The sequence below is a fragment of the Phocoena phocoena genome, chromosome 19, assembly GCF_963924675.1.
Source record: "Phocoena phocoena chromosome 19, mPhoPho1.1, whole genome shotgun sequence".
In the NCBI taxonomy this organism is placed as follows: domain Eukaryota; kingdom Metazoa; phylum Chordata; class Mammalia; order Artiodactyla; family Phocoenidae; genus Phocoena; species Phocoena phocoena.
In genome coordinates this window covers 57,398,427-57,542,605 of record NC_089237.1, presented here as the reverse complement: position 1 = coordinate 57,542,605, position 144,179 = coordinate 57,398,427, and the positions used below count along the sequence as shown (strand labels likewise).

Sequence of the window (144,179 nt, the reverse complement as noted above, 5' to 3'; positions counted from 1 at the left end):
GGAGCTGTGACGGCGGCTGATCAGCTACTTGAAGGAAAAGAGTTTCTAAAGTACTGAACTGCGACTGTGAAAACACATACTGCACTGCATTAAAAACAATCTTTTGAGGTCAAGTGCTTTAACCCCAGAAATAAAGTTAACCTGAAACACAGGTATTTCAGTAAACAACCCTGTACTCTAGTCACCATGCTGTACTTCTCACTTCTCTCCCTTACTCTACCTGTCCCCTCCACAGACAAAAGGACTGGTAAAGGTGGTATATTTAATAGGCTGTCACGGTTCTCATATTTAATTACATTATTATTGTTAACTCTGACATGCACAATTTCAACAGCATGAAAATATAAAACTTCTCATTAATTCTGTTATACTAGAAACTTAAAATGCATTCAAAGTAGAAAATATAACACATTAAATATATATTCAAAATAATAAAAACATGCTCATAACATTCTAATTTAATAGAAATGTCAATTCCTAAAGTACACCTTACATGTTACATATAAGGCTCCTATTATAAAATTTTTCATCTTCATATTTCCACCAACCCTGAAATTGTTTCATACAATAATGAAATATACCTGATTTCTTCCTCTGCGTTTTCCATAGTTCCTTCTTACTAGGGCTTTATAATTCTCATTTTTCTTGGTTAAGTAGTAATATAAAACACAATCAGGAACACTCTACCAAAAAAAAAATTATTTTTGAGGATCCAATGAAATAAAAATTTTTTAAAGTATCAAGTAACACTTTCAAGGAAAATCTCTAGTGTTCTCAAAGTATAAAATGAGGAAAACCACAAATGGCTAGCTTTTTAAGGCAAAAATACATATATATAGTGTGTACTATCTTGATGGATAATTATAGCTGTCTTAATACAAATTATGTAAAAGATACCAGGAACTATCAGAAACATTCAAGCACTTTCTTCTTTACGAGTAACTAAATTCTCTTTCTTCCTCTATATACGTAAATGTTCAAAATGTCTCACTTTGCTCACAAACCCAACATCCAATCCACTGTGAAAAAATTTCATGAAAAATCAGGACTCTGAAATTTTAATTAGAAGTTTAATGAGGTCCAAAAAACATTGTAGCCTATGTTTTTTTACAGAAATACAATATCAGGTCATTTTTGATTAACCATGAAAATTAGTCTGTGTTCTGTGCTTAGAATTGGTCATCATATAATTGTAAATATCACTATACTATTCCCATGAGAATCTTTTCTGTATCAAGCCCTTTGCAAAAATTCTATTTAACTACTTATATTTCTATTTAACTACTTCTGTGTACTAGGCACAAAAGCTTCAAAGCAGCAACCATCACAAACCTACAGACATTCTCAGTGCAAACCATTTCTTACCTTCCTTTCCAAGTAAGATGCAATTAGTCCAAAGTTTTTTGGATGCTGGATAAACCTGAGTAAAAGAAAAAAACACACACACACATTTTAACAACTTAAAAAGAGGGGGAAGCCCTTGGGAATAGAAATATAATGTAGACTAATTTCTAGCGACTCCTAAATGCTAATGTCCTCTTAAAGGGCACAGATTCCTGGGCACCGTCCGCCAGGAACTGACTGGATTGGAATACAGTAGAGCACAGAAATCTGTAACTTTAAAATGCACCCCCCAGTGAATAGGACACCGCCCAGGTTTGGGTACCACTCTTAAAATGACTCCACAACCCTGTTCTTACCTGGGACCTACATTCCCACCCATAAACTTACAGGTAGGTCATATCAAATCTGTCTTTTCTGACTTCCACAGTACCCACTCAAATGCCAAAATGGGGTCAAGTTTTGGGGGAAACAGTTCAATTTACAAGTAAATGCCAATACTTTTCACTAACTTATGTAAGCTTCTTCTTTTTTTTTGCGGTACATGGGCCTCTCACTGTTGTGGCCTCTCCCGCTGTGGAGCACAGGCTCCGGACGCGCAGGCCCAGTGGCCATGGCCCACGGGGCCAGCCGCTCCGCGGCATGTGGGATCTTCCCGGACCAGGGCACGAACCCGTGTCCCCTGCATCAGCAGGCGGACTCCCAACTACTGCGCCACCAGGGAAGCCCTGTAAGCTTCTATTAGAGAGTAATTTAAAATTTAAATTACTTGTCCTTAAAGATCTCCTTCTCATGGTCAGTCCAAACATTCATGAACTGCCTATCTTTATAAATCTTCATAGGGTCCTCCATAAGCCCATTCATGTTAATGAACTTGACCCTTCTCTGTTCTGCATCAAACATCATAGGTGGGATCACAGAGAGCTGTCGCATTTGTTTCTCATTATTCTGGAAAAAAAAAAAGAAAAAAAATGCAATTTACAGAGAAGAAAACTTAAAAAGGGCCACAGACCAACTGTCTTAATCGACAGTGAAACACCACATATGTACTTTAATGACAACAGCAGTGGTACCATAACATCTAACATACAGTAATTATACATATTATCTAATAAATACTCATTGCATGAATAACAGAGGCAGAGACTACAGGTATTATTTTTTTATAATCCACTACTACAATTTTAGAAGAGTTCTTTCCTTAAAGGAAGCTGATACTTCAAATAATGAATCTTAGACCTAAAGGACACACAGTAATGTCAGGTCACTGAAGTAATGATCTTATGAAGCACTTACTAACATTAATATTGCCTCATTTAAAAAAGTCTTAACATCATTTTAAAGAATAATAAAATAGAAAAATAAGCAGACAGGAACCGAAATCTTAAGGTCATTGATTTTAAATTAACTAAACTTACTTAAGTATTAAACACTTCTTGCTAATCTTACATAATCTTTCCACTGCAAATTTAAGACTATTATCCTTAGGATTTCAACTAAAACTAGGTTACAGTTATACAATTTATTTTTCCCAGAGTTTAATTCCGTAAGTTTATAAGCACAAACTTCCATGAGAAAACTTTTACCAAAAAGTGAAAGTACTGACCACAATACAAGGCTAGGTTTTTTTCCTGAAACTCTTCTCCTAGAAGCAGTCATTGCCTTAGAGTAAAGTCCTTACAAAGGTTCTCATTTTATGGGTACTCTCAATCAGTCTGAACACCAAAGTGTGGTTTGGGACAGACACATTAGCTTGAAATCACCTCACCTGATACTAGTTTTGGCTGTTTACAGATGCCCCCCTTACAGAATCAGTCAAAAAGTGAGCAAAGAAATTTCACACAGAGTTAGTCATCACTGCAGAGATGATGGCCACAAATTCTGAAATGTATAGCAATATAATAATTGTCTTCATTACTTAAGAGGACTACGATGTTCAAATAAGCATGACTTTCGGAATTTAGAGATGAGGTTTTTTAAAAGCCATATTATAAAACCAAAACTAGCAAAACTCAATATATGGTTTTTGGACCGACCTTCTGAGACAGTTTGAAAATAGCTACAAAGATTCACTGTTAGGAACAGAAATTTATTCTTATTCAGAACTGATTTATTAATATCAGATCAGATCTCAGCTGGCTAAAGATCACACTCCGGACATCCCCCCGAACCTCAGGTCCACAACCCAACATACAAACACCTGCAAAGTACACGCTCCTTTGTTCTTTTAGGAAACGGCACCAGCAGCTCAGTCCTCTAACCTGCTCTTCTTTCTCATCCCACACTTGTCCTGTCTACTCTGCCTTCTACAAATCTCTCCACCAGGCCCTTCCTACACATTTCTACCACTGTCGCCCTGACTCAGGTCCTTATTTTTATCATAACAGCCTCCTCACCTCTTTCCAGGCCTCCCTGCTGCCAAAGCCGTCTTCGTAAAAATGGCAATATGATCATAGGGCGGCCTTGTTTCAAACCTTCGATGGTTGGCCACAAACTTTGGAACAATTCAAACGCCATAAGTGTTCCCTCAGTTATATACAAATAAACCCTTAGTTTATGGGGTATGAGGCTAAAATGCCTGAATAATTAATCAATTAACTTGAATTAAATCAATTAACTGTCTTACCTCCTGTTCAGAGAGCCCATCGATAATTTCAGAAATCTCATGTTCACTCCTAGCAATGGTGGCTGAAAGACCAGCTCCCCTCTGCCCAACTCTAAATATGAGGGAGAAATTTTAGATATATTTAAAGGCCTTTTATAAAGAAGACATATCAGTTAGATTACTTTTACATCGATTTCTTTTCTGAATGGGACTTTTTAATCAACTAGAAGTCAGAGAAGAAACCTAAAATGCTACTGAGAAACTACTTTTAAGTAATATGTTTACGCCATTTATCTATAAAATTAGTAACAATTTAATGGTAAGATTTCTTTTTAAAGGTTACATGTCTAAGTTCCCATGGCAGAACTGTTTATGGGAAACTTCTGGAAAACTACAGTTACTGGTGTCATTTTCATCTCAAATAGCAATCTTTTGTCTGCCTTCCAGAGAACAGGATAGCAGACTTAGAAAAATACACAAAACATTTTTAAAGGGATGGGAAAAAAACACAATCATCATCCCTGACAGAAACTTAATTGTGATTAACGGGGCTTTCATGAGACAGTGGAGAAGAAAACTAAAGCTTCTACCTTTGCAAAAGTACTTGTTCTCTAAAAGTAAAAAGAAATCAGAAACTACATACCAATAACAAAGAATTTCTCAATTAGCAATCAATTTAAGAGTTTTGATCATGTTGGGAGGTGACGAAGAACTGTGAGACATGCAAGCCTATTCTTACTAACTGTCATTTCCAAAGGAATGAGCGTTTTCAAGAACTGAAGAATTAATTTCAAAATATTCACTTAAATTTAGATTCAACAGCATGATTAAATATAAAAAATTAATATTAGATTCACTAAGGCATAAACATTGTTAGCTGATAATGAAGTTTTATATTCAAAATAAAAGTTCTTAGACTCACAGACACAGAGAACAGACTTGTGGTTGCCAAGGGGCAGGGGAGGGATGGATTGGGAGTTTGGGATTAGCAGATGAAAACTATTATATATAGAATGGATAAACAAGGCCCTACTGTATAGCACAGGGAACTGTATTCAATATCCTGTGATAAACCATAGTGGAAAAGAATATTAAAAAGAATGTATATATATGTATAACTGAATCACTTTGCTATATAGCAGAAATTAACACAACACTGTAAATCAACTATACTTCCATTGAAAAAAAAAGAGGAAAAACATAATAAAATTTCTTTATGAACTTTCTTAATGATTAGATTCAGGTAACAATAAATATTGTGAAAGATCAAAAGTATGATTCAAAGGAAAACAGCATAGCCATTAAACATCAAACCACTTACCGCTGAAACCGTTCTTGCTGTTCTCTTTGTTTTCGAATTTCTGGAAACTGCTTTTCATAATACTCCCTTGTTTTGCTTTCTTTAGCTTTCCTCCGAGGATTATTTTCTATTCTGTCCACTTTTTTCTCCCATGCCTCCATGAGCTGATCATAACGTTGGCAGATTTTTTGCTCCTATTAAATACCCGTAGCAAATTAATAATTAAACTAAACTCTGCGATTCTGACAAACCTAATACTTTAAAGTAAAGGTTACTTCTTAAGGCTAAGTCAGAAGTACATGTGGCCTATGACTCAACTGTGAATGAAAAGCTGTCCTTGATCTGAAAGAAGAGAAAGAAAGGGAGCTGTTTTCTAGGAAAGATCAACACATAGAGCCTATCATGGCTGGATTTTTTAGTTAATATTAAGACTACACAAATTAACAAACTAAATGATGAGCCACTCTGATAACATTTACATCTTCACTGTCAAAAAAAAATGGAAAATGAGAAATAGAAACACGTAAATAGTTCATAATCCCAAAGGCAAGCGGATTAACATTTTGTTGTTATCCTTCCAATAGGTCAGAGAAAACACTCACACTTAAACCATCCCTCTACTGCTGGACGTTTTGGTTACTTGCAGTTTTTTCTTACTACAAATAATGCCATATAATGAACATTTTTGACAGTCTGGAAAAGGCAGAAATTGGTTGTTCTTTATGATAAAAAGAAATGCAGTAAACTACATGAACTCGAGAGCGAATGCTTTTAGAGGAAAGAATAATGTATGATCTCATTTTTTAAACAGAGAAGAAGAAAAAAAGAACCGTGCACTACAAGCCCCAGACCGTGGGTGTGAGACAACGAAAGGGCCTGCCACACGGTCAGCTCCAGGAAGCGGCCGCAAGGGGAAAGCACTGCCTTCCCCATGCCCCGTCTCCTCATAGCCTGTCTACTCCTGGGCCTCCACCTGCGCTCAGCTCTGTGCCGCCCCCTCGGTCTCATCTGGATTCAAGCAACGGCCTCCTTCCTAAATGACTCCCATGCACCCTGAATGGCATAACCAGATGCAACTTCTTAAAACACAGAGCTCAACATTTCACTTCCTCAGCTCAAACACTTAAAAGCTGCCCTCAGGATCTGTGCACAACCCGGCCCTGGCTTCCCTGCACAGCCTCACTCCTCGCCACCCTCCCAGCTCAGTCCAAGCCCAGCCCTCTCCAACCTGCCACACTCCCTCCACTTCCCAGACCTTCCCGTGAGCTGCTCCCACTGCTTGTTAAAGTCTGCAGAGGACTGGTTTTCCTGTGCAACACCCCTCATGATTCATATCTGCGCCAGCTGTCCCCTTACACGCTCTCATGGTCATCTGTACATCCTGTGCCATCGTAAGACCACAACACTGTAATCGCCTGCAGCCTCATCTACCCCCTTACTCCTTAGGCTCCCTAAGCGCTAAAACCACACGGCTGCCTGCTCCCTTTGTAGAATAATACATGGGACAAAGGAAATAGCCAGTAAGTATTTATTAAGCAAATCAATGAACATATAAACTTCATAACTAAATACCCTGTGAAGTATGAAAACAAAGTCCATGCTTCTGTGTTTGTGTCTCCAGATAGCAAATTTAGCAATTACACCATGATTACAACAAAATGATCAGATAGAAAAAAATATTTTAGCTAATTTCTTATTTATATGTGTATGCTCTTGGCAAAAAAAAAAAAAAAGATTCAAGACCGGTAATTTAAGAAAGTATCTGAAGGACTAGACTGGCAAATTAGAACATTAGCAGTTATATACCAAATAAAAGCTGTTGACCCTTAAAATTCATTAAACTGTCAGGTCCTTAAATACAAGGTACAAAGTTCATTTCTGATGTGAATCAAAGAACATCATTTATTCACTAAAAAACAATTTAAATGAATTAATAGTCTGTCTAAAATTAGTAGGAACACACTATAAAAATAAGAATACTGGCATTATATTTTCTGTTAACTTAATTTCCATGAAGATTATAACCACAAAATTTTTAGACTGCAAGTCATATAATAAATATGAAAAACGATGTGAATTTGAAAAAGCTGGACTTTAGCTGACCCAGTTTCTAATAAGAAAGAACAGTGATGTCTTATCAGCATGACCATAACTTACCCACATTTGTTTGAGGGTTAAGAGACTAAATGTAGATCATCCTATTTCTCTTTCATTTTTTTAACTACTCACCATTTTCTTTATTTTGGCTAGATGAAAATGTTATACACAGATGACCAAAGAAATTAATTTGATAATGATATTAAATGTGATTTATGACATCAAAATGTTGCTAGAATTAGATTTATATTTACGTCACATCTATAGTTACTGTCTAAATCAGCGCCTGTTCTCATGTGTGATCAAGAACCGTTCTCACTACAATGGGAAAGCGAATGCCTGAAGAAGCGCGGACGGGAAAGTGGCACAAATTTCAGTTAACAAGGATAGGACCTCACCCTTTGTTTTCTTGCATGATTTCTTCTTTTAAAAAATAAAATGAGTTTTTTCCTCATCACCTGGTTTCTAGAAGAGAAAAATATGGTTGTATGACATTAAGAAAAAGTACAATTTAATAATGCATTCACTTTTGTTTTCAGAGACACTGAAAAACAAGCGAAGATCACTTAAGAATATATGATGTAATCAAAGTTAACCCTAATTTTTTTCACCCTGCAAAATAAGACTCCTGCAATAATTAGAACTGACTAAAATTCCTCCCATTCTATAGTAAGACTTTAATACAAATAGTTCATTTTTAGTTATTACATTCAACTGTAAGGCAAATATTATTTTCAAGTTCTGATTACACAGTTACTGATTCTCCTTAAGAACCCTCGTGAGATAAACACCTTGGCACAATCTTGGAGGGGGGGGGGGCGTAAGAGAAGGCGGAGCTTGTAAAGTTATCTCCTCCCTCAGGTATGTGCTGTCCTCCCTCCTGTGAGAGTGCACCAACACAGAGGCAGCTTCTGCTTTACACAGAAACAACACAATACACTCTAAGACGCCACGGAGGCCAACGTGACAGGACAGGAAGACTTCCCTTATAACTTAGTGTAATAGTTTCACTTTTCACATTGGAAGCACTGCAACCTTCAAAAACAATGACATGCAGGCTCAGATATAAATATTTATACCCTACCTACTTCCAGAAAGGATTTCAAGCTGATTATTCAAATATAAATACAAAGCCAAGGCAAGTAGGAGTAATTTTTTGGATTATCTGCCACTCAGGACTAACACTGACACTGGCTCCACTCAAATAAGCGTGGACAGTCAGGAGCTGGCTATACGGAAAAGTAGCCAAGAGATGAAGAGAATTATTAAAATGAACGTTTGCTATTTCATACAAAGCAAATGACGGTGATGACAGAATAGCTACTGAACGATCCATACAGACGCATGCAGCTGAGTGAACGGTATTTCACAAGGTGATGTACAGCAGGAGCGTTACCATATATTCAGTTTGCTCTCATTGTAATTATGTGCTACTCAAAAGCAAATGACAATCAATAAATATAAACTTAAAATGTTTCCTAAGAATTTAAATGAAGAACCCCATCTCAGGACAGTGTGATAAGCACTGTAGTAGGCAATGTAGCTAATATGAAATAAATCAGGGCTGCTCTGCAGCTAATATCAGGGAAAAGACAGAACACAAACATAACGGAAGCTTTGCGGAAAAAAATCATTAAAAGTAGCCAACTAGATTTTATCTGCTATTCTCCTTTGTAAAAATGTTAAAACAGAGAAACAGTTCCAAAACAAGGTATATTTTATATGAGTTTTGCCTAACCTACTTCTAAGGGTTGTCAAGCCCATAGCAGCATCTCACAGAAAAATTCTAAGTATATGACTTTTATTATAAACCACTTACTTAACAAAAGTTAAAATTATTCAAATTTCAATTTTTATCATGCATACTACCATGCAAATTATATTTGCCACCAGTTCTGCAAAGTAGTCAACTATTGCACATCCTCTCAGTAAGAAAATTTTTTAAAAGAAAAAAAAGATATATATATAAATAGCAATGTGCTCATTAGTAACGGTACTAGTAAATAAGTATAATGTTCTGGTTATACTTAATAAAACATATAAAGTAGAAATATCACATTTTTGTTACAAACTAAGAATAATTCATCTAAAATTCTCTTAAAATATGATAATAAAAAAAAGATACCTATCTAGCTTCCTCTCTTACTTCAATCAGATCAGTAAATTAGGTTTTCTTTTCACTTATTTTCTCATTCCAAAATGTGCATCCATAAAGGCCTGGTGTCTGGGATGAGCAAGGCTAAGCAAACTACAACCTGGAGCAGTCTCCTCACCCACATGAGGTGGCTGAGCGCTTCCAAGGCACCAGGACATGAAATGGCAGAAGGGTCTACAAATACCGTCATTAGCAAGAGTCATGGAAGGGATTTCCCTAGAATAGGATTTTGAATAATGATAAAATGATCCGTGGCACTTCTACTTTGCAATGGCAGATGTGGCTTGGTGGGGGACGGTGTCATCACTAGTCTTAAATGAAAAAGCTTCATTATCTTACTTCATCATGCGCCTTGCAGGTACTCCACTGAAAAAAAGACAAAACAGGAGGCAAAAAATTCAAGCCTCAAGGTAAGCCATTTCAATGTTAAGTATCCACCTTTTTTACTAGCAGATTATAAAACCAGCTAGTTTTATGCAATAATTTATTTCATTTTTTGGCCTCGGAAACTCAAAGCTGTTACCCCAACCCCCAAGAAGCCAGAGGAAGATAACATATAGTAAAACGACAGCAAATTACACAAATCTAAAACACACCTACACTATATTATAACACACCTACACTATATTATAATACTATGTCAGCAAATAACATAAAAATGATCTCTTTATAGAATATACGGTCTTTAACTGAAGAACTCCAAAGATGATCAATACTTACGTCTTGATGTTCTCATGATACACTTTGGTATCTGATGGCTGGTTATAGAGTGGCTATAAAATAAATCAAACATTTATATACAAAATGTTGTACATCATCTATAAAGAGACAAAGACACAATTTCTATCTCAATGGTAGCCGAGGTACAGTACTACTGGGTCTACACAACGGACGCCCTACCAAAACCTCCAGGCTCAGGTTCCCCGAATAACTCTGTCCACCCCATCTCCTAACAACGCCACTGCTCTAGGAAAGTTCATAAATTCACTGTACCCCATAATAAATTCATTCATAGATTTTTTTTAATCTCAAAGGCAAAGGAGGATTTAACACCAATATTACCCTAACAGTATGATTCAAAGAGCTTTCTATTTCTGTTCTTAATTCTTTCTCCTTCTAACCGAGTGATTAAATGCCTGCTCAGGCAAAAACACAATCAGGAAAATGCTTCTGCAAAGGTAACCAAGCTCGTGCACATTATTTCAAGCTTATCACCCTTACTGCCCAGCTACATCACTCTCATCCCAAAGTAAATGACTGTATTCCATTTTATCCCAAGAAAAACTACTGCAAAAAGAGCACTAGACATGAAAAAAGAAATTTCTTACTTACCAGTTCAACTTTTGGGCCAAGACCTTCAAATATTTTATGAGCTTCTTCTGCTTTTTTCTAGATAAAAACATTATTATATTGTATAATTAAAAATTATATTACCTAAATGCAAAATCACTTCCAATTTAATATTTACCTAAATACTAATCTACAGTCAAACTTATCCTTATTTCCAAATATTCTTCTTTCATGATAGCCTGAAATACTCTCTAATTTTATTTTCATAACTCCCTCACAAAATTCAGTCAGATCTGAACATTTGTATTGAAAGCAAAACCTAAAGAATTGGTAAGTTCTTAAAAACAAACAGATATTAAGATTCCAGGGAGAGGGAACAGAGATTCACTATTAGAAATGAATCCTTCAAACATTTTTAATACTTCAACTCAATGTCTTTATGGTATTTTATGTTTTTAACTTTTCATTAAAGTTGCCAATCTTTACTACGGTAAGCCAAATCGATCTCTTTGAAGAAAAGCTTATAATGAGCATATTTTCCAATTATAAGAAAACCTTAGTAATAACAAGAGAAAACAACCAGTTTGAATTACTCAAAGTATTCAGTAATAAATAAATGTTGAATTATATACTTTTACATGCCTTTTTCAAGTAAAATCATCTAGACCAAAGTGCTATCTATCTAACAGAAATCTACCTTTACACAGACAAATGAAATATAACAAAATTCAATATTAAAGCTGTTTAAGCTGGAATTTGACATCCAGCAAATGTGTCAGGGGTTCTCAGATCTCTCTCTTGCCCCAGCACATGCTCACTAGTAACAACAAGGGCTCACTGCCCGCTGCCGAGACTCCCATGTCCACGCACTGTGGCTGGGAAACTCTCCAGGGCTTCTGATGCAACACACAAATGGGAATGGAACTAATCAGTATCCCCAAGTGTAGAGAAAGATGTTCCCTTAAAATAAACACTATCCTTTTCATTTATCAATTACAATAGTTCAAATATTTATTTAGCATATATTATGTGAAAAGAACTATGTTTAATTAGCAAAGGAAGCTCAAAGTACTGTACCGCACTTTCCAAACTCCAAGAAACTTAAAATGTTATTGAGAAATAAACATATCAAAAATGTCATATACAAAACTATAAAAAAAACAATGAACTTGCACAGCTAATGCTATTTCTATATATAGTTTTAAGTCGATTTGTCGACCTTGGTATTATTAACATTTGGGCCGGACATTTCTTTGTCATGGGCACTGTAGGCTATTCAGCAGTACCCCGGCCTCTACCCACTAGATGCCAGCAGCACTCCACCCCTCCCCCAAGTTACAACAATCAAAACAGTCTGCAGTTGAGAACAATGTTCTAATCTCAAAAAGCCAAAATGTAATTATCACAAAATTTATTAGCTTTAAGGTATATGTTAAATAACACACAAACAGCATAATCACAGATGATAAATTTGGAATATCTAGCACCTACAGCTGATTCTCTCTAGACGACCCTCATTCTCCAACGTTTAAACCTGCTTTCTTGAGGCACTCCACGTTACATAGAGTCTATGCCAAGAACAGGCAGGCTAAGTGAGGCTGTAACAGAGAATACTGAGAGACAAGGGGGAAATCGTATCACGACAAATATTTACTGGTAACCTATTACGTAAAGGCACTTACCTCTTCAGGGCTAATTTTAAAGGCTAATATTTAAGGTGTTTGCATATCCCAAGATTTAAGTTTTGCAAAATTTTATTAAATATTTGACTTCATGTTGGCTTAACTGCTAAGAACAGATTAACCTATCGTTTGGCAGAAAAAAATTAATTTAAAACCTTCACATTTACATAATATAATTTTATTCTAAGTCTATAGGTAGAAGTAATTAATGCCTCAAACATATGTTGACTATGTTCTATGTGCCAGGCACCTGCGAGACACTAAGGAAACAATGAATAAGATATCCTTCCTGGTGTAGGAAGATAAGGAGTCTTGAAAGGCTTCATAGAGAAAATGATACTTGAGCTGGGTCCTGAAGTCGAATGCACCCAACAGACAAGAAAGGCAAGCCACGGGGATGCCTGACGGCAGGGGAAACATCACGGGGTAAATTACTAACGTCAAGGGAACACTCACACCTGTTCTGGTAGGGTATGGCTAAGAAGGGAGTATTGGGCCACGGGCCAGCCAGGCAGGCAGGCAGGCACGTAAGCACTGATGAAAAGGTTGGGCTACTCTGTAGAAAGGGGGAAGTCATCAAAAGGTTTTATTTGGGGCTTCCCTGGTGGCGCAGTGGTTGAGAGTCCGCCTGCCGATGCAGGGGACACGGGTTCGTGCCCCGGTCCGGGAGGATCCCACATGCCGCAGAGCGGCTGGGCTCGTGAGCCATGGCCGCTGAGCCTGCGCGTCCAGAGCCTGTGCTCCACAACGGGAGAGGCCACAGCGGTGAGAGGCCCACGTACCGCAAAAAAAAAAAAAGATTTTATTTGAAGAACCACGTCAGGGGGCTCAAATATGAAGGATGGATTAGAAAGAAAAAAAATGACTGAAGGAAGGAAACTCAGCATCTATGAGAGGTGAGGGCTCCAATCAAGCAACTGGCAAAGGAGGAAGAGAGAAGCAATTGACCAGACCAATATCCAGGAGGCAGGACTGAGGCTCTTCATTGATTAACCAAGTCTGCAAAGTGGCAAAGAGAGAGAAATCGATAGTTTCCAGGACAATGGCCATGGTGACCAGAGGTTGTTGGCACTAAGTACATTCTCCACTGTCAATCACTTTCTTTCTTCTGGTGCCTCGTTAACTCGCAAATCATTCAATCAAAATATAAACATGTTCCTGAAAGCTTCACTGCACACCCCCTCTTTTCTATACGTATTACAATGCTGAAATTAGAGCACTTACAAATATTTTTGGAACCTACAACTGGGAAGGGTAACAGCAAATTGAACTGTTAAAAACAGTCCAGGAGAAGAGTCTGTTTGGAGACTAAATGAATCCTAGCCTCAAGTTTAAACGTGATACAAGGCAATTTTTCTCCCAGGAAGCCAATTTTAAAACTAACAGTCAGTTTGAGGTAGTTTTCTGCCTCGCACTAACTTTCTAAATAAAAGATGCCTCATATGAGACAAGGGCCCCTATCTCTTGGGCCACATTTGGCTTAATTGCCAACCAGTATCTGCCACTGTCAAACAAGGAACAAGACGGAGATGTACTCTTGCTGCCCCCCATCGCTCTGTGCCCTCGGTGTCCAAACAGGTAAGGTCATTCATGACAAAAAGCTACAGAGGCAGTGAAGGTCTAACAAAGGCAGCATGATGAGGAGGAAGACACAGGCAAGGGTCAGTGGTGAGAAAGCGGCTTGCTCCCATCACGCCCCTCGGGGGCTTCTGCTACCATCCGGGGTCTACTGCACAAGCACCACCAAGGCAGATGACTAGCAGCAGGGGATACAAAAAGAACCTATTTTTTGAAAGATGATTTCTATGGTTACTGAGTTAAAAACAATCCTCATTGCAAGTCTACTATTAAGACAGATTTCAAGTTTGGTTCTTCTATTCTTCACAGAATGTGTAACAAACTGAATTGTAAATGCTAAAATGGCAAGAAGAGGTCTAAAAGGAGCTTTCGTTTCTGCTGATGGGCATCAAGGAACATTTACTACACTAGCTAATGAAAAAAATACATATATATAAATTAACACAAACTGAATTCTCTATCAGATCTTGTTCAATAGTTTTCAGTCCTCACATCCTAGTCAGGCAACCGCAGAATTCACTAACACTGGAACTGTTTATTAGGCCTGTAAGAGAAGGCTAATTAAGAAATTCAATCAATTAATAAATATCACTGAATTCAATGTATCTGAAAAGTAACTCATACTAAGAAAGAAGTCAATATATTATTTTATAAGAGCCTTTTCCATTATTATCAGCTCTAATCCCTATTTACTTTACCCCTGAAGTCACAAACTGGCCATGAAGCCTATCAGCCCTCAGAAGTACTTTCTTGTTCTCCAGTGTGTTTTTTTAAAAGCAGGAGATTTCATATAAATCCATGTACCTTGCTTCTCTTAAACAAGGAAGCACCTGTTGACCTTGGGCCACTTCCCTGCAAGGACCCCAGCGTCACTGCCCTCCAGGCATGCCCTGAGGGGTCCTCATCACTCCTTCCACCGACTGCCCTTCACCCTCACTGGACTCATCTCCACGTAGGTTGTTCTGCCTAATAAATTGGACTGATTTTGAACCCAGTCAAGGAACTAGTAATAATTGTCCATATTTCTGCCTCTCAGTGACTTAAAATTCCTTAAGTATTGTGTACCTGATGACTTTCGGTTATCTATCTACACACACACATACGCCTGAGTCCAAGATCATTCCTATAAAAGTGTATTTAATGACTATCTCACAGCTGCTTTTCTTAAGGTCAATTTCCTTTAGAATCTGGGCTAACCTTGCTACAGGATGCCTGTGTAAGACTCCACTCACTACAAGGCAAATAAACTGAAATGACAATCCCCAACTTCTACCTTATGGTCACCTTAAGCTGACAAGCCAATTCTCTACCATAGTACTTAAAGCATATAATTCTTTCTTGAACTGGGGGCTTCTGGAAGCCCAGTGTTAAACAGCTCTGTTAAAAGGTCTTCTTCACATTAAGGTGAAATCAGTTTCCCTTTAACTGCTAGTTCCTGGGCTGGATTCTGGCCAAAAACGAACTTCAGCGTCACAAAATTATTCACAGAATTGAGGCCTGGCTTTCCTAAATCCGTGGACACTTTTAATTATGAGTATGAAAGAAGAAATTATTTTAACAAACCTAAAAAGGAAAGTTGACCTAAAGGTCAATGGCCTCATACTCTGTAACTAAAATTCAAAGCACACCCCAGCTATCAGTTCTGAAGCAGATAATGCAAGCCATTTCCACGTCCAATGACCATCTCTACTAGAAGAGTGTATTTGGCATTAAATGTTGCTTATAAAGTGAAAAACTACAGAATGGCTGTATTATGTGCTACACACTTGCTTACCACTATTTATATAACAGGAGAGAGATTCAGCTGATAAAATTATACTGTCACAAAATAGTATTATACCATATAAAATGCAAATGAAATATTAAATAATTTAAGACACAACTATCAACTTTTCTTCAAAGTTTAAGAACATTAAAAATTATAACAGAAAGGTTTAATACAATTAATATCACCACAGAATACACAGACGACTGGAAAAGGCGTAGCCCAGTGGTTTTAAAGGCCTGTGCCGTCGGGAATGGCACGAACTTACCCGATTTTCATCGTAAATAATCTGGACAATACTGCGGTGTTTCTGCTCCACGGGAGGAGGTGACACAGGCTTCTCAGGCTCTGGAGGTTTAGCAGCTTCTTCTTCGAGCTGTTGCTAAGAGACCCAGAAAGGAAGAGTCAGGCATCTGCTGCACATCAGCCCCACTAGTAATTAATCACCAGAGATAACACATGCTTCTGAGCAATGCTTTGCTGATTCTATAGGGTAATCACTTAATCTACTAGGGCCTAATGGACCCAAACCCAATCAGATTAATTTTGACTAATAACTAAACAACATAAGTCATCATTTGAAAAATCCTTTTATATTTTAATTCTGATAAATTTAAAGCAAAATAGTAAGAGAATCTGAACATATGAAGGTAGCCCATCTACCTCCATCACAATGACCTTCTGTGGCACTGTAATGCTTTTCTGTGTTATAGATACACAGTACGTGTTAACGTCTGGCGGGGAGAGGAGGGTAGAATGTTCAAGGGTTAATCCTTAAGTCAGCACAGCACCATCCTCTACCCTACTCCCCTGCCAAACTATACTCTACAGCGAAGAGGCCCTGGGAAAACCAAAAGAATATGGACTGCTGGTGTGTGCAATCACAAAGCAGGAGCCCATCTGAATTACTCTGCCCAGGATTCAGCCTTAGGGTCACCCTTTGCAAGTGGCTTGATCCTAGGACCCCTTCTAAGTCCTTACCTCAATCTTGAGCAAGTATACAAACCCCTCACATGTAAAGTAGGGATATTAATCCTACCTACCACATAGCTTTCTGAGAGGATTAAACGACTCAATATATGGCAAGCACAACTATAAACAGTCAGTAACTATTACCTACAATTATTACTGAAGTAAGGACTGACTCAGCTAAGTTCACTGCTTTTTGTCTTCCATCACCTAACTAGTGCCTGATACCTAGTAAATGCTCAACAAATAGCTACATGGATATAAGTTCACTGAATGAAATGATAAAAAAGACATTAGGTAAAGATGGTTAAGTCTACCAAAGGCCTAGGAGAAAAAAAAAATCACCTATACTACCAAGTAAGACTGATAGTCAAGGTTCCTAGTCATTTAAGTCAGACCGCACCCAAATGAAAGGATAAAAATCCTCCAGTGAGGACCACGTCCATTTTGGAACAGAAAGTACTCTTGCAACCTGCTATCTGTGTGAGCAAAAGATATTTGGCGTTCTGAGATCATTTTTATGGGAATGAGTTCTTCAACCATGCCCTTTTATTCCCTTGCTCAGAGGGCCTTCTTTTAGAATCCCCGTTAAGTAGGTGCAGAGAAAGAAACAAACAAGTTTCAGGAAATCACATTTTGTTCTTAGTAGCTAAGTAGCCCTGGGACAAAACCACAGTAAGTCTAAAAACAAAACAAAACAAACAAACTTTCCTCACCTATTCTTTTACATTAACTTTATGATAATTTTGGCAAACTTTAAAAATAAATTTAGTTAGAATTTTTATTGAAATTATATAAAATGTGAATTAACATGAGTTCACATTATTAATACTGTGTTTCTATTCTGCTGTATTTATTTACTCAAGTTGTCTTTTATATTCCTCAATAAAATTTATAGCTCCTGTATATCTCATAAGTCATACACTATGTCTCATTATTTTTAATTATTTTAATGGGTTACATGTTATTGAGCATTCACTATGTGACATATATATTAATACATTCATTATCTCAACTCATACAACAATCTCATGATTCAGTTGGTGTTATTAGTATTATTACTATTTTATACATGAAGAAACTAAAGAAAAGTAAAAATGTGACCAACCCAGAAGAATAAGATCCACTAAGACTTAAAAGAATTGTCAATAAACCTAATATGATTTAATAAATAAAAGAGGGCTCAACATATTAAAAAAAAAAGGCAAGGGGGGGATATTTTTTAAATGACCAAGCAGATTTTTTAAATGAGCCAAATAAAAATTCCAGCACTAAAAACATAATTATTGAAGGACTTCCTTGGTGGTCCAGTAGGTAAGACTCCAACATTCCCAAGGCAGCGGGCATGGGTTCGATTCCTGCTCGGGGAACTAGATCCACACGCAAGCTGCAACTAAAAGATTCCACGTGCCACAACTAAGACCCAGTGCGGCCAAATAAATGCTTAAAATAAAAACATAATTATTGAAATTGAAAATACACTTGACAGCAGATATGACAGAAATGAAGATACTGCACACAATTAAGCCTGAAGAAGGAAAAAATGGGAAAGAAAAGCAATTAAGAGACATGGAAGACAGAGTGATAAAATATTACATCTAACAGAACTTTCAAAAGATGATAAAGAAACTGTAGGAAAGGGTTTTGTAAAAAAGATAATGGCTAAGGAATTTTCCAGAACTCATGAAAAACTCTAACACATTCAGGAAGTCAAGTGAGTCTCAACCTGGAAATATTTAAAAAACAAAACAAACAAAAAAAAAAAACACCTACTCCTAAAGAAATCATAGTAAAAACAACAGCACTCAAAGAAAAAGTTACTGAAAGCAGCCAGAGAGAAAATTCACTCTCCACAAAAGAACACAAATTAGACTAAGGGCTGATCTCTTGGCAATGAAAGGAAAAAGACAGCATGCAGGGAAAACTGAGAAAATAACCACATTCCAAACAAAGATACCTTTCAATAACAGCCATAAGTAAAAGACAACAGTTAAGTTATGAAAACCAAACAAACACTGAACTCTCCAGCTAACAGATACTCACTAAAGGAAATTCTAAAGGACGTTCTTCAAGAGGAAGCACATTCTCACAAATGAAAGATCTGTGTTGCAGGAAGGAACGATGGGCAAATAAGATGACATATATGTGGGTGAACCGAAATGAAGACTGACCATATAAAATAATAATGTCTTTGGCAGTTTTAAAAAAAATAAGAAAGAACTAAAATATATGACAACAATAGCATAAAAGTCAGGAGGAAAGAAAGGAATCAAGAAATTCTATGCCCTCCTATACTCAAGAAGATGGTTAAGATACTACTTAGTTTTAGGCTTCGAGTTAAATAGACTGTTAAAATTTCTGGGGAACCACTATAAACAAAGAAATAATATATAAAATCCAAACTGGTGGAGCAGGAGAAGATGGAATAAGACAATCAATCCAAAATAAGGATTGGAAAAAACAAACAAGAACATCAATATCAGCATAAAAAAGACAGGACAGGGACTTCCCTGGCGGTCCAGTGGTTAAGACTCTGTGCTTCCACTGCCAGGGGCATGGGTTCATTACCTGCTCAGGGAACTAAGAGCCCACATGCCACATGGTGAGGCCAAAAGAAAAAAGACAGAAAGCATAAAATAGTTTTAAAATAATTGAGATATTACCAATCATCATCATCAACTTATTTTTCTTTTTTTATAAATTTATTTATTTTATTTATTTTTGGCTGCACATGGGCTTTCTCTAGTTGCAGTGAGCGAGGGCTACTCTTTGCTGTGGTGAGCGGGCTTCTCATTGCGGTGGCTTCTCTTGTTGCGGGGCACGGGCTCTAGGCGCCTGCACTTCAGTAGTTGCAGAGTGTGGGCTTAGTAGTTGTGGCTCATGGGCTCTAGAGCACAGGCTCAGTAGATGTGGCGCATGGGCTTAGTTGCTCCGTGGCATGTGGGATCTTCCCGGACCAGGGCTCGAACTTATGTCCCCTGTATTGGCAGGCAGATTCTTTTTTTTTTTTTTTTGATGTTGGGGGTAGGAGTTTATTAATTTATTTATTTATTTTTGCTGTGTTGGGTCTTCGTTTCTGTGCGAGGGCTTTCTCTAGTTGTGGCAAGCAGGGGCCACTCTTCATCATGGTGCGTGGGCCTCACTATCGCGGCCTCTCTTGTTGTGGAGCACACGCTCCAGACGCGCAGGCTCAGTGGTTGTGGCTCACGGGCCCAGTTGCTCCGCAGCATATGGGATCCTCCCAGACCAGGGCTTGAACCCGTGTCCCCTGCATTAGCAGGCAGATTCTTAACCACTGTGCCACCAGGGAAGCCCAGCAGGCAGATTCTTAACCACTGCACCACCAGGGAACATCATCGTCAATTTAAAAGAACTAAATTACCCTGTGGAAAGACAGTTTGTCAGACTCAATAAAAAACAAAACCCAGATACATACTTATATAAGAGATATACCTAAAATACAAGCACAGAAAGTAAAGGGAAAGAAAAAGATACACTAACCTATATCAACCAAAAGAATGCTGATCTAACTACATCAATATCAGGCGAAGCAGACTTTATGGTAAACAAAGCATTGGCAAGGATGTGGAGAAAAGGGATCTCTTGTGCACTGTTGCTGGCAATGTAAACTGGTGCAGCCACTACGGAAACAGTTTCTCAAAAAATTAAAATAGAACTGCCATATGATCCAGCAATTCCACTTCTGGGTATTTATCCAAAGAAAAAAACATGAACAAGAAGATATATGCACCCCCATGTTCACTGCAGCAGTTTTTTTTTTTGGGGGGGTCATCATTAAAAGGGATCAAAATGGGAAATGAAATGGAGGATAACAGAGTTTGGGGTTGCTGGGGCTTTGGAGGTGCAGACTAGTTCCACAGTTTGATTTCCTCCTGGCCATTAAGGTAGGAATTTGAGGATTTTACAAGAGGTGAAGCAGCGCCACTTGAGAATGGAAAGCGGTAACTGGGAGGTTGCTGTCCACATTGTCAGAACCCAGTTTAGTTCACGAGCCTTCACATATAGGGTCAATTATAGTTTTCAGACTTTTTTGAAAGTTCAGTACTTCTTGAACACCTTCCAAAAAGCAGGCTTCCCAGGGGAATGTGAATTCACTAGCAGATTTGGCAGCTCATTCCAAACAAGCCTAGTTTTAGGCAAATACAGTTTGCCTAAAAGACAGTTTAGCCCCAGCTCTTCCTTGCAAACACATCACCATTCCTGAGTCTCTTCTACAGAGAAATCTTGCATCTGCCACTGTATAAATTTCTTCAAGAGCTGGGCTGAAAGGCAGAAATCTTGGAATCCTAGCATGCATCTGAATTTAGGCTTGGACATATTTTCTGGGGCATATTTTGTGTTTAGCTTCTCTTTCATGACAGAAGAGATGAAGAGAAGCATCAATAAAATCAGGGGCCCTTGTTTCCATATTAATATGAACCTGCTGGTCTTGGAGAGTCTCCCAGAGAGGTGGCGGGGGGGGGGGGGGGTAGACCCGGCCACTGCTCACCCTCGGGACACAAGACACTGGCAGCAGCCACTCTTGGGAGCTCCCCCACTGCGTAGATGCTGGTACTATAGCGGGCCCCACTGCAGCACTATTCACAATAGCCAAGACATGGGAACAACCTCAGTGTCCACCAATAGGTGAATGGATAAAGAAGAAGTGGTATATATACACAATGGACTATTATTTACCCATAAAAAAAGAATGGACTCTCATCTTTTGCAACAAAATGGATGGACCCTGAGGGCATTATTTTAAGTGAAGTCAGATGGAAAAAGACAAATACAGGTGGATCTCACTTATGTGTAGAATCCTGAAAGAAAGACAGGAAGGGAAGGAAAGAGGTAAAGGAAGGCAGGAAAAAAAGGCAGGAAGGAAGGAAGGAGAGAAAGGAAGGAAAGAGGGAAAAGAAGGAAGGAGGGGAGGGGAAGAAACAGGAGCTGGTAGATGCAAAGAACAGACTGGTGGTAGCAGGGGCAGGGGGGAGATGGACCAAATGGGTGAATAGAGTCAAAAGGTACAAACTTCCAATTATAAAATAAGTAAGTCATGGAGATGTAAAGTACAGCTTGGCAACTATGGTTAACAACACTGTACTGTACATTTGAAAGTTGCTAAGAGAGTAGATCTTAAAAGTTCTCATCACAAGAAAATAATTCTGTAACTATATGGAGTGATGGATGGTTAACTAGCCTTACTGTGGAGATCTTTTTGCAATACATTCAAATATAAAATCATTATGTTATACACCTGAAATTAATATAACGTTGCATGTCAATTTTTTTACCTCAATTTTTTAAAAGTTGAGAATTACTAGGAAAAAGAGACAAATCCAAAATCATAGTGGTAATTGCTAAGTTACAGACAAAAATGAGAGAAGATGTGGATGATTTTTTAAAGTAGAGAATATATAATCTTCTCAAATATGCCCAGAGTATTTTTATGAAATTGATCATCATCTAGGCCAAAATTCAAGAACCAATTATTTCAAAAGACTGGGTATTAGAGACCATACTCTCTGGCCACAATAAAGTTAGAAATCAAATAACCAAAAATAGTCAAGAAAACATTTTTATGTAAGAACTTTAAAAGAACACTTCTATTAATACAGGAGTTGAAAAAGAAACCAGGATGGATAATAAAATGCATTATAAATTAAAACTTGCTGAATGAAGTTAAAGTAGTGCACAGGGAGAAGGGGGAAGAAAAAACTAAAAAGTTAATGTTGACAAATTATAAAAGAGCAGAATAAAACCAAAGAGGAAATAAGAAGCAGAAACTGATGATACAGAAGATACAACTATATTCCCCAAAATGAGGGAAAAAACTATCTCCAGAATAGAAGTGAATGTTTTTAAATTGAATCACTAATTTTAAAATACTTTTTACACAAAAAATACCCACTAGATCCAGCTGATTTTACCAAATAATTACAATCTTAAACTATTTCAGAGTTTAGAAAGGTTGTGACATTAGCATGATCTGTTACCAAACCAGACAAGAACAGTATAAGAAAAGAAAATGACAGGCTTATCTATCTCACAAATAAGATACAAAAATCCCAAAATAAATACTGGTAAGTCAAGTCCAGCAATTTATTAAAAATAGATAATACATCATGACTAAGTTAGGTTAAACGTAGAAATCCACAGGTGATTTAACACTAGAAAAATAACTAACGTCATTCACCTTATTAATATATTTTAAAGGAGAATAATAAGATCAACAAACTTATGCAGAAAAAGCATCTGGTGAACTTCAGTGTCCCTCATGATTAAATTCTCAGCACACTGGACCAGATGGGAATTTCCCAATCTGAGGAAGGATGTCTATAATACTGACATCATAACCAGTGGTAGTAAAAAGTAAAAGGCATTCCTGAAAAAGCAGAAAAGAACAAGAATAACCACTTTCAATGTTGCACTGCAGGTTTTTTTCTTTTTAATTTTTTTTGATGTTGACCATTTTTAAAGTCTTTATTGAATTTTGTTACAATATTGCTTCTGTTTTATGTTTTAGATTTTTGGCTGCGGAGGCATGTGGGATCTTAGCTCCCGGACCAGGGATCAAACCTGCACCCCCTGCACTAGAAGGCGAAGTCTTAACCACTGGACTGCCAGGGAAGTCCCAATGTTGCACTGCAGTCTTAAGCAGAGCAATAAGGCAACTGAAAAGGAAAAGGTTTAAGAACTGGAAGGAAAGAAACAACTGTCTTTTTTTTTTTTTTTTTTTTTACTGTTGATATGACCATTACCTACATAGAAAACCCAAAAAAATCTACAAATAAGTAATTAACATTACAAGGATAATTTAGGGAGGTTGCTGGCATCTATTAAAAAAAAAAAAAGACTGAAGATAAACAACAAGGAGCTACTGTATAGCACAGGGAACTACATTCAATATCTTGTAATAACCTATAATGGAAAAGAATCTGAAAAAGACCATATATATATGAATACTTTGCTGTACACCTGAAACTAATGCAACACTGTAAATCAACTATACTTCGATATTTTTTTTAAAAGTAATTCTAGCATGTGAAAAAAAACTGCAACAGTTAGAAGAAATATAATTTTTGAAAAGATATTATTAACAATAGCATCAAAAATATAAAGCTCCTAGAGCTGAATCTAACACAAGGCATATAAAAGAAAGTAATAAAACATGAAAGCCCTCCTAAATAGACAGATATACCATAGCCACGGACAGGAAGACTCATTAAGATAAAGATACCATCATCCCCAAATTGATTTCTGTATTATATATGATTCCAATGAAAATTACAGAAAGATATTTTGGAAAACTAAAAAAAATGATTCTAAAAGTTATATGAGATGGTAAAAAACTTTAAAAAAGCTAAATCATGCCCATAGAAGTGGGGTTTGCCTCACTGGAAAAAAAAAGAATAAAGCTCTAGTAATCAGAAGGATATCTATTATATTTCTGCATCAGTACCACAAAGAACACAAAGACCACAAAGCCCAGAAATCAATCCATATATAGATGCAAACCTGAATTATAATAGAGCTAAAAGTGTAGAACAGTTGGAAAAGGACGACCTTTTTAATTATCGATACAGGGAAAAAAATGAATATTGACCCCTACCTTGAGGCAGACACAAAAATTCAATTTCTGGTAGATTAAGAATAATGTGATGAGGGCTTCCCTGGTGGCGCAGTGGTTAAGAATCCGCCTGCCAATGCAGGGGACACGGGTTCGAGCCCTGGTCCAGGAAGATCCCACATGCCGCAGAACAACTAAGCCCACGCACCACAACTACTGAGCCTGCGCTGTAGAGCCCGCGAGCCACAACTACTGAGCCCATGCACCACAACTACTGAAGGCCGCGTGCCTAGAGCCCATGCTGCACAACAAGAGAAGCCACCGCAATGAGAAGCCCACACACCGAAAACGAAGAGTAGTCCCCGCTCACCACAACTAGTGAAAGCCCGCGCACAGCAACAAAGACCCAACACAGCCAAAAATAAATAAATTTAAAGAAAAGAATAATTTGATGAGAAAACTATAAAACTTTTAAAAAGACAACATAAGTAAACTCTTTCAATGGTCCCAGGGTGGTCTCATATGAAACCTACAGAAATTCTGTTCACCAAAATACTGACCTAAATGTAAGAGCTAAAACTACAAAACTCCGAGAAGAAAACATAGGTATAAATCTTTGTGACCTTGGATTATGCAACTTGGATTAAGGTTCTTAGATATGACACCAAAAGTGCAAGTGATGAAAGAAAAAATAAACTGGACTTCATCACAATTAAAAACTTTCCACCCCCGTATGACTCTGTCCTGCTCAGCTGTCCTCTGAAAGGAAGTCACTTATCTCTGTCCACCTTCTCTCCCACCTAAGTGTGTGCCCCTGGGGCCCCAGAACTATCTTTTAGTTGTCAACTGAAGACCAACAAAGATTATCACTTCAAAGTGGAGAATGATGAAAATGAGCAGTTATCTTTAGGAAGGGTCAGTTTCGGGGCTGGTGCAAAGGGTGAAGTGCACACTCTTGAAGGAGAGGCAGCCTAAGCAAAGCAGCCCTGGCAAGGTTGATAACGTCTGTACAGCCAATGGCTTCCCTGGGGGGCTCTGAAACAATACTACCTGTGGTCTAGAAGTAGTTCAGGGCTTGTACTTATTAGTGGACAGCACTTAGAAGATGCAGAGTAAGAAGATGAAGAAGAGGAGGATGTGAAACCCCTAAGTGTATCTGGAAGTGGTAGCAAGGTTCCACAGAAAACAAGCAAAACTTGCTGATGAAGGTGAAGAGAAGCTGAAGAAAAAGCTCCAGCAAAGAAATCTGTACGATACTCCAGCCAGAAAGGCATAAAATCAAACCATAATGGAAAAGACTCAAAACCATCAAATACCAAGAGCAAAAAAGTCAAGAATCCTTCCAAGAAACAGAGGGAAAAAAAGAAAAAGAAAAACCTCCTAAAACACCAAAAGGACCTAGTTCGGTATAAGACATTAAAGTAAAAATGCAGGCAAGTCTGGGAGAGAGGAAAAGGAGAGACAAATACAAAGGAGGGTTCAAACTGAGTCTCGTTAGCAATCCAGACGAAGTCTTCTGTTTTAATCTTAATCCCGGTTCCTGACTTTCCCGCCACCCACACCCCTCTCCAGGCTAGAAGCAATCTCACTCTTGATTTCCTACAGCACTTTCCTTTGACTGCTGTGATTCAGTGAATCTTATACTTTGCCTTCTATTATTTATTCATTTGATTTACCTCTTTGACCATGTTTTAATCACTTTTGTATCTCCCTAGATGCTCAATAAATATTTGAATGAATCAAATAGAGGAAATAACGGTTTTGTACATCAACGAATACTATCAGGAAAGTAAAAAGACAACCCACAGAATGAGAGAAAATATTTGCAAATCATACATCTGAGTATGCAGAATATATAAAGAACTCTTACAACTCAACAATGAAAAGACAACCCAGCTAAAAAAGTACTGGGCAAAGGATCTGAATGAACATTTCTCTAAAGAAAATATGCAAACGGCCAACAAGCACATAAAGAGATGTTCATCACTGGTTACTAAGAAAATGAAAATCAAAACCACAATGAGATACCACTTCACATTTACTAGGATAGCTATTTTTTAAAAAACCAACAACAAATGTTGACAAGGAAGTAGAGAAGGTGAACCCCCCCCTCATACACTGCTGGTGGGAATTTAAAATGACACACGGCCACTTTGGAAAACAGTTTGGCAGTTCCTCAAAGCTTTAAACAGAGATTTGTCATGTGACTCTGCCAATTCTACTTCTAGTATATATCCAAGAGAACCAAAAAAACATGTCCACACAAAAACTAACAGCACTGTTCATAACATCGCAAAGTGAACACAACCTAAATGCCATCAACTAATGAACGGATAAACAAAACATAGTATATCCATGCAATGGGAATTTTGTGCTGATACAAGATACAGCATGGATGACTCTTGAAAACATGCTAAATAAAAGGAGTCAAAATGTCACATATTATGATTCTATATATATCTGAAATGTCCAGAATAGGCAAATCCATATATAGAGAGAAGAGATTTATAGTTGCCAGGGGCTGAGGGGAGAGGGAAATAAGAGTAGCTGCTAAAAGATATGTGGTTCCTTTCTGAAGTGATAAAAATGTTCTGTAAATATATAATGATGACAGTTGCACAATTTTATGAATACATAAAAGCCACTGAACTGTACACTTTAAAAGTGTACACTTTAACAGTACACTTTCTTAATCTCAAAAAAAAAACCCACCTCCACCCCACCCCAACCCCAAAAAGTGAAATGACGAGCCACAAATTAGGAGACACGTGCTATACACATACCTGACGAGAGGCTTCAGGAAACACTAAACATAAGAAAATGACAGAGTAACCATCCACATAAGGCACACAACCCATGAACAAATGAAAACAAGCTCTGTCTCATTCCTTGTCAGAGAAATGCAAATTAAAACTATTTCACATCCACGTGAAGGCAAGAACATGCACAAACTGGAACGTGAACACACTGCCAGTGGGAGTATAAATGGTGCTGCCATCCCAGCAGATGTGGTCTCATCTAGCACATGCAAACACGTGCACATGCTCAGGCCACGGAACGCCATTCCTGGGCACACGCCCTAGAAAATCTGTCTACACGTGAACCAAAAACATAGCACCATGTGTGGAATAGCAAGAAAGTAGAAACAACACATCCAGTAAGAGCCAACGCAGAATAGACAAATAAGTTTTGCTATCTGGAATCATAAAACCAGACAATACCACAAGAAAATGAATGGATGAAACTAAGGAAACTAACAGCAAACATAAGCAAGTCACAGAACATACAAGGCATGATTTCCTTTAGGTAAAGTTAAAAATACGGAAAGTTCAACATTCTCTTGTTTAGGGAGACGAACATACATTCTGAGAATGTATTAAGCAGTAAAATACTTACTTGTTTCTTTTTCAGTTTAAGGATCTGCTGTTCTACTTTTGCAATTTCTCGATCTACACGATCCATACTCTGTATTAACTCTTCCTTTGAAAGTTTTGAAGGTGAAGCATTTTGATCATCTCCACATGGTTGCCCAGAGATTGGAGAGGAAGGAGCTTCATGTTTGACTCCAAATGCTGGATCCTTTAAGGAAGAAAATCAAGAACAAATGATTTCTCACCAACAGCCAATGTCAGCTTCAAGATCCTCTTAACTGAAAAAGGTGAATTTTAAAGCTTAGCAGAGCAATGTGTGCTCTCTGTAGGTGGCAGTCCTACGGTAGCAATTTTCTCCCTCCCTCCCTTTCTCTCTCTCACACACACACAAACCCACACCACTGATGTTTATAGTTTAGACATATCATTCACAATTTTGAAGATCCTACAAGCTATCCAGAATGAGGTGGCTAAGTGGCTAATCAGCCTTTAGTACAACGATACTGAGACTTCTAATTTCTGCAGAAATAATAACGCAATCACGGCAAAGGAAGATATCAATTCCTCAGCCATTTCCTTGTAATGGCACTCCAAAAGGTCTGAACGTGCATACCCTGTCTGCCCACCCAACATAACAGCTATGATATGGCTGTTCCTATCAAAAACTTTTCAGACTTTCCAAGGGCCAACAGTGAGGTACAGAAGTCCGAGAAATGATCTAGAACTTCTGTTGCTACCATCACCCAGGCCTACCTTCATAAAGGGCAACTAAGCCTGCCCACCCTACAGCGCACAGAACATCTCTTCAGCCAAATATATCATCCCATTCCAGCTCCAAACCAGCAGGGGACTACAGCAGATTGAAGGCCCCTCCACCCAAAACCTATCACCCCGTCAACACACACATGCACACGTGCACACACACACATACAGCCTACCAATCTCCAGTCAAAAGCGAAGATATAAGCAACACTGTAAAGCAGATAAATTTTAGGTTAAGGTACTAGTTTTCTTTAGGGTATAAGAAGCCTAGAATGAGCATAGTTCCTAGGACTATAGAGCCCTCAGTGTATTAAATAAGATTAATTAACTGTGAGAAATCAGTAGTTCTAACCAAGAATGCACTTAATTATACCTGGATAGTTGTTCCAAAACACCTTGGAACATAGATTTCAACTAAAACGTAACATGTATATTCCTGAAAAGTCTGATATTCTGTAATAGTATAGTTTCATATAAAGACTTCTGGGGAAAATAGGATTATGGTTATTACTTAAACTTTGTAAGCACAGCATTAGCAAAAACAACAGCGATCCTAACAGAAGTAATAATATTGTTAAAGCTCCAATATCATTTGCATTTAGACTACAGTCAATTCTTTGGTAGCCATAAATCCTATAGTTTATGCTTCCTTTGTTAATCCTTGAGGTCATTTGCTTCCAGTAGAAAATGGTATGTTTCATCAAAATAAAAATCAGATTCGGGGTATAAAGATTTTCATCAACCTTTAAAAACAAAAACGTACAGGAGAAAATGCCTTCGCAGTTTCTTTTCAACATTCCAATCTTCATTAGTTAGCTTGACATTGAAAAGCAGAGCAGTTCTTGAATTAACTAAGCCAGGTACTACCTGCACTAAATGAAAACTAAATGCAGACTTTTCAAATCTTTTTAAGGTCTTCGTCTATCTCAAAGGCTATTTCTTAATTATGAGACAGCTTGATCCTGAGAGTCTGAAAACATTCATGTGCAAGGAACAATCATTCACGAATCTTTAGGACTTCCATGTTATATTCATATCATTCTCTTACATATGCATATGAGCTAATTTGTGTAACATAACATGTATAACAGCAAAACAGATTATATTTCGATTCAGCAGATTTTGAAAATGCTCCTCAGGTGATCTGATCCGTGCCCTAAGAACTACTACTACAAATCAGTATTTTCCACTGACTTCTTCTCTAGTTAAATATTTAACAATAAACAAATTCCTTGAGTGCCTATTATATGACAGGCACTAGGTAGAGTGGTGAACGAACAGTCATGATGCTCATCTTCAAGGAGTTTATAATTTTGTATTGGAACATTCTGATAGTAATTTGAGGGAAGAATTTAAGACTCCTATCTCACATCTTATATCACAATGAAAGCCAAATAAGAGCAAACATTTATATGAGATTTATTAGCAAATCACAAGAAGCCTCAAACAAACAAAAAAAAGGCATTCACATTATCTTGAGCTCAGGAAAGCCAACAGCAAAAGACATTAAAAAAAAAAAAAAGATTGATGAATCAAAATAAAAAAACAATTTTCTCTTCATCAAAATTGAAATAAAAAATTTTAAATGCAAATGGAAAAAATCATTTGCAAAATGTAAACTCTAACAACTCAATATAAAATAAAAAACACACCAACAGAAAAATGGGCAATAGATATGAAAAAGCAATTCATAAAACAGGAAAAATAAATGAAAAAATGTTAAATTTTACTAACAAGCAAATAAATGCAAGTTAAAAATTTATCAAACAATGACTTTTTTAAAAACAGTAAATATGTGGTATCAGTAAGGGCACACAAGACCTGGGAGCCCTTATACCGTGCTATCAGGGACAAAAACTGGTTCTCCTCCTTTGCAGGGCAATCTGGATACACCCATGAAAACCTTAAAATATGCCAACCCTGGTCTCTAATTACTTACACTAACAGGAATTTACCTTAGCTAAATAAATAAGACTGTATACCAAAACAATCAACCTAGGGACTTCCCTGGTGGTCCAGCGATTAGGACTCCACACTTTCACTGCCCAGCGTGAGGGTTCGATCCCTGGTCAGGGAACTAAGATCCCGCAAGCCGCACAGCGCAGCCAAAAAAACACCAAACACAAAAATCAACCTATTGGGCTTCTCTGGTGGCGCGGTGGTACAGAGTCCACCTGCCGATGCAGGGGACACGCGTTCGTGTCCTGGTCCGGGAAGATCCCACATGCCGCGGAGCGGCTGGGCCCGTGAGCCATGGCCGCTGAGCCTGCGCATCCGGAGCCTGTGCTCCGCAACGGGAAAGGCCACAACAGTGAGGCCCACGTAGCCCAAAAAAAAAAAAAAAAAAAAAAAAAAAATCAACCTAAAGAAAATATGTCATTGTTCTAATGAGCAAACAGGTAACCCGAATGTGTGGCAATTAAGTAAATTACTTTATTTCCATACATGGAATATGACTAAAAATAAAATTGTAAACTTAACGACACAAGAAGTATGTATTTAAGCAAAAATAAAGCTATATACAATATACAAAGCAAGCACATTAAAATATGCACAATTAACAACAATTTCTAACTGGTGAGACTGTAACTTTTTCCTTCAAACTTATCTAATTTAATCCTATACATGATATACCTGGGCTTAACAACATTAAAAAAAGAAAAAAACTAACAGATGCTAATTCTTTCAAAATCCCTACTTCTAAAAAAAAGGAAAGTCATGATTTACAATTTAGCGGGGGGGGGGGGGGGCGGGGAAGAGCAGGACTAGGGGTCAGAGGTCATGGGTTCTCACTCCAACTCAGGAGGCTCGACCTAGGTCACTTAATTTTTCTTAACATCTGTCTTCTCTACTATAAAACAGAAATCAACTGTACTCTGATCCAACATAACACATTATTTAAATGGATGAAGTTTTAAGATCTCTTTCTGCCAAAAAAATCCATAGGTATAAATTACCATTGTGGTCATTTATTCAGCCTTGGAAGAAGACCTTTATTCACTGTATTTCTTTCTTTCTTTCCTTCTTTTTTAAATGTTTCAAACATTTCTTATAAATCCATAGACTATAATACAGATACTTCACATAGTGAAGCAGGTCTCAATATTCCTAGAAACTTAGTTCATTTCTAGCTTATCACAAAGAGCTGTCCCCACCCAACTTATTATTTTGAAAATTTTCAAATTTACATAAGAGTTGAAAGACTAGTATAATGGACACTCAATATCTTCATCTAGATTCACTAGTTGTAACACTTTGCTATATTTGCTTTGTCTCTATACACATGCACACACCTACCTTTTTTTTTCCCAGTTGATCTATTTGAAGATAAATTGCAAACATATTCACTATCTTTTAAATCATTTCTCACTGCATTAAAACTCAAAGAAAATGTGTATTTATTTATCTGATATCAGGGTGGACAGGGCCATTAGCCATAAAGGCAAATAAACTTTATGGGAAAAATATTTGATAACAAAAAGGCAGGGGTAAGAGATATGAAAATATGATAGTAAAGGGGTTAACACTTTATTGTTAAAAGTGTGTTAAAGAATTAGTTTATTCTTTCTAAAACAAATATTTATTCAGTACCTACTAAGTGCCAGGTACTTCCTAATCTGAAGATTTAATGACAAGCAAAATAGACAGTTAAATATGATAAACTCAGCAACAAAATAAGGGCATAATACAGGAAGATGCATTTCACAAAAGAAAGGTAAATAATAATAAACATAAGAGAAAAAGAGGTTTGATCTTAGAACCTTCTCATAAATCCACAATATACATTGTTTGAAATGTCACGAGATATAGCTACACATTAAAAGTATAACAGTTACCTCTAAGACAGAGAATTATAGATAACTTTTTTCCTCTGTATTTGCAAGAACATATTTTTTACAAAAATTAGAAAAAGAAACTTTCTTTACAAAAATTATAAGCACAATTAAACCTTACCTAAAACGTGTCTTCTCCTATGTGGTAAGTTAATAAACTGCAACTGAATTTAAAGGTATTATTTAAAACTTAATTTAAATTTAACAGAACTGTGGTAGTCTTGAGTCTGACCACATTTTACAGCCCAACAAGCCGATATAAAATGCCTGAGATTCAACAGCAATTGAATGTCATTCAACAGCAATTTTTCTTTACAGCAGTCCTCGGATTGTTTTCAATTACCAAAAAGTTGAAAGTACTGACTTTAAAAGTCTGGAGTATTAAGTCTGTGGTTTTTAGTTTTGTTTAACAAAATTTTTACTTTCCCATAGCACTAACCTTTAGAGACTGGCATAACTGGACTTTCTTTTAGGCGCTGTGCCTGAATATGGCTAAACAAACATTTCAGACCGACAACTCCACAGGGTAAGAGAACAAATATTTACCTTCTTAGCATCTGCAGAAGACCTCACCCCTTCTGGCAGCGTGTGCACTAAAGGTAAGACCGCAGCACTGACCCGCTGGAAATGGGAATCAGAAACCTGCTCCAGACGTGGTCGCTTGGATTCCAGTGAATCATGATCCGCCGGGGAAGGGCCTGGGTGAAACTGCTCGTATCCAGTTCTCCTTTCTTGAGGCCTAATACATACAAAGAAAATAATCACTTGAAAATGTTTAAGTGATGTACAACTTCCTGCTAACATCCCTGGTTGTACTATGAGATAAAAGGTATGCTCACTTTCAAATGTATTTCCTCACCCCAGGAGAATATATACCTCACTATAAAGTACTGTTAAACCTAAATCCTGATAGGAAACGTTTCTTCAGGGTAGGTGGGAGTAGAGGCGATAGAGCAGTGAAAGTTGTAACAGAAGATTTCAACTTGCAGAAAATTTGAAGTTGCTGAAAAATATCCATAAAGTATTTTTAAACCTATGCCATAATAACTGAATATAATCTAGCCCAGAAGAGCCACCATTTTCAACCAGTAATAAAGGCAAGCAGAAAAAAAAAAACAAATTTCGCAGCAACTGCCACATGGAAAGATAAACAACTTGAGTTGTGAGGTATTATTAAGACTTACAAACAAGTCTCGAGTGGGAATGCAACAGTACTTTGAATACATAATTCTGACCCCTAAAACATGTATTTTGTCTAGTTTCTCCAAGTACATAAGTATCTTGAAGGTCAGGAATCTGTTTTTAATTTCTCTACATGATATACTGTATAGAGTACTATGTATGGGTGTTTGTTAATTTGACTTTTCATTTTCTACCAAAGTATTTACAGAAGCGACATCTTACCTATAGCCAAGCTTTAAACGAATGTCTCACAAAACAACTTTTCATTGAAAAGTTAATCACGGGGTTTGGTTTTTAGGATAGATGATAAAATAAACCCTGAGGTCTATAATTTTATCATACTTCAAAAATTTGAAATCTCATTCAAGACATAAGATCCCATTGTCTCCTTAAAATTCACAATGATGTCACAAAAAATACTGGAGTAGGAAGCTTCAGGAGTAAGACAAAGATGCCTGTTTTTGCCACTTCTTTTCAATATAGTATTGGGAATTCTTATCAGAATATTAGGCAAGAAAAGAGAGAAAAGGCATCCAAATTGAAAAAGAAAAAGTATTTCTATGCGCAGATGACAAAATCTCATATGTAGAAAACTCAAAGGAATCCACAAAAAATGTTAGAGCTAATAAATGAACAGAGCAAAGTTACAGGATTAAAAAAAAAAACCAACATGCAAAAATCAGTTTTATTTCTATACACTGGCAATGAACAATCTGGATGTGAAATTAAGAAAACAATTCCAGGACTTCCGTGGTGGCGCAGTGGTTAAGAACCCACCTGCCAATGCAGGAGACACGGGTTCAAGCCCTGGTCCAGGAAGATCCCACATGCTGCAGAGCAACTAAGCCCATGCGCCACAACTACTGAGCCTGCACTCTAGAGCCCATGAGCCACAACTACTGAGCCCACGTGCCACAACTACTGAGCCTGCATGCTACAACTACTGAAGCCCGAGCGCCTAGAGCCCATGCTCCGCCACAAGAGAAGCCGCCACAAGAGAAGCCACCACAATGAGAAGCCCACACACTGCAACGAAGAATAGCCCCCACTCGCCGCAACTAGAGAAAGTCTGTATGCAGCAACGAAGACCCAATGCAGCCAAACATAAATTTATTTTTTTAATAATAATAATTAAAAAAAAAAAAACTAATACCGTATGATGGTGTGGCCACTTTGTAAACAGTCTGGTAGTTTCCCAAATGACAAACAAAAAAACTACCATGTAATCAGCAATCCTACTCCTAGGTATAGGACCAAGAAAAAGGAATATATAGACAGCCACAGAAAAATCTGTGCTTGGAAACAGGTATCAACTGATGAATAGAAAAATAAAATGTGGTATTTCCAAAACAAACAAAAAAGACACATTTTCATACTAAAATATCGCTGTAGCCTTTTAGACTTAAAATTCCCTACATTTTACTGACTTTCATCATCTCTTAGTATCATCTTTAAATAGCTTTAAAACAAATTTATCAAATGAATTTTTTACTGAAACGTACCTAATCATTTTAATTTTTTTAAAAAGATAAACCCTCTCCCCGCCGGCCGGGGGCGCTCTAGATGCTGCACAGAGACCCTCTGCACCCCTGCATACATGGCGCTGCGAGTGGTGCGGAGCGTGCGGGCCACGGTCTGCAGCCTGCGGGCCTGGGGACTGCGGGCGGGCACCGTCCGGGCGCTGCGCACCGGGCCCGCTCTGCTGTCGGGTCGTAAATTCAGACAAACATGAATGGGTAACAACAGAAAACGGTGTTGGAAGAGTGGGAATCGTCAATTTTGCACAGGAAGCTTTGGGAGATGTTGTTTACTGTAGTCTGCCTGAAGCTGGGAGAAAACTGAACAGACAAGAGGAATTCGGTGCTCTGCAAAGTGTGAAAGCTGCTAGTGAACTCTATTCTCCTCTATCAGGAGAAGTAACTGAAATTAATGAAGCTCTAGCAGAAAATCCAGGACTTCTCAACAAATCTTGTTATGAAGATGGTTGGCTGATCAAGATTACCCTCAGTTGGGCTTCCCTGGTGGCGCAGTGGTTGAGAGTCCACCTGCCGATGCAGGAGACACGGGTTCATGCCCAGGTCTGGGAAGATCCCACATGCCGCGGAGCGGCTAGGCCCATGAGCCATGGCCGCTGAGCCTGCGTGTCCAGAGCCTGTACTCCGCGACGGGAGAGGCCACAACAGTGAGAGGCCCGCATACCGCCAAAAAAAAAAAAAAAAAAATCAATTATGATTTTAGGGCTTCCTTGGTGGCGTGGTGGTTAAGAATCCGCCTGCTAATGCAGGGGACACGGGTTCAAGCCCTGGTCTGGGAAGATCCCACATGCCGCGGAGCAACTAGGCCTGTGCGCCACAACTACTGAAGCTTGCGCGCCCAGAGCCCGTGCTCCACGACAAGAGAAGCCGCCGCAATGAGAAGTCCGCGCACTGCAACGAAGAGTAAATCCCGCTCACTGCAACTAGAGAAAGCCCGCGTGCAGCAATGAAGACCCAACGCAGCCACAAATAAATTTATTTTAAAAAAAAATTATGATTTTAATTTTTTTAACCTAACATATTTCCATTTTAGAAGTCATCAAATCACTGCAGGCACAGTTTTTTTTTTTTAAGATAAATTTATTTATTTACTTATTTTTGGCTGCGTTGAGTCTTAGATGCCACGCGTGGGCTTTCTCTAGTTGCAGCAAGCAGGGGTTACTCTTCGTTGCGGTGGCTTCTCTTGTTGCAGAGCATGGGCTCTAGGCGCGCAGGCTTCAGTAGTTGCAGCACGTGGGCTGAGCAGTTGTGGCTCACGGGCTCTAGAGCGCAGGCTCAGTAGTTGTGGTGCACAGGCTTAATTGCCCTGCCACGTGTGGGATCTTCCCAGACCAGGGCTTGAACCCGTGTCCCCTGCACTGGCAGGCGGATTCTTAACCACTCACCACCAGGGAGGTCTCCACACACACTTTTCAAATGCATACCTTTAAACATTCTCCCAATACTTATCGTACCTCTGATTTGGGATACTTATATTATTTTTACTTTGTCAAGATTTGGTACTGATATTCCATTAAAGAACCATAATTCATCGAGATGTCTCATATGGACTTTCCACTTGAATGGGTTTATGGCTACTGTAGTCCTTTTACCACGGCTTCCATTCTTTGTTTGACTGAATTCCATCATGTAGAAATTCTTCAAGAAGCTTTAGATGCTCAGTACTTTCATGTCTAAAACCGTCTGCTTGTTGCTTTTAAACGTGTCTGATATAATATTCTTGGATCTCAATTTCTTTTTCTCAGAACTCTGTAGCTATTGCTCTACTATTAATATCTTCTGTCAGATTCTTTTCCCCCTATCAAGGACTTGTGCTTTGCTTCCTGGATTCCTAATTCTTTTACTTAGCCTTAAACTTTAATGATAACCAGGATCTGTCTCGGTATTGATCATTCTGTGCAAATTTTTCTTGGAGCAAGATATGTCCTATCAACCTATTGAGTTCTTCCTTCACTTCAAAGGGGAAAAAAGTGGGGTTTTTTTTTAAAGTTATGAATATTATTTCCTTTCCTTTACCAGGTTCTCCACCTCGGAAACACATGTTCTTATGACATGTTGGATGATTTTAATTTGCCTTCCTTATTTATCCACTTCTTGCTAATTGCTTTAATCTCTGTCCTTTTCTTCTGTATCCACTCTGATCATTTCTAGACCTTTCTTCCAAGACAAAGGTCTGACTTTCAGCCACATCTATTTTATTCCTTGTTCCTTCTCACTTTATATATTGAATTTAAAATGGTGGTCTTGGGGGCACAGGAATATCCAATCTTTCGTTTTATCTTATATGGTTGCCTTATTTTGCTTTTGAATACTTCATTATTAATTTTAAGTTCTACAGTGCACAGCACTCATGGGCCATGTTCTTTGTTTTTCATCTTCTTTACACACACGGGTCTTTGTTTTTGGAACACTGTATTGCTTTAATCTTCCTTTCCAGGAGTATGTTCTCCCTGTTCATGGCATCCCTTACCCTCCTGCTCAGGCATACTATGAGCAACCTTACCCAGACTTCCTCTTTGGTGTGGAATGGTGTGTGGGCATTTTCCTTGCTCATCCCCACTTTGCCTGGAATGTGTTTGTCTACAGATGGAGGACTGGATATGGCTTTCTAAATACTTTTCTGGGGCTTCCCTGGTGGCGCAGTGGTTGAGAGTCCGCCTGCCGATGCAGGGGACATGGGTTCGTGCCCTGGTCCAGGAGGATCCCACATGCCGCGGAGCGGCTGGGCCCGTGAGCCATGGCCGCTGAGCCTGCGCGTCCGGAGCCTGTTGCTCCGCAACGGGAGAGGCCACAACAGTGAGAGGCCCACGTACCGCAAAAAAAAACAAAAACAAAACACAAAAAACTTTTCTGGAAGTATATAGCCTGAGGAAACAGAAAAGTGGGGCAAATCAGGGGAAAACTGGGATGGGGCTGTGACAGCCTTTGCTAAGGATCCTGGCCCGCTCCACCAGCCGCACATGTAAAGCAGTCCTGAGGCCTTTGGCTCAGCACTTTGGAAAGTGGCACGCTGTAACTATCCTTCCTGCAGGACGGCATAATGGGGATTCCTAAGCCAACCGTTCACCACATCATCACCCCCACTCATGTCTTCCCAAATTACGGAGCAATCATGAGAAATCCTACGACTACACTAACCTTCTTTCTTTCAACACTGCTTCTTTGAGAGTAAAAGCAGGAACTAGGAGGCCAGGTTGTGCAATATGCTCATTCCTTCCTTGAATGCCACTTTTCCAAGTTTATGGCAGTGGCTGTATCCTTTCCTTTTTATGCAGGGTGCATTTTTAGCCCTTTTTAAAAAAACCATCTTCGTATATTTGCTAGATAGTAGAGGAGAGTGATCTGAATTCTCTCCACAACCTTCACCAAGAAATGCATTTTACAATGATTTTAAACATGGCCGAATAATTTCAAACCTTTTATCATCTTAAAACCTAAAGAGTAATCATATTTTTAAAATAGGAAATCAGTTTCTTTACAAAACTGCTAAAACAAAACTTCAAAATCCTTTCGAACAAGAGTGAGAATGGAGTAAAAGACCACAGAAATGGTAAGGACCCTGGAGAAAATGAGTACCTGCCATGGACGGGGCCAACATTACCTGACCAAATACTTATCCTTTGCAGACAATGCCATTATTATCCTCATTTTTACAGGTAGAAAACTAAGGTCTGAGAAGTCTAAATCACTGACTGGCAACCCTGTCTGCAAATGAGAATGACCTGGGCCCAATCCCAGAGACTCATTTAATTATTCTGGATGGGACTTGGGAATCAAGCTTTTAAACCTCCCCAGGTGGTCCTAATATGCAGCCTGAACTGAGAACACCTGTTTACACAATGCTACAAAGTCCACAACAGCTGACCAGGATTCAAACCTAGGTCAACCTGACTGCCCACTACACAGCATTAACTCCGAACTCTGGAAACAAGTTTTTAAGAGTTTGTTAACTATTGTGACAACTACTCCAAAAGGTCAACAAATATAAAAGAGCTCAAAATATAAACTGTAATGACAGCTTGGTTAATAAGATTACAAGATAAATATAACAAAATTAAAGTAATAAAATAAATGACACAAGTTCAGTCCTGGCTGGAAACATAAAAAAAAGCCTGTTACCTGTCGGAACCTGGGTGAAACTCTGAAAGCAGGGAAGGTCGTCTGCGAAGCTGCTGCTGCTGCTGTTGCTGCAAGAGCTGTGAGGCCTGACTGACTTCGAGATGAGAAGAACGATAATCAGGGACTGCAAACTCCTAGTGGTAAAATAATCATAAACTAATTATTAACCAAGAAGTGAAAAGCATCATGAAACCAAACCCAGGACAAATGAACAAAGGCAGTTATGGTCCACTAAGTATGGAAAGAAGCAGCAATGATTTCAATCCTTCACTGATTTTACTCTTTCCCATAACCTAAAACAATCAACATTAACTATATATCATTCAAAAGAATTCAAAATGAGATTTCCTGTTCAACCTATATATTTTTTTTAATTTTTAAAAATTTACTTATTTATTTATGGGGACATTGGGTCTTCATTGCTGTACGTGGGCTTTCTCTATTTGTGGCGAGCGGGGGCTACTCTTGGTTGCGGTGCAGGGGCTTCTCATTGCGGTGGCTTCTCTTGTTGCAGAGCACGGGCTCTAGGCTCATGGGGGCTTCAGTAGTTGCAGCACACGGGCTCAGTAGTTGTGGCTCGCGGGCTCTAGAGTGCAGGCTCAGTAGTTGTGTAGTATAGGCTTAGCTGCTCTGCAGCATGTAGGATTTTCCCAGACCAGGGCTCGAACCCGTGTCCCCTGCAGTGGCAGGCAGATTCTTTTTTTTTTTTTTTAATATATTTATTTATTTTATTTATTTATTTTTGGCTGCATTGGGTCTTTGTTGCTGCATGCAGGCTTTCTCTAGTTGCGGCAAGTGGGGGCTACTCTTCATTGTGGTGCGCAGGCTTCTCATTGCAGTGGCTTCTCTTGTCGCAGGGCACGGGCTCTAGCCTCGCAGGCTTCAGTAGTTGTGGCACATGGGCTTAGTTGCTATGCAGCATGTGCAATCGTCCCAGGCCAGGGCTCGAACCCATGTCCCCTGCATTGGCAGGCAGATTCTTAACCACCGCGCCACCAGGGAAGCCCGACAGGCAGATTCTTAACCACTGCGCCACCAGGGAAGTCTCAACCTATATTTGATTTATTCTTCTAATAACATATCACAATAACTCCTAATCTATATTATTCACATAATAAGGTCTCAAACCCTTGTGTTCAATATGAAATCCTAAAAAGCATTCCTATCTTAAATTTAAAATGGGTAAGCTGGAAGGGACACAGAAGCCATCTAGTTAAATCCACGTGTATTTACAAATTAAGAAACAGAAGTCCAGAGAATCAACCTGCTAGTTAAGAGTAATAGTTTTTCCATCATTCTAGGTGGGTGTTTTATGTTTGTTTTTCTACTTTTCTTTTGTTGACTTTTTGTTGAAAAGGTCAAAGCTTCTTTTGAAAAGATATTAACAATCACAAACAGATAAACACAGAATTACCAAATAACCCAGGAATTCCACTCCTAGGTATATAGACTAACTAAAAGCGTATGTCCACACACAAAAATTTGTACACAAATTGTCAAAGCAGCATTATTCACAATAGCCAAAAAGAAGACAGAATCCAAATGTCCACCGACTCATACATAGATAAACAGCATGATATATCTGTACAATGGAATAATATTCGGCCATTTAAAAAAATGAAGTACTAATACATGCTACAAAATAGTTGAACCTAGAAAACATAATGCTAAGTTAAAAAAAAAAAGATTCAGAAGCCACATATGATTCCACTTACATGAAACGTCTACAAGATGCAAATCAAGAGACAGAAGGTTGATTAGTGGTTGTCGGGAACAGAGGGAAGACAGGAATTGCGGCTGACTACTATTATGTATGGGGTTCCATTTTGGGTGATGGAAAAGTTCTAGAATTAAATAATGGTAATGGTAGCCCAGCATAGTGAATATATGAAAAACCACTATATTATACACTTAAAAATGGTGAATTTTATGTTATATGAATTATATATCAACAAAAGTTTAGAAAATCACAAACAGATAAAGTAGAGCTGGCCAGACTGAAACATGGAATAGGACAGGCGGTCCAGAACCTTTCATTAGAAGCAAATAACAGTAAAAAGATTATCTCATACACAGTCTATGAAAATATATCAGGTACAAAGTTGAAAACATAAACAAGAAAAAACACTGAAGACAAAATCATTTTTTAAAAAAAGTATGTCAAAACTCAAAAAATAAAGAATTTACATCCAAAGAAATAGAGACAAGATTAAGTGAAAGTGAAAAAGGATACAAAAGTATTAAAAATATCCTCAAAAAGAACCAAATAGCAATTAAAGAAAGTAAAAAGTTGATCACTGAAATTAGACAGTAGTAGAACAGACAGAGGTGAAGGGCAAATGCAAGCAAAGACAGGACTGAGGAATTCTCTCGTAACACAGAGCAGCACAAAGATACAGAAATTACAGAAGTCAGAAATGGCAGCTACAGTAAAAGGCTCCAACATTCAATATCCACAGGTGAGAGGCAATATTCTGTGAATAATAGAATAGCATTTCTCAGAAGTTAAAAAAGACATAGACCTCAGATTTAAAACGGCCTAAGAGAAAAGTTGAGCAGATTCAAAAGATTAATCCACACTGGACATATCAAAATCTGAGAAAACAAAAGATGAAGAGAATACTCTACTACTAGTCATAATAAAAAATTGGTTTCCTAGAAAGTGAGAAGGATCATAATAAAAGCAGACTTTTCATCAGCAACACTGAACAGAACGAAACACAAATACATATTCCAAGTTCAGAGGAAAACAAATTTTTTTTTTTTTTTTTTTTTTTTTGCGGTATGCGGTCCTCTTACTGTTGTGGCCTCTCCCGTTGCCAAGCACAGGCTCCAGATGCACAGGCTCAGCGGCCATGGCTCACGGGCCCAGCCACTCCGCGACATGTGGGATCTTCCCGGACCGGGGCACGAACCCGTGTCCCCTGCCTTGGCAGGCGGACTCTCAATCACTGCGCCACCAGGGAAGCCCGGAAAACAAATTTGAACCTACAAATTCAGTAACCAAATCATCGTTCAAGTTTTACGACTACAGACTTTTCAGAATTCCGGAACTCAGAAAATTCACCAGTGACAGTGTCTCTGAAAGAATTCCTAAAGGATGCACCCAGCAAGACAAATGAAGAGTAAGGAGCGAAATGAAAGAAACAACAGTGCACTTCTGCTTCCAGCTATGAGCAAGTAACACTGTCCAAACTACATTCCCACAGTAAACAGCAAAAAAAACTGGACAAAGTGTAGGAATTCCTTTCAGACATCGGACAATAGGCTGCACAGGACTTGACCTCTGAGAAAAGTGACACAAATGGGGGAGTCCTAGCATAATCCAGGCTTTCTGCCTGGAGGTGATTTCCAAACTGCATCCAAACAGTGCCCCAGAATCTTATTCATTGAAGAAGCAACCATACTAGTTTGGGAAAGCCAGATAGAATTTCTGGAGACTTCCAGAGAGGAGGGAGTTACACAGAGAAATATTTCCTGAAATATGAATTTGTGTTCCCTTAAGTGTTTGGCTGAATTCCAATCTGTAATGCATAGGTAGAGCATAGCCCAGTTTTTAAAGGCTGAACTAAGAACAACTTCTGAAGAAAGAACTGTTAGAAGGAATGATAAAACAAACAATTCCCAGAGCTCATACAGGGCCAGACCTCATTCAAATTTCCTCCAGCCAGAGATAAGAAATCTCACTGGATACACGAGATATTCAGTAGATAGCCCAGAAGTGGCAAGTTCAGAATTGGAGGATAAATTAGACCTAGAATAAAGACTATTCTAAACTTGCCTTAAGAGTGTTTAAAAATAAAGCTCAAAAGTAACTTCACTGCCTACCAAAAGGAATCCAACCTTCTTTAAAGGAATACAGCAAAATCCAGCAATATTCATATTCTAATCAAAAATTAGAAATCCAATGCCTGCAATGATAATTTCACAGGATGAAATTAACAGTAGGTTGGAAACTGCAGAAGAAAAGATCAGTGAACGTGAAACCATAGCAAAATGAAGCAAATGGGTACAAAAACGGCAGGGGGGGCGGGGGGGGGGGGAGACCAGAGGTCCAGTAACCTGTAGGATAAAATAATATAGGAGTAACTGGTGTCTCAGAAGGAAACTACGAGTAGACAGAAAATATACCTGAAGAAAAAATGGCTGAATACTGCCCAAATTTTATGAAAATGACGAATACACAGAGGCAGGAAGCTCAGTGAATGCTAAAGTCAGTAAGTAACATATACATTCAAAAAGCACATCAAAATCAACTGCTGAAAAACACTGATAAAGAGAGAAATCTTAAAAGTAACCAGAGGGGGGAAAAAGATATATTTAAATAAACAAAGATAAGGATGAGCAAAGACTTCTGGTCAGAAACCAAACACGTCAGAGTTCAACGAATTACATCTCTTAAAATGCTGAAAGAAAATAACTGTCAACCTAGAATTCTATATCCAGTGAAAGCATTCTTCAAAACTCAAGTTGAAGTAAACTTTTTCAGGTAAATAAAAGCTGCACAAGTTCACTGCCAAAAGACCTGCACTAAGAGAAATAAATGATGCTCTTCAGGCAGGAAGAAAATGTAGCAAAAGGAAACCTGAATATATACAAAGAAGTGAAAGGAGTCAGAAATCACATATATGTGGGCAATTATATAATAGAAGGGAGAAAATAATATGGACAGAAATCAGTAAAATACAAAAAAAAAGCAAAAAATGGATGAAACTAAAGCTAGTTATTCAAGGAAAAGAATCTATTAAACTGATAAACCTCTAACTAGACTAATAAAGAAAAAAAGGAAAAAAAAACCACTTATTAACACAAGGAATGACATCACAACAGATCTAAAAGACACTGAAAAAATAAATAAATAAAATAAAATAAAATAAAAGACACTGAAACAAGGAAATAGTATGATAAATCACAGCAATAAATTTAGTATCTTGAACAACAAAATACCCAAACTGACTCAAGAAAAAGTAAAGAATCTGAAATATAACTGTTAAAGAAACTGAGTTAATAATTTATCAGTTAAATTCTTCCCACAAAGAAAATTCTAGGTCCAAATGGCTTAGATTCTATCAAATATCTAAGGAAGCAAACAATACCAATCCTACAATGACTCTTTAAGAAAATACAGGGGGAGGAAACACTTCCCAAGCTAATAACCTTCCTAATGGTGAAAGGCTGAATGCTTTCCTCTTAAGATCAGAAACCAGGCAAGGATGTTCCCTCTCACCCCTTCTATTCAACACTGTACTAGGTATTTTAGCCAGTGCAACAAGGAAGAAAGAGAACAGACATCTAGTTTGGAAAGGGAGAAGCAAAAGCTGTCTTTATTCTCAGGTTACAGGATCACCTACATAGAAAATCCTATGAAATCCATAAAAAAGCAAGTAGAAGTAGCAAGTAAGTTTGCAGGATAGAAGATAAATATACATAGCAGCAATGAACAACTGAAAACTGAAATTCAAAAATAAGTACCAGTAACAACCACATTAAAAATATTACATATTTAAGAATAAATGTGACAACAGATGTACATGACCTGTACACTGAAAACTACCAAACATTACTATGAAAAATTACTATGAAAAATTAATGCAGACCTGCAATAAATGGAGAGATATACCATGTTCATGGACAGGAACATTCAAAGTTGTCAATTCTCTCCCAAATTAATTTCTAGATTCAATACAGTCTAAATCAAAATCCCAGCAAGCTTTTTTGTAGACACTGACAAGTTGATTCTAAAATGTGAAGGCGCTAGAATATCCAAAACAACAATTCAGGAAAGAATCACACTACTTAGCTTCAGGGTATTATAAAGCTCTAATAATCAAGACAGTGTGCAGTGCTTTATTAAAAGATTAAATGTTTGTTTACACAGAAAAATCACATTAGTGAGATAAAGAAAGACAAAACATATCAGTGTAGAGAGAACAGAAATATACTCACATATATATGATCAACTGATTTTCAATGAAAATGCCAAAGCAATTCAGTGAGGAAAGGATAATCTTTTCAACAAATGATTTCTAGAACTGAATACCCACATGCAAAACAATGGCTTCAACCCTTACTTCACACCATAAACAAAATGTAATTCAAAATAGATCACAAACTTAAATGTAACAACCTAAAGTTTTAAAGCCTCTAAGAAGAAAACATAGAAGAAAATCTTAGTGACCCTGAGTTTGGCAAAAAACTTCTCAAATATGACACAAAAAGCAAGAAATATTAAAGACAAAAATTAATAAAATGGACTTGATAAGATTAAAAACATATCTCCCAAGAATACCATAAGAAAAGAAGGCAAAGCTTCTTTATGTAATCTAGTAGATACAGCTAATACATAGATACGTATCTCCTAAACAATTTTATTTGTAATAACCAAAAACTGGAATAAGTGACTGGATAAACAAATTATGGTATATCCATACCCAGCAATAAAAAGAAATTAATTACCAAGATGCGCCAGAACATGGATAAACCTCAAAAGTATTATGGGACAGAAAAGAAGCCATTGACAAAAGAGTTCATGTGAAACTCAAGACAAAGGTAATCTGTTATGACAGAAAGCAGACCACAGTTTCCTGGGAGTTGAGGTTTGTGGGAAGTGGGGGAGGAGGCCTGACCTGGACGGGGCACAAGGGAACTTTCTGGGGTGATAGACATTTTTTTCTTTCTTCATTTTGGTGGTGGTTTTACGGTTGTAGGAATCTTGTCAAAATGTACACATATAAGAAAATTTTATTATACATAAAGTAAATCCCAAAGTCGATTAAAAAAAAAAGAAAGCAGCAGCAACAATAATCTAGGAAATCAGTAATCAGATGAATAGCACTGGGGCAGGAAGGACACACAACCAAAACTCAGCACCTAACCATGTAAGAATCCTCAATCTAGCAGCAGAAAGTGACTTCTTCAACCAAAAATGGACATCTACAAAAAAATGCGACTAATATACTTAATAGTGAAAGACTGAATGTTTCCCTAAACAGAAACAAGGTAAGGATGTCCCTTCTCACTTTGTAATCATGACCATGCTTTAAAGGAGTCCTCGGTAGTACCCAGTAGTACTCAACTATATTTGCTGGTAAGTGTGCTTTCTTGTTCTCCAAAATGACCATCTCATCCCTTCCCTTCTCTTTTCTTCAAACCTCTTACACCCCCGTCCCTGGCACACTCTAAGCTGATAATTTCACCTATTTTATTTTTCACAAGGTAAAACAATCATGCAAGCTCATCTTCCTACCATCAAATCTCTCAAGGCAGAGGTTCTTTAATATATCACAAATAATACCAGTAGCTACATAGAGTAAACACACATACAGAAAACCTTAGTACAGGACCTGGCCCTCACTCAAGAGAAGCCAAGTCATCCGGCCAGCTTAATACTCAACCAGAACTTGGCACATAAACAAAGGTCTTAACTTAGAAACTCTAGGCAATTGATTCTTCTCTATCCATCAACAACTCCTACAATCAGAAGCAGAGACATGTTCACCTCCTGAAATCTGGCATAAACTCACAATAAGAAGATAAATATAATTAATCCCTAACCTTTGGTACCCCACCTTTGAGAATGGTTCTTGCCATTAAAAATATATATATAACAATTATATATATATAATTGTATTTGGTTTCTGACCAACAAATATATTAAATGGGAAAAGTAAAGAAAAACACAAAATACGTATGCAACTTGCACAATAGCTGTTCCTTACCTGCTGGTGACGGGTGCTGGGAAAGGTGTACTGAACAGAGTGGGGAGGATAACGACTTTGCTCTGTGCTGAATGCTCCTTGGTTGGGAGGATAACCTGAACTTGACATTATCAGTAAAGAAGTCCTCACCAGGTTGTGAGATCAAGTGCAACAAACAATCATGCTTCTAGGAAATCACCTAAACAGGATGGGGAAAGAAAAGAATTGGTAAGTACTAAAGCACCAGGTGTGCTTCCAATAACACAACCATAGCTGCATAAACAAAACCACTATTATCAGTAAAAGCTTTCTCTCATATTACTTACTTAATATAATAGAAGTTACTGGGGCTTTAAAAACATCAATGGGTCTTTTCCTCTATACTTAAAAAAGTTTCTTTAACATATCACAAATAATACCAGTACCTACATAAAGTGAACACACATAAAATCTTAGCTCAGGAGCCAGCACATAGCAACTGCTCAGTAAACATCCTTCTTGCAGTAAATATCTGAAACACAAATATTACATATTGCAAAAACAAAAATCTATGGCTGTACATTTGGGGGTTGTGAAAAAGTCAACTGTTAAAAGGATTCAAGAGTATTTATAAGGTAAGCATTTGTGCAGAAGAAATATTGTCTTTATTAAATAATTCTTCCCCAAAATGGCAGCCTAAGAAGGCATTAGGGATAGAAAAGCTTTCAAGGAAGAACAAAGTGAGCCTATCACTTCAAGAAAAACAACTGCCAAATTTTTTTTGAAAATGAGGATTTTGGAAAAACTTCCATCTGTCACCATGAGCCTGACGGCTTCCCCACATTTAAAGATTTTTCTGGCAAGACTGGTGGTGGTATTAACAAGTGTGATATTACATAATGAAATTTGAAGATCTGCATAACTCAATGAATCAATATTTTCCAAATGACCAATACAGAATTACAAAATAAGGCGTAAATGAAATATTTAAAGTACAAAACATTTTACCACAGTTAAATAAATAGGCGCAAGACAAACCAATAAATGTTTAATGTGACAGAATATGAAAGGTTTACTAATATGGTTTCAGATTCTACACAGTAACTAACCTTTAAAAATTTACCATTTGTCTGGTTTGGGTGTGATATCAAAGAATATCCACAATTATGTTAAAAGGCTATTAAAATACCCCCTCCCTTTTCTAAATACATGTCTACCTGAGGTTAGCTTTTCTCCATAAACGTCCATCAAAACAACATACTGGGGCTTCCCCTGGTGGCACAGTGGCTAAGAATCCGCCTGCCAGTGCAGGGGACACAAGTTCGAACCCTGGCCCGGAAAGATCCCACATGCCATGGAGCAACTAAGCCCATGAGCCACAACTACTGAGCCTGCGCTCTTGAGCCCGAGAGCCACAACTACTGAGCCGCGAGCCACAACTACTGAGCCCGCACACCTAAAGCCCATGCTCCTCAACAATAGAAGCCACCACAATGAGAAGGCCATGCACCGCACCGAAGAGAAGCCCCTGCTCGCCGCAACTAGAGAAAGCCGCGCACAGCAATGAAGAACCAAAGCAGCCAAAAATAAGTAAATAAATTTATATATATAAAAAAAAACATATTGCAAGATTGAAGCAGAAATGAGAAACAAGCTACCTTCTTTTCAGATACAGAAGAGGTCTGCCAAAATGTAAAACAATACTACTCTTCTCATCAAATTTGTTATATTTTGGAAAATACTTATTAAAATGTTATTTACGTTAAGATTTGGGTTTATATTATTTTTAAATAAATATCTTTTAAATTTCCCCATCTTAGTATCTAATATGGTAAATATCAACACATATAACCCACAAAAGCAAAAGCTCTTTGGAGTCCCAAATAATTTTTAAGAGTATAAAAGGAGTCTTGAAGCCAGAAAGTTTGATGACCACTGGTCTAGAGAATCAGGCCATCTTCAGATTGACTAGCATGAGTGCCCGGCAGAGGCAGGTCACACCAGGTCTCTGCGCTCCTTCTACCCTGCACTCCTAGAAACTCTGGCCCTGTTAAGGTGTGGCTTTGACATGATGTTTATGTCAAGTGAACTACTCTACTGGACCCGGGTTGTACCAATCAGATCCCCCTCCAAGAATCTGAATTGAGAACATTAGCTATTGCGAAGTGGCCAGAGTAGGAGTCAAGGTGAGCCAGAGCATGTGCCAGAGAAGTTACAGGGGAGCAGAGGACGCCAGTGCAGACACAGACCAGAACAGAGGCAGAGAAGTGGAGCCCAGAGACCTCAAAGGCCCTCTGAGACACACTGGAAACCGCCTAGGCTCACACTCCTTGAATCAGCCCCCAGAGAAGGTGCTGTATTTCTTTCTTTCTCCTTGGATACCTGTTAAACGGCCTACACAGTCTCACAGTAAGTCCTCTTTGCTTAATACAGGTGGAGTAGGTTTCTACATCTTAGAATCATGAGATCTCAAGTTAAGTCCCAAAATAACTATACAAACCTTGAACAATCCAAATGTCACGTCCATCAACGGAGGAACAGATAGATAAAATCAGGTATATTCATACAAGGGAATATTATTCTGCCACAAAAAAGAACAAAGCACTGATATACGCTACAGCTTAGACAAACTCTGAAACATATGCTAAGTAAAAGAAGCCAATCATAGTGACTGATGATTCCTTTCATATGAAAGTCCAGAACAGCTAAATCCATAGCGACAGAAAGTAGATTAGTGGGCGCTTAGGGATGGTGGGGTGGGTGGAGGAATAGTAGGTGATGGCTAAAGTGTATGTGGTTTCTTTTGTTGTTCACTGTCGTAAAATACACATAACATAAAATTCACCATTTTAGCCATTTTTAAGTGTACATTTCTGTAGCATTATGTACATTTACATTGTTGTGCAACTATCACGCCATCCATCTTCAGAGCATTTTCATCTTCCCCAAAAGAACCTCTACACCCAGTAAACATTAACTCTCCATCCCCTCCCCCAGCCTCTGGAACCACCATTCTACTTTCTGTCTCTATGGACTTGACTGCTCTAAGGACCTCATATAAGTGGAATCATATGAGTCACCAGTCCTTTTGTGACTGGTTTATTTCACTTAGCAGAAATCTTCAAGGTTTATCCATGTGTTAGCATGTATCAAAATTCCCTTCCTTTTTAAGGCTGAATAATATTCCATTGTATTGGGGTTTCTTTTTGAGGTGATGAAAATGTTCTAAAATTGACTGTAGTGGTATCTGCACATATCTCTAATATATTAAAAACCACTGAATTGTACAATGTAAATGGATGAATTTTAAGGTACATAAATTATATCTCAATAAAGCTTTTTTAAAAAAATTACCTATCCAAAATCAAACAAGCAAAAAAACTATACAATGCAACCACAAGATTTAAAAACAACTGTGCTGGGGCTTCCCTGGTGGCGCAGTGGTTAAGAATCCGCCTGCCAATGCAGGAGACACGGGTTCGAGCCCTGGTCCGGGAAGATCCCACGTGCCGTGGAGCAACTAAGCCCGTGCACCACAACTACTGAGCCTGCGCTCTAGAGCCTGCGAGCCACAACTACTGAAGCCCGTGTGCCACAACTACTGAAGCCCACGCACCACAACTACTGAAGCCCACGTGCCTAGAGCCTGTGCTCTGCAACAAGAGAAGCCACCACAATGAGAAGCCTGCGCTCCGCAACAAAGAGTAGCCCCCACTCACTGCAACTAGAGAAAGCCTGCGTGCAGCAGCAAAGACCCAATGCAGACAAAAGTTAAATGAATAAATAAATTTATTAAAAAATAAATAAAAACAACTGTGCTGCAGTCCAAGTTGACATATTCCATAGTTCACGAATTCTAATACCCACATGTTCATACCTTAAAAACTCTGAAGTCAATATCCATCCCACAATCACTAGCATTTTATGGTTTCATGAGTAGTACTTTTCCTTTAATCTTAGAGGTAAATAACAGTATCTTATAAGCAAAGACATCTTTTTGCTGAAATACAGTATTAGAGAGTTACTGCATCCACTCTTAGGTTTCTGTCCTAAATCTCTCTCCAGAAAGCTTTTTGTCTCTTTAATTTGTTCCTTGACGCTTAGGATAAGGCAAGAAAATTAAGGACACTGATATTCCCAAAGTGATTTCCAATCTGAGGTCCTTCAAAAGACCAGGTAATGTGTGCAGGACTTTCAAGAAACCTAACAGAAACATATACAAACAAGGGACAGAGGACACCCTCCTAAGCACAACCCCCAAAAGCACAAAAAACAAGATTGTTATCTTTGACAGAGAAAACATTTTTCTGTAAAACAAAGACACCCTAAAATCGCAAACCGCAAACCAGAAAAAGCACAACAGCAAAATTGTGATATACATATGTATCTTACAAATCAATAAGAAAAAATGATCGCAACAGAAATATAAGACATGACAGAAATATGAGATTAACAGAGGAAATAAAATTAATGAAGTCAACTTCAATAATGACAGAAAAGTAAAACAAAGAAACTGGCAAAATATTAAAAAATAATGCTTAGTGTCTGGTGAGGGTTTAGAGAAAAAGGTACTGTTTCACACATTACTGGTGTGTATGTAAAATGGGTACAAATTGCTTTCTAAAAAAGAATGGCAATTTATACAGCATCAGCCTTGAAAATATGCATATCCTCTACCACGGCAATTCCACTTCTAGGAATTCACTTGGTTATTCAATACAGATATATCCAAAAATGAATGCCTGAGGATGTTTCTCAAGGAACTGTCCTAAATATCCAATACACAAGCTTAGAAAATTGTTTTTTAAGAAATTTAGCTAATGAAAAATTTTACTTAGAACATGCCACAAAAAAAGTTCTTATAAATGAGAACATTTTGTTTTATATAAGTATGATTTGTATATACCACTACTTCTCTATTTTTCATGTGTCTATCACATCTTCACAAGACTTCAAGGCCAAAGGCAGAAATATCATGTACGTATTCAGTTAACATCTACTGAACAGTATACACTGTGTGTCAACAGCTCTAAACAGCTCTAAATGTTGGCATCTTATCTTGAGGTGACGTAGACAATAAGTGACCACAAAATACTATGATAAAGTGCTATAAATAAAACAGGATGGGAGAAGGGAAAGGGAGACATGTCTGGCAGGTAGAAAGCCAATCTCAGCTAGGATGACCGTATGCCCCAATTTCCTGAAACAGACCCAATTTACAACTACTGTCCCAGTGCAGTTATTAACTATGCTCCATTTCCTTCTCAGAACGGTCCCAGTTTGGGTAATAAATTATATTCTAAGATGACTTTTGAGCCAAAGCCTTGAAAAGACAAGAGCATTCCATGGAGAGAAACTAGAGAAGCCCTAAGGCAAAGCAAGGATGCTGAGGGGGAGTGAGGGAGAGGGTGACTGAGGCCAGGCCTGAGACTGCGTGGGGGAGACTGCATGGGGTTCTGCTGGTGTGTGACCTTACGTTACAAATATTTTCTTTCAGCATTCATAACTTGTTTTGTCTTTCTGAAGACCTTCTCTACCCCAAAATTTTCAAATATTCTTCTACTTTCCCCTCTTACACTTCTTAAAGTTTTTTAATACATTTAGCTCCTTAATCATCTAAATTTTTTTTCTAAAGAATGGTAAGGTAGGGGTCTAGATGTATTTTCTTTACTACTTGATAATTATCCAAACAAAACTCTTACTAAACATGTCTGCCTTTCCACACCGATCTGAAATGTGAATCATTCTTATTACAACCCAGCAATTTCAGGATATACCCTAGAGAAACTCACATGTACATACAAAAGGATATTTATTGCATCAGTGCAATAGGCAAATTTGAAGACAGCTTAAATTCCATATTCATATGATAAAATACTATACAGCAGTTACAATGAATAAACTACAGCTATGTTTCAATACATATAAACCTCAAAAAAAGTAAAGCTTGGTGAAAACAACTTGTAGAATGATACATATGTTCGAAATACAGAAAACAATACTATATATTATTGACACACGGCTTAAGTTTTCTTTTTTCTTTTTCATCATCTTAAGGGATTTGGGAAGAGCAAAATTCAGTGCGCCAACTTGATCCAAATTCCTACCCAGCTAGGCTTAGAAAATAAAATTTTCTAGAGAACTGCCATTCAATCTAACCTTAAAAGAAAACTTAAGAGAAAGCAACTTTTAAAATGTTACCATCCTTACTACTACTCACTGCACTGTTCCTGCTGTCCCAGCAGCAGCCAGGGAAGGGGTGAGAAGAGGGCCAACGCCTCCCAGACTGCTTCCTGCCTGCTCCCCGACAAGGCCCAACTAACAGCGCTTTCGACCAGGAATCTGAAGCACAGAGAAATTCAATCATTTCTCTATGTCACAAAGTTGTCAGCAGCAAAAATGGGAGAAGCTAGTGTTCTCTGTGATGCTGTGCAGCTTTCTCAGCAGGTAGTGAGCTACTCTGAGGGGCTGAGATGTGCGGTGAGACCACCCATCAAAACCACCAAGGGGCTTCCCTGGTGGCGCAGTGGTTAAGAATCCGCCTGCCAAGGCAGGGGACATGGGTTCAAGCCCTGGTCCGGGAAGATCCCACATGTCGCGGAGCAACTGAGCCCGTGTGCCACTACTGAGCCTGCACTCTAGAGCCCACGAGCCACAACTACTGAGCCCACATGCCACAACTACTGAAGCCCGCACGCCTAGACCCGTGCTCCACAATGAGAAGCCACCATTCGCCGCAACTAGAGAAAGCCTGCACAAAGCAACAGAGACCCAACACAGCCAAAAATAAATAAAATAAATTTTAAAAATAAATAAATGAATAAAAATAAACCATTCCTTCCTACTAATTAAAACAAAACAAAAAAACCACCTGGGCAGCACTCCCCTCCTACACACCTGCACCTGCTAGTGGAAGGGGAAAAGTCAACGTGTGTGTGGGCGGGGGGGAGGCTTTGTTTGTTTTTGTTTCTGGAAATAGATATTATACATAAGGTTTAAGAGTTTCTCAAAGTACCACAGAACACAGAGGGAAAAATCTCCTTCTCACCCTGTCCCCAGCTTCTACTCAGTTCTCCCAAAAGGCAACCAAAGTTACTAGTTTCTGGAGTATCCTTTAGAAACAGCCTACACACACACACACACACACACACACACTTTGCTCCCTACATAAATGGGAGCAGAGTAGATAATATTCTGTTCTGTATCTTGCTTTTATTACTTAACATCTTAATAGATCTTGACCATCGTTTTCATGAGTCCATAAAGAGCTTCTTCATTCTTTCTACTGCTGTAATTATTTCACTGTATGAATGTTCACAAGTATTTTATACATTGTCCAAGTAATTCTGATCTGCACCCCTAAGAAATGCTTAGGTGATCTGTCTCTGAGCTCTCCTCCCAATTCAGACATCCTAAGTAAATAAAGCTATAAATGGAAGGTAGAGGCAAAAGGAAAGATCTTAGCTCAAGGTCATCCAAATTTTTTTCCATCAGTGGCCTACGTGATGAGAGATCTATAGAGTACAGTGTTGTTTTCGGGTTGTTTTATTTTCATTTTCAGCAATGATAGTCCTGATTTCAACACGTTCATTCAATGTCACTCAAATATAAGTCAAATGATTTGTCCATGTTTCCCTTTTATCATAACCAATCCTTCATGATGTCCGTTTTCTCATGTGATTTTAGTGAAGTTTAATTTGAATTATCTTAAAAATAAATTAAAGTTAGTTACTATCAGCCCACCACAGGTGGTAACAAAACATCAGCAAAACTAGAGATTAGGGCTTCCCTGGTGGCACAGTGGTTGAGAGTCCGCCTGCCGATGCAGAGGACGCGGGTTCGTGCCCCGGTCCGGGAAGATCCCACATGCCGCGGAGTGGCTGGGCCCGTGAGCCATGGCCGCTGAGCCTGCGCATCCGGAGCCAGTGCTCCGCAACGGGAGAGGCCACAGCAGTGAGAGGCCCGCGTACCGCAAAAAAAAAAAAAAAAAAAAACAAAACTTACCCACGAGACACAACACAACAGTTCAGACCTTTGTTTAACCAGCTCTCTTTCTTTCCTCAAACATCTTACATGGAAGCCAAATGTATAAAATACACAAAGAAGAAATACTCTGATTCAGGGAGAACGCGGAACCTAAATCTGTCTTTTCAGCCCCCTCCCCATTCCCGTCCTGCCTCGAACCCTCACTCCAGTCCTGGCTCACCAAGACACCTCCACAGAACACCGGACAGTTTGAAAACAAATGAAGTAAAAGAATCGGTTTAAAGTGGAGGCTGAAGGGGAAGGGAAAACCTTAAATGGCAGTTTCCAATTTTAAGTTCAGTTCATAGCTCCAAAACTCATTAACTCACAGTTACATGCTTGACTCATGGACTATAAAAATTCTGTGAAATGTTTAAGAAACCTGGTCAAGGTTTTATGTGCAACAACCTCATATCATAAACATATATAATTGTATTCTAGGATGAAAATAATATACTAAAACCAGATGTCATTGTTGTAAGTGACGAGCACACATTTTATCTGAATTTTGGAGATAAACTCAGAACTAGCCTCCAACGTTTTGCAAACAGGTAATAAAATACAGTAAAATGAAGTCAGTCTATTTAAATTTCTCTTTGAATCTTCCCATATTAACATAATAAAGACACACATACTCACACACAAATTTACTCAACAGGAAACTTATCTTGCAAAACAGTATTTCAAATGCAATCCTAAAAAAAAAACACCAATAAAACAAAAAAAACAAATCCTTTCTCCCCATGAACTCCTGGCTTTTGGCCTACAATCTCTGCATAATCAAAATGTACTTGGATAGGTTTTCAAGGTGGCCTAAGCTGTCTTGGAAAAAGAGCTAAAAATATACTTCGCTGTGGAAGGACTACAGACGCCTCTTTAGATGACCAAGAATGACTCCACCAAGGGTCACAAGAGAGGTGAAATCCACATTTCACCAAAGCAGGAAAAGGACACAATTCAATTTTCTTTTAAATGATCAAATAATACTTTTCGATACAAAAGTATGGCATACGGGAATGGCCAAACACTGGATACTAAACTGAGGCAAATCGGGTCTCATTAATTCTCACAAAGCAGTTCAGCTCTAGTCCAACACCAAAATCCCAGGAGACAGGGAGAGGCTAAGGACCACCCCTGGGATATCCCAACCACCTAAGAGTCTCTGGGTTGGCAAGGGTTTGGAGAAAGCCCATCTGAGCCTATCTCGGGGTCCAGCCTCCAAGAGAGGATACAGAGGCTAGAACCATCCAAGTGAATTCTGTAATTTGTATGAGATCAGAGTGGTGCTAAACTGGAACAGAATTTCTCCTGTAAAATAATCTAAAGCATTCTTCCCTTTGCGGGGCGGGGAGGAGTTACTCTGGGGGAATGTCATTAACAAGGTGTTTTATTTGTGGCCTCTTTTGACATACTGACATCTCACTTAGAAGACAGATAAAGGGGAGCTAAAGAAAAAAACATTTTAGACTACCCTACCCCCGAAAAAGTATGACAGGGAAAGGAATACATTAATATGGGCATAATCATTTCATTAATCTAAGAATACAGACATTCAATAAACAATTCTTGAGTGAAAACAACACTACGCTATCCCTACCTAAGGTGAGAAAGGAGAAGTTTCCAAAGACAGCAGCAGCAGGCAGACGGCAGCAGGCAGATGACTGAGAACCCTATGGCACAGCGGCACTGTACTGACCTAGTTCTCTAAACTGAGCAATATTCACTCCAGCTATAAGAATGAATATATTTCAAAGTGAAAATGGACAGCTATTGGGACCCCCCTGGCGGTCCAGTGGTTGGGACTTTGCCTTCCAGTGCGGGGGGGTGCGGGTCTGATCCCTGGTCGGGGAGCTGGGATCCCACATGCCTCGCAGCCAAAAAACCAAAGCATGAAACAGAGGCAATACTGAAACAAATTCAACAAAGACTTAAAAAAAAAAAAAAAAGGACAACTATTTACCAACCCTCTCCTCCACCAACACAAAGAACAGGGTATTGAGATCAGAAAAATTTTAACTTTGGATGCTTGGGATTAATAGACATGACAATACCTAAGGAGAATAACAAAAAGTCACCATTTATTGAGCCTTTGCTACATCCCCAGCAGTGTACTAAGAGCATGGTGTGCATGAGCTCACCTAAAACACTAGTTCCACTATCACCCCTAAGTAAGGCACTGGAGAGGCTAAGTAACTTCTACAAGGTAATTTTTTTTAGCTCAGAGCTATCTTAAAGATCATGTTTTGCTGCCTCCCCTTTGACCTGCTAAGAGAGACTGCTAAAGATTAGGAAGCAAAATAAAACAAGGCTAATGAACATTCTCTACTTCTAGGGTATATACCAAAATAAAGTAGAAAAAAAGCAACTGACTTAAAAGGTACTGAATTCTATACAATAATAATAAACAAAACCATCAAAGACCTCTGAGGGCAGGGACCATCTCTTCTTTGCACACACGGCCTCCCCAGCACCTAAGGGTTCTTAGCTCTCAACACACCCATTCCAACAGCAAGTCCTAGCCTTCCTTCCATGCCCTGCCCCCAAGCCTCCCATGCTTCTCCATCTTGACTAACCCCATCCTCATCTCTTGCTGCAAGAAACTCCTAATTGGACTTCCCACTTCAATACTTTCTCCACTCAAAAAGCCAAATGTTTTTTAAACCATAAATCAGAACACATCACTCTTCTGCTCAAGACTCCTCCGGAGCTGCCACACCCTTCAAACAGAATCTGAACTCCTCACTGTGGCCCAGGGGCTCCCACCCGCCCCCACAACTGCTCAGGAGCTTCCTTCCAGCTCCCTCACCCAGGGCCAGGTCCTTCCTTGACTCAGGCCTTTGTCCTTCTTTACTCTCTGCCTGGAATGCTCTTCCTGGCTCACCCTTGGGGCCAAGGACTCCTCAAAATTAGGTCTCAGTTCAAATGCCATCTTCTCATAAGGGCCTTTCCCAGCCACCCTCCAGTTACCCTTTTTGTTCTTCTATAGATTAATCATAATCTGAAATGCACTCGTTTGTTTTACTTAAACTGGCTTCCCCCACTAGAATATAAACTTCCTGTTTGATTCCCTACTACATTTGTTAGACAAAAGAAACAAGAAATGTGCAGAACTTATTTGAAGGAAAGTTTGAAAATCTACTGAAGAACATAAAAGTCTGTTTGAAAAAAAGGATAGGATGTACACAAAGGTGTCAATTTTCCTAAAATTAACCTATGAATTCAATATTGCCAATCACTATTCAGTATTCCCCATAAAAATCTCAGCAAGATTTCTTTTTGAACCTCACAGAATGATTGTGAAGTTCATCCAGAAGAATACATAGACCAGAACTGCCAAAGTCTGAAAAAAAAAAAAAAAAAGAGAGTAATAACAGATGACTAACCCTACTAGTATTAAAATTATACAACAACAGTAATTTAAGGAATATGATAACATATATCAAGAAAACATAACAGATTAGAAACAGTTCCAAACATATTTAGTAAACTGATAAAAGGTGCAAATCTGGTAACTGGGGCAAAGGCTGGATTATTCACCAAATGGTGCTGACACAACTGGTTATTTCAGGGGAAAAAACATACACACCTCTATCCCCCCAAAATATATGTCTACCTCATGTCGTATACTAGAAATGAATTCCAGATGGACCCCAAAAATTAGAAGTTTAAAAAAAGGAAAAGAAAGGAAGGCAAAGCAAAAACATAATAATAATAAAATAAAAAATTAAAATCTAAAGACTTCTTTGTTTTAAAAATACAATCAAGGGACTTCCCTGGGGGCACAGTAGTTAAGAATCCGTCTGCCAATGCAGAGGACACGGCTTCGAGCCCTGGTCCAGGAAGATCCCACATGCGGCAGAGCAACTAAGCCCATGCACCACGACTACTGAGCCTGCACTCTTGAGCCTGTGAGCCACAACTACTGAACCCGTGTGCCACAACTACTGAAGCCCATGCGCCTAGAGCCCATGCTCCGCAACAAGAGAAGCCACCACAATGAAAAGCCAGCACACCACAACGAAGAGTAGCCCCCAAACTCAGAAGCTAGAGAAAGCCTGCACACAGCAACAAAGACCCAACGCAGCCCAAAAAAAAAAAAAAAAAAATACAGTCAAGGTATACAATCAAGTCTCTCACTCATGTGCCTCTCAGTTCTCCATCCTACAGCAAGCAACAAGGAATACCAGTTTCCTAGGTTTTGTTTCAGAAATATTCTGATATAAAAGCGAATATGTACACATTATTTTTCCTCTTTAAAACAAGCAGTAGCATACTATACTTAATATTCCTCACTTTGCTTTTTCAGTTTAATAGATGGATGAATATTTTAAATTTTAGACTAAGGAAGGTCTAAGCAGAGCATGAAACTCAGAAGCCATACATAGACCAATAATGAAAACAGCTAACATTTAGAATTTTTACTTACCGTGTGCCAGCCACTATGCTAAATGTTATTTACATTCTCTATTTCCATTCTACAAATAAGGAAATTAAGGCTTAGAGAGGTTAAGTAATCTGCCCAAGGTCACATAGCCAGCACAGTCCCGTTGGATATATCTGACTATATAATACTACAAAAGAACAGCTGGGGGGTAGGGGGATGTGCACATACGTAAAAAGTGAATACCCTAATATGTAAACAGCTCTTCAAATCAATCTGAAAAACACCAATCCCATCAAAAAATAACCAAAGAACAAAAGTAGATAATTTCTAAAAGAAATACAACTCCCTTCATTAAAAAATGTTCAGCGTCAGTAGTGATTGATAAAGGCCAATCAGAATCACTTTTTTTTTTCCACTTTTTTTTTTAATTAATTAATTTTTTGTCCGTATTGGGTCTTCGTTGCTGTGCGTGGGCTTTCTCTAGTTGCGGCGATCGGGGGCTACTCTTCGTTGCAGTACGCGGTCTTCTCATTGCGGTGACTTCTCTTGTTGCGGAGCATGGGCTCTAGGCGCTCGAGCTTCAGTAGTTGGGGCTCACGGGCTCCAAAGCACAGGCTCAGTAGTTGTGGCGCACGGGCTTAGCTGCTCCCCGGCATGTGGGATCTTCCTGGTCCAGGGATCAAACCCGTGTCCCCTGCACTGGCAGGCATATTCTTAACCACTGTGCCACCAGGGAAGTCCCTTTTTCTACTTCTTAAATTGGCAAAATGCTTTAATGTGCAATATCCAGTACTGGCCAGGGTCTGGGGCATACCCATACACTGTGACAATATCCATCCAGATCTACACTATTCATATATCTGCAACACTACTTCAGAAATCTATGCTACAAAGCTGCTTGCATAAATGTACAAAATAAATACACATACACACACACACGCAAATAATTCACTACAGCTTTGTTTTTCTGACAAAACAGTACTGGCCGGAAACTAATTAAACAAATTATAGTGTTTTCTTTTTATAAGTGGAATACTATGTAACTGTTAATGATAGAAGTAGCTCTAAAAATACCAACATGGAACAGCAGTATACACAAGAACAGCATATCATGGTCCCACAATACAGAAAATTACATACACACAGAGAAAAAAAAAAAAAAAACCTAACGAATACACAACACTTAGCAAGTTACATCTAGGAAGTGGTGCTTCAATTTCTTTATATACTTCCATATTGTACTTCTGTAAAATAATGTATTACTTATAATAAATAAAAGACAAGTAAAGATTTCAAACTAACATATCCCCCTTCACTCATTAAAATGGTTTTGTGTAAATAGGGAGTAACTTCCTCCACCCTCCCCTCCTGCTCAGTTGATGCCCTCCCCCCTTCGCTCCTCCCATTCTCTCACACTCACACACAAACACACACACACACTCAGTTAATGGACTACACATTCCCTACTTCTGGTATATTTACACTGTGTATATTTTAGGCTCTAACTCCTAGAAAGCACAAGTTTTGATTTCATTCCAAATACTTAAAAGTTATCGTTATTCAAAACTGAATTAAAAGAACTTAATCAAAAGTAATACAAAGTTAAATGTCTTTGAACAGGGGTTCAAAGGCATGATGATTACTACTTAAAACATTTCAAAATTATACAAATCCCTGTGCTATTGCCAAGGGAAATGAACTGCCGAAAACAGATTACTCTGATGCTAAACTGTGTATGACAACAAAAATGTCAAGAAAAGAGCCTATCAGTTAAATAAAGTATGGGGGGGGGAGGCAATCTGTAACCATAAAGGTTATGGCCCTCCTAACAACTTAGTCAAATTTCCCTAAAAAAATGTAACCTCAATTTATTCTGGTTTAATTTCAGTTTATGTATAACGAAGGAAAAAAACAGAAAAACACTCCAAACTTTATTCCTCAAGTAGAAACTGCCGGCGGGGGGCAGGGATCAAAATCATTTGGTAATCTTAACTTTCCTCTTCCTTTGTTCTGGACTAAGCTACTCAAAAATTTAATTTTTGATATAAAACTAATCAAGTACTATTCTTTCAAAGGGATCCCTCCAAAGGGATTTTATAATAATCCTATAAACCAACTATTCCTAATTCACATTTTTTCCCTAGCACTGAACTCCAAAGTTCCCTGCATATATAAATTAACACATTTTTGTTCTAATATTACTGAAATACAAATAATCTGATGAACTGATTCTGTGCTTACTTTCTCTTTCTCCCAAAAATCCCAGTAAACTGAGAGAAATACTTTTTTAAAGAAACGCTTTAATAATTCACTGATAACAGGGCTTCCCTGGTGGCACAGTGGTTGAGAGTCCGCCTGCCGATGCAGGGGACACGGGTTCGTGCCCCGGTCCGGGAAGATCCCACATGCCGCAGAGCGGCTGGGCCCATGAGCCATGGCCGCTGAGCCTGCGCATCTAGAGCCTGTGCTCTGCAACAGGAGAGGCCACAACAGTGAGACGCCCTTGTACTGCCAAAAACAAAACAAATCAAAAACAAACAAACAAACAAAAATAATAATTCACTGATAACAGACATTTTATCTCACTGACACTGGTGAATTTCTACCTGTTTTTTTATTTCCAAAAACTACTCACCATCAAGTTCCCAAATGTGTATCCGTCGGCTTCCACAGCTGCACCAAGCAGCTGGGCTGCTTATTATGCATTCAACAAATTTCTACTACACCATTCCTGGGGACAGAGTGTTATTCTGGGAGTGGGGTGAGGGGAAGGATCAAAAAATAACTGAGACACAGACATGCCCACAATGGGCTTATGGTCTAGTGGGGACTAAACGGGCATGCACATAAATAACTATGACGTTATAGCAGAGGCGTAAGCGAGGCATTAAGAATTTCCAGACCATAAAACACTTTTCTTCAGAGAAGAGGAAGGAGGAGGGAGACTGACTTCCTGGATGAAGTGATATGTGCTCAAAACCCCTCAAAAAATAGGCAGTATGTAGGTGCGGTAGAGTTTGGAAAAGTAAGGTAGGGAAATAGCATTCCAGAAAAGAGCACAGAATGGGAAAAAAACAACCCTTCTTAATGCAACACAAAAGAGGCATACTATTTAACAGCCCAAGTGGAATAAAAAAACATGCTATGGGACTTCTTCCCTGGTGGCACAGTGGTAAAGAATCAGCCTGCCAATGTAGGGGACATGATTTCGAGCCCTGGTCCAGGAAGATCCCACGTGCCGCAGAGCAGCTAAGCCCGTGCGCCACAACTACTGAGCATGCGCCCTAGAGCCCGCGAGCCACAACTACTGAGCCCACAAGCCTAGAGTCCGTGCTCCGCAACAAGAGAAGCCACCGCAATGAGAAGCCCGCGCACCGCAATTAAGAGTAGCCCCCCGCGCGCGGCAACTAGAGAAAGCTCATGCGCAGCAACGAAGACCCAACGCAGCCAAATATAAATAAAAAAATAAATAAAATTGATTAAAAAACACACATGCCATGCTTCAGTATTCATGTGAGGACATTAGTTTAAAAAGAATACTACGCCTTTTCCTTTAAAATAAATTTTATGGCATGAGTACCTATCGAAAACTAACATTCTATATGAGCTTTTCAACACGGCATTAAAAAAAAATGTTTACGCTATTTATCTAAGCTTTCATATAACAATTGAAGTTTCTCACACTTAAAAAAAAAAGTTCAGAAGTTTGAGAGTAAGTGAAGCAAGCAATAACTAATATATAAAATAATTTAATCTATCTATTTGTATCTCAGAGGTACCTAACCATTGGCATAATAAAATTTCCATCACTGTAACACTGGAATTCCATGAAACATCAGTAGGTCCAGATAACCTTAAAGACATTTCTGTTTAAGAAGACAGAAGGTACTGTCATTTCATTTTTAATCATCATAGCAGATTAAAAATGAAACATAATTCCTGGTGATCAGTTACTAATGTAGATCAATACCAAGTTTTTTCAAGCTACATTTTCACTGCAGAAATGTAAAGTTAGGGGGAGTACCTAAATTCAATATCTAAGCTGAGTGACTGAGCACTCATTTCCCACCCACCCCAATTTTTGTTTTAAGTAGTAGTCAATCATCACATTGACTCATCCCATGGATGATATGGTGTCCCAGAAGAAGCTACCCTGGAAGGCAGAAGACTGGATTCTGCTACTGGCCAACAGTAACAATTTAGGCCAGACCCCTTCAATTCAGTGACCCTCAGTTTATTCACCAGTAAAACAAGTAAGACTAGATAATCTACATGACTCTACATTCTGTAACTCTATAAATTATGAGCATTTTATTTTAACCAATTTAGATTTGTCTTTGAGATTATTAAATAAAAGTAACAGCAGCACACATGGAAGAATCAAACTGAAGAGCTCCCCAGGAACATTCTTATGTCTTTGTATGGTCTCATTTTCACATGCAAAGAGGAGCGCCCCCCCCAAAAAAAATATGTATCTGAAAACAATCCAAGTAATATTTTTACCACACACGCTTACAAGCTTCTGGGGTAGAAAAGTAAAAATGTTCATGGAAAACCACCACCACCATAATACCAAAATAGAAAACAGAGGCTCTACATACAGTTATTGCTACATGACAGAAGCTTTCATAGCTTTTCAATACTCCTAAGGAGTCCTGATAGAAAACCAATTTTTTTTTTTTTTTAGAGGTATCTAACACAAGATTTGATACTCTTTATTAAATTGCTATTTATTAAGATAGAATTCTCAAATTTTTTGAGCAGCAATACTGGCATGGCTTCAAACCAGGCGCACTGAGAAACTCAAAGAAATGTGAGACCTTTGCTCTTCAGAGATCCTCACAATGTAGTTGGGGGAAAACAGGCCATAAATACCGGGGAAATTAAACAGCCATAAAATAAAAATACTAAATCAATAAGACAATTAAAGGGACAGGTCAGCATGACAGGAGACGCCAAGTCACCTCGAGCTGGACTGATCAGGAGAAGCAGCTGGGCTTAAAGTCAGAGGAGGCTGGAATGGGCAGCTCTAGACCTGACTGTCAAGGAGTATGAGGCTGTGGGGATGCATGGCTCCTAGGAGGAAACATAATAATAATATTCTATCTAAATGTACTTTTGCAACATTAAACCTGAAAAGGACAAAGTATCAATCTACAGACTGAGTTCTTTGTGCATGTAACTGATCTGGTCAACTTTATACTTTTATAGAATTCAGTAACATGCTGTAAACATAAGGCATGCCACACTGGTTGAACAAGTGAATGAACTACACACCAACAGATAAGTCCAGACATAATAAACTCTGACAACCTTTGTACCATATTCCAGTAAAATCCAGTCTCTGAAGTAAATGAACACAAGGAAGTAACTAAGTATTTGAGATCTCTACCATTCTCAGGCATCAGTTAAGAATTTGAAATTGCAATTAAGACAGGTCACAAAAAAAAAAAAAAGACAGGTCACAAAATACAGTTAAAACTGAACAACAGGGGGCTTCCCTGGTGGTGCAGTGGCTAAGAATCTGCCTGCCAATGCAGGGGACACGGGTTCGAGCCCTGGTCCAGGAAGATCCCACATGCCACGGAGCAACTAAGCCCGTGCGCCACAACTACTGAGCCCACGTGCCACAGCTACTGAAGCCCGCGTGCCCAGAGCCCATGCTCCACAACAAGAGGAGCCACTGCAATGAGAAGCCCGTGCACTGCAACGAAGAGTGGCCCACACTCACCTCAACCAGAGAAAGCCCGCGCACAGCAATGAAGACCCAACACACAGTCAAAAATAAATAAATTTATTTAAAAAAAAAAAAAACTGAACAACAAAACAAACACAAAAACCTGAGAAACAAATAGCCTGACATTTACCTACATCAATCCCTGGCATATTGAAAGGCCTCTGCTTTTCTCCTGCAGATAACAATGGCAAGACAATCTCCCACTTCACAAAATTTACCAAAAAAAAAAAAAGCTTAAAAATAACTTGATTAATACAAATATGCTTGGCCTTGGGACAAATTTTACTCAAATTCAAAGAAAGTTAATTTTGAGCATTCCGTGTTTTAAAAAATTATGTGGGCAGGGCAAATTCTTAAGTTTTACTACGTGATTAAATCCAACAAGACACCCAGTTAAAAATATTTATTCCTGGGCTTCCCTGGTGGCACGGTGGTTAAGAATCTGCCTGCCAATGCAGGCGACACGGGTTCGAGCCCTGATCCAGGAAGATCCCACATGCCACAGAGCAACTAAACCCGTGCGCCACAACTACTGAGCCTGCGCTCTAGAGCCCGCAAGCCACAGCTACTGAGCCTGTGAGCCACAACTACTGAAGCCCGTGCGCCTAGAGCCCGTGCTCCACAACAAGAGAAGCCACCGCCATGAGAAGCCCACGCACCGCAACGAAGAGTAGCCCCTGCGGTCTTCCCTGGTGGCACAGTGGTTGAGAGTCCGCCTGCCGATGCAGGGGACACGGGTTCGTACCCCGGTCAAGGAAGATCCCACATGGCGCGGAGCGGCTGGGCCCGTGAGCCATGGCCGCTGAGCCTGCGCGTACCGCAACGGAAAAAAAAAAAAAAAAAAATAGTAGCCCTGGCTCGCCGCAACTAGAGAAAGCCCGGCGCGCAGCAACAAAGACCCAATCAATGCAGCCAAAAATAAATAAATAAATAAATTTTTTTTTTAAAATTTATTCCTCATAGATCATGAAGAAAATCACACCTATAAATATGTCACAGCAGGTTAGCAGATATATTTGGTAAGCTGTAATGTGAACACATTTCCCTAATTAGAATACAATGTTTATTCGTTCAATAAACATTTGCAGTGTCAATATCCTAGGCAGTGCCTTCAAGATGAAGTCAGAGAAGGGCCCACCCTGCTCCTCAATAGGAGATAAAACAGGTACGTACCTAAATACAAGGTAGAAAGTGTAAATGCCATGAGAGGAGATGTGCAGTTAAAGCATTTCAGGAGAGAAGAGGGAGCTGTTACCCTGGCACAGAAATATAACCTTTACGATCTCTGTAAAGCAATTTTCTGGGGTAGGAGTCCAACATATGGCAAGCCTTTTGTAAAAGGAAAGAGTATTTTGGTACTGCAAGCAATCACATCCTTATGTATGTATGTGCATATTATTTATATACATGTGTGTGTGTTAACCTTGATTACCATTAACAGGTGTGCTTAAAGCAAGGCAAAGCAACTGTGTACTATAAATATTAAAATAAATAAATAAACCTCCACTGGATTTTAACAGAATGAGAAAATAAAGACAATGTTTCTTTCTGCAACAATTTGCTTATTCCTTCTGTAATCTTCACCCATGTCTAAATAATATTCTAAAATTGGTCTGCTCCTGAGATCGGGCAAGTTAGTTCTGCCAATAAATATCTTTACCAAAGGATACATCAAAACATTTTCAAAAAGTATTAAAAATCAAATAATGCCATCAACTCTTCAGTTATCCAAGAGAGAGTCACATGTGACCTATCAGCAGCAGTTATTGATCACGACATGTTGCACGAATGAATGAATATTTGTAGGCATTTTAAAATCCCAGGCCTGTTGCTCTTTACGCAACGTTCCGCCTCGAGTCACCGCCTCACCAAGATGCACGCAAGGAATGTAAATTTCAGTACAATTAGGATATACTTAGGGAAGCAAATCTGATGCAGGTGAAAACACTAATCCCACAGATTAGAATCACCCACACCTCTGCTCTCCAAGGTTAACTCTGGAGAAGCGACACTGTAGCATGCAACATCGGTAAAAGAAAACTGACTCTCTCTGAGCAAACACTTTTCACAAATATCACCTATTCCCACCCACACCTTTAATACACGACTATACCTAATCCGGCTAATTCGAAGAATTCAGTCTCCTCGCCACTAAGACTGACTTCTCAATTACAGTTTCTCGAATCCCTCCTCCCCCCAAAAGAGAATTCACATTAAACAGCAACGATAAAAGGCAGAAGATACCGGGTTCCGATCTCCACCGTCTCCCCCGCCCTCCCTTCGCCATTACACCCCAAGTGGTTTGCTCGCAAAGGTGAACTAGTTTGCTCTTCAGGCACTTGTCCACCGCTGTCACCCGCCCTGACCCCTTGCACACTCCCGGACAGCCACCAACTCCGCCCCGGAGGGAGAGCAGGCCGCCACCTGCGCCGGCCCCACCCGCGGCCCCGGCCCGCGCCCGCCTCGGGCCCCGCAGCCCGCTCCCCGCAGGACACCCTGGGTGCCCCGGCCCGGCCGCAACCCATTCTTCCTCCAAACTCCATAAGCCTCCCCCGCTCCCCGCCGCGCCCGGCTCGCCCCGGCCGCCGAGGGCAAGAGGCCGGCGGCTGGGCGGGTCCCGAGCCGCCGGGCCCGCGACGCCCCTCGCCGGCCGGAAAGCCTCCCCCGCGGCTGGTGCCCCGGAGCCCTCGGCGGCCCCGGGCTAGCGGGGGCCCGGAGGCCGGACTGCGGGCGCCGGGCCTACTCACTGGGAGCGGACGAAGCGCGGCGGCCGACGCGGCCCCGGGCCTGAGGGGCAGGACGCGGCCTCGCGTGCGGCCCTGCCCGGGCCCTGGTCGGCGCGGCGAGCCGGGCGCTCACTCCAGTCGCCGCCGCCGCCGCCGCCGCTGCTGCTTCGCCACCTCGGCCGCCATTTTGATTCAACCCCTCTCCTCCGCCCCCCCCACCCCCCGGCCCGGCGACCGCGGCTGAGGCTGCTCCGGCTCCTCCTCCTTCCGGAGGCTGGGAGGCCGACTCCCGCCGCTGGCCGAGCTTCCCGGCCCCCTGGCGTACCCCCTTGGCCCGGCGGCGGACCCAGGGTGCTGCCGTCGCGCCCGGGACTCCCCGCGGGCGTGAGAAAGGGAAGGACGCGAGGCCGCGCCCCGGGCCTGAGAGCCGGGGCTGAGGGCGGGAGGGAAGCGGGGGCCCGGGGGGCGCGCGGCCACCCGCGCAGCTGCTTCCCAGGCTCAGGCTGCGTTCGCAGCGGGCCTGCCAGAAAGGCCGCGCGAGGCCGACCCGCCCGTGATGCCGGCCCTCCCTCCGGCCCCTCCGAGGAGCCCGGGCCCCCGCGCCCGCCAAGTGCGCTCTCGGCCTCACGCTCCCAGGGAACTGACCGGACGGGCCTCGCCACCGCATACTTTTCCTTTAGAGAAGGCGCCACTCCACATCCCGGAATTAGGAGAAACAAAGTCGGTGTTCACCCGGATAATTACGAGAAAGTCCGGGTTTTAAGAAATGAGTGATAAAATGGTGACGTAAAGACAGGAGGAACTCGCACGGAAGATGCTGGAGGTTCTTTTCAGACGCTTCCCCTTAAGTACTGTGTGGACGGCAAGGGGGTTGGCTCAGCCCTGAAACGGAGCGTGCACGAGAGCTCGTAAAGGCCGCGTAAAGTAGCGGCAGCCCGTGAAGAGGGGCTGGGAGGCGTCCGTGTCAGAGCACACCGCCCGACGCTTAAACCCTCCGGCCGTTGGAGTAGGGCAACCGGACGGATTTCCACTCGGAACGCGGTTTCCGCGAGCGCCGGTCTCCCGCCGGAGCCGGCCCGGCGGCCGCCTCCCCTCCTGCGCAGGCGCAGTGCCTCCTCAGGGCATGGAGGTGGTGGGTCTGCTGCTCTGTGTGGTGGCGGCGGCCCTGACATGGGGCTTCCTCTGGGTTTGGGACTCCTGGGAGCGAATAAAGAGTCCGGAGCAAGCTGGCCTGCCGGGAGGCGGAAGCCGGACTCTGTTGGTGACCGCGCACCCCGACGATGAAGCCATGTTCTTTGCTCCCACCGTTCTAGGCTTGGTCCGCCTGCGGCACCAGGTGTCCCTGCTCTGCTTCTCCGCAGGTAGGAAGCTGTAGGCGGGGCGCGGGGAGCCGGGGCGGAGAAGGCATTTAGGCGCCAACCTGTCTCACTCGACTTCTTCTCGGAGGGGTCTCTGTCGGAGGGAACCAGGTGAATACACTGGAGGTCCTTTATCCGGGCGCTTCACCGAGAATCTGTGGCCCCAGCCTGAGGGCTGTAGGGCCGGCTTCCCAGGTGCGTTGGGAGGCGTGGGCAGCGTGCGAGCTCCGCTCTCCGCTAGCAGGATCCGGGAGCTCACATTTGCTTCCATTCAGTACCTACATCCGCGTTGGGAACTGCGACTGTAGTCAGTATCCTGTGGAACATTTTCATTTCCAGGAGGGCCAAGAATAACGACCAAACAGAATGTGGGCTGTGTCATTCCTGATCAACCCTTCAGTCCACTTTGTGCTAGAAAGATGCATGTATCAAATTGAAGAGAGAGTTCATTAGACTAGAAAATAATCTTATAGGTCATTTTAGAGTTCAACTCCACCCAGCTTTCACTGGGGCCTTTCAAAGAATTAAGTCCTTCTTTACCATACAGAAAAGATGGAATGAGAAAACAAATTAACCATGATACTGGGTTATGGTGGTAATTGCACAGCTGTATAAATGAAATAATTGAAGTGTACATATATAATGGGTGAATTTTATGGTATGTAAAAATCATACCTCAATAAAGCTGTTTTTAACAAATGCCCAGTGACCTCTTTTCCCATTTGGTTGTTTCGTACCAGTTCTTTTTCTATACAGATTTTTCTCAATAAGCACATTTTATAAGACTTTATATTTTTCACCGAATATTACCTTTTCATTAATTTCTCAAATATTTATTAAAGATTCTTGTGCACTGCTTACTATTAAAATGGCCAAAATCCGGAACACTGACACCACCAAATGCTGGTGAGGATGGGGCACCAAGGTACTCTCATTCATTGTTGGTGGGAATGCAAAATGGTTCAGCCACTTTGTAAGGCAGTTAGTTTGGTAGTCTCTTACAAACCTAAACATACTCTTACCAAACCATCCAGCAGTAGCCCTCCTTGGTATTTACCCAGAGGAACTGAAAACATGTTCACACGAAAACCTGCACACAGATGTTTATAGAAGCTTGATTCATAATTGACAAAACTTGGAAGCAACCAAGATGTCCTTCAGTAGGTGAGTGGATAAATAAACTGTGGTCCATCCAGACAATGGAATATTAGAGGCAAAAAGAAATGAGCTATCAAGCCATGAAAAGGAAGAATTTTAAATGCGTATTACTAAGTGATAGAAGCCAATCTGAAAAGGCTTTGTACTGTGTGATTCCAACTATGTGACAATCTGGAAAAGGCAAAACTATGGAGACAGTAAAAAGATCAGTGGGGATCAGGGGTTCGGATGAGAGGATGTATAGACAGAGCAGAGAGGATTCTTAGGGCAGTGAAAATACTCTGTATGGTATAATATAATGATGGATGTATGTCATTATACAGTTGTCCAAACCCATAGAATGTACAAGACCAGGAGTGAACCCTAATGTAAACCATGGACTTGGGGTGATTATTATGTGTCAGTGTAGGTTCATCGATTGTAACAAGTGTACCATCTGGCGGGAGATGCTGATAATGGGGGAGGCTGTACGTGTGTGAGGGCAGGGAGTATATGGAAACTCTCTGTACCTTACCCTCAATTTTGCTGTGAACCTAAAGCTGCTCTTTTAAAAAAAAGTCGTCATAAAAAAACGTTTTTAATTAAAAAAAAGTCTATCTGCCAGGACTTATTCTCTGCCCTAGGAATAAAACTGAAAACAAGCTAGGTGAGGACCATGTCCTTCTGAAACTTATATTTTAAGTATTTACCTATGTTTATAAGAACTAGATATATAGCCTTTTAAATGGTTTCATACAGATAAACCTTAATTTAGTTAGTCATCCCTTATTATACATATATTAGGGTTCCCCCCCAGGTTATCTCTATTACAAATAATCTCTTTATGTATAATATTTCTTGAATGACTAACATTTTTTTCCTTCAAAATCTTTTGTTGCCAGTAAGATTAAACCATTTTTCATAAATATTGAGAATTTCAATCTAAGCACTTTTCTTCTCAGTTTGTGCTATTAAGGATATTAACTGCAAATATATGCAAGTAATGGCCTCATTTTTTGTTTGCTTTTAATTTTATTTATGTTTCATATTACAACTATGGGAATCAAATTATAAGCAAAATTTGTTACAAGATGCCTGGATTTTATTTACAAAGTATTATAGGTACACAGGATTCTTAATAAATTTCTCCTTATTTTTTAGTAGGTTGGGGCCAGAAATCAAAATTTTTTTAAGTAAAAAATATAACACCACGCCCTTGACACATACTAAAACTCAGTATCTTCATTGTTGTCTTTCATTATTTCCTCTGAATCCAACTTTCTGTTTAAATTGTTTTCTCTTGTAATTTTTTAAATTACTTTTTTTTTTTTTTTTTTAAATTGATTTCATTTATTTATTTTTGTCTGCGTTGGGTCTTCTTTGCTACGTGCGGGCTTTCTCTAGTTGTGGCGAGCGGGGGCTACTCTTGGTTATGGTGCACAGGCTTCTCATTGCGGTGGCTTCTCTCCTTGCGGAGCACGGGCTCTAGGTGCGCGGGCTTCAGTAGTTGTGGCACACGGGCTTAGTTGCTCCACGGCATGTGGGATCTTCCCGCACCAGGGCTCGAACCCGTGTCCCCTGCATTGGCAGGCGGACTCCCAACCACTGCGCCACCAGGGAAGCCCTTAAATTACTTTTAAAATACCTAACTCATTTAAAAAATGTACGGACTAAACATTACCCACCTTCCTGATTTATTCTAACCTGAAAAACAGGAAGTTAATAACGTGATATAACATAATGAAAGCTGTAATTGACAGAGAAAAGACTGTGGACTCAAAATGGGGAAAAGCATCAATCGGATTAAGGAAACTTCTCCAAAGAGCTTTTCTTTTGAGCTGGTCTTTAAAAATAGGACTTAAGTATACAGGAAATGGGGCAAGCCATTCAGGGCAATAGTAAAAGCATAAGTAAGTCTTGGACTCATTTGAATAACTCATTCTAACTACATCTCCAGTTTTAAGGGGTAGGGAGAAGCAGGAAAAAATGTATTTTGTTATTAGTTGCTCATTTAATCCTCTCAGCAATCCTATGATAGGCGTTACACGTATATATAATTTGTTTTTCTCATTTTTTAACTGTGGAAACTGAACCACGAAGTTAGGTAACTTGACCAAAGTGAAGAGCTAGAACACAGAGGAGCCAGGACCCAGTGGCTCTTTCCTGTTCTAAACCACTGCACCCACACACATTGCCTTGCTGCTGTATCAGTTAAGGAAGTAACCATTTTGATTCCCAGTGTATGTTCCACGAAATACCAGTTCCTCAAGCTGCTATTAAAAAAAAAAATGTTAATACCTTGACCTGACAAGTTTAGGGAAATTAACCGGATGTGCTATTCCCCCTTTAGAGGTGCACGGTCCTTATTAGACTATCAACATCTTGGAGAAGTCTTGCTATAAAAAATTCCTATTTAATTTTGTTTAGTCCAGCATTTCTCCGATTTATGTAACCATTGAAGTACCTATTAATATACACATGAGAGGAAGCCACAGTAGGTAGTAGGGTGTTGTAGAATGCATGTGCTGGAGAATTAACACAGCCAGTTCTGTGTTTTAGGAAGCTCATACTGGTGGCATATGGAGAACCGTTGGGAGGGAAAGACTGGAGTCGGGAAAACCAGTTCAGCCCATCCTTTCCCCTCCTGACTGCACTGCCACCTCTCATATGACAGAGCTCCGTGTATTTCTGATCTGTATACTGTCCCTTCAGTCAGTTTGACATCCCTGTGCCAATATCTTGCTGTAGCTTTTACAACAATTAACTTCTGTAGCTTTTACAACACTGTATCTGGTAGGGCCAGCCCTCTGATCTGTTGTTCCTCAGGGTGTGTTTGCCATTTTTGACCTTCCAAACATGTTATTTTTTTTTATAAATTTATTTTTATTTATTTATTTTTGGCTGCATTGGGTCTTCATTTTGCTGTGTGCGGGCTTTCTCTAATTGCGGTACGTGGGCTTCTCGTTCTGGTGGCTTCTCTTGTTGCAGAGCAGGGGCGCTAGGCGCTCAGGCTTCAGTAGTTGTGGCACGCAGCCTCAATAGCTGTAGTGCATGGGCTTAGTTTCTCTGCAGTATGTGCGATCTTCCCCAACCAGGGATCAAACCTGTGTCCCCTACATTGGCAGGAGAATTCTTTTTTTTTTTTTTGCGGTACGCGGGCCTCTCACTGTTGTGGCCTCTCCCGTTGCGGAGCACAGGCTCCGGACGCGCAGGCCCAGCGGCCATGGCTCACGGGCCCAGCCGCTCCACGGCATGTGGGATCCTCCCGGACCGGAGCACGAACCCGTGTCCCCTGCATCGGCAGGCGGACTCTCAACTACTGCGCCACCAGGGAAGCCCGGCAGGAGAATTCTTAACCACTGTGCCATCAGGGAAGTCCCCAGATACATTTTAGAACTAGTTTGGGCATGCCCAAGGAAGAACCTTGCTGGCGTTTTTATTGGAATTTCACTGACTCTGTTGATCAATATTGGGAAAAATCGACAAGTTTACAATGTGAAGCCTTTCTGTCTATGATTTTATGGTACGTCTCCTCATTTATATTGGCCTTTTTTAATGTCCTTTAGTAGATTTATAATAAAGGCCTTACATATATATTGAAATGATTAGTAATTTTGTCCATTCATCTGTTTCTCATATACAGAGCTTCTTTTGCAAATATTACAGTCTCTTGTTACTTCCTCATAGTTTGACGTTTTTATTTCTTTAAATATATTAAACACATATCTACTTCTAATAATTCCAATTTCTGCAGTCTTTGTGTCTGCCTCTGCTCTTTGAGTAACTCATTCTGAGTGACTTGTTTCCCTGTGTGTTTTGTGATTTTTTTTTTTAATTGTAAGCACATGTTTCATGGAACCATACTTGTGATAATTTTTTTTTTTTCTGGTAAAAATCACGTTTTCCTTTTAATTGACACCGTTTCCTCTCTCAGGTGCTACTTTGGTAATGATTAGGTCCCCACCTCTCAAGAACATTGCATCTGAACAGGCTGAGACAGAGCCAGTGTGAACACAGACCCCAAAGCAGGGCTTTTGGGATAACAAGAACAGAAAAAAACAGCCTTTCTCTTCACTTACAAAGGGAGTCACTCAGAGGGTCCAAAGCTCTGTTTTCCAAACGTAGAAAACGTGGAGCTCAATGCAAACTAGAAACCAAAATATATCAGTAATGGGGCTTCCCTGGTGGCGCAGTGGTTGAGAGTCCGCCTGCCAATGCAAGGGACTACGGGTTCGTGCCCTGGTCTGGGAGGGTCCCGCGTGCCGCGAGCAGCTGGGCCCGTGAGCCATGGCCGCTGAGCCTGCGCATCCAGAGCCTGTGCTCCGCAACGGGAGAGGCCACAACAGTGAGAGGCCCGCGTACCACAAAAAAAAAAAAAAATATATATATATATATATATATCAGAAATGAAGCAGAGTGCTTCGTCCAATACTCAAGGTCTGATCATCCCACCTCTTTTATAAGGAATGCCCCCCTCCAGCATTTTTAAAGGAAGATGTTTGTTTCTATTTCACTTTCCAACTGGGTATAAAATCTACTAAAAGGGATACAATGAATCAGAATAGATCAGCTCACTCACAAGAGACTCCCAGGTAAAGATTTTTGGTTGCTGAGATTATTCAGCACATTATTTCAAAATGGCAAAATTCAGGACAATCTGAGAATCCAAGAGTGGCGGCTACGTTCGCCGACAGGTTATGTGAGACACACATACATACAGCCCATGTTTCCGTGTACACGTCAAGGGGCCCAGACCTCTGATCAGCTCAGTAAGTTAGTTTGTCCATTACAGTGCACGGAACAACACGGGGAGAGACACTTTCTTGGAGAGGTTCATCCTCTCTGAAGGAGGCTGGAGACCAGGGCCCTCATTAGCTGGACCCCTCCTCTTTGGTCGTGGCAGCCTCAGAGACAGCCGTCTCCTCTAATCGATCCTCCTCCTCCTGGGGATAGAGGTCCGGGTACTTCTGCATGCACTCCTGCATGGCCCGGAACTGGTCTACACAGTCCGACCCCTTGACATCTTCTGTGCTGTAGTGGAAGCAGGAAAAGGCCACCTTGAACTGTTCCCCACACGGGCCGCTGGCCATGCCCCCCAGGCACAGGCAGTTCCAGTTGATGTCTCCGTTGGGCAGGATCAGTCCGTGCTCCTCGTAAGGATCATTGGGGTCGTCGGCCCCCAGCTCCGCGTTGCTTGGAGTTTCATGGTCTTCTTTGGTCACAGATATGATTCGATCCTTCCCTTCCTGCCGGCAGTAGGCCATGGTGCAGCCTGGCGCTCCAACCTCACGGCGACTGTGGCGGCGGCCTCATGCCGTGACCTCCCCGGTGATAATATTTTCGTGTTTATGTTTGCTTCAGCCAGGCAGCAAAGGGAACTACCCATCTTAGATCACTCTAAATTAAAATTTTATACTGAGACTTTTCAGGCCATAGAGGTAGCGTAAATTCAGGGCCCAAACTCAAGTACATCAGTTGCCGGATGGTGTGCAACAAATTATCTCGAGGCTTAGTGGCTTAAAACAGTCGTGACACTTTATCTCTCATGGTTTCAGACGGAGAGCAGTTGTCTCTACCCCATGATGGTTAGTACCTCAGCTGGAATACCCAAAGGCTGGAGACTGGAATCACCTGACTTAGCTAGAGATGTGGGCCAGAACATCCACATACGGTCAATCCACGTAGCCTGGGCTTCCTCACAGCCTGGTGACGGGGTTCCTGGGCAAGTGTGCGAGAGGGCCTGCCCTCAGGGGAGCCGCGTTGCCTGCTGTGGCCTAGCCTTGGAAAGCGCGTAGTGTCACTTTGACTGCATTGTGTGTCAGGGCCGTCGCAAGTCACATCCAGGTTCAAAGAGAGAAATACCACCTCTTGATAGGAAGCAGCAAGGTTCTAGAAGTGCATGTGGACTAGAATTATTGCAGTGGCTACATTTGGAAACCACAGTGTGCCACACCTAGTGAAGGCGAGTGTGTCGTTGACAGTTCTCAGGGGGTGACATTTTTCTTATTTTCCCTTCCACTAGAAACAAGTCTAAGACACAGAAGTAGCCCCCCCATCTCTGTTTCGGGTGGTTTTTCCCCTAGTTCACCCACTGTAGGTATTGCCTTCTGAGGGTCCTATCTTTGTGTGGAGGTTTCCTTATTCGTGCCCAAGTTTTATCTCCTGTCCCAACTTCAGGCCACCAGCTGACCTGGCTTCAGCTCCACCCTACCTATCTGGATTTGTGCTTACCTACTGTTTATGACCTCCAAAGACAGCCCTTACTTTCCTGCCAGCTCAGCCATACATTCTAAAACATGCTTGCCTTTCATTTCACGTGTTCAGATATTCTACGGGGGTTTCTCCAGACATGTGACTCACCATATTTCCTAAAACAGAACTTATCAGGTTATTTTCATTATTGCTTTTTTGTTTCCCCTGATTTGTTTTTTGTTTTTGGTGCGCTAGGTCTTCGTTGCTGCGTGTGGGCTTTCTCTAATTGCAGCAAGTGGGGGCTACTCTTCATTACGGTGCGCAGGCTTCTCTTGTTGCAAAGCACGGGCTCTAGGCGCATGGGCTTCAGTAGTTGTGGCACACGGGCTCAGTAGTTGTGGCACACGGGCTTAGTTGCTCCTTGGCATGTGGGATCTTCCCAGACCAGGGCTTGAACCTGTGTCCCCTGCATTGGCAGGTGGATTCCTAACCACTGTGCCACCAGGGAAGTCCCTCACTATTGCTTTTTTTTTTTTGTGTGGTACGCGGGCCTCTCACTGCCGTGGCCTCTCCCGTTGCGGAGCACAGGCTCCGGACGCGCAGGCCCAGCGGCCATGGCTCATGGGCCCAGACGCTCCGCGGCATGTGGGATCTTCCCGGACCGGGACACGAACCAGCGTCCCCTGCATCGGCAGGTGGACTCTCAACCACTGCGCCACCAGGGAAGCCCTCACTATTGCTTTTTAATCATGAATAATTATTCAGAATTTTCCTTATTGAGATAAATTTAGATCCAGGCTCAAAAGTGTTCGTCTCATCTATTTTACTCTTTTCTTTCTAACCCAATACATTTGAGATTTCTAAAAATATATGATCTTAAGATTGACTGCATCTTATTAAGAATGGGATAAATTAGTAATATTTAAAATATGAATTATGGGACTTCCCTGGCGGTCCAGTGGTTAAGACTCTGCACGTCCACTGCAAGAGGCACAGGTTTGATCCCTGGTTGGGGAACTAAGATTTTTTTGCCGCGTGGCACAGCCAAAAAAATTAAATAAACAAGATAAATATGAATTATGTTTAAGAGAGTGATAGAAACTTCAGAACAGGACTCAAAGGTTACATATCTCTGGCCCTATTTTGTAAAAAATATATATATCTGTGTATATATATCTCGAAAACATTGAAAGCTGGGCAAGAAAGCCAGAGGACTAAAAGGATAGAAAAAAGTAATGTTATCAAACTGTTTATGAAATGGCCCGCACATGGAGGGCACTCCCCAGTATGCCACCAACCCAGGCCCTGTCCCCTTTTCCTCCTCTTTCCTATTTCTTTCTGAGAGTCCCCACTGGCGCCCCGCGCGGTCACAAAGCCTTGGCTGAGTCTAGGAGAGTTTTGGCATTCAATGAACCAAGTGGGTGAGTGGCTCTAGAGCCCCCATGCCCATTCACTCGGCTTAGACAGGATTTATCAGTCTGTCTTCAGCTCGAGAGAGAGATCCTCGCAAATCCAGTCTCTTGGGTCCCTCTCCTCTTGCTGCTTCCATCTTTCAAATTGCTCATCAGAGGGGCATGATCCTTCCCCTGTGTGTGTGTGTGTGTGTGTGTGTGTGTGTGTGTGTGTGTGTATACACACACACACATACGCACATCGTGATTTCTCCAGCTGGGCTCTGTGGACACCTTCTAATGGAAGGTGGCCAGCTCTTTGGGTTTCAGCTCCTGGGGAACCCGGTTTGGGTTCCCATATTTGATATGGTTTCTCTTTTCCTGGGTAGACTCTAAGTGGTAGAGAACCTAAACTCCCCCATTTTATAGTTGAGAAAATGTGGACCTTTTTTTCTTCCCAATACATTTTAGAATTAGCTTAGTCATGTTCAAGGAAAACCCTTGCTAGCATTCCTGAAACCCAGGAACTTAAGGAATCTCTTCAGGTTCACAAAGTTAGTGGAAGGCCAGGTATTGGGTCCACGATGCCTTGATTCTCAAACCACTTCTCATTCTAACAAATTAAAACTTCCAGGGTAGGAAAATGGGTAACTAGAGGAGTAGGAGAGGGGCTTTTTAAAAAAATATCTATACGGTCTTATTTCTTTGTATTTTTAACCATGTAAGTCTTTTTACCTATTTAGAATAAATAAATGAATCTTTAAGGTAAAACAAATGTCTACCTTTATACATTGTGCTGTGTAAATGTGGGTCTTTTACAAAGTGAATTTAATTTCTATTAAATGTCATTATGTTTGCTAGTTATTACTAAGTATTAGTTATCACACACACACAATGTAGTTCTATATAAATAAATCTACATTAATCCCATTTGTTTTCTGCCTTCTAGAATAATGATCTCCAAGCTTTTTTTGGGTCACATTTTCCTATTGGTAAAAGGTTTTGAACATATACTCCCATTATATGTATATTTATTTATAATTATATTAAGTAGCTAGACCACTGAATTAATGTGTACAGTCTAAAACAATGAAAGTTGACATGTATAAAGGACAAGGTAAACAAATTAGGAGGAGAAGTCCCAAAACCTTTCCTCCATCCCAGCAGATGGTCCTATGCACCCAGGGGACACTGTTCTAGAGAATGCCAGTCAGGAGCTGCTGGAGGGTCCCAGACACTTACTCCACTGAAGTGCCTACACGTTCACCAGAGTGAATGAAAATGTTGAAAATGCTCTCTGACTTCAACTCCCTAACTTGTTCTAAGTTCCTCAGTTCAAACACAAAGCAATAAAACTAGCTCCAAAAACACCTTGGCCTCACTTCTAAGCTGTTTCTCACAACTGTAACCAGAGTCTAACATGCTCGGCCTCTGAGGTTAGGAAGCCCGTCACTAGTGTACGTTAGACTATTTACTTATCACCGAAGATAAGTAACCTTGAGATAAAATGGGAGAGGGGAACCTAAAATATAATGACCATCACAAAAATTGACAATTTCTATTTGACTCAAAAATCTGTGATGAGAACAGTACAAAATTAAGCTATTTTCTGGAGTCTTTTGGGGGTTAGTCCTTTTATCAGATACAATGTAATGACTGTCTCCTATCTGGGTTCAAACAGTTCAAAACTAGCCCTAGAGTAACCCCTGCCAAAGTTGAAAGGTTTCACTTGGGAGTTCCTTTCTGAGTTTTCTGGAACAGTAAGCAGAGCCACTCTGTGCTCGGGGCCTCTGGAGTGCCTGCAGTGTGCTGACACCAGGGTGATACAGAGTGGCTTTTCAGGTCAGTGACATTTAGGCATTAATAATCAGATCACGGAGGAAAGTTCACATTTCTGAGCAGAATACTGGAAATGATTGCTTGCCGGGGAAAAGAGCAGAAGGCTTCCCAGAGGGAATGGCATTTGATCTGGATGATGAGGGAGACTTATAATTCAGGAAGAAAGGAGAGGAGGAGGGGGAAGGGAAAGAGAAAGCAGTCAAGGGAAGAGAAGAGAAACACTGAGCACCTGACTAGGTAGATGTGTCTCATCATATAATCCTTAGGAAAGCCTTTGGAGACGGCCATCATCCCCACTGCACAGGTACAGGAAGCGTGGCTCAGGAGAGTTAAGTAACTAGCACAAAGCACACATGCAGTTATCTGCTGGAGGGTTGAATTAAGGGGGCCAGTAGCTAGACAATTGCTCATAAGGGCAATTTAAGTGGTACCAAAACATCACTGTATGTCATTTGTAAGGATACAGAGCAGTTACTTAACAGAACCATTCTTGGGGAGTATAGTGTGTGTGTTGGGAAAATAAAGAATTCGTAAGCTATCTGGGGTGCTGATGTGGTCCAGATCCCCGGGGACATGCTGGGAGAGCTGGTTACTAAACTCTGAAGGAGGCTATTTTCCTGTAACACTCAGGAGTAGCAGCCTCTTTAAATAAGTGCTTAACAGATATTTGAAGACTATCAATTTAAAGGGGACCAAACGACATATACCAGGACAAAACTATAATTCAAGAAGATACATGCACCCCTATGTTCACAGCACCTCTGTTCACAACAGCCAAGACATGGAAACAACCTAAATGTCCATTGACAGATGAATGGATAAAGAAGATGTGGTACCTATATACAATGGAATACTACTCAGCCATAAAAAAGGAACGAAATAATGCCATTTGCAGCAACATGGATGCAACTAGAGATTATCATACTAAGTGAAGTGAGTCAGAAAGAGAAAGACAAATACCATATGATATCACTTATACGGGGAATCTAAAATATGGCACAAATGACTCTATCTACAAAACAGAAACGGACTCACAGACATAAGAGAACAGACTTGTGGTTGCCAAGGGGAAGGGGAGTGGGGGAGGGAAGGAGTGGGAGTTTGGGATAAGCAGATGCAAACTATCCTATATAGGATGGATAAACAACAAGGTCCTACTGTATAGCACAGAGAACTGTATTCAATATCCTGTGATAAACCTTAATAGAAAAGAATATTTTAAAAAGAATGTATATATGTGTATAACTGAGTCACTTTGCTCTACAGCAGAAATTAACACAACATTGTAAATCAACTATAATTTAAAAAATAAATAAGATTAAATAATAAGGGGCCCAAACAAATAGTGTGTCCAGAAACCTGACTTGTTCTGAATGGTTATAGAAGGGTCAGTCCTAAATCTGTTTAACTGCAAAGCAGGTGCTCTTCAAAGCCTGTAGCTTGGGGCTGAAAGGTACATAGACAGGCAGGCAGATGGACAGACACAGGGAGAGACACAGAGATGGGGAAGAATTCAAAGGTGATTCTAAAGACTGCTTCTCACAGGAGTGTCTGATAGTAACCCTAGCGTTGCGTCTTCTTCAACTTTTTATCACCGCCACAAAATTTTCAGGTAGCTTAAATCCTATAGGGAACAAGATGAGATAAGAATGAGTGAACCGATAGATCTCCACTGATAAAAAAGAAGTCGACAACTGTGTATTTGTTATCCTCAGGAAATTACTACAATCAAGGGGAGACTCGTAAGAAGGAACTTCTGCAGAGCTGTGATGTTTTGGGGATTCCACCCTCCAACGTAATGATTATTGACAACAGGTAAACTTATCTTTTAACAAGTGGAAATTCATTGGCAATAAAAATGCAGTGGTACACTCAAAAGACACAAACATAATGTGGGTGGATAAGAACATCTTACTTGAGAAGTCTACAGAAAATAGTTTCACGTTTGTTTTTAAGTGACAGTGTAGTGCAAGTGAATTTTTTCAACTTCTGTTCAGATTTTGTCTTAAGATAGCTGCTTCTCTTGAATCTTGAAAAAAAAATTATTATAAAAAATTTCAGGGACTTCCCTGGCGGTCCAGTGGTTAAGACTCTGCGCTTCCATTGCAGGGGCCACGGGTTCGATCCCTGGTCAGGGAACTAAGATCCCATATGCCGCAGCCAAAAAAAAAAGAGTCAAAAGTGTAAAGAACAGTATTACGAACCCCACATGCCTGTAATCTGAGACCAGTGATTGTCAAGCCTTTGCCGTACGTACTTCATCTAACCCCACATAACATCTGTTGTGTGTGAAGCTGTGGTTTTCTTGCAGTTGTAACTTAGCTGTTATATATTTTAAAAAATTTTTTATTGGTGTATACTCTGTTGTGTTAGTTTCAGGTGTACAGCAAAGTGACTCAGTTATACATATACATGTATCCACTCTTGTTTAGATTCTTTTCCCGTATAGGCCATTACAGAGTATTGAGTAGACTTCCTGTGCTCTACAGTAGGTCCTTATTACCTGTTTTATATATAGTAGTGTGTATGTGTCAATCCCAGTCTCCCAAATTATCCCTCCTGTGTGTGAAGTATTTTAAAGAAAACCCAACCATCAGGTTATTCTACCCCTACGTACTTCGGGATACATCTCTTAAGAAGATAGACTTTTTTTTCATGCAGCCACAATGTCATTATTATCCATCTAACAAAATTAATAGTAACAGCAATTCCTTGATTTCTCCAATACCCAGTCCATTTTGAGCTACTCCAAGTAGCTCAAAAATGAATGTGTCTTCACAGTTGGTTTGTTCAAATCAGGATGTAGACAAAGTGCACACGTTATACCTGGTTGATATTCTGCGTGTCCCTCCCCCCCGCCAACCTTCTCACTGATTGTTGAAAACCTGAGTCAGTTGTCGTACAGAAGGATTTGTCTGTCTGCTCCCTCGTGGTTTTACCTAAGTAGTTCCTCTATCCTCCATATTTCTTGCAAACTGGAAATGAACGCTAACTTTCAGGGGCAAGAAGCTGCACTGTGTACTCCCTGTTCCGTCATTTCAGGACATGTACTATCTGTCTCACTTTTAGTCACGCATGTGACTGTCTGTCACACGTACTGTGTGCCTCACTCTTAGTGAGCTCACGTGGCAATGGCCGCCCCTTTCACTGTAAAGACCCACATCAGCCTTTCACGCGGTGCTTTCACGAATCCTTAATTAACTAGAAGTTGCAAAACGGTGACTTTCTAGATGTCTCCCGCGTTCCAAATGTATTAGCTATATATTCTATAAAGTAGAACTTTATCAACTGGGGCTATTTAGTTATCCTGATAGGTACTTTGATCCCAAAAGACAGGCTAAATGCTTAATTCTTTCCCTTTAATCGCCGTTTTCAGAATAGGAGTTGATCCCCTACATACCTCCTATGGTAACCCATTGTTTTCTTGTTTGTTTCTTGGCTGGGGAGGCCACTGCTTTATTTCATTAGGAACTTCTGTGTTCATGTGTTCGGTTTTTCAGTTTAAGTCATTGTGTTCTTTGATACTCCAGTTGTCTCCTCTTTGTCCTCTTCATGTTGGCTCATGCATCCTTTTGATAAGAAACGAAGACTCTGACTTAATTTATTACAATTTTTACATATCCCGAAGATCAGGCAGCTTCAGCAATATCCCCTACTTTGAAGATGCTACAGTAGGGGGTTAGTAAACTTGTTAAAAATAAATACTTCAAGGGCTTCCCTGGTGGCGCAGTGGTTGAGAGTCCGCCTGCCGACGCAGGGGACACGGGTTCGTGCCCCAGTCTGGGAAGATCCCCCATGCCGCAGAGCGGCTGGGCCCATGAGCCATGGCCGCTGAGCCTGTGCGTCCGGAGCCTGCGCGTCCGGACCCTGTGCTCCACAACGGGAGAGGCCACAACAGTGAGAGGCCTGCGTACCGCAAAAAAATAAATAAATAAATAATAAAAAAATAAATACTTCAAGAAGCCAGTTTGAAGATTCAAGGAAACCAGGTATCTTAGTCTGCTCAGGCTGCCATGGCAAAATACCAGAGACTGGGTGGCTTAAACAACAGAACTTTTTTTTAATATTTATTTATTTGGTGGCGCTGGGTCTTAGTTGTGGCACGTGGGCTCCTTAGTTGCAGCAGGCGGGCTCCTTAGTTGTAGCATGCAAACTCTTAGTTGTGGCATGCACGCAGGATCTAGTTCCCTGACAAGGGATCAAGCCCAGGACCCCTGCATTGGGAGCGCAGAGTCTTAACCACTGCGCCACCAGGGAAGTCCCCAGAAATGTATTTTTTTCTCACAGTTCTGGAGGCTGGAAATATAAGATCAAGGTGCAGCAGGGTCGATTTCTGGAGAGAGTTTGCTTCTTGGTGTGCGGATGGCCGTCTCCTCACTGCTCACATGTAGCAGGGAGAGAGAAGTTTCTCTCTTCCTCTTCTTATAAGACCACCAGTCTTATAGGGTTAGGGTCCCACCATTATGACCTCACTTAACCTTAATTACCTCCTAAAGACCCCGTCTCCAAATACAGTCACATTGTGGATTAGGGCTTCAACAGATGAATTGTGGGAGGACACAACTCAGTCCCTAGCAACATGCAACTTTTAGTCTTTCAGCTTCTCATTTCCTAACCCAGAAGAAGCAGAGCTTTGGAATCTTGCTTTGGGTTATTTAGATGGGTCAAAGAGAAGAATGAAGGGGAGAAAGAGAAAAAAAAAAAAGTTTTATGGAGGACCTACACTCGGAATAATAATGGTAAATGTATATTAAACTGTTATTGTCAGTGCCAAAGGCCATACTAAATACAGTGATCTTAAAACCTTCAAAATAATCCAATTACTTCTTCCACATTATAGAGAAGAAACAGGCCTAATGAGAGGTTGAGTCATTGGCCCGGGGTCATCCAGCTAATATGTGGTAGAGCTGGCATTCCAGCTGAGGCTCTCTGGTCACTGTGCTTTGTCAACTCCATGAAGGGACTCACAATTTCACAAAGGTCATCTCGTTTAATTCTTCCACTAACTGTAGAAAGATAGGTCTTTATTATCCTTTTTCAGTTTCACACGAAGAAACTAAAGCTTAAGACACTCGTCTGAGGCCAGACATTTAACAAATGGCAGGCAGTGCTAGGACTCGAAAGCAGAAAGGAAGACGGAACTGATTCCTGACTTTCTGCGAGAAAGTAGGTCACCACTTTGTTAGTGTATTTGGAAGACCAATGCGTCTTTAAGAGAACATTTCGTTGATGTTGTCTGCTTTCTTCCATTGTTCTGAACTTCGTGGCTGGATTTCAGGGAGACGTTTAGCCAGAGGAGCTCAGTCAGGTAAACCCTTATCCAGGGACTTCACTGGTGGTGCAGTGGATATATCTCCGCGCCCCCAATGCAGCGGGCCCGGGTTTGATCCCTGGTCAGGGAACCAGATCCCACATGCATGCCACAATTAAGAGTTTGCATGACACAACTAAGGAGCCCACGTGCTGCAACTAAGAGCCTATGCGACCAAATAAATAAATAATTCTTTTAAAAAAAAGTAAACCCTTATCCAACCCCTTAAAGAGGGAAAAAAGTTCAGGTCTCAAGATGAGAAGGCATCTCAGTAATCAGACAACCAAATGGATACTTTGGGTGATTTTACCTAGTTCCTTAATATCTGTGGGTTCTGCTAATTTAATGAATCATATGATATTTAACTGCATGTTATTAACAGATGCATATTAAGTGCCTGGACTGGGAAAGGCGCTGTGCTAGATGCTGAAGAAAGAGAACAGTTCAAGGTCCAGGAGCCGGGTAGTAGGTGTTGGCCTGACCGTCACCACTGCTGAGTTTGCAGAAACGTTCATTGTGCCAAGGTTCAGGCCTAGAAGGGGCTTAGAGACCCTCTCCAGGATACTTGGGAATTGAATGTGATTGGGAAATGCAACCTACAGATTTAGTATTCATTTGTTGCTTTTGCGCTTCTTAATACATTAGGAAGAGTCCATAGAATTATTTCATTTACATTTCAAAACAAAACAAAAAGTAAACACACATTTCTGTACACATAATTTCTAAAATAACACATACCAGACTCGTTAATAGTAGCTGCTACTTAACTGGACCAGGGAAGGACACTTGCACTTCTTAATTCTGTACAGTTTTATTTCGCTTTTGCTTTTTTAGGAAGCCTATGTTACTTTTTTGTTTTTGCGGTACGCGGGCCTCTCACTGTTGCAGCCTCTCCCATTGCGGAGCACAGGCTCCGGACGCGCAGGCTCAGCGGCCATGGCTCACGGGCTCAGCTGCTCCGCGGCATGTGGGAACTTCCCGGACCGGCGCATGAACCCGTGTCCCCTGCATCGGCAGGCGGACTCTCAACCACCGCGCCACCAGGGAAGCCCGCCTATATTACTTTTTAAAGTACAAGCAGAAACGCACATATATGGAATCTAAAAAAAAAAATGGTACTGATGAACCTAGTGGCAGGGCAGGAATAAAGATGCAGATGTAGAGAACGGACTTGAGGACACGGTGGGGAAGGGTAGGCTGGGACAAAGTGAGAGAGTGGCATGGACATATATACACTACCAAATGTAAAATAGGTAGCTAGTGGGAAGCAGCCGCATAGCACAGGGAGATCAGCTCGGTGCTTTGTGATGACATAGAGGACTGGGATAGAGAGGATGGGAGGGAGGCTCAAGAGGGAGGGGATATGGGGATGGATATATGTATACATATGGCTGATTCACTTGGTTGTACAGCAGAAACTAACACAACACTGTAAAGCAATTATACTCCAATAAAGATGTAAAAAAAAAAAAAAAAGTACAAGCAGACCTCAGACATATCACAGGTTGGGGTCCAGCCCACTGCAATAAAGCGAATATCACAATAAAGCAAGTCACAGGAACGTTTTGGTTTCCCAGTGCATACGAAAGTTACGTCGACACTATAGCGTATTAAGTATGCAGTAGCATTCTGTCTAAAAAGACAACATACATAGCTTAATCAAAAAATAGATATGATCTGAGCCTTCAGCGAGTTGTAATAATAACACCAAAGATCATAGATCACCATAACAAATATGATGATAATAATGAAAAAGCTTGAAATGTTACAAGAACTACTGAAATGTGACACAGAGACGTGAAGAGCGCAAATGCTGTTGGAAAAGTGGCGCCAATAGACTTGCTCTCACACGGTTGCCACAAACCTTCAATTTCTAAAAAAATGCAGCATCTCTGAAGCGCAATAAAGTGAAGCACAATGGAACGGTTATATTGATGTATTATATTTTTTAAAGACTACTCCACCTAAGTAATAAAACATTCTTCCCTCTGTACTCAGCTTCTATCCCTACAAGTGAAGGCTAAATTAGAAATAATTCTGCGTACGTTTTGATAATATTTGGTTTGGTAAGTTCAAAACATAGAATAGAATTCCTTGAAAAGATCATAATGCTTTTAAGCCTTTTTATAAACACTGTGCTTGTCTCACGGGCCTCATTCTGGAGGATGAGCGGGCACAGGGTCAGATAAGCTGCTCCAAAGGGCTCTGGCTGGAAATGCAGGGTTCAAGGGGGGCCTGATTGTGACAGAATAAAACAAAGCAGACCCTCCGGTTATAACCCAGGCCCATTAATATGCTTCCGGGCCCAATGACCAACTGTCGGGCAAAACTTATGGGGTCTCAGAGCTGATCGTGGTCTGATCCATGCTCCCATCGTCCTGCACCTGCGATGCCACATCACAGCTATTCCCACAACCAAAACAGGGAGGACTCCCAGTGCCCCAACCTGCGTCCTTGTATGTAAGCTGGGCCGCAAACACACCACGCTTTCCTCTGCGTCCACACCCGTGCATGTGCCTGGCCCTCTTCCACACGCTTCCTCTCTTCCCAGCACCCCATACCCTGGCCCCCTAGCAAACACCTCTTCATCCCTCAAACCTCAGCTCAAGATTACCTCAGACTCTGCAGCACCATCCCTGATTTGCCCAGATTTTCTTAGGCACTTTGGTTATATTCTCATCGTCCCGTTCTATTCTAGCACATACACGAATTTTTTAATCTGCGCCATAAGCCCCTCTGTATCTTTTATTCCTGTATCTGCAACCTCTGTCTTAACCCTTGACACATAGTAGTTGCTCAGTTCATGTTTGTTGAATAAATGAATGACTCCGCTTATACCAGAAGCTTTCTTCCTGTGGCAGCACGTAAATGTGTGGTCTCGAGAACTTAGATGATACCGAAGCATCCCAACCCCCTTCCTCACTTTTTCTTCATTTACCCAGAAATGGTGATTAGCAAACCAATTTCTGAGACTTTAGTGAGACTGTTTTCACTTTTTAATTAAGTGAAACAGTCTTGATCCCTGACTTGCGTAGTTATTTTTAACCTTCTGGAAAGTCCTAAGTGAGTACTTTGGTTTGGAAGAATTTTTCTACATCTCTTGATTTTTGCCATTCTACAAGCTTGGCTCCACTGTCCTAAGGGTTCAGCGTCATGAAAATCTCATTCCCAGTACTTGTCTTAACACCATTCCGGCATTAACAAGCCCAAGACTTTGACAGACTAATTTGAGCTGAACAAGGAAACAGAATCCAGTACCTAGTATAAACCGTAAATGAGCCTGGCTTGCTAGCAGTTCCTGGAAGTCTTTGTGTTTTCCAATAAATCCACACAAATCATACAGTGAAAGAGAAGCCACAAAGCAGAGAGTCTGGGACTGTTGGGGTCATGTTTGTAATTAAACCCCCTCTCTCTCTCTCAAGACCCAGTAAGAGCCTTCTCCCCCCAAAAAACCGGAAAAGACCGTATGCCAACTGCTAAAGTGGATCTGACCAAGCGTCCTCTCACTATAAGAGATGAAAACAAAGCTCCACGCAGGCTTTCTCCAAATACACAAAGAAGTGCCTGGGCACAGGGCAAGGGCACAGCTCCAGTCCCAGTTGGCAGGAGCAGGGCAGGGCTCCCATCCTCCCAAAGGGCGCGAAGGACAGGAATGTTTCCTAGAAAAGGAACCAGGGGAGGAGACCGAAGTGGACCGAGCAGATACGGAGCTACTGTGTGAACTTGGAAAGCTGCTTCCCTGCTACTTCAAAGGCGGGTTATTCTGGGAGCTGAAGGGAGGCTGGGTCTTTAAGTCACATGACTGGTCTTCAAGTCACATTAAGTCACATAAGTCAGTATAGAAGTAGAGTGGGACCAGGGAGGGTGGGCTTAACAAAGCATGTATTTGTGGCTGATTCTACTCCTTGAAAGAGGCTGCAAATATACCACAAAAATAGGATTCAAGGTGACTGTGTATTGTGATATTCATTACAGCACTCTTCGTAATAGCAAAAAGTTGGTAGCAACCTAATTTAGCAGTAGGCAATGAATTATATAGCCACGGTCCAGAACATTAAACCACAATTCAGAGTTTTCTCTGCACAGTTAATAACCCAGGAAGATGTTCATAATTTGAGTTTAAAAAGCAGTGTATACTTTCTTTACACTTTTCTGTATTTTCCATAGTTTTGATAGTGAGCATACATTACTTGTAAACCAAAAGTTTCATTAGATTTATTTTAAAATATATTATTTCTGGGAATTCCCTGGTGGTCCAGTGGTTAGGCCATCCGAAACTTCTACTGAATGTTAATTGTCTTCAGCTGCAGCTCTTCAGATATTCTCTTTCCTTTATCATGGAGGCACCTATACTTTTCGTGCATTTTCTTTTTTTAAATTCATTTTATTTATTTATTTTTGGCTGCGTTGGGCCTTTGTTGCTTTCTCTAGTTGCGGCGAGCAGGGGCTACTCTTTGTTGTGGTGCGAGGGCTTCGCATTGTGGTGGCTTCTCTTGTTGCGGAGCACGGGCTCTAGGCATGCGGGCTTCAGTAGTTGTGGCGCGTGGGCTCAGTGGTTGTGGTGCACAGGCTGAGCTGCTCCGCGGCATGTGGGATCTTCCTGGACCAGGGCTCAAACCCGTGTCCCCTGCATTGGCAGGCGGATTCTTAACCACTGCGCCACCAGGGAAGCCCTTGTGTTTTTTCTTATTCGCCTTTTGGTACTCTCCTGGGGCAAGGAGACATGATGTCACATCACCAGAAATAGCTTATCAACATGATTCTCCTTCAAAGTGTGCTTCTCCTTGACCATTATTATCTCTGGTTCTCACAGTGCTAATCAAAGAGTACTGGTGCCTCCGAGGATGGTGAGGCTTGATTTTGAGGGACTTTCAAATCCTGCTAAAAGCAGATGCAAGGTAGAGCATCTGCTGGCCAGCTGTATGCCCCTCTTTCTGGGGCAGATCTTACAGTATTAGGCGGGTATGTTTATGTTTTCTGATTTTCTGATATGGTGGGGGTTTTTTTGCTTCGTCAAAGTCGATGCTCTATAACTGTTATTCCTTTTGTTGTGTTCGATGGAGTTTGAGGGAAGAGAGTGAAGTGGAATTGTTACTGGCACTGTGAGTGGAAGTCCATATTTCCACCTAGGAGTCCTGCTAGCAGTTGAAGGGAGAATGAGTAAGAGGAAATCAAGACCAGAGAAAAGAAAATGAGGGAAGTACAGTATGACGGAAAGAGCTCTGGTCCAGGGGTCATGAAATGGGGCTTCAGGTCATAGCTCTGCCACAAACCGGCTGTGTTCCCTTTGGCAAATAATGTCCCCTCTCTGGGCTTCTCTTTTCTTATACGTACAATGACTGGATGAGATGGCGACTTTACCTCAGGCGCCTAGATCTTATCCGGAGCAGAGCAGGACGTGTTTAGATATGGCTGTTCTTCTACAAATGGAGGTTTATGTGCTCAGCTTGGCAATATAGCTGACACACTTTTAAGTGCTTTCCATTTTACTAAGCACCGGTACATTTCATGACATCCACGGTAGACTGTGTTCACTGTGACATGCTGGGGTCCTTGCATCAGAGAGCTGAATAGGGATGTAAAAAACTAAACAGCAGCCCTTTTAATAACCAAATACCATAGACTGGGTGGCTCGCAAACAGCAGAAATGTATGTCTCACCGTTCTGGAGGCTGAGAAGTCCAAGATCAGAGTGTCAGCACATTTGGTGTCTGATGAGGGCCTGTTTACTGGTTCACAGATGGCTCTCTTCTTGCTGTATCCTCTCCTGGCAAAAGAGGCAAGGGAGCTCTCCAGGGTCTCTATTATAAGGACATTAATCCCATGCTTGAGGGCTCTGCCCTCATGACCTCATCACCTCCCAAAGTCCCCACCTCCAAATACCATCACATTGGGGAAACAGGTTTCAACGTACGAATTTTGAGGGGACACAAATATTCAGTCTAGAGCATCTACAAAAATTGTACTAGGAAGCAAAAACTTTGGATAAGAGGCAACTAATTCTCTACCGTGCAAGTCTTGTAGACAGAGTGTTAGGATCCAGAAGAAAGGTTATTGGGTCAGTTTTTCAGATTATTTCTCCATGACACCAAGTTCCAAGAAATAATTCTTAGTCATTTGTGGGATGTTCCAGAGAGCCCTTGGGATAAGAAAAATTGCAGCTGCCTGTATGTGTTGCAATTTAAGACGATGTGGTCGTACTTTGGCAAAACTGTCATGGTGAGGTAGACCTAGTTCTGCAAGGCTGAGCCACAGCTTAACTAGCCAGTTTCTGTACTGGAAGGATTTATAGGATCTATTCCTTTTTAGGTTTTCTTTTTCTTTCTTTCTTTAATAATACTGTTACCCTCATATATACAGTCAATTGGTTTTCAACAGGGCTGCTAAGACAGTTCAATGGGGCAACAATACTCTTTTCCACAAATGGATATCCACATACGAAAGAACAAACTTGGACCCCTTCCCTACATTAAACCCAAAAGTTAGCTCAAAAAGACCTAAATATAAGAGCTAAAGCTATAAAACTCTTGAAAGAAAATATAGGAGCAAATCTTCATGAGCTTGGGTCAGGCAAAGCCCTCTTAGATATGACACCAAAAGCATATACAACCAACAAAAGAAAAAATAGACTTCATCATCAAAATTAAAAACTTTAGTGCCTGATGCATACTATCAAGAGAGTGAAAAGACAACTCACAGAATGAGAGAAAATATTTGCAAATCATATATCTGATAAGGAATTAATATCCAGATATAGCTAGGTAGATAGATATAAATGTAATATACCTTATATACTATATATAGTATAGTATAAATAACAGATAAAATAATATATAAAGGACTTGAATAGCTATTTCTCCAAAGAAGATACACAAATGGCCAATAAGCATAGGAAAAGATGCTCAACGCCATTAGTCATTACAGGATAGAAATCAAAACCACTGTGAGACACTACTTCACACCGACTAGGTTGACCATTTTTTATTTTATTTTATTTTATTTTATTTATTTGTGTGTGTGTGGTACGCGGGCCTCTCACTGTTGCGGCCTCTCCCGTTGCGGAGCACAGGCTCCGGGAGCGCAGGCTCAGCGGCCATGGCTCACGGGCCCAGCCACTCCGCGGCATGTGGGATCTTCCCGGACCGGGGCACGAACCCGCGTGCCCTGCATCGGCAGGCAGACCCTCAACCACTGCGCCACCAGGGAAGCCCAGCCATTTTTTAAAAATAAAATTAGAAGGGAAATACCAAGTGTAGGCTGGGATTCAGAGAAATTGGAACCCTCATGCACTGGTGGGTTTGGAAAATAGTTCAGTCATCATGTAAAACAGTTCGGCAGTTCCTCAAAAACGTAAACACGGAATTACCATTACCCAGCAATTCTATTCCAAAGTAAAGACCTAAAAGAATTGAAAACAGACATTCAAACAAAAATGTGTACATGGATGTTCATAGCAGCACTGTGCACAGTAGTCAGAAGTTAGAAACAACTCAAATTCCCGTCAGCTGATGAAATGGGCAAACAAAATGTGGTCTATCCACACAGTGGAATATTACTCAACCACACAAGGGAGTGAAGTACTGATACATGCTACAGTGTGGATGCACCTAAAAAGAAGCCAGACAGGGGCTTCCCTGGTGGCGCGGTGGTTGAGAGTCCGCCTGCCGATGCAGGGGACACGGGTTCGTGCCCCGGTCCGGGAAGATCCCACATGCCGCGGAGCGGCTGGGCCCGTGAGCCATGGCCGCTGAGCCTGCGCGTCCGGAGCCAGTGCTCCGCAACGGGAGAGGCCACAGCAGTGAGAGGCCAACGTAACGCCAAAAAAAAAAAAAAAAAAAGAAGTCAGATAACAGCCACATAGTGTATGAGTCCGTTTATCCGAAACACCCAGAACAGGCAAATCCATGGAGACAGAAAGTAGATTAGTGGCTGCCAGGAGTGGGGAGGAGAGGGGAGTGGGGAGGGACTCATAATGGGGTTTATTTTTTTGAGGTGATGAAAATCTCCTAAAATTGACTGCAGTGACGGTTGCACGACTCTGTTAACATACTAAAAACAAAAACACATTGAATTGTGCACTTTGAGTGAATGGCATAGCATGTGAATTATATCTCAACCAAGCTGTTATGAAAATAATAGTAACATTTAATAATAGAACACTTATAATGTTAATTGTAAAAACAAACAGTACAAAAATATATCAAGTGAAAGAAATGAATGTCTCCTTCCATACACTTCTCTCCTCAGAAGAAACCACTGTTGACCTCTTGATGTGTAAACTTCCATACCTTCAATACTTCACAAATATATATTTACATACAAGCACAAATAGAGTTCATTTTTCAGTACTCCATACTATTCCATGGGATACCTGTATCATAATTTATTTGACTAATAAAACCGTCCCGTGGCCTTGCTGGAAACATCATTAACCTCGTGAAATAAATCCCCATGGCCGCTCACTCTGGCGTGCTACATAGAGTAAAACACTATTTAATTATACACCAGTGTCTGCAGGGTGGGCTTCCTGTCCACCTCCAGGATGAGACCTGAGGGTCTTCCATTACTTCGTCTTTTGTGCCAGGTAGTGCTGGGCAGCTGACAGCCGCGTGTTAGAAATCGTGGCTTTGGGGATTTCCCTGGCGGTCCAGTGGTTAAGACTCTGCGTTCCCAATGCAGGGGGCCTGGGTTCTATCCCTGGTCGGGGAACTAGATCCCACATGCATGCCGCAACTAAGAGTTCACATGCCACAACTAAGACCCAGTGCAGCTAAATAAATAAATAAATTTTTTTTCTTTTTTTTAAATCATGGCTTCGTAGCTACACGGTAGGGGTGCTGCTTGCCTTACAGGCCCCTTATTTGAACTAAATCTGGAACCCAAAGCCTGGCAAGTAAACTGCTCAATAAATATTAATCCCTTCCTTTTTTTTTTTTTTTTCAAGGAGGTGGTAAAAACCAAGTTCATGAATCTCCTAAATCTTTGAATTATTTTTGGATGTAGTCATATGACAAGTCTTTGGCTTTGAGGTCTTAGGAATGAACTTGTGGTTCCTGACTTGGCTATTAGTCTTTCTCTGACCACCAAGTTCAGACTCAAGACCCTCACCAGCCCACTGAGTGCATCTGGGGGTAGTGGAGGCTTGTGCAAGACCAGCCACAGTAGAGCAGGTATCCCAGGTTCCCCTCTGCCTGGCTCCACACCTGGCCTGGGCTGACAGCCGGGACCAGACTGGTAAGTGAAACAGACTCACCCCTCAAGGAGCCCCCAGGCTAGGGAGAAGATGAGCACATACATTTTCATCATGCCATGGTAAGAGCAGAGATAGAGCACAAGGGCAAGGGCAGAGGAAGGTCTCCAAGGAGCGCTGCTTCACCTGACCTGAGATTTGGGGCAGGTCTTCCTAAAGGTGTGACTGTTCTAGTGACCTGAGCCGAGTCACGAATGCATAAAAGGCAGGCTGGTGAAGAAGCAGCAGGGGAGCATTACAGGTGGAAAACCCAAAAAGTGTCAGAGGCCCCAAGCCACTTGGTGTGAACACCAGGGGAGTGGTGTGTCATGCAGGCAGAGTGCAAGACGCCAGCGTCCAGCGAAGCCCTCTCTCCCCCAAGCCATCCCTTTCTGCTGCCACTTCCTTTTCCCCATTTCTTCCTTTTCCAGTGAAACAGGATCAGCAGCTTTATAATAATAATAGCTGACACATCCTCACTCTGTACCCAGCGCTATCCTGCATGATTTAAATATATTAACTTGTTTACTTCTCGGTCCTATGAGGTGGATACTGTTATTACTCCATTTTCGAAATGAAGAAACAGAGAGGTTAAGTAACTTGCCCAAAGCACACCAGGGCCACATGGCGTCCCCTCTGCTTTGGCCTGTGCTTATGGTCTCCATGGCCCTGGCTTTCCATGGCCCCCCTCCATCCAAACAGACGAACTGGAATGGTATTTCATAAAATACGGGGATTGATCTGTAAGCCTGGTACAGCAGAACTGCCTGTGAAAACGCAGGTACCTAGGCTCTACCGTAACCCTCTTGACTCTAGTGGGGTCAGGGGTCCGGATTCTGCATTTTTTACAGACGCCCCAGATGATCCTAAGGCACTGTAATGTTTGGGAACCTCTGGGCTGCTGTGTCTGAGCTGCAGGTCCGAATTCCCGTGAGAGAGAAGTGGAGTGGAGAAGCCTGGATCAGGTCGCCTGGGAGGGGGCGTTATTTGGTCTTTTTGCGTGGAGTTCGGGCGTGGGAGCAGACTCCTGATAGGGATTCAAGAGCAGAAAGGACTGCAAGAGTGAGGAAGAAAATACCAGAATCTCCAGTCACTGGCACTCCTGGGGAAACCTCTGTGTGTAGCCCAAAGTATGCTGTCCCCTGACCCCGCATACCGATAACACAGCCTTAGCTCTGACCTCAGTCACTCCTTACAAGACCGCAGAAGCAACTAACATTGGTCCTTGGATGCAGCTCCTTGAGGAGAGGCCCTCCCCCATCTCAGCTTCCTTCTGCCCAACAGATGAGAATGAAGTTCCTTTACTTTTCACCAAACTGTCCTGCAGATTTGCTCTTTCTCTGCCATCCCTTTCTCCTTGACACCCTCCAATCCAGGGTCTTCCTTAACTTTGGAAATCACTGTTTTCCGGAGGAAAAGGTAAGGCGTAGAGACGCCTCTTCCATTGGTCCTAGCTGAGCTGAAGAAGAATCAGAATGTCTCTCATTACTCTTATTAAGCCACCCCGAAGAAGTGTGCAGAGCAGCTACAACGTGGGATCATCAGATGACCATGTGGGCACTTGTAACCCCTCAGCCTCGAGGTGGGCTGGAACGGCATCCTTTAGGAGCAGAAGTCAGGGCAGGGACTGTCAGACTCCAGGGCCAGACACACTCACAGAGCCAGAAACATGTAGGAATCCAAGTCCCAGGGTGTCCGGAGGGGCTGCAGGGGCAGAGCCAGGAGACGGGATCTGGGGAGTCACAACCAGGTGAAAGGCTATGGAGCACGGCCAAGGCGCTTAGGCTGCTGTCTAGCCCTGAGCTTCTGGTCAGACACAGGAAGCCACAGATTTGTTTTAAACAATGAGTCACTGCGTCTCTCAAGTATTTGACCAAGACTGTCTTCTCCATCTTGTGTTTCATTCGTCAGTCTTTACAGAGCTGAGTCCAGGTCCTGGTGGGGGTTTGCTCAGCACCGAGCTACACTCTTAAGAGGTTCATCAGATGCCAGCCTCACCGACACTCTTCATCTTCCCACTTCCATAAACCAGATCCCTGCCCTGGTCTTTGTTATCCTGCCCAGGTTCTTATTATGAGGCTGGTTTCCTGGACTGATCCTCTGTGATCCCACAAGTAGTTTCAAATTATTAGATCCAACCTGAGGGGAACTGACGTGGCATTTCTTTTCACTAGATGGTTATCGGTCACCTACCTACAAACATGTGAGCCGTTGCCCATGGAGACTGAAGCAGACATAACCTTGGGCTCATGTCCAGTTTATCCAGTGTAAACTATTATCTCTCAGCCTTTCTGTGACTGGGATATGTTATATGTGATCGCTCCATTTAACAATGCACCTTCTTCCTCAAGGGCTCCGAGAGATGTCATAGAATAAGGTGGCGTGTTCCTTTTTTAATAATAAAATTAATTTTATAATAAGGCCTCTTAGAGAATTTCATGATGTCTCCTGGGCATTTCTCTTCTCTGACAGCCCTGGGGACCGTATGATCTGGCCCCAGCTCCCCTGCTTCTGTCCGGCAAGGTGATAGCAGGCAGGCAGATCTGTGTCCCAATCCTTGTTCTTTTCTTAAATAAGATAAGGATGTTGAGTGAGATCATCTCTGAGGTCTTTTTTTCACAACTAACATTTTGTGATTCAAAGAACATAATGTTATACTGCAGAAAGGTATGTACACTAAACAGAGTTGCCAGATAAAGGACAAGTGGCCCAGTTAAATTTGAGTTTCAGGTAAACAATCATTTTTTTTAATCTCCATGTGTCCAAAATATCACATAGGACATAATTATATTTTAAAATTATTCACTGTTCGTCTGAAATTCAAGTTTTGGCTGGCGCCTCGTCTTGGCCACCCCAAGCCCAAAGGCCGTTCCCTTCCATCTCACTTGAGGTCGATTTCACCACTTCCCTACCTGCGCCTGCTTGTCTCCTGGCTTTTATCCTTAGCCAGAAATTGGCTGCTCACTGCATTGCCTTACCTGTGAAATAAGCCCCCAGAATTTAGAGAGGTGAGTCACCAATGGTCCGTTTCCTAGGACCAGCTGCCAGGTCAGCCAGGAGACACCTGGACACCTGCTATTTACAGCCTCGCCACTGATACCTCGTCAGTAATCCTGACCTTTGCCACAGTTTGTTACACCCATAAGGAGCTTCAGTGGGAATTTTCATTTGCTTCTGTTCGTTCTTATTTCATTGTTTTGGCTACTTTCCATGTCTGTTTGTTCGAGATTCTTGCATCATTCAAATAAACAAAAAAAACCCTCCACTTAACCGTCTCCCATCCCACGCCGCCCGCTTCTCTCTCTTGCGTATAATCAAGTACTACCTGTCCCCCATCCCATCCCCGCCTCTCACTCGTTCCCCAGCGCAGTCACATCTGGATCCCTGTCCTCCCTCCCTCCTCCTGCCATTGAAAGCCCTCTTTGTCAGGGTCACAGTAACTTTCTAATTGTGCAATCGGTGGGGCACTTTTCAGTCCCACCTCCTGACCTCTCAGCAGCCCTGGTGCACGCTGACCCCCCACACCTCGGGACACTACTCTGGCATCGACAGCAGTACCAGCCCCAGCTGTCCCCCGCCTCCTTCCTTCCCGGCCACTTCGGGCTGTCACCTACACCTGCCGCAGGGTTGGTCCCCAGCTCTTTTCGCATTGCCTGCGCTCCCCGTAAGCCTGTGTTCTCGGGGTTGGTGCACCTCTGCACTGTGAGGGAGGCCGCTCACCAAGCACCGGGGCCTGCTGGTCCAGGCTGACACAGGAGTCAGGAGGAAGTGAGGTCTGAGAGCTCGTGAGAGATACTTGGGCTTCAGCGTGTTTCTCCTCCTTTTCTTTCTTTTTTTTTTTTTGGCCGCGGCATGCGGGATCTTAGTTCCCTGACCAGGGATCGAACTCGTGGCCCCTGCGATGGAAGCGCAGTGTCCTAACCACTGGACCGCCAGGGATGCCCCTCAGTGTGTTTCTTTATCGATCCCTGAAATGCGTTTTATTCATTTAGCCTTCACTTACTGAGCATATGCCGGATCTCAAATGCTGGGCCCTAGGAATGCAAAAGGAAAAGCCAGGCCCTTGCCCTCAAGACCTCACGGTCTCGAAGAGAATCCCAGCAAAACAGGTGACGAACCCAGGGCAGCGCAGGGCAGGGCGGGTGCGGATCACGACGAGCGCACACCAGGCGGAGGTCAGGGGAGTTCAGCAGTTTCTGAAAACTACGGAAAGCTTGGAAGCAATGACTTGATCTGACCTGCATCTTAGAAAGCTCTCTGACAACACTAGAGAGCAGCGTTGTGAGGGGCGGTCCAGACTTGGCACCGTGGGACCAGTCAGCATAATCAGGTGACACACGAGTCAGAAACACAGCAGTGGCAGAGAAGACAGAGAGAGAGAGGGGACGGTGCCAAGTGCTGCTGCAGAGGCAGCATCTCAAGGACTTGGTGACCACCTAGCTGTGAAAGGTAAGAGAGGGGAGGCCAGAGGGTCTCCCAGGTGTGTACGCGTCACCTCCGCTAAGGGACCCGTCTTTCCAGCATCCCTGTCAGACTGGACGCCAAAAATGTCACTCTGCCTAAAAAGGGAAAACAAATATTTTTCGAGGGCCTGAATTTGCCCTTTTGCCCTACCGCTAAATTACCGTTGGAGATGTGTTGGGGCGGGGGTGTCAGAGCCACGGCCAGGGTTTCTGGGCGAGGGCAGTGTCTCCAGATTGCCCAGCTAGTAAAGAGGCGATGGCCTCCCTCAATGACCTGGGCACTCACGGGGCAGGGAGCAGAGCCCCCGATCAGCAGGGCTTCCAGGGCTTCGGCAGGAAAGGTGCTCATCTGATGTGTTCCCAAGTTGCCCGTCACAGATGGACACCCCAAGCCCTGGTCAGTTGGGAACCATGGGGATTGCCAGAAAGACAGTGTCAGGGGTCGAGGCTGAAAGTCAGGACAAGGCCAGAAATAGGAGATCAAGAGTGAGGAGAGAGGCGAGGGGGCTGGAATGTGGTATAAGAAATGGGTCACAGGACTTCCCTGGTGGCACAGTGGTTAAGAGTCCACCTGCCAATGCAGGGGACATGGGTTCGAGCCCTGGTCCGGGAAGATCCCACATGCCGCAGAGCAACTAAGCCTGTGCACCAGAACTACTGAGCCTGTGCTCTAGAGCCCGCGAGCCACAACTACTGAGCCCGCGAGCCACAACTACTGAGCCCACGTGCCGCAACTACTGAAGCCTGCGCACCTAGAGCCCGTGCTCTGCAAGAGAAGCCACCGCAATGAGAAGCCCACGCACCGCAAGCCCTTGCACCACAACTACTGAGCCTGCACTCTAGAGCCCGCGAGCCACAACTACTGAAGCCCATGCTCCGCAACAAGAGAAGCCACTGCAATGAGAAGCCCGCGCACCACAACAAAGAGTAGCCCCTGCCCGCCGCAACTAGAGAAAGTCTGCGTGCAGCAACAAAGACCCAACACAGCCAGAACTAACTAAATAAATAATATTAAAAAAAAAAAAAAAGAAATGGGTCAGGATGAGCAATTCAGATGTGAGGACGAGGGAAGAGGAGGCCAGGAGTCTCTGCAGGCCTCATCAGAAAGCTCGCTGCACAACAGCATTTCATTTTAAACGCATCTTTACAAGCGAAATCTTACACGTTTTAGGTGCTAATTCTGTCCGTGTTTAGGGCCGCCCTGTAAGGCATAAAATGAAGCTTCTTGCATCAAAGGCATAAAATGAGGCTTATTGCATCAAAGGACTGTGCCTTCTCAGTGGATGCGTGGAGTCAAGAGGTCTGCCTGCGAGTTCAGCGGGACCGTTTAGGATGGCCTCAAGCCCCAAGGTATCCTTTAGCACATTCGTGTGTATCTCTAACTTTTCGATTTTCATTCACTTTTCTGTTCATTCCACTGCACTTCCCAACAGAGGATCTTCTATACGTCGTATTAACTTATTCCCATTACAGCTAAATTCAGCCCCCGCTGCGCCCCCCTCCCCTCCGTGTTGTCACATCGGACAGGCATGTCTACCGGAGGGGCAGGGTCCTCAAAGCACAGGCCAGCCCATCAGCCGTCAGATTATAGCAGTCTGAGGACGGGGCGAACGTACTTGAACTGGACTAGCGTCTGTCTCCAAGGAGGTCTGGTCTAGTGGGTGTGACACCGCAGCAAGTGTCAAGCTAACAGGGGCGTCAGAGTCAGGCAAGTGGCCTGCGGTGATTCTGAGTTGACCTTGTTTGGAGCCAGACCACAGCCAGCATCTAGGACAGGAAACAAGGCACTTGTTTTTATCATGTGACCTCACCAGACCCTCGCGAGGCCCTGACCAAGTGGGCTGGCTCCACTCTTAGTAAGAAATAGAGGTGAACCAGGGCAGAGTCCAGCACACAGGGCTGGAAACTACAGCATCGCTGAGGGAAAGACTGGAGGCTGATGCGCACACGGGTGCGGGAATTCACCGCAGGCCCTTTGCAATCAAGTCCAAAATGTGTCTTCACGTTGTTAATTCTAGGTCCCACCTGCTCCTGGGGTGCGACCCACTAAACGGTGCTGCCTGGGCCCACGGTAACCCCACAGGAGAGGGGCTAAGGGTCCCACAACACTGGGGAAGGAGGGCTTGGTACAGAGAGATTAGCCTTTATGCCTAGAGAACGTGGGGTGGTTTCCCACCCACAGTGCTGTGGGGCAGGGTTCGTTAATCTTGAGTGGTGCATGGATCCTTTTTTCCTCGTAACTTAGTTTTCTGTTCATGTTTAGCTCATATGTATTATTTGAGTCCTTTTTAAAAAAGTATCTCAGGAACTTTGGGAATACACATGTGATCTGAGACACGTAAATACAAGCACTAAAATCACATGAACATATCTGCTTTCTTGTCAATGAGATAATCACAATTTTTCTAGATTGTTATCTCAGTAAAAATACCTTTTTCTGGGCTTCCCTGGTGACGCAGTGGTTGAGAGTCCGCCTGCCGATGCAGGGGACGCGGGTTCATGCCCCGGTCCGGGAAGATCCCGTGTGCCGTGGAGCGGCTGGGTCCATGAGCCATGGCCGCTGAGCCTGCGCGTTCGGAGCCTGTGCTCCGCAACGGGAGAGGCCACAACAGTGAGAGGCCCGCGTACCGCAAAAAAAAAAAAAAACCTTTTTCTAAGAACTCCTGGAGCCCTGAGAATTTGGCCACAGACATCTAGGGATTTGTGGGCCTCAGCTGGAAAACTCTGATGCAGAACACTAGTTCATTTTGAACTCATTTTTTAAAAGTATTTACTTCATTAATTTGGCCGTACTGGGTCTTAGTTGTGGCACACATGATTCTCGTTGTGGCATGTGGGGTCTTTAGTTACGGCATGCAAACTTCTTAGTTGCAGCATGCATGCAGGATCTAGTTATCTAACCAGGGATTCGACCTGGGCTCCCTGCATTGGGAGCGTGGAGTCTAACCCACCGGACCACCAGGGAAGTCCCTGAACTCATTTTTTGACAAGGTAGATTTTGACACTTTTTTTTTTCTTTTGAGACATGTTTTGGCTTTTTTTTTTTGAATTATTTTATTTATTTATTTTTATTTATCATTTATTTATTTTTGGCTGCATTGGGTCTTTGTTGCTGCACACGGTCTTTCTCTAGTTGAGGCGAGCTGGGGCTACTCTTTGTTGCGGTGCATGGGCTTCTCGTTGCAATGGCTTCTCTTGTTGCGCAGCAAGGGCTCTAGGCGCACGGGCTTCAGTAGTTGTGGCGCGGCGGCTCTAGAGCGCAGGCTCAGTAGTTGTGGCGCACGGGCTTGGTTGCTCCGCGGCATGTAGGATCTTCCCAGACCAGGGCTCAAACCCGTGTCCCCTGCACTGGCAGGCGGATTCTTCACCACTGTGCCACCAGGGAAGTCCCTGTGTTGGGTTTTTTTGTTTGGGGGGTTTTCTGTTGTTGTTTTTTGTTTTTGGCCACACCTCGCGGCTTGCGGGATCTTAGCTGCCCGCCCAGGGGTGGAGCCCCCGGGGAAGTCCCCGCGATTAACATTAACTTTGTTGAGTTAGAGTAAGAACCCACTTGGGCGCCATCAGAATCCATCGGTCAAAGTCTCATGTCTAGTTCACCTCCCGGCCTGTCTGTCAGGGTCCTCTGGAGACACTGCAGGTCAGCCACAGCTTTGGAGTCACCCCTGACACTTACTCAGTTGCTCCTGGCCAGCCGTTAATCTCACCAGGCCCTTCTCACAGCTGCTGGAATTCTTTGCAGGGAGGGAGCTCGTGTGCATCCCCACGAATTTGGGGATGTTTCACAAACCATCGGGCCTGGTGCTCTTCGTGCTCGTGACCAGCATCCCGTCGCCCTCGGTGCTGGGAGTGTCGGGTACATGTTAGTGTCCGTCCAGAGCCACCAGGCAACTCCACCCGTGCCTTCTCGTCCTCCCTCACAGCCTCCCTGTCCCGCCAGCCCCTTCACTGCAGACCTTCCTCAGCCTCCTCTCAGGCCTCTTCCGGGCAGTGTGAAACGTCACCTCTGCTGCCGGCACCACCGTCCCACGTGGTCACCGTGGCGGGTGCCTGGGTCCTCTCAGTTTCCCCCTGCTTCTGGTCGGCCCTCCAGCCGTGGCTCCATTTAGTCTCCATCTTTCTACCCCACCGTCTGCATCCAGGGTTCTGCAGAGACGTCCCCTCGCTGACACCCTCCCAAAATGTAGGTCGAATCCACAGAAACCTTTGAAGGCCCCCTGCTGGGCCCATGACAGTCAGGTCACGTGAGTGTGGCTCTTCTCCCTCACATTTGTGATCTAATCACGTGGGCCGTGGGCCGTGGACCACACTTCTCTGTGGCCTGACACCCCATCGCCCATTTTCTTCCTTGGCATCAGATTCCCTTCCAATCAGGAATCCGGTCAGGAGCTCACCTTTGTTGGACCCCGACCACAGGACAGGCTCTGTTCTAAGTGTCCGTCAGGTATTATCTCATTTCAGCAGCCGACGGAGCGGGAACCGTTACCCCTGCGCAAGCCTGTAGCTCTGCTCCCTGCGTGGTACGTCCATCCCCTGCAGCCACACGTTGCCCAGGATTTACCTCCGTCTCTCCTTTTGCCCTCACCAGGCAGCTTTACTCTCTACCAAGTCAGCTGACTTGTTTGCCGCACCCACAGACATCCTCAGGGCTATACAGACCCTTCCGCAGACTCCGGGTCCGACTCCGGGTCCTGCAGGCCTCCCTTCTCACTTCCTCCCAAACTTCTTGAAGCTCTTGGTGCTGCTTTCTCACCACCCACTGACCCCGTCCTTCTGCACTGCCTGCCCCTCTTCATGGGCACTGCTTCCAGGGCCAGCCGTGGTCTCCCAAGGGGTGAAATGCAGCAGCCTTTTCTTCCTGAAGCCCTGTGCAGCGCTGGTCCTGTCGACAGCTCTGCGCTGTCTTTGCGCCACCAGACCCGATCCTCTTCCCCCATCCCAACTCAAGAGCTCGCCAAGCGACTGTTCTGGTTCTTGCTCCCTCGAGGCTATTCCCGGAGAGTTTCTCCATGGCTACAGCTTCTTCATGAGAATTATTTTTTTTAACGTGCTGTTGCAATTTTGATGATCTTAAAACGAACCCAAAAAAGTAAGCACCATTTGGATGAGCTCTCTATAGTTGGGTACCACCAGTTTCAGTGCCCATCCTGGACTGTCACACCAAGTGATGACTAAATAAAGTGATGGCATCTGACTGTAAGGAAGGCGCTGTTTCTAAACGTGGAGCCCTCGTGCGTGATGCTGGAATCACCTGCGATGTTGTGTTCTTCCTTGTTCGTGATGGTAGGAACCACCCAATCAGCTGCTAAATCTGGCAAAGTCTCCTTCCGTGAGAGCTCCTGGCGCCTTGCTCTCTTCTATCCGCGCGGCCACGTCTTTGAACTGGACCTTGCCGACACCTAGCTATGCTCCACGCCCCCAGTGCGTCCCTCACTGTTCCCAGGTTGATTTCCTAAAGCAAACCTGATCTGCCCACTGCCCCGCAGGTACCGCCCCGTGCCCCTCCCTGTACGACACGGTCTCTATACAGGGACGGGTGCCCCCTGCCCAGCGAAACTACACTTGTGGTCTCAGCCACAGCCCCGTACTCAGCCTGCACACCGTGGCTCTGCTCTCCTCCGCTCACTGGACGTGTGGCCCCTGCTGGGAGGCCTGTTCCTCCCAACCCAGCACAGACGCCTCCACCTCCACAGGAGCCTTTTTTATCCACACTGTGCAACCTTAAATTTTCCTCTCTGATCCCCCGTAGCAACGTGTCTGGCTGTTTCTGACAGTGCCGTTTGTCCTGGATTTTGCTATTTGAGCACTGGTCTGATCCTCCTGCACCCACAGTGCCTTGCAGCCCAGTGGAACCTACAAGTTAAGGCTCCCTTTCATCCTAAGCTACCCTGGGTCCCTGGTTCAGCCCTCCTAGCCCACCCCTTGGGACTCCAGGGTGTCCTGGTGAGCAGGCCAAGTGGCCGGGGGGACTCCACACTCCACCCCCTCTGGCTTTATGTCTGTAGTTTAGTTTAGTTTAGTTTTGTTTTCTACATGTCTGCTCTTGTTTCTTGGCATGTGACAGTGTCTCGGGTGCTTGCTAAAATCAGGGATGAACCCCTTCTCTGACATAACCCTAAACTTGGCTTTTTTAGAAAAAGGGATGAGGCAGACATTTCAGGCACCAGAAGATTGAGAGACCCATCAAAAGTTTAGGCTACGGCCCTTCCTCTCTGTTCTGAGAACATTATTACACTGCCTCTGCTCAGGGGAGCCCTTGTGTGTCCGGTGGGGAGAGGGGAGCAGTCCGGACACAGGCCTGGGCATCTCCAGCAGAACCCGGTGACCTCTGAAGGGAGTTCAGTGAGCAGGTTCTGTTTTTCAGTTGCCACTAAGACAGCTAATAATTTAGCAATTTTTGGAAAAGAATTTCTCACTTTGCAAGCTTTGCACACTCTGTTGTGATACTAACATAAAACGCATCTTTCAGAGAAAGGAGAGCTACAGGTATACCTAACAGTCATGATTAGCTTTTAGTCCTTGAGAAAGGAAAATCCATTGTACGGTTAGGGTGGGGAGCCTATGTGGACGAGGGTCTCCCGGGACATCTGGTCGTTGTCTGGGCTCTTAAACTGCTTAAGGAGGGGCCCCTGTCGGAGTGGACACTTCACAGACACAGGCTGGTCTATTTCACTTCTCTCTCTCTCTCTCTCTCTCTCTCTCTCTCTTCTTCCCTTTCTCCCCCTCCTCTTCCCCCGGTTTCTATTCCTCTCTACTCCTCTTCGGCTGGTCCCTGGCGAACAAGGGACGCCCTGCAGCCGCCCGCCCGCTTCCCAAGGTCCCCGCCCCGGCCCCAGCCCGGCGGGTCCCCCGGGGTCTCGGGCGCACCCAGCGGCCCCGGACCCGCGTTGGCCTGGGCGCGGCTCCTGCAGCCCGAGGCCCGGCGCCCGGGCCCAGGTGATCTGCCAGCACTCCGCCCAACCGCCTCGGGTTAGCGCTGAACTCAGATGACCTTTGCCCTCCTGGATGACAGAGGAAGCCCCGGGGTTTAGAAATGTACCGGAGGGAGGCTGGGGAGGAGGCGGGCAGAGAAGCCACAGGACCAAATAAGGGCGTGCGCGGCGCCGGCGGGGCGGGGCGCGGTGATCAGCCCCCGGCCCGTGTCCCACGCCGGGGTCCCCACCGGCTAGCCCTTCTCCCAGGGAGACGGAGGGAGGGGGGAGGAGGAGGGCCCACCGCCCCCTTCCCCCCCTTCCCGGGACGATGCCCCCATTGGGCCCGGGCAAGTCACTAGAAAGAGCAGAGCAGGTCGGAGTCCGAGGCTGCTCCGCCGGCAGGAAAACAAACTTTATTCTATGACCCTCACAGGCCGAGCGCGAAGGTCTAGGGCAGGGCTAGGTTTGGGGCATTTTCCAGCGGAATTAACACAGCGCTTGCTAACTGCACTCCAGGGAGGGCCGCTTCCTCGGCTGTGTCGGGTCGCGACCCGCCCGCTCGGGGTCGCAGGGCCGCGTCCTCACGAGGTGCTCCCCGCGCTTCTGCGGCCCCCGCCGACCCGCAAGCCCTCCTCCCCCCGCACCAGCCGAGCCCCTTCCCCCGCCTCCCCGGGCCTTGTACCCGCGTTGGCGCCCGCGCCTGGCGCCGACTGCATGCGCAGCCCTCACGGGTAAACGTGCAGCGACCCTCCCTCTGGGAGCCCCGCCCTGCCGTGCCCTGCGCGGTGCGTGCCGGCACCACCCACGACGCCTCCCCGCGGCCAGGAGGCCGACTGCCCGTCGCCCGGGCCAGCCCTGCCCCTGCGCGGAGTCTGCCGCGCGTGCTCAGCCCTAAAGTACTGGAGCGCTGACCATCCCGCTCCCCGCCCCCGGAGATCAGTACCTGCCTCTTTCTCCTCCCGGACAGATGCACGATTCTGAGATGCCTGCCTTCTACGCAGTCCTGCAGCCCGCGGGCCCCCGCAGCCGGCCCGCAACTCAGCACCGCCTCCCCTCGCCGTGCGGCTTCCCTCCTGCCCCCGGGTCACACCTCCCAATAGGCCTTCGTCCCGGCCCTGCTTTCTGGGGAGCCCAGGCCAGGATACCTGGCCATTTGAACACACCCAGAGCCCTTTATTTGGAAGTTCTCTCACAGGCTGTTTTCAAAATTCAATTCCTCTACATAGATTTCCTCTTTCATATGAGTCTCATTCTTAAGTCAGGAGCAAAATTAAAGTTTACTAACTGGAGTTCTCTTTTTTGGTTTTGCTTTAACATTCCTTTCCTTGGGTGTATCTAAGTTTCTTTGCTTTTACTTTGAACATGCCCTAAAATTCTGTGTTATCTTTAGCATTTTTCAGAAACCACAATTCAGGAAGTTAGAGAAATTGCTCCCTGGTGGCAGAACAACAGAACTGCCGGCCTCTTTCCCCCGGTAATTGCAGTGAAAGTGGTGTCTCTGCCTGATCGGACTTTGACTTTTAGGCTGATTATTTCCTTAGAGTCAATTTCTAGAAAGATAAGGTCAAAGAGCACGAATAATCGCACCTTAGCCAAACTGCCCTCGCACACAGGTGCAGCCTTAAGCTCGGGGGGGCGGGGGGGGGGAACAGCCACGCCCTTTCCTGTGAGCCCTCCTCCACACCATGTCCTGCTTTCATTTTGCATTTGTTTTTACTCATTCTGAGAATCAAAAGAATATATGCTGGCAGCTTGCATTTCTTGCTTTGTAAAATGCCTGTTTTCTTTAAACAATCTTTCCTAGCCCTTTTTAATGTTTTAAGTAGTCTCCAGGCTTCCTCTGTAAACGACCTTGGAAATTCCACCCCCATTCCTGGTTCTCCACGGCTGGCTTCTTTATCAGGAAACATCACCTGATTGACTAGAGATTTAGAGTGAAGAGGGGAGGGACCGCGGGTCTCTTGATTGTGACTTGCCAGACATTTCAGAGCAGCTTCAGCTTGACCATTTCTGGGCTGAAGGGCTCTGCAGGCGGGAATCCTCCTGGAAGGAGAAGCGTCGGGTAAGGGCGCCCGGTGCAACGCCTGCTTGCCCTTGTCCTCAGGTCTTCAGAGGTGTCACCTCTGCTCTCCTTGGCCAAACCTGGCCAGAAACTTGTTTTCAGCCCACCATATCCTCTGTCTCAGCCAGAAAGGGTTACTCAGCTTTACATCTTAGCAGAGCTACCCAGGCATAGATCAGCGTCTGAGGCATTTCCATACTCTTTTCATTAAAATTGCAATAAAAGCCAAGAAGGAGCTTGCTAATAATTAAAGGAAGTTTCTAGGACCTCTTAGTAGTTCACCGTAGGCCTGCTCAGGTCTGGGTTCGGGGAGAGAAACGAGCAGCTGCAGAATACCTGTCAGCTGCTGAAGCAAACACATCACATTTGCCTCAGGTAGGAGGGTGAGTCCAGATGTTCCTTAAATATGAAGCCTGACTACTCTTAGGGCTTGACCTCTGCTTTCCTATTGGCTTTGAATTACATCCACGTGATTTCCCAGGAGAGGGGTTGGTTAACAAGATGAAATTGGGGTCCTGACAACACACGTGTTCCCTTACAGCCCCACTCAGCCAGCCATGGCACCTACTCCACGTGTAACTCATTCCCTTCCAACCCGCTCTCTCCAGCTGTCAAAGAATTTAAATGAACTGGCCTTTTCAGGGAGCTCTCAGGGATAAGGAAGTAGGTACAAAACACCTGAGTTGTTTAGAAAGAATGGAGCTCTTGATAAGAGTTGTCCCTGTTAGTCCTTCCTTCCAGCCTGTGAAGTGCACGGCTCTCTCTCCGTGATGCTGTTCCTTGTGAGTGAACATGCTTTCCACCTCCTCCTCTTTATTTTTTAAATTTTTTATACTGTTTTATTTGTTTATTTATTTATTTTTGGCCATGCCACATGGCATGTGGGATCTTGGTTCCCCAACCAGGGGTTGAACCCCGCAGAGGAGGCACGGAGTCTTAACCACTGGACCGCCAGGGAAGTCCCTTCACCTCCTCCTCTTAACGTGATTCCTCAGAGGGAGATCTACCCAGGTTCTCCTCACTTCACCTTTGACCCCGAAGGTACGTCTCTATGATTTTATCCCAAGGAAATACTGAGAGATGCATACAAACAGTTATGTATTAGGATGCTAGTTACCGCCTTAATTCAATAATAAAAATTGGAAACAACCTAAATAATCAATAAAATGGAGGCTTTACAAAAGTCTGGCATATATAAATCAGGATCCGGTTATGCAGCCAATCACAGAAAACCCACAATAACTGCAATAACTGTGATAGGAGTTGCACCGTCTGGGCCTGGTGTGAAGGGCCAGGGCTCCTTCTCTGTGGTGACTCCGCCGTGTCTGGCTTTCATACCTAAGGCTACTTCACGCACCAAGACGGCTGCTTCAATTCCAGTCACCCCCCCACCCCCCACCCCACCCCACCCCCGCCAACTCCGGCCAGCGAGAAGCAGGACAGCACAAAGGAACACAGGGCAAAGGCCATTCACCAGCCCTCCCTTAAGGAGGGGTCCAACGGCTGACTCACACTTGTGTTTACACCTCTGCCGGCATGTTTATCTAAGGCGGAATCGTTAATCCATCAGAGAAGAAAGGAACTATCGCAGAAGCTATTACTTGGACCCAAGCCTTGAGTTGATTAGGGTTGAACTTTAGGAAGAAGACAACTCACGTCGTTGGTCTCAAAGGAGTCACTTTTTCTACATTTCTCTGTTTGAAGTTTCCCACTATCAAATTTTATATTTTCCTGCCTTGAGGGGAAGTGGTCCCATTGGGATGCCTTTTGCTCCCCTCTGCAATTCATATATATATATTTATATATATATATATATATATATTTCTTTTCTTTTTTTTTTGTCCCTAATCTGTTTTATAAAATTGCTATCTTCCAAAGCTCTTACTTGTACGTTCCAACCCCCAAAGGCAGGCAGGTACACCTGCCTGTGGCTCAGCCACCACTTAAGCTCCCCAGCGCGATCGGTGCCTGTCACACGGCAGAGCTCATTTATTGCTGTTGCTTATTTACGTAAACTGGGTTGACTTGAATTGTGCAAAGTACCACATGAGACATAGGGGAGACACAGGTCTGTTCTCATACTCGACTACAGGTAGAGAGACACACAAAACAACGGAAATTAGCAGAATGTTGCACTAATTAGGTGCGAAGTGGGGCCGTCTAAGCCATAGTTGGTAGAAAAGTTCAGTAAGGTTCCTAAATGCAAGGAAGTTCGTAGTAAAGAATTTGGCCAAGTCCAAAAAGAGGTCTGGCCTTTGCGCTTGGCTTCTGGGGAGTAACCTCTGGCATACCTGATGGCAGTGCCTTTTGGGGAGGGGGTGGCACCACATCGGAGCTTCGGGTGGGGCTGTGGGTCATGCGGTGTCAAACTCACCTGGAGGCTGAGATCAACCACCTAGGCAGCCGGTCAGCAACCAATGAATCCTGTCTAAGTGACGGAGCCCCGATAAGAACTCTGACCACAAAGCTCGCGTGAGCGCCCCCGGTTGGCGGCGATGCTCCGTGTGTACTGTGACACGTCAGTGCTGGGAGAACAGCGCCCAGACTCCACAGGCAGAGGACAACAGACCATCCGCCTTTAGAATGCCCCCGGACTCTGCCCTATGTGTCTCTTCCTTTTCTGATTTTACTCTGTATTCTTTCCCGGTGAAAACCTGTTAACTGTGCACATCATAGCTCTCGGTGAGTTCTGCGAGTCCTTCCAGGGAATTATCACCCCGAGGGTGGCCGGGGGAACCCCTGGACTTGCAGTTATTTTCAGACAGGAGGGTCCCAAACTCCATCCAGAAGGGTCCGTGGAGGAGGCTCTAAAGGATGTGTGAGATTTGGCTGGGTAGAAAGAAGAGCAGAGAGGAATCCCAAGTTATCAGAGGCCGGAGGTCACATGAAGGGAGGACTCCAGGGACAGGCAAGCTGTTTGGGGAGGGGGTGGCACCACATCGGAGTTTTCCTGACTTTGACGATTTCACCTCTCCGGGATGACGTCACGTTCCAGTCCCATCACAGACACACTTAGAGCAAGATAGCGTGAGACTTTGGGGAGACAATCTCTACATGCTCAGCCCTCATCAGAGCCACAGATCGGCAACCACTGGGGGACACTAGTCCAAAGTCAATCTCAGTCATTCCTCATGATGACAAGTAATCCCTCTGTCTCTTGGAAAAGAGGAAAACATTACCAAAAAATAAGGGGAAGACAACATTTAACGCGTGCCTGCTCTGTGCCAGGCACTATTCCAGTGCAAAATACCCAGTAATGAACAAACACTGCACTAGGAAGAGGCCGTCGGGAAGCAGTGGGAGCGAGGCTGAGCTCTGGGAAAGTAAAGGGAACAGGATGTTATTTACCATCCGAGACGCCTCCTCTTTCCTAAAAACTACCATCCACGGTCAGTGTTTCAACCTCCCTCAGAAGCTTCTTGCAACATAAAGTCCTAGAAGTCAGGGCTCTCAGGAGGTGTGGCCCAGGTTCTCCCAGCTTTCCTGATGACACAGCTCGTGCCCCAGTCACCTGGTGAGCAGGAAGCTGGAACTCGGGTGTTCTGTGCTCCGTCCTGGCATCACATTGCCTCCTGGTGACACTGGACCACTCTGAGCGTGGGCGGGGCTCCATCCCTGAGCTGCGGGAGTGAAGCTGCCCGTCAACCGCTGCCACGCCTCCCTTCCCTGAGACCGGAATCCCGCTTCCCGGCAGTGGCCTCCACGCCCGAGCAGCTAGTGGGCGACGGCATTCCCAGAGGGGTGGACAACGGCGACAGGCAGGTGGCCGGACTGCTGCTGCCCTTCGAAGGCTTAGGGTCAAGACGGGGACGCAGGGACTTCCCTGGCGGCCCGGTGGCCAAGACTCCGCGCTCCCAATGCAGGGGACGCAGGTTCGATCCCTGGTCGGGAAACTAGGTCCCACGTGACGCAACTAAGACCGGGTGCACCCAAATAAATAAATTAATTAATATTTTAAAACAAACAAACAAACTGGGATGCAGTTGAAAGCAGACGTGCACTGGGCCCCTGCCGGGAGCACTACCAAACACCTTATGCTTTTGCTCAGGACCAGGGGACACCACACTCTCCAGGCTCCCTTGCCAGTCACCTGGCTTCTCAATAGGTTTGACAAGAGGTGGCTGTGATGGGAGACTGAAGGCAGAGGAGGGGAAAACCAGGGCCTTTCCTGCTCCCTCCACCTCGGGCAGCACCTCCGTCAGCAGCTAAATGTTCTCCGTGACTCCAGCCACTGCCCTTGTAGTTCCCACCATCACCCCGTCTCTAGACTCTGATGTCCCACCCTAGAGGTGACAGTGGCTTCTCCAGTCTCTGATCGTCTCCTTGTTCCCTGCTGGGCCTCTCAGCTCTTCCCATCAGTGGGGTAAGCAATTCTCTGTGTTAAATGCCCTCTGAAATCCCTGGTGGTTTCTGTTTTCCTAGCTGGCCCTGACTGTTCGATGGCTAACGTAGCACCTGGCCATCGGGGAACTTACAATAGGTTAGAGAATCAAGAATTAAATATATGCAAAATGCTAGTAAAATAAAATGTAGAAATTCTGTACATATGCTAAAAATGACTCAATTGTACATTTTAAATGGGTAGGTTTTATAGTATGTAAATTATGCCTCAATAAAGTTGTTTTAAAATATCCAGGAAAAGATGAAGTAAAATGGAGGGTGAGTAGATGAGACAAGTGATCCCCACACAGCTCTGAGCACAGCCACCTGACAAAAAGAAACAAAATCTGAGTACGTGCTGCCAATGTTTGTGGGCTTCCTTAAATTGTATACGTGTCAAACTCTGTTAACGTATGTTACCTTATAAAATAGCTACAAGATAGACATTTAAACAGAGAGAGAAACGTAACTAGAAATCCTGGCGATGTCTTGCTTAACCTCCGTGGATCATCTCACACATCTCCTGGAATGCCTACACCCCACTGTGAACCCAGAGACCGCTGATGCAGGCAGTCAGCACAGAGATCTCTGCAAGGGACTTCCAGAGCAAGGAAAAGCGATGGGGGACCCCTTCCCTCCTGCCTGCCTTTCTGAAGGGGCCTAGGCTAGGCTAATGCCTCAATAACAGCCACCACTTTATGACCCTCTTCTGACATTTACACGTCGCTTTACAGTTTTAGAATGTAAAGTTTCTCACAGAGGTTATCTCACTTTCTCGCCCAAATCCAGAGAAGAGGGTCAAATAGGAGACAGACTGGGGAGATCTCGAATGCCTGACCAAGAGGAGTTTGGACTAGATCCCAAGAGCGGTGCTGCCACGTCAGATGTATCAGGTTACGGGGGGTGGGGGTGCCGACAGTCCAGGGTCCCCCAAATAGCTGACTTCCTCTTTCAGGGTAGAGGCCCTGAGAGAACCTCAGGGAGCAATACTTATTCCCGTGGGCCTGGCTCTGAGGCAGCGAGCTCCCCACTCGGGGGCTCCCCTTTCAGCACTTCAGGCCCGAGAACTACGCTTAGCCAACAGCCATCCTACCCTTCCACTCACACTGCTTTTCCATCCACGTGACTACTATTGGTAAATCCAGTTTCCAAAAGGACGCCTTGATACCTTTACGTGGGCCTCCCGGCCAGGGGCGAGTGTGTAGCTGTCTCACTCCAGGGTACCTTCCCGTCTCTCTTGCTCTTGAGCTCAGCAGGCCATGTTCTCCATCCCATATTCAGCTCCCTCCCAGGGGACAAGGCAGGACTTTGTCCTGGTCCCTCCCTCTCCCCTTCTCCCTGTTCGCTGCCTGTCCTGTCGTGGCAGGAGCATTAGGGGACCCGCCTGAACGGCTGGCAGGACAGTGCTCCGAAAAGCCTGAAGCCAGCTCTGCGGGAGGCTCCCAGGGTGTGGAAGAGGTAGCCAAGGAGGCACAGGAAGTAGCTGCGATATCCAGTGCTGAGGTTCGTGTCCTTTTCCTACTGAAAAACCTTCAGCGACTCTCCTTTGACCAAAGTCCTAAGTGGGTCCCTTAACGGCCCTTGTCCACGGAGAGATGACAGCCACCTGCCAGGTGGGGAGCGGAGAGGCCCGTGTCCTCCCAGTAGCGGGTGGGTGTTGCCGGGACCTGAGCCGGCAGAGATGGCCATCTATTTATACTGAATAATATCTTCAAACTGAAGGCAGACCACGGCCTTGGCCTCAGATCAGCAGGTGGCAGGGGGAGGCAGCAGTAAGGCTTGGAGTCACCTGCAGAGGCCTCTGCCCCTGAGGGTGCCCGGGGGGATGGGGCTGCGGTGCTCCCCAGCGCTGAAACCTCCGCTCTACAGTCAGAAAACCTGGGTCAAATCCATCCCTAATGACCTTGCAACAAACAGGCTACTTAACTTCATCCATCAAGCCTCCTTCACACCTGTCTGAGGTTAAATGAAGCAACTCCCGCACTTTTATCAACGCGCCGTTCCTCTGACTCTTACAAAGACACGTGTCCCTCTGCCCTGCGTCCGAGCTCGTGGGTACCACACCTGTCCCCAGCTCATGGACAGAGCCGCGTCTCGCTGATGTCTGCTCCCTCCCCCGGCCACGAGCCAAAGCCCCCAGAGCGTGTCCTGTTTCCTCCGGATGCCGCTGCCTCCCCCCTGTCCCCCACACCTACCGGAGTCCCGGGGGAAGCCTGTACCGGGTTAGAAATGGTTTCCAGGGTGTGCTTCTTCCTTCCAGGGATTTCCCAGATGACCCCGGCGTGTGGTGGGACACCGAACGGGTGGCCGACATCCTCCTCCGGCACGTAGAGGCCAGCCACATCAACCTGGTAAGGGGATGCCTTCCCCTCGAAGCAGAGGCCCAGCTGCGTCTGCCTGAAACCCACCGAGGAACACACACACCTTTCCTGAGTAACTGAAATCCCAGCGCTCAGACAGAGGCAGAGATTTTTCCAAAGTGCGCCCTCTTCACCCACCTACTCCCACCCCTGTGCTGGCACCTGAAACCTCAGGACCCCACGAGCCTGCGCCACGACCCGCTGGCACAGAGCTTTCTACCAAGTGTTTTAGTTTTAAGGTATCCTTGTAACTTTGGAGGTAGGTGTTGTTATAATGCTCACCTTACACTGAGGAAATTGAGGCCCCCAGAGGCCCAGCAGCTGCCCAGGGTCGCCAAGTGTGAAGCTAGGATTTTAAGCCTGGAGTCCTCACTCCAGAAATTGCGAGGATAAATTCACAGCCCCTGCAGGGAGAACACTCTGGTCACGATTGGAGCTCTAGTGGGCATTCAATTCACCTGCAGAGGCGGACGGCCCAGGAACACCCACCTCGACTCCCGGGCCCCGCCGGCCCGGGCCCCGCCAGCGGTCGATCTTAAGGCTCCAAGAAGGTGTCCACCTCTAAAATAAGAACGCTAACCCTTCAGGAGTTAATACCTAAATCCTACCATTCAGAGACCCAAGCACTTGCTTTAAGTTTTGATTAAGCCTCGTTAAAAGATGATCCCTGCTGTTAAGCTTTTATTGGTGATGAATTCTCCAGGTGAACGGATTTGTTAGACCTTTGTTAAGAGCAGATTTTCGTGGATATATTAGACCGTCTCTGAGCTCTAATGACAGAAATGCAGCAGGAACTTCGTCCACATGGGCCAAAGGGGCACCTAACTGGCTGGCTCTGACCCACACAAGGCGGAGGTGCAGGGCTCTGCGCTGGCTTCCCTCTTTGTTCTGGCTGGAAATATGGTCACCCAGAGCCGCAGCCCCACCCCTCCCGGCTGTACTTCCCACAGGGTCTGAGGGTCACAGCTGGAGGGTTCACAGCCCGGGCCTGCTGCCTGGCCTGGGTCCTCTTGCCTGCCACCCCCCAGGCCATGCTCAGAATCTCTCAGGGCCCCAAACCTGGCAGGGGGGCAGAGCTGGTCCTCCGGGCTGGCCTGGGGTACAGGGCGGGGCCTGTGAGGTGGGCCACAGTGGCCCTCGGCACCCCGGCTTCCCCAGGGCCGGTCCCCAAACTCTCCCTTCCCCCGCTTCGGTGCATGGGAACGGCTGGTTTCCCAGTAACTCCTGTTTGTAGGATAAACTCCCATCTTTGTGAACCTGGCCGTCTCCGACCTGGACCTTCCTTCGGTGCTCTTCACTGATGAACAGGGCTGGTCCTTACTGAGGGGCCGGGTTGTTGTTTAGACCATGTTGCAGCCATGGCCCTGAACATCCAGGGAGGAGCTTCAGGGCACAGACGCTCTGCGTGCCTTTCCTGCTCTCAGAAGAGCCTCCCAAGTTTGTGTCCCAGAAAAGTGATTTGTGTTCCAGGCCCGGCTTAAGACCGCCTTCTCCAAGAAGCTTTCCCTGACTTCTTCAGCCCTCTTTGGGACAGCATTTGTCGTGTGTCCTGCACCTGTGACATGAGTTGCTGTTCATCCTCTAAAGTACAGACCATGTCTTGTGAGCCACTATCTTCAAGAAGCGAGAGCAGCCCCACTGTTCCCTCTTGTTTACTGGGGTCTGGGTAAGACTTCATTTGCCCAGAGATTTCTGCAGTTTAGCGGGGAAGGTGGATGGAGTTCTGCAAAGAACCGCAGATGCCATTGCTGTCAGGTCCTAACCTGCATGAGTCCAGGGCTAGAGGCAGATCAGCTCAGCCATCCTCAAAGCAGGAAGAGAGGGGGCTTATCAGAAGGTATAGGATGAAGAAGAAACAAGGCCCTGAGGAATTTCAGAAGTGATGGAGCCAACATGCAGTGGCCCCAAGTTCCCAGACCAGGGAATGCGCCCCAGCTCACCAGTGACAGCCCGGCCCCGGCATCACCTCCACCCGAGGGCAGCGGACACTCGGCCTTGACTGCTGTCCAGGTCCTACACTCCCACGTGGCTTCACTTGACCTTCACCTCGACCCAGAGAGGAAAGGCGGGCAGGCCTCACTCTTCCCAACTCACAGATGAGGAGACCAAGACACTGAAAGTTGACATCACTCCCAGGGTGACATGCTACGACATGCCTGAGGGGCGGGGGCAGCTAGCGTCAGAGGTGGGAGTGGACACAGGGCCCACACTGGGCTGCGGGGAAGGGTGGGCTCAGAACAGGGTACCTGAGTTCTGGGGTGACCTTTTTTTAATACAGTATGTTTTTTAGAGCAGTTTTAGGTTCGCAGCAGAATTGAGCAGAAAGGACATACATCCCCCCCGAGCCCACAATGTGTTACAGTCAGTGAACCAGCACTGACACAGCATCATCACCCCAAGTCCTGGTTCACATTAGGGTTCAGTTCTGGTGCTGCATGTCCTGTGGATTTTGACAAATGCATGACACGTATCCACCATAATGCGATTAGCTTATATGCCTTTTAAAAAAAATTTTCGGGACTTCCCTGGTGGCGCAGTGGTTAAGAATCCACCTGCCAATGCAGGGGACATGGGCTCGAGCCCTGGTCCGGGAAGATCCCACATGCCGTGGAGCAACTAGGCCCGTGCACTACAACTACTGAGCCTGCGCTCTAGAGCCCGTGAGCCACAACTACTGAAGCCTGCGCGCCGAGAGCCCGTGCTCTGCAATAAGAGAAGCCACCTCAGTGAGAAGTCCGCACACCGCAACGAAGAGTAGCCCCCACTCACCTCAACTAGAGAAAGCCCACGCGCAACAACGAAGACCCAACACAGCCAAAAATAAATTTATTAAAAAAAAGAAAAAGAGGGCTTCCCTGGTGGCGCAGTGGTTGAGAGTCCACCTGCCGATGCAGGGGACTCGGGTTCGTGCCCCGGTCCGGAAAGATCCCACATGCCGCAGAGCGGCTGGGCCCGTGAGCCATGGCCGCTGAGCCTGCGCGTCCGGAGCCTGTGCTCTGCAACAGGAGAGGCCACAACGGTGAGAGGCCTGCGTACCGAAAAAAAAAAAAAAAAAAAAAAAAGAGCGAACAGTCAAACCCACAGCCACGGTCTCCACACAGTCGGCCAAGCAATGGTCACACCCCCGACCCGCTCCCACGTCAGTTCAGATACACTCAGAACGTGAACAGGCACAAGGTTCTGGGGCCTCCTGTCCTTCCCGGGCTGCGGGGACGAGGCGGGAGGGACAGGTTCGGCACTGATGAAAGCTTGTGTGTCTCTGCAGGTGGTGACCTTTGACGCCGGAGGTGTGAGCGGCCACAGCAACCACGTGGCTCTGTATGCGGCTGCCAGGTAGGGCGCTCTGAGTCTCCGGGCGGCTGGTTTCCCCGTCGCTGTCCCCCCTCGGGCCATCAGAGAGCCATGCTCTCTCACCACCTGCTCCCAGGGGCAGTCGCCCTCGGGTCCTGGTATCATGGTCTCGTCTCCCGAACAGCTGAGTTTCCCCACCCCCAGACACGGCAAGCGGGGAACGGATTTGACTTGTCCCTCTGCTCTGGCCACAGAAAGCTTTAGGGCCAAATTTCAGTTCCTTGTAGCGCACGCACAGGACTAAGGATTGAGTTCTGGGGATCGGCGGCCCTCCTGGCTGCACCCACTTTTCCCTCCTCTAACTCCAGTTTGTTTGCTCTCTCCTGCGGTGTATTCTGTGCACAATTTCAGACCTTTCTTTGGAGAAGGAGAATGTGCACGTCATAGGAAACCTTACTTGTTCTTTGCAGCCTCTCCATGTGACTGACTCGCACCTGCATTTCACCAGTAAAAAACCCGATCCTCACACATCTTGAGGGCTTTCCTCGGGGTCATGGAGACCTAGAGCGTGTGTCCTGACCTCTGGAGCCGTGCTCCCCCTGGGCCCGTAAGCAGCTTGCTGGACGGGCCTGGGGTTAGGAGGGGGCAGCCTGACATGAAGGACTGATTTTATGACCCTCTTCTGAATGCGCCCAACGCTTTTCAGGGCTTGAAGTGCCGTTTCCAGGCGCGTCTCCAGGGCCCCTCCCTCCTCCACTTAGATGCTGCCTCCCAGCTCTTTCCCTGGAGATCATCCCCAGGGCTGTACCCAGAGAGCAGGACAAGTGGCCTCTGACCTCAGGGTTTTCTATTCCTCAGGCTGTGTGTGTGTGTGTGTGTGTGTGTGTGTGTGTGTGTGTGTGTGTCAGGCCTGTAAGTTCATCCGTTCCCTCAGGCTCTGCGGGTGTGTGTGTGTGTGTGTGTGTGTGTGTGTGTGTGTCAGGCCTGTAAGTTCATCCGTTCCCTCAGGCTCTGCGGGTGTGTGTGTGTGTGTGTGTGTGTGTGTGTGTGTGTGTGTGAGGCCTGTAAGTTCATCTGTTCCCTCCCAGCTTCTCATCTTTAACTCCTGCTCTGGGGAATCCCTTCCAGATGAGTGCGTGTGTCTGTGTGTTGGTGGGTGAGTGCGTGTGTCTGTGTGTTGGTGGGTGAGTGCGTGTGTCTGTGTGTTGGTGGATGAGTGCGTGTGTCTGTGTGTTGGTGGATGAGTGCGTGTGTCTGTGTGTTGGTGGGGGGAGGGGACTCTGCCCCATGCCTCCATCCCTCAGCTTTCAAAACAACAAGTTCATTGCTGGTGGACCCACCTCATCCCTCCTCTTAAGGCAGTGAGCACAGAAGGGCCTCTACGGTCAGAAGGGGTGGGGCAGGGTGTCAAATAGGAGAAAGGGGCATCAGAGAGGAAATACCAATTAACATTTTAAATATTCTCCACCACTCTCACATCTCAATTTCAAAAGAGAAAAACTTCACAGAGTCCACTGTCCTTACCTTCATATCTGTTGGGCAAAGCTTGGACCAGGGCACTTCATGAGCCACTGGCCACCTCCAGATCGGCTGACCTTGGGTAAGGGACCCACCCTGGTCCCTTCAGCTGTAGCCAAAGGTGTGGAATCCAGGGAATCTATATGGTGACTTGCGCTCAAGAAACTGCCTAGAAACCAACAGTGGAGGGACCCCAGGGTGGGGCAGGCGTGGCCCTGCCTGTTAGCTGCAGAGGGATGCTCACTGTCACCTGTCCTTTCCCTCCTCCAGGACCCTGCACGCACAAGGGAAGTTACCTAAAGGTAAGGCCTGTCCCTCCTGTAAAAGGTCACCGTTACCATCCCTCTAAGGTGAAACTGGTAAATATACAGAGAGCTGCCCTCAGCCAGGCGGGGCAGGGCGGGGGTGGGGGGACGCAGGCCCACACTCTCCTGACTCAGCTCAGCGTGCCTGTCACGGCGGGTCCCCAGGTCTCGAAATCAGGTTGTATCCACTGGGAAGTATCCTCCGGATGTGAGGGAGGAGCGTGTAGTCGGGGTTCTCCAGAGAAACAGAACCAAACAGGACACACAGATAGATAGCTATGGTGGTATATGCACTTATATATATACATATAAAACAAGGAATTGGCTCACACAATTACGGAGGCCGAGAAATCTCGGGATCCGCCGTCGGCAAGCCGGGGGCCCAGGAGAGCTGGGGCGTCACTCAGCCTGAGTCCAGAGGCCTGAGAACAGGGGAGCCAATAGTGTAAATCTCAGTCTCGGGGCAGAAGACCGATGTCCTGCTCTGCAGTCAGACAGACAGGAATGGATTCTCCCTTCCTCCGCCTTCTGTTCTGTCCGGGCCCTCAATGGATTGGGTGAGGCCCACCCATGCTGGGGAAGCCTTCTGCTTTACCAAGTCATCCAATTCAAACGTGAAACACAGACACACCCAGAAACAACGTTTAGCCAAGTATCTGAGCACCCAGGACCCAGTCGGGTTGACACAGGAAGTTAACCTCCTCCGCAGGCCTTGCCCCTCACCTGCCTGGTTTCTCCCTGGCCAGGTCTGTTCCGCCTCTGGTATCCTTTCAGGATGTCCACCGAAACTCACACCCATCCCCCAGTTAACTGGCCAGGCTGTGGGTGACGCATGGGTGCTGGACGGGTCTGAAACTCTTCCCAACTCACAGGAAGGCGTCTGACCCGCTTGGCCAGTTTCTGTGCGACACCCCCTAACCTCCCTGAGCTGGTTTCTGTCATGATGTGCACCCTCACAGGAAAGCCCTGGGGATGGAATGATCGCCTTTCTGGCTGGCGGTGCCACGGGGGCTTCAGAACATGACCCTAGTGTGTTTGATCCTTGTATCAACCCTGGGAAACAGGCCAGTCCCACACTCATGACCAACACCATCATACAGATGGGGAAACTGAGGCTCAGAGAGGTGAAAGGACTTCCCCAAGCCCGTCAGTTCTTTAGTGACGAGCAGGAACCAGGTCTCTGGCCTCCCAGGACAGAAGTCCTATCTGCATCCCCTCTCCCTGGGCCTCGATCCCAGCCTCTAGCAGCCGACCCTTCCCTGCTGGGGGCACAGAGCAGGTAGAGGGCGGCCGTCAGGTGTTCTGGGGCCCTTTCACCCTTCTTATCTGTGAGAATGATGGGCAAAGAGCAGCTCTGCTGACACTGCCCTGCCCTGAGCCCAGAGCAAGGGGTGGGCACCCAGGAAGATCTGCCTGAAGCAGCAAGTCTCCGCTCTGCCCGCCCCCCAGGGTGCTTGGTGCTCACGCTTCAGTCTGTGAACCTGCTGCGCAAGTACCTGTCACTGCTGGACCTGCCCTGCTCCCTGCTGTGTGCCCGCGATGCCCTCTTCGTGCTCAGCCGCCGAGAGGCGGCCCAGGCCCAGGTGAGGACTGCCCCGCCACCCCTGTGCTCCCCCCCCCAGGTCTGCGCCCCGTCCCTGGCTCTTCAAAGCCCCTCACCGAGGCCTTCCACAGCAGTTCTGTCCCCAGAGCTGGCCCGCAGCCAGACCCTGGGAGCCGCAGACCAGGGACTTGCATATTTTATTCTGATTATAGAAATAATATGTGCTGGAAAAAAGGCAATTAACAATACAGGCTCAGTGTAGAAAATCTGGAAATACAGAAAAGAAGAAACCCCAGTGCCTGCAAGCCCACCCCTCAGGGGTAGCCACTCTTGACAGTATATACGCCCTCCATAAAGAGTATTCACAAAAAAAAAAAAAAAAAAAAGAGTATTCACGCACAGGCATTTAGAGCGGGGGCCACAGAGCCTGCTTATTTGAAACCTACTTTAGCAACATCACGACCATTTTCTCCAGGGTTATTAGGTGTTCACCTTGTAATGTCTGCCTGTGTTCCATGGCATGGGCGCACCATAAAATAGGTCACACACCCCTTATGGTTGGACATCTCGATTTACCGGTTTTTCCCTGCTACACGTGGACCAGTGCTCCCAGCTTGAGCCAAGAGGAACTCAGACCTGCCAGGAGCCTCTGTGAAGAGCCACTGGGGCTGACCACGGGTTGCCGGCTGAGGAGTCAGGCCCAGCGAGGCCCTCCTGGTGAAAACTCTTGGTGGTCGGTGGGGCAGGTGGTCTGAGAAGGCTGCTGAGGAGTTCTAGCCTTGACCCTTTCCATTTCTGCTATCCAAGTGGAAAGGTTCAAAGGCTAGAGCCCATGTTGAGCCACTGAATGACACAGGTGTGTAAACGGCTATCATTTTCTGGGAAGCAACAGTAGTAAATATCAGAAGTCTTCTCAGAAGTTGTACTTACCTTTTGAAGTTCTTGATACGTTAAGTAGACACAAGCGGGTTGCAGAGTAATATATCAATAAATCTATACTTTCTCTGACCCACTAATTTTTATTTCCAGAATTTTATCCTAAAGAAATAAAGTTGTGTCCAGAGACTGATGTATAAGAATGTTCACTAGTATAATTTATGAGGCAAAAAAAAAGGAGCTAAAATTATTTAGCAGGTGAATGATATGGTACTATATAATCAGAAAAATCATAGTTTTGAAACACACGTAGTGAAAATGTTCCAAAAGTAGGGAGGAAATAGAAACAATTCGGGTATTTTACAGTATTCCTTTGAAAATTCTGAACGAAAAGTAATAGGAAGAAAAGCTTGTAAAAAACCAAACTGGCCATAAATATATAATTACTGTAAGCGCCCATCTTATTGAGTGGGTGCTGCAGCCACTGAAAGACGAGGGAATCTACAAAACTGGCCACCTGGGCAGCAGGATGTGGGAAGCCCCTGAGACTCGGAATCTCTCACAAGTAGACAAGTGTGTTTGGACCACAGAGTTCCTATCTTCCCTCAACGTTTTTCTAAAATGAACCTTTCATTCTTACTATGGTCTTCAAAACTGAAACATTTTTCTGTGAGTTCACACATCCATTTTGTTTCTGAAAGTCATCTTTATTTAAAAATTTTAGTTGTACTTCCTGTTGAAACCATGCTATGTAATATTTTGCCTGAATATGGTGATAATTCTCTTTATCAACTTAAAGCTTGCAGTCATCACAGGGGTGTTTACATCCCTAAAGCCACGGATGTTCCAATAGTGAATATAAAATGAGTTTTTTACGTAAAGGTTTGCAATGATATTAGATTATAAGCATTAATTATGGTACTTAGAGAAAAACAGGAACCATTTATATAGGTTGCATCTAGTTAAATCAGTTGTTATGATCTATTCTGTTTAAAGACTGAGCTACACTAGATCTGATTAACAGGATAACGTTTCCCCCACTGTATGGCAAGGAGAGCCAGTACATATGGGTACTATTCCTTTCCTTCTTCTTCTAAGAGTGACTGTAATTACCCAGCTTGGCTAATAGGAGTCTGGGCACAAAACAGCCCTATACGAGTTATATATGCAGGGTAGTGGAGCCAGGGATTAAGAATGTAGGCTCCACAGTCAACCAGAGGGCTCTGGGTTTAATCTCAGCTTTACTCCCTACTTGCTATTTGAGACTGATGAACCAGTTTCCTCATCGGTTAAAAAAAGCAATAATAATAGTCCTTTACCCACAGGGCTGTTACACTGAGGTAGTGCTCGGCTGCATCAACACCCTCTGCTGTCATCACACCGGGTATCAGGAGACGGGCGGGGGAGGCCAGTCCAGAGGGGTTCGAAGGGCACAGCAGAAGCCAGATCAGGCCATAGCTTGCAGTATGTGGGTGGGAGGAGGCCTGAAGGAGAGGAAGCAGAGTGAAAACAACAAACCACTGGCGCCAGCACTCACGACCGGTCCTCTGATTCTTCCAGAGAGCCATGTCCTGCCACCGCAGCCAGCTGCTCTGGTTCCGCCACCTCTATGTGCTCTTCTCCCGGTACATGAGAATCAACTCTCTGCACTTCCTCTGAGCCGGGAAGGGCTCTCAGACCCAAGGAACAGAGAGAAAAATGGCCAGGGAGCCCAGGGTGTGTCTGGAGCAGCTCATCTCCCTGAGACAAGGAGATCCCAGCATAAGACTGCGTCCCGGGCCCATCTCCTCCAAGCTGCCCAGCCTCTAAGGAAAGGGAGGCCCTGCAGGCCACCGGGCTGTCCAGAATTGAGCTTCTTCCTCTGGGGAGCAAATCCACAACTGCCGGAACACACACCACCCGAGGACAACAGCCACCCTGCTGGCTTCTCAAGCTCTTGTGCAAGACAGTTTACATAATGCACAGTGTATGTCAACCCCCGAACACAGACACGCAATTGTCGTAAATGAATATAAAGTGCTCTGAAATCCCTTCTTAAATGCAATGTATTTTTACGTTGTTTCCAAAGCAGGCTCATCAGACATAAACACACACAAAAGAATGGTCTAGGGCTTCCTTGGTGGCGCAGTGGTTAGGAATCCGCCTGCCAATGCAGGGGACGCGGGTTCGAGCCCTGGTCCGGGAAGATCCCACATGCCGCGGAGCAACTAAGTCCGTGCGCCACAACTACTGAGCCTGCGCTCTGGAGCCCATGCGTCTAGAGCCCGTGCTCCGCAACAAGAGAAGCCACCGCAATGAGAAGCCCGCGCACCGCAGCAAAAAGTAGCCCCCGCTCGCCTCAACTAGAGAAAAGCCCAGTGCAGCAACAAAGACCCAGTGCAGACAAATTAATTAATTAAATAAATTAATTTTAAAAAAGAAGAATGGTCTATACTGAATTAGTTCAACCATAATTCCTTGGATTTATCTTTGTGGCCTATATATCAGATTTGAATCTAGGGAAGACATGTCCGTTTAATGGCGTACAATCAAATATCTCACTATCAGTCTTTTGGGAGAAGCAGGAAATAGGAAGAGAGATCTGGAGCTTAACACTCAGGAACCTATGTCCTAAAATGGTGCTACAAATAAAAGGGCAGCAAGGGGTCAGGCTTGGAAGCTGTTCCGAGTCCAGCTGGTGGTCCAGGAAGTGGCCCAAAGAGGGGAAGCTCCAATTCAGAAAGAGAGAAGACAAACGTGCCGTTACTGGCAACAGAATGGATAGGACAGCCACAAAAATGGAAGAGACTGAGAAAACTATAGGAGATGGTACGCACAGTCCAGGACAACAAAACTGAAAATCGAAAGGAAATGGATGACTTCCGAGTACACGTTGGACCACCGCCAGACCCTACCGTAATGTCACAGATAGGGTCCAAACACTTCAATCCCATAAAACGCAGGGTTGCATCGCTGCAAGATGAGTGACAACCAGTTTTCTTTTTTTTTTTTTTTTTGCGGTACGCGGGCCTCTCACTGCCACGGCCCCTCCCGCTGCGGAGCACAGGCTCCGGACGCGCAGCCTCAGCGGCCATGGCTCACGGGCCCAGCCGCTCCGCGGCATGTGGGATCCTCCCGGACTGGGGCACGAACCCTGTCCCCTGCATCGGCAGGCGGACTCTCAACCACTGCGCCACCAGGGAGGCCCCAACCAGTTTTTTTAATCAGCATCAAGCTAGTGCACCCAAGACCTGAAGGAGGTCAGCGTTCCTGGGCAGGTGGCTGTCCTGCTTCCTTGGCCGAGTCTAGGAGTGAGGGAGGGACACCTGTGCAGCAAGATGCCCGGGACCAAATGCATGGCAGCAGGGGGGAGAGGCAGAGGAGCCAGGCTCTGCAAGGGGCTGGACCCCAATGGACGGAGGCTGGCGTAGTGGCTGTCTCCGTCCACTGGAGAGCTGCACACTGCTGCTTTTGTTGAGCCCTTGCAAAGTAAAAATGCTCTCCTTAAACTGAGAGAGTCCCATCTGGGGGTCGCCTCCAAACCCCCTTCCACACCCACCCCCCCACTACAGCTTTGGCCACCCACATTTGAGAATAGGAACTAGGGAAGAAGAACTGGATTCTATCCAATGGTGGGCACCTTATTAATGGGACTTTACATGACTACAATTGACTTAAAAAGTGAAAGGGAACAGACCCAATAACCACAGAAGAAATTAGAAAGGTAATTATAACAGATTTTTTAAAGATTCCTAGTCTAGATGGTTTTGCAGCTATCTAAAAATAATTCCAATTTTATTTAGAGCATAAAACAGAAAAGTACTCCAATTCACAGACAACAAAACATGAAATAGCACCAAAAAAAAAAACCCTGAAATTTTATTTGTGAATACAGATGCAAAAATGTAAAAGGAAATATTAGCAAACTGAATCCAGCAGTGCATCAAAAGAATTACGACTCCATGACCAAGCAGGGTATTATTCCAGAGTGTAAGAATGGTTCCACTCTGGGAAATCCATCAACATAATTCATTACATCAACAAATTAAGAAGAAAAACCATATTCTACGCATAGGCACCGAAAGATAACAAAATTCAGTCACTATTCCTAATAACAACCTTCAAGAAAAATAGGAAAAAAGAATACAACGTAAATATAATAAAGACTATTTACCAAAATCTAGCACCTAAAACCCAGTGGACAAGGTAGAAAGGTAAGCTGCCATCATCGTGATCATCAAGGTTGTTCTGAAGGGTGAAGCTGACGAAGTAGGACAGAACAAGAAAATAACTGATATAAGTATTAGAAGAGACAGCTACGTTTAGAAACCCAAGAGATGTCCATAAAATCTACTAAAATAAATGAGGGAATCTGGTAAGGCAGCTGGATAATAGATATCTCTACAAAAATCAACAGACTGTCTTCAATTGGCAATAATGTGACAGAAATGAAAATGGGGGGAAAAATCCCATTCTCATCAACTTCAAGAACTATAAAATACCTAGGAATAAGCTCAACATAAAAGATATAAGATCTGTCTAAATTTTTTTTTTTTTTTTTGCGGTACGCGGGCCTCTCACTGTTGCGGCCTCTCCCGTGGCGGAGCACAGGCTCCGGATGCGCAGGCTCAGCGGCCATGGCTCACGGGCCCAGCCGCTCCACAGCATGTGAGATCTTCCCAGACCGGGGCACGAACCCGGGTCCCCTGCATGGGCAGGCGGACTCTCAACCACTGCGCCACCAGGGAAGCCCCGATCTGTCTGAATTTTATAATCACTATTAAAATTCCAGCTATCTTTTTTGCAGAAACTGACAAATTGATCCTAAAACAATATGGAATTGCAAGAGCCTCAGAAGCCAAACCATCTTAAAAAAAGAACCAAGTTGTAAGACTCACATGTCCCAATTTTAAAAACTACTACAAAGACCTAAATTTAAGAGCTAAAACTATAGAACTCTTAGAAGAAAACACAAATGTTAATCTTTGTGACCTTGGATTAGGCAACAGTTTCTTAAATATGATACCAACAGCACAAGCAACAAAAGAAAAAATAGAAACCTTTGTACATCAAAGGACACTATCAAGAAAGTGAAATGGAGGCTTCCCTGGTGGCACAGTGGTTAAGAGTCCATCTGCCAATGCAGGGGACATGGGTTCGAGCCCTGGTCCGGGAAGATCCCACGTGTCACGGAGCAACGAAGCCTGTGTGCCACAACTATTGAGCCGGGGCTCTAGAGAGCCTGCAAGCCACAACTACTGAGCCTGCGCGCCTAGAGCCTGAGCTCCGCAACAAGAGAAGACACCGCAATGAGAAGCCTGCTCACAGCAACGAAGAGTAGCCCCCGCTCACTGCAACTAGAGAAAGCCCACGTGCAGCAGCGAAGACCCAACGCAGCCAAAAATAAATAAATAAAATAAATTAATTAATTTTTTTAAAAAAGTGAAATGGGAAAAAGTATTGGCAAATCAAATATCTGATAAGGACCTAGTATCCAGAATATATAAACAACTCAACAACAAAAAGACAACCTAATTAAAAGATGGGCAAAGGACCTGAATATACATTTATCCAAGATTTTCAAACGGCCAATGAGCACAAGAACATCATTAGTCATTAGGAAATGTCTATCAAAACCACAATGAGGGGACTTCCCTGTTGGTCCAGTGGTACAGAATCTGCCTTCCAATGCAGGGGACACGGGTTTGATCCCTGGTTGGGGAACTAAGATCCCACATGTGGCGGGGCAACTAAGCCTGCATGCCACAACTAGAGAAGAGAAAAGCCGCACGCCACAAATAGAGAGAAGCCCGCGCGCCACAACGAGAGATCCCGCGAGCCACAACTAAGACCCGGCACAGCCAAAAAACAAAAACAAAACAAAAAAATGCAATGAGATACTATTTCACACCCAGTAGAAAGGCAGTGATTAAAACAAACTAACACAGACAATAACAAGTGTTGGTGAGCATATGGAGAAATGGAACCCTCGAACATGACTGGTGGGAATGTAAAATGGTGCAGCTGCTGTGGAGAACAGTTTCGTTCTTCCTCAGTAACTTAAAGATTTACCATCAGACCCAGCAATTCCACTCCTAGGTATACACCCAAGAAAACTGAAAACATGTCTGTACAAAAACTTGTGCACGAGTGTTCGTAGCAGCATTATTCATAACAGCCAAAAAGTGGAAACAACCCAAATGTCCATCAACTGATGAAAAGATAAATATGGCATTTTGTGTATTATTCAGCCATAAAAAGAAATGAAGTGTTTGACACGTGCTATAGCGAGGATGAACTCTGAAAAACATTATGCTCAGTGAAATAAGCTGGGCACAAAAGGCCATCTACTGTACAAATCCACTTATATAAAATGTCCAGAACGGGCAAATCCACAGAGACAGAAAGTAGATTGGTGTTTTCCGGGGGGTGGGGAAAAGGAGTGATTGATGAGGAGTGTGGGGATTCTTTGGGGGACGTGCAGTGTTCTGTATTTGGCAGTGGTGAAGGCTGGACAGACTTGTGAATATATAAAAATCGCTGAATTCTACGCATTAAAAGGTACATTTTATGGTGCATGAATTCTATCTCAATTCAAGAAATAATACTGCATTAAAATGTTCTAGCTTACTCTAAGGATACGCACGTGATAAAGCTGGCACTGCTCTCTGAGCCTGGTGATACTCACCTTACCTGCTAGCCTAGTAAATCCTGCAGAGTACAAATCTTATTTGTACGTTAACCCAGTTTTAGTGCTTACTGCTTTTCTTTTAAATATAGTTTTTAAAAGTTAAAAAAAGGGCTTCCCTGGTGGTGCAGTGGTTGAGAGTCCGCCTGCCGATGCAGGGGACACGGGTTCGTGCCCCGATCCGGGAAGATCCCACATGCCCCTGAGTGGCTGGGCCCATGAGCCATGGCCGCTGAGCCTGCGCGTCCGGAGCCTGTGCTCCACAACGGGAGAGGCCACAACAGTGAGAGGCCCACGTACCACAAAAAAAAAAAAAAAAAAAAAAAAGTTAAAAAAAAATTTAATGCACGACATAAAACAAGCCCTGAATAAATGGAGAACTGTACCACGTTCCCTGATAGAGATTTAATATAAAATCCTTACAGGGCTTCCCTGGTGGCGCAATGGTTGAGAGTCCGCCTGCTGATGCAGGGGACACGGGTTCGTGCCCTGGTCTGGGAAGATCCCACATGCCGCGGAGCGGCTGGGCCGGTGTGCCATGGCCGCTGAGCCTGTGCTCCACAACGGGAGAGGCCACAACAGTGAAAGGCCCACGTATAGGAAAAAAAAAAAAAAAAAACCTTACAAAGTTAATAAATAAACTGAAAAGCACCAAATATATATGGTATATACAAGTTCCAATTTCTAAACTTATATATTTACATGTTATATTCATCGATTCCCATTCTTACAGAGTTAACATATACATTTAATGTAGTTGCAGACAGAAACTCAATAGATTATCTCTGGACTTGGATAAAATTATTTTTGAAATATATTAGAAGAGATGTCCAAGGATAGCCAAAATATAAATACTAAAAACAATGCAGATATGGGACCTGCCTTTCTATACATTAAAACTTATAAACCCATGGCAACCAAAACAGTATGATACAAGCAAAGGAGTACGCAGATGTTGGACAGAAGAGAAAATCCAGAAACAGATCCATATTATATGAGAGCTACTGTACAGTAGAGGGGGCATTTTAACTCAGTGGAGAAACATTGAATAAATTGTTTCAGGATGGCTGGTCAGGCATTTGTAAGAAAACAAAGACTCCATACTTTATACCAAGTACAGAAACACACTGTACATGAATTACAGATTTATACATAAAAATCAAAACAATTAAAATATTGTTTAAGAAACTTGGGAGACTCTAAATGCATATATACCTTGGAATGGGGCAGCCCTTACAAAGCCAGGCTGGAAACTCATAAAAGGAGTAAAGGAAAAAAACAGATATTTCACAGGTTTCTGAAATTAACAGATATCACACATGTGTTAATAGCCCAAATATATAAAGATTGATAAGAAAACATCCCAAAAGAAAAATGGATTGAGGATGGAAAATTCATGAAAGAGGAAATCTAAACGGCCATTAAACAGGAAAAACTATTCAACCTCTGTAGTGCCTACAAATTAAGGCAAAGATGAATATCTATTTTTCACTGAAGGTGGTGACTGGATTAAAGTAGGAGTTTTCCAGGGAAGAAAATGAAGAAGGTAGAGGACATGAACAGGTCTGCCCCCTCCCTCCCTCTCGTTCTCTCTCTCCCTCTCGTTCTCTCCCTCTCATTCTCTCTCTCTCTCTCTCTCTCTCTCACAAACACACACACACGAAATAAATGTGAAAAAAATCCCACTACTAACTAAAGGAACACAGATTATATGAAAATGCCATTTTCACTTATCTAATTTGCAAAGATGTCTATCAATAGTAACGCCCAGTGTTCTGTAGGTGAGGGAATGGACACATATATGCTGCTGGGGCAAACAGAAGATGGTGGAATCTTCTGGAAATCAGTACGTCAGAAATCTTTAAAATGTACATATCCCTGGACTCCACGTGCACTTATCCTTGGGAAGTAGAAACTCGTACAAAGATGCACAGACAGTTGTTTGATGTGCAGCACTGATCAGAGGGAGAACAGAATCAAGCGGCTACGGCAATGATCTCCCGACTTCTGAGTTTTCAATAATGTATACATTCTAAGTGCACATTCTAAGTGTAAAGGATAAATAGGAGTTCTAACGTTTTCTTCCCACCCATAATGGACCCTCTTGAGCACTTCCTGGAGGGAGCACACCTCACGCTGGAGACCACCCGACCAGCCTATCGTGTAAAGTCAGTGACTCCTGAGAAAAGAGAGCCAGTCAAACTGTGTGGAGGGACGGACAGGACAGGACCTTCACGCTCTTGGGCCCACAAGAGGTCGGGTAGCAGAAACATGGTTCTGGTTTGATCAGAGTGTTAAGGTCTTGGTCAAGTTTGAATCCTACAGGTACCCCTGCCAGGGGCTCCCATCCCTCGTGGACAGTATTACCAGGAAAATCTACATGAAGTGTAGTCAACTTCAGTAATTAAAAGCTGGATAACACGGGGTCTGACCCAGTGCCCCTGGGGGAAGGTCTTGAGGAGTTTGGGAGCGGTGAGGTCTTCAAGGGAAGGGATCCCAGTGATCCATAGGGTTCATCAGAGTCTATGAGCGCGGAATTGCTGAGGGTCATTCCTCCCGCCGACCTAGGTCTACTCCGTATGGATGATCACGGTGGCAGCCTTGCTGCCTGAAAGGAAGCCACCAGGAACAGCAGACACGTGCTCTCCCGGAAGCCGTCTGCCAGCCTGGGCCCCGAGCAACGGCTGTGTCCCAGCGCCAGGGCTGCTCTCCCCGCCCGAGGGGAGCAACAGAGGGCGAGCTAGGGGTCCACAGACCGTCCCCGAGCACCTCCTCAGTCACAAAAGCAGCACCGGTCCGTGACCCGGGCCTTAAAGGGGTGAGGGTTGATTTCAGGAAAGAAAGAATCCTGGGGGAATCCCAGCGCTTGGATTTCCACCCACCACAGCTAGTTGAACTTGTCTTTTGGAAGTTCCTGCCATGTTTAGGACTGTTGCCTTCCTTTATGAATTCAGAAGATGTACAACAAAGCTGTAACACAGATGCCTTCAGATTCCTCCACGGGGCGCGTGTGGGACTGTCACGTGAGAGGCAGCTTCCTGGCCGCGACCAAAAGGAAGCGACAGGTGCCAGGCTGCTACCGACAGCATCTAATGTTCCAAGGCACAGTCTTAGCCAGAGCTCCTTCTAGCCAGCATCACACTCTTGCCTTCTCTGAGCCCCAAGCATGTGGGAAAATACCAACATCTAAGACGACAGACAGCTCAGGAGGATGAAGCCGGGAGTCTCCAGCCGGGGGCCCGCCAGGTGACCTCACTGCCGAGGGGTGCTTCCAGGAGGCTGGCTTAGAAAGTCACCAGAAACTCAACAAGTAGCCAGGTAAAATGTAACATACCAAAGACAACAGCATTCCTCCCCACCAGCAATAACCAACTGCAAAGTGGAGAAGAGATCCCGTTCACAAGGACGGCCAAAAACCATAAGACATCCAGGAATAAACCTAACACAGAATGTGCCATCTACACGGCTGCCACATGGAGAATAGCAGGAAGCTTGACAGAGGAGCAGAGAGGAACAAAACCAACTGGTGAGATATCGCACTTTCCCAGAAGATAAAACTGAGTATTGTAAAGAAGCCTGTCCCGTCCCCCGCCACAATTAATTTATAAACTCAGCACGCTCTCAATCAATATCCGAACAGGATTTTATATGGCACTCGATACACTAATTCTAAAATTCATCTGGAAGACAAAATAATCAAAAAGAATAATGAGGAAGATTTATCCTATCAGGTTTTTTAAAGCACATCATTAAACTTTAGGGATTTAAAATGCTTTGGTAACTGTGGGACTATAGAAAAATAAATTAAAAAAAAAAAACTAGTGTCCAGAAACAACCTCAACTAGAACATACATTTTAAATCAGTAAGGAATGGATGGATTAGTCAGTGGAAGGGCCAATGCAGTGGTTATCCATTTTGAGGGTGGGGAGCTGAACCCCAACCTCATACCACAGACAAAAATTAAAAATGAAAACCACTCAGAAAAAAAAAAATCCAGACAGATTAAAGAGCTATATTTTAAAACAAAACCAAAAAGGCACCAAAAAACTATGAGAAAGTAGGAGAAAATCTAGTTTATAAGCTCGATAGGAAGGTATTCCCAAACAAGATATAAATCACAAAAGCCAGGAAGCAGAAAAGTCAGAATGCCATAAAGGAAAAAAAAAAGAAAAGAAAAGACTGATGAATTTGAGCGCTTCAAAATCTAAAACCCGAATAAACAGAGTTAGAACAGTGTCAAACTGTAAAAGAATATTTGCAAAATTCATCACAGGATTTATATCCTGAACATACAAAGCACCAAAAATTAATTTTAAAAATAGTATCTGAAACACATTATTTACTAATATTTTTAACATGTGGATGGAAAAAAAAATAGCCCCCCCGCCCCCAAAAATGGGCAAAGGATGTGATCAAGGAACTTACAGGACAGGAAATAAAAATGGGGCCAAAAACATAAAAGATGATCAAACTCATGGTTATCAGGAAAATGGAAACATAAAGAAATGAAACTGTTTCACCCAACAGATTGGTCACAAGTAAAAAGACCGATAACATCAGGTGTTGGTGAGGGCACTGCTATTTACAGGGTTGATGGACCTTTTAGGGGCTGGTATATACTTTCTGAGGGAAACTGAGCATTTTTAATGTTTAAAATATGCATATCTTCAACCTAGCAATTCATCTTCTATAGCCTCAAATAATACACATGTACAAAGAGGCCTGTAAAAGGATGCTCACTACCAACATTGATTGTAAAGCAGAAACTGGAAACCCTAATTTCCATAAAAAAAAAAAAGTTAAATAGACTAGACCCATACTCTGCAAATCTATGTAATAGCCAATAATGAGGATTTGTATGTTGACATGAGATCAAGATGTTACCAAACAAAAATGCAAGTTGCAGAACAAAACGTACAGAATGCCATTTATGTTTTTAAAGAGACACAAAGGACTTCCCTGGTGGCGCAGTGGTTAAGAATCCACCTGCCCAAGAACATACAGTGGAGAAAAGACACCCTCTTCAATAAGTGGTGCTAGGAAAACCAGACAGCTGCATGTAAAAGAATGAAATTAGGGCTTCCCTGGTGGCGCAGTGGTTGGGAGTCCGCCTGCCGATGCAGGGGACACGGGTTCGTGCCCCGGTCTGGGAAGATCCCACATGCCGCGGAGCGGATAGGCCCGTGAGCCATGGCCGCTGGGTCTGCGCGTCCGGAGCCTGTGCTCTGCAACGGGAGAGGCCATAACAGTGAGAGGCCCACGTACCGGAAAAAAAAAAAAAGAATGAAATTAGAACACTCCCTTAACACCATACACAAAAATACACCCAAAATGGATTAAAGACCTAAATGTAAGGCCAGACACTATCAAACTCTTAGAGGAAAACATAGGCAGAACACTCTATGACATAAATCACAGCAAGATCCTTTTTGACCCACCTCCTAAAGAAATGGAAATAAAAACAAAAATAAACAAATGGGACCTAATGAAACTTCAAAGCTTTTGCACAGCAAAGGAAACCATAAACAAGACCAAAAGACAACCCTCAGAATGGGAGAAAATATTTGCAAAAGAAGCAACTGACAAAGGATTAATCTCCAAAATGTACAAGCATCTCATGCAGCTCAATATCAAAAAAACAAACAACCCAATCCAAAAATGGGTAGAAGACCTAAACAGACATTTCTCCAATGAAGACCTACAGATGGACAAGAAGCACATGAAAAGATGCTCAACATCACTAATTATTAGAGAAATGCAAATCAAAACTACAATGAGGTATCACCTCACACCAGTTAGAATGGGCATCGTCAGAAAATCTACAAACAACAAATGTTGGAGAGGGTGTGGAGAAAAGGGAACCCTCTTGCACTGTTGGTGGGAATGTAAATTGATACAGCCATTATGGGGAACAGTATGGAATTTCCTTAAAAAACTAAAAACAGAACTACCATATGATCCAGCAACCCCACTACTGGGCCTATACCCAGAGAAAACCATAATTCAAAAAGACACATGCACCCCAATGTTCATTGCAGCACTATTTACAATAGCCAGGTGATGGAAGCAACCTAAATGCCCATCGACAAACGAATGGATAAAGAAGTTATGGTACATATATACAATGGAATATTACTCAGCCATATAAAGGAACGAAATTGACCCATTGGTTGAGACGTGGACAGATCTAGAGACGGTCATACAGAGTGAAGTAAGTCAGAAAGAGAAAAACAAATATTGTATATTAACACATCTATGTGGAACCTAGAAAAATGGTACAGATGAGCTGGTTTGCAGGGCAGAAGTTGAGACACAGATGTAGAGAACAAACATATGGACACCAAGGTGGGAAAGCAGCGGGGGGGTGGGGATGGTGGTGTGCTGAATTGGGCGATTGGGATTGACATATATACACTGATGTGTATAAAACTGATGATTAATAAGAACCTGCAGTATAAAAAAACAAACAAATAAAACAACTAATACTAAACTTTCTTTGGGTTACTTGCATGGAAATACGTAAATATAAATGTTTCAGACATTACATGAAATTCCTAAAAATCTCATGTTCTGGTATAATGTTATAAGTCATAATTCTAGTTATTACTTTAAAATGTGTATCTCAGAAATAACTAAATATCCTTGTCAACTGCATTATTATGAACTTTCATCAAATCTTTAACCGTGGTCATTTTTAAGGCTTTTGTCATTGACAGACAGTTCTGGGTGTACTCTGATGCTTTTGCAAATATGTTCCTATAAAAGGGTTTCATCATCAAGGAATTCATGGAAAAGACTCTGACAAGCACAGGTTTCTGGTAACTGACTCTACTGCTGAACTGAATGAATACGCATTTTCAGAACTCTAACAGAAAACTGATGAACTCATAAAAGCGCTAACAAAAGATCAAGATGAAAAAATTAATTACATGGGACTGAGTGAACTGGTGAGGATGACTATAATTTTTGTGACTTTCTGTTTGAATAAAACAAAAAAAAATCCCACAAGGACTCAGAGGCAAAAAATATACAAATCAATTTTCACTGCAAAGTAAAGGAGCTGTTACAGTGGAGGATTCCTGGACTGAATGTCAATATTATGACATAGTGTGAGTGTGTTTTGTGTTTGGTAATTGCAATCATTGTTGCTTTTGTTGTGGTCACCCATTTACAATGCTTGGTGTTTCTCTCTTGTAAAAATAAAATACAGTGTGTGTGTGTGAAGAAAAAAAAGAGTCATGTACCACAATGTTCACTGCAGCACTATTTACAATAGCCAGGACATGGAAGCAACCTAAGTGTCCATCGACAGATGAATGGATAAAGAAGATGTGGCACATATATACAATGGAATATTACTCAGCCATAAAAAGAAATGAAATTGAGTTATTTGTAGTGAGGTGGATGGACCTAGAGTCTGTCATACTGAGTGAAGTAAGTCAGAAAAGAGAAAAACAAATAACAACAAATATTGTATGCTAACACACATATTTGGAATCTAAAAAACAAGCAAAAAAAAGGTCATGAAGAACCTAGGGGCAAGACGGGAATAAAGACCCAGACCTACTAGGGAATGGACTTGAGGATACAGGGAGGGGGAAGGGTAATCTGGGACAAAGTGAGAGAGAGGCATGGACATATATACACTACCAAACGTAAGGTAGATAGCTAGTGGGAAGTAGCCGCATAGCACAGGGAGATCAGCCTGGTGCTTTGTGACCACCTAGAGGGGTGGGATAGGGAGGGTGGGAGGGAGGGAGACGCAAGAGGGAAGAGATATGGGGATATATGTATATGTATAGCTGATTCACTTTGTTATAAAGCAGAAACTAACACAGCATTGTAAAGCAATTATACTCCAATAAAGATGTTAAAAAAAAAAAAGAGAGAAAAGGCAGTCCACCAAAAAAAAAAAAAAGTCCGCCTGCCAAAGCAGGGACACGGGTTGGAGCCCTGGTCCAGGAAGATCCCACATGCCGCGGAGCATCTAAGCCCGTGCGCCACAACTACTGAGCCTGCGCTCTAGAGCCTGTGCTCCACAACAGGAGAGGCCACCACAGTGAGGCCCGCGCACCACAACGAAGAGCAGCCCCTGCTCGCTGCAACTAGAGAAAGCCTGTGCACAGCAACAAAGACCCAACGCAGCCAAAAGTAAATAAATAGATAAATTTTAAAAATAAAATAGTATTAAAGAGACACAAAACTATGTGTTTTATATATCGCTGCAAGAGGGAAGGCAGGTCAGAGGGGACATTCACTACACCAGGATATACTCGTTTCACCCATACAACTTTTTACCAGCTCCTTCCAAACGGCTGTCAGCTGACATGGTGACCACACGGAAATCCAGTGTGTCTGTATTTCCTCCCCCCACCCCTTTTTCTGGTCTATCCTATGTCCCAGATCATTTCATGATTCAGTTTCCTAAAGCAAAGAGCAATTATTTATTAGGCGTTTGCCTTTATGTATATACCCAGCACTTCGTAATGGAAGAATGCTTTAGGAAGGCATCTTGTAATAAAAAGCACTGATTATAACAGGAAGTGACATGAGACACAGAGGGTGGGGACAGGGAACCAGTCAAAAGGCTTCCCAACGCCTGTAAGGTAAAGACCCAGGACTGTCCACAGTCGGCTTCGACGTATTTTTCTGACCCACTGCTTCTTCCCACCACAAGCCTCCAGAGTGACCTGGCTTTAGCCTGTGCCCGGACCTCTGTCCACAGCTACTTCTCTTCCCAAATCTTGCTTCCTTTAAAAATACAGGCTCAAAGGGTTATTTATGAGTAGAGGGGCTCAGTTTTGGAAAATGAAGAGCTGTGGAAATCGGTGACACAAAAAAAACGTAATCAACACTGCTGAGCTGTGTGCTAAAGATGGTGAAGATGGTCAAGTTTATGTTATGTGTATTTTACCACAACTGGGACAAAAAAGAAAAAGAAATCAGAAGCTGATTTACCTCTCAAAAAAAAAAAAGCCTCCAATCACACTCCCCGCAAGTCTCCCACGACCAGCCTTTCATTCTCTTCCCAGCTCGGTGGCCCGTGACGCGTTTCTAACAGCCCCTAAGTTTGCCTCCTGACCCCTCCCTCCCGACGTGGCTGCAGGCGCCAGAACAGTGCTCAGTAAACACCTGCCGCTCGGTGACTGGCCTCAGCGGCAAAATCAACGTACAGAGAAAATGATAAACCGCAGTAACTGCTTTAATGTTAAAAATATTTATTTTTCTAAAAGATCACACAAAAGTCGGGAAGAGATAGAAGGGTGTCAGCTAGCCTATGTCAAAATCTGAGCCGAGGGAGGACAAGAGCTGCCTGAAGACACTGGCGCCGGAGCCGCCTGCGGAGATGGGGGCGGCCACGGGCCCTCCTGCGGGAGGGGGCAGGGGCTCACTCCTTAGACATGCTCTTGATGGTCTTGTGCTCCTTCATGGCCTTCTCCCAGTCGCTGCCGTTGAACTCCTCAACCACCACGCTGCGCACGGTACCCTCGTCCAGGCAGTGGGGGGCGATCCCTACAGGGAAGCCAGGGGGGCGTGAGACCCGGCAGCAGGCTGGCTCTCAGACCAACCCAGCCCGCAGGTGTCGCAGGAAGTGGGCTCTACGAGGGGCCCTGCGCCCCTGCTGCTGGCCCACTCCCCCCATCTCTGAGATGGGGGCCAGGGACTCGCGGCTGGACCTCACTCAGTACCAAGCTGGGAGGACAAAGGCGGGGGAGGCCTCGAGCCCAGAACCACCTCCGCCTGGCAGCCTGGAGGTTTCACAGGCCTGGTCCAGGGCTCAGAGGGGCAGCTTTCTGAGCAATAAACACCTCCCCATCCGTACAGGAAGGTCAGCAGGAAAGACTCTCCATGTGACAGATGAGGAGGAAACGGGAGCTGCTACGGGGAGAACGGAGTGGGGGGGAAGGGGGGAGGCAGGGTGATGTCACGCGCTCGGCCCCCCCCCCCCCCACCACCAGGCTCGAGGCTGTCGCAGCCGCCCCACTGCAGCTCTGGAGGCTGCGTCTCTGCGGGGCCGGGATCCCAGGAGCATCCTCCACGGCTACGTCCCACCCGATTCGCACGGCGGCTGGTGTCATTCTCGACAACTGTCTAAGGTGGGATGCTCTGCCCCCAGATCTAAGTAGGACCCGAAGACGGGCTTGGGGTTTCTGTGCTTGTGTTTGAACAAACCCAGTTTTTTTTACTGGCATCATCCCTGCCCCTCACTCTTGCCTCCCTCACTCCCTCCCCCGCCCCCAGGCCCCCGGCCTCTCTCTACCCTCCACCGTCAGCCCCAGCAAAGTCCAGCTCCCTCAGCGGCAGGAAATGCGGGTCAGGATCCGGATGGTCTCGGAAGGGCCAGGGCCAGGAGAGAGCTCTGCTGGTGAGCCCCGTTCCTCACACACGTGTGAGGGGCCTGGCCAGGCAGGAGGCAGCCTGTGACACCAGAGCGCCCTCCCCAAGCTTCCCATCCGCGTGGCCGCAGGGCGTCGGTGCCCTGAGCTTGGCCCCCTTCACTCACCGAAGCCTCCGGGGTTGGAGCGGGGAGAATAAAAGCTCTGGACGCCGCACCTCTTACAGAAGGTGTGCTGCGCCTTGTGGGTGTTGAAGGTGTATGTGGTGATGCTCTCGGCTCCCTGAGGGACACAGACAAGGAGCTTCAGTTGTTGTTTACAAAGACAAATCGTCTAAAAGGCTCAATGGGGAAACCCAACTCGCCAGGCTCCCGGAGTCACGTCCAACCCGAGGTCGGGGCCCCAACTGCACGGCCCAGAGACCCGTCAGCCTGGAGTGTGACAGCTGAGGGCTTCTCCCTCGTCAGCTGTACACAGAACACCCCGGCCTCGAGCTTGCCCTGCATCCCCGGCCTAAACCGGGCGACTGGGTCCCCGTGTCCCCAAACTCAAGGTCCTAAGAACACACTCACTGGACTCAAATTCATCTACAAAGGACCAAGTAGGAAAGAACATCTGCCAGACGTCACAGGCTAATTTCCTTAATGGAGAACACAAACGGGAAACTGGGCAGAGGATGTGAACAGACAGTTCAGAGGAATGGGGAAAACACATCTCTCTTTAACCTGTGAAATATCCACACTCACAAACTGCGATGAGGTAGTTTTCACTCGGGGCAAAAATTAAAAAGTGAGCTATAATATCAAAAAACAAACAACCCAATCCAAAAATGGGCAGAAAAAGACATTTCTCCAAAGAAGATATACAGATGGCCAACAAACACATGAAAAGATGCTCAACATCACTAATCATTAGAGAAATGCAAATCAAAACTGCAATGAGGTATCACCTCACACCAGTCAGAGTGGGCATCATCAGAAAATCTACTAACAGCAAATGCTGGAGAGGGTGTGGAGAAAAGGGAACCCTCTTGCACTGTTGGTGGGAATGTAAATTGATACAGCCACCATGGAGAACAGTATGGAGGTTCCTTAAAAAACTACAAATAGAACTACCGTACGACCCAGCAATCCCACTACTGGGCATATACCCTGAGAAAACCATAATTCAAAAAGAGTCACGTACCACAATGTTCACTGCAGCTCTATTTACAACAGCCAGGACATGGAAGCAACCTAAACACCCATCGACAGACGAATGGATAAAGAAGACATGGCACATATATATGATGGAATATTACTCAGCCACAAAAAGAAACGAAATTGAGTTATTTGTAGTGAAGTGTATGGACCCAGAGCCTGTCATACAGAGTGAAGTCAGAAAGAGAGAAACAAATACCGTATGCTAACACATATATATGGAATCTAAAAAAAAAAAAGGTTCTGATGAACCTAGGGGCAGAACAGGAATAAAGACACAGACGTAGAGAATGGACTTGAGGACACGGGGAGGGGGAAGGGTAACCTGGGACGAAGTCAGAGAGTGACATGGACATATATACACTACCAGATATAAAATAGATAGCTAGTGGGAAGCAGCCGCATAGCACAGGGAGATCAGCTCAGTACTTTGTGACCACCTAGAGGGGTGTGACAGGGAGGGTGGGAGGGCGGGAGTCACAAGAGGGAGGGGATATGGGGATATACGTATGCATATAGCTGATTCACTTTGTTGTACAGCAGAAACTAACACCACATGGTAAAGCAATTATACTCCAATAAAGATGTAAAAAAAAAAAAACACCTTAACAGAAGCCTAAGATATACGCGTATTATAGGTAATTGAAAGTTATAGTTAATTTGAGGGCTAATACAATTTTTACGTCCAAAAAAAATACAGCGAGCTAACGATACTGCATGTGTAGAGAAACACTCACTCGGATATGAGTCACAGGAATGTAAATCCATAAATTTGGTAACAGCTACTAAAATTTTTAAATGCACATATTGTTTAACACAGCAATTCCACTTCTAGAAATGTATCCTACAATTAAAATTCCGTATTTTATCCAATGAGCTGTATGTAGATGTTAATGCAGCATTTGTAAAAGCTAAACGTTAGAAACTCTGAAACTGTCCATCAACAGAAGACTGGTTAGAGCAATCACGGACGGACATAAATATGGAATCTCAGCAAGTTTTGGAAAAAATAAGGCAGTTCTACTTACAAATACTACTAGGGAACAATCTCCAAGGTTACAAAGTTAAGTGCAAAGGCAAGGTTTAAAACAATTTGTGTAGCATACTAACATTCCTACTTTTAAAAAGCATACATACATCCTGGCATGTGCTTTTAAAGAAATAACCAAGAAAGCAGCAGCTTCTCTCCAGGGAGATACTGGGGGGCTGAAGGGTCAGAACTTTTTATGGGTCTTCCCCGGCCACCACGGGAGACAGGCCCTCAGAGCTGCATCGAAAGACTGTTCCCAGGGGGGCCTCTTCTCACCCCACAGGGAGGCCGCAAAGAACAGCCAAGGGGTCCCAAACCTTGCAGAGTTATCTGGGCATACGCTTTCCCCCAGGAAACCCTCGGGAGGCCTGAGAAGCCAGCTCACAGCCTCCTGGACCTCATTCAGCACGAGGGCCCACCGGTGACACACAGACCCCGTCCCATAGTGTCCACACGTCCACCTGCCTGACCCCCACCCTGCTGGCCGCTACAGCGCGTGGTCCATCGTCATGACGCTGCTATACACTCACCCTCCCTGCTCGCTTCTTCCGTCTTCCTGCCCAATGAGAAATCACCAGTGTCCCCCACGTGGCAAGTCTAACGTTTACTTCTCCTGACCCCCGGACTCTTGCCCCTCTGAACCTGCCCCGCCCTGCAGGCTCTTCCTCCCTCCCCACCGGCCACCCTTCTCAGGCCCCTCCGCTCCGCTCCCTGTACGTGCTGGGTCCTGGGCCCCCGCGTGTTGGACTGCACCGTCTGCCCAGCTGCCCTCACCCCACGACTCCAGACACACACGTGGGCGGCTGCCCACCCCCTGGCTCCGCCTCTGTCACCGCTCACGCTTCACCCCAACCTTCTCAAGAATCGGATGTGAGTCCAGCACCTTCCGCGCTGGCTTCTCCCCCAGGACCTGGCATCTCCAGGCGACCAGCTGCTCGGAGGCCCAACCTCCTTCTCCGCTCTTCACACCCCGTCCTTCCTCTCGAGCAGCGGCTCTCAGCGCATGGTCCCAGGACCAGCCGCGTCACCGTCACCTGAGAACTTGCGAGAAACGTCCATCTTGTGCCCACCCCGCCCCGCAAGACCTGCACAGTCAGGAGGGGGCCCAGCGATTTGTCTAACGAGCCCTCCGGTGGCCGTGCACAACCTGGATTCCGAGAACCACCCGCTCCAAAACACACCTCCATTGACCACTGTCTGCCCGTCCCCATGACTGCCACCCTCTCCCGGCTGCCCCCGGCCTCCGTACTCACCTCCTCACCATCCGCTCTGCACGCGACGGCCACCGCGCGCTTTTCAAAGACTGAAGCACATGTCGTCCCCCGCCCCGCTTAAAACCCTCCCCAGGGTTCACTCTCCAGAGGACAAAACCCGTCTCCTCATCCACTCCGGCCTCTCTCCAGCCCCAGCTCGGTCCGCTGGTTCACCTCCACCCTGCGGCCACGAGGGCCACCGTGCAGCTCCTCGGACACGCCAAGCGGCCCCCCGGCGCCATGCCCGCCCCGTGCCCAGGACCCCCATGCCTCGGCATTGAAGCGCCAGAGGGGCCTGCCGTAGCCGCCGAGACTCGCCACCGGCCAGCCTCCGTCACGCTGCCCCGCTCCGACCCTCCACTGGGCACTTCCGGGCCTCGTCCCGTTCCTCTGTCTCCCCCATGAGGTGTGAGGTCCCAGACGACAAGGGCCCTGTCTGCCACGACAGCTGCGGGGTTTCAGTGGAACGCAGCCTGGCACACAGCAGCTGCCCCATAAACACTGCTGAATCAAGGAAGGAGGCTTGTACTTAAAGAACAAACGGAAAACTGCTCTCTCCTTCACCAGGCCGGGCGGAAGAAGAGAGCCAGCTCGAGACGCCAGGGCGGCCAGAGAAGCAGGCCCACGGCGGTGGGATGGCGGGGGCGCTGCCAACTCCGAAGCCGTGAGATCCCGGCCGCCCGCGTGTCTTCGGGAGCCGCCTGTCTTGGGGGGTTGGGGCCACAGCCTCCAGCTAGCACCCGAGGGGGGCTCGCGGGAAAGGCGAGGGCAGGTCTGCTGCCCGCCAGCGCTCCCACCCCGACCAGACACCCACCCCAGGATCAAGGGCAGACACAGACAAGGAGCCACCCTGGCCTGAAGTGTCTGGAATTAAATCTCAGCTTTTCCTCCCAGACACTCACCGAGGGGCCACTGCATGCCGAGGCCCCAAGGCCAGGAGCGCAGACTCGACCAAAGGTGGTTCCGGGAAGCCCTCCCGACAGGCACTGCGCATGATGCCCAAGGCGAGGCGTCTGTCGGGCCCGGGGCGGGGCAATGGGAGCAGAGGACAGGCCAGAGCCCCGCCCCGCCCCCCCCCCCCACCCAGGGAGCAAAGCCTGCGGAAGCCTTTTTTAAACCGGAGATTTTACTTCCAGAAGAATTGATCCAAAGACATAATGTCTAAACTGTCAAAGATTTATACACAGGGAGGTTTACGACAGCACCGCACTCAACCTAGAAATTCAAACGTAGAAGGTCGCTCGTGGTACATTCATGCAACGAAATATGCTACAGACACAGCAAGAAGCCTATAAGTAAACTACGAAACAGTTGTAGGCGTGGGGAGAGGCCAGGGGCATGAGGGCCAGTGGAGGGGAGGCCTTTCACCGTGTATGTATCTACTCTGTACTTTGCAAATCTGGTACCAAGCACAGAAAACTCCCCCAAATACTAAAGTTAAAAATCTTTTCAATCATTTATTTTTCATCGGGAAATGATAAAAGTCAGTTATAAAGCAGATAAAAAGGTAAAATTCTACCTTGATAAAAGCACACGATTTATTTAGATGTATTCATCCATGTCCAAAATAACATGCAAGGATATTCAGCAGAACACAACCAGTGGTTACCTTTGATTGACAGGATTTGGGTGATCTTATTTATTTTTGATTCTCTGTGTTTGTACATGTTTCCACTGTAATATCAAATATATATCCAAAAATACTGGGTTGGCCAAAAAGTTCGTTTGGGTTTTTCCATAACATCTCACGGAAAAACTCAAACTTTTTGGCCAACCCGATATAAAGGGGAGAATGACAGCTGGGTGACAGGGGAAAGCATACGGC

At 44.0% G+C, this 144,179-nt stretch overlaps 3 protein-coding genes and 2 pseudogenes across 5 annotated transcripts in view; 2 read left to right on the top strand and 3 right to left on the bottom strand.

Moving 5' to 3' along the window:
• NCOR1 (nuclear receptor corepressor 1) overlaps positions 1-46,980 on the bottom strand; it is a 120,952-nt gene extending 73,972 nt beyond the window's left edge. For 2 of the 3 annotated variants that reach the window (XM_065897152.1, XM_065897150.1), the window contains exons 1-13: positions 46,873-46,980; positions 39,155-39,288; positions 32,865-33,057; positions 27,749-27,931; positions 16,082-16,195; positions 10,831-10,887; positions 10,219-10,271; positions 7,742-7,808; positions 5,268-5,440; positions 3,968-4,058; positions 2,111-2,289; positions 1,366-1,420; positions 582-683 (exon numbers count right to left, since the gene is read on the bottom strand). In XM_065897152.1, the coding sequence (XP_065753224.1) occupies positions 582-683; positions 1,366-1,420; positions 2,111-2,289; positions 3,968-4,058; positions 5,268-5,440; positions 7,742-7,808; positions 10,219-10,271; positions 10,831-10,887; positions 16,082-16,195; positions 27,749-27,931; positions 32,865-33,057; positions 39,155-39,288; positions 46,873-46,980 (1,509 nt within the window). The remainder of the gene's footprint in view (positions 1-581; positions 684-1,365; positions 1,421-2,110; positions 2,290-3,967; positions 4,059-5,267; positions 5,441-7,741; positions 7,809-10,218; positions 10,272-10,830; positions 10,888-16,081; positions 16,196-27,748; positions 27,932-32,864; positions 33,058-39,154; positions 39,289-46,872) is intronic. The other variant, XM_065897151.1, reaches the window with a different exon arrangement.
• Positions 25,011-25,929, top strand: LOC136138351 (nucleophosmin pseudogene; annotated as a pseudogene).
• Positions 46,981-68,810: 21,830 nt separating the features above from the next.
• Positions 68,811-123,540, top strand: PIGL (phosphatidylinositol glycan anchor biosynthesis class L). The gene is made up of 7 exons (XM_065897755.1): positions 68,811-69,063; positions 81,335-81,434; positions 114,235-114,325; positions 117,600-117,667; positions 119,414-119,445; positions 120,898-121,031; positions 123,428-123,540. The coding sequence occupies exons 1-7, from the start codon at positions 68,826-68,828 to the stop codon at positions 123,524-123,526; spliced, it is 762 nt and encodes a 253-aa protein (XP_065753827.1). The 5' UTR covers positions 68,811-68,825; the 3' UTR covers positions 123,527-123,540.
• On the bottom strand, positions 75,069-75,461 carry LOC136138928 (mitochondrial intermembrane space import and assembly protein 40 pseudogene; annotated as a pseudogene).
• A 14,200-nt stretch (positions 123,541-137,740) lies between the features above and the next one.
• CENPV (centromere protein V) overlaps positions 137,741-144,179 on the bottom strand; it is a 10,228-nt gene continuing 3,789 nt past the window's right edge. The window contains exons 4-5 of the mRNA XM_065897666.1: positions 139,040-139,154; positions 137,741-138,048 (exon numbers count right to left, since the gene is read on the bottom strand). Of these exons, the coding sequence (XP_065753738.1) occupies positions 137,924-138,048; positions 139,040-139,154 (240 nt within the window). The 3' untranslated portion in view covers positions 137,741-137,923. The remainder of the gene's footprint in view (positions 138,049-139,039; positions 139,155-144,179) is intronic.

What these genes read in the sequence shown, in the direction of transcription:
- PIGL (XM_065897755.1), top strand. Translation starts at nt 68,826, where the DNA reads ATGGAGGTGGTGGGTCTGCTGCTCTGTGTGGTGGCGGCGGCCCTGACA. An exon ending in GCTCTGTATGCGGCTGCCAG is followed by an intron (nt 117,668 to 119,413) that starts GTAGGGCGCTCT and finishes TCCCTCCTCCAG; the next exon opens with GACCCTGCACGCACAAGGGA. An exon ending in GAGAGGCGGCCCAGGCCCAG is followed by an intron (nt 121,032 to 123,427) that starts GTGAGGACTGCC and finishes TGATTCTTCCAG; the next exon opens with AGAGCCATGTCCTGCCACCG.